The sequence below is a fragment of the Callionymus lyra genome, chromosome 2 (genome assembly GCF_982586985.1).
Source record: "Callionymus lyra chromosome 2, fCalLyr1.hap1.1, whole genome shotgun sequence".
Lineage (NCBI taxonomy): Eukaryota > Metazoa > Chordata > Actinopteri > Syngnathiformes > Callionymidae > Callionymus > Callionymus lyra.
Window position 1 is genome coordinate 13,087,500 of NC_141819.1, and position 137,012 is coordinate 13,224,511.

The window sequence follows — 137,012 nt, forward strand, 5'->3', positions numbered from 1 at the left end:
CCTGCCATATCCCATCATTGACTGAGGATGAGAGGATACTGTCGACTCCAGCTTCTTTTACAGCTGATGTTTGGACATATTTTGGTTGGTTTTGAGTTACGACTTCGTCAAGAGTCATGTGGTCTGTAAATACTGCAACACCAGAGTCAAGTACTTGACAATACTACAAATACATCCTTGTTCCTAGAGTATAGTAAAATATTGCAATATATCGTATTGTTGCCAAGAGAAGTCAGAAAATATCGATGCGGCGATATATCTGAATACTTTTTTCTACTGCATTTTACAGCAATGTAGAGATTCTTTTTTTTAAAGAATATATACATGTACATTTTGGCTTCAAATTAAATATTTATATTTTACCTTTGTTGTATTTATGTTTTACAGTTCAGTAAAGTGTGTTCAAAATAAAACGAAATCCTCAATTCTTATAATAAAAAGATAGCATGCAAATATTCACACAGTTTGTTCCTTTTTGTGTTGCAATTGAACTTCCGGCCACTAGATGGCAGCAATAGTTATGTCCTCGCAGCTAAAGCAACAATGGAATCATGCCATATACCAGCATTGACTGAGGATAAGAGGATACAGTGACTCCAGCAGCTTTTAAAGCTAATTTTTGGACATTTTTTGGTTTCAAAACAAATTAAAAGAAGTTACGACTTCGTCAAGAGTCATGTGGTCTGTAAATACTGCAACACCAGAGTCAAGTACTCGACAATACTACAGATATATCCTTGTTACTACAGTATCACAGTATATAGTATTGTAACTTCTGTATCGTGATATCGCCTAGATTCTCGCCAACACGCAGCCCTATCATTCATATACCTAATAATATATTTATAAACTGCATATATATTCACAGTCACAGCTCATCGATTTGCCTTCTTTGCTCAGTAAGTTTAAATAAAGTACAAATTTGAAGTAAAAGTACTTCGTCCTCCGCGTCTCATCTTCCACCATCACTGATATGAAATTACATATTTAGCACAGCTTGTGTGATAATCTACGCTTCCAGCCATAACTTACACACCAGCCAGTCCCGGTCCAGGATATTACTTCTCATCTATCCTCTCAGGATGTAGGTCAGTCTTATGAAACCCTCAAATAATATTATGGGTTTTATGAGCCGCGAAAAAACTTCATGTCGTAACCCAAGTCTGGAAGAAGCTGTGCTTTGAGAGGAGCTGCTCGGAGACATTCATTAGCAGGACGTCACTGAGAAATAAGCAATTTAAGGCCGAAGAAATAGATTTTTCTTATCATCGTAAATGTTTTGCTGCGGAAAATGCGATGAAATATTAACCAACTGTATCTAAACTAACGGCTAAAGTACTTATAAATGTAGCTGCGAAGCTGCTGTAGTGGGGCAAAAGTCTGCGGCCCCTATGGAATAGTGATGGTCTGATGAAGCTTCATGAAACAGTGTCATTATTGTCAGCGTCCACTAGATGGCGGTCTCTGCACAATTGTTTTTCTTAGTTTTGAACAACTGTTCTAATGAAACATCATTTTTAAACTGAGGGCGCCACCTACTGACCTCTAAACAACATGACACTGTTTCATGAAGCTTCATCAACACATCACTAGTATGAATATTTCAAGAGGTCTCTGTCATAAACTGTATTATTGTACCAAAGAAATTGAGATAAAACTTTGTAAAAAAAAACTTCAAGATCTCTGGTTTCAAGTGTAAAAGAAAGCGTTATAGCAAATCGCAAAAATTCCCCAAAAACTTAAATCCTGATATAGTTTTCCGAAATTCTGAATGAGATCACTTTTAATACGATGTCCCTTTTTACATTCGGCCCCACATGTTGTCATCAAATGTGGCCCTTTTTTTTTTTTTAAAGTTTGGAAACATCTGTGCGACACAAATGCAGTGCAAATGTAATCACACGTCATAAAGTACAACGATAAATAAAAACTAAGTAACAAGTGTGTTCCAAGACTCTTCAGAGTGGAACGTTGCTCAACGTATTTCCTGACGGTGCGACTGAAGCCGGAGTACACACTGATGTCAGACGAGAAGTATTTCACAGAAGTATTTCTCAGCTTGTTCGCTCATGATTCACGATACAGATGTTTGCACGAGTCGTCTCCAAATATTCCCCCCGAGTGCGATGGGAACGGAATCATCTCCGGGGACTTCAAGGCTTGATGAATCGGTGCAACATGTAACAGGACGGCTACGAAAATGGAGTGCGATCGCAAAACTGTCTGACTTTGCTCTTCTGGATTCACACAGTAAAACATAAAGTGTTTTTAAAATTCAATATCTATTTATTTTTCCATTTGCATTAAACCACTTTGGAACTTTTATTTATTTATTATTTTAAAGATGATCTCACAGGTTTGTGTTTAAACCCTTGTGTTATCTCAGGGTCACCTTGACCCGAAGGGAGGTCATTGACCATGATCCAGAGACAACACAGGGGATACCACAAACACATTGGTTTTTGGGCCTTTGGGTCACCTTGACCCAGAGAAAACACAAGGGATACCACAAATACATTTGTTTTTGGGCCTTTGGATCATCTTGACCCAGAGATAACACAAGGGATACCACAATGGAAAAGCGCTGTATAAATACAAATTACTTACTTACTTACTTACAAATAAATTCGTTTTTCCGGCCTTTGGGTCACCTTGACCCACAGATAACACAAGGGATACCACAAACAAATTTGTTTTGGGGCTTTTGGGTCACCTTCACCCAGAGATAACACAAGGGATACCACAAAGGCATTTGTTTTCAGGCCTTCGGGTCACCTTGACCCAGAGATAACACAAGGGATACCACAAAGGCATTTGTTTTCTGGCCTTGGGTCACCTTGACCCAGAGATAACACAAGGGATACCACAATGGAAAAGCGCTGTATAAATACAAATTACTTACTTACTTACAAATACATTTGTTTTTCTGGCCTTTGGGTCACCTTGACCCAGAGAAAACACAAGGGATACCACAAAGACATTTGTTTTCGGGCCTTAGGGTCACCTTGACCCAGAGATAACACAAGGGGTACCACAAAGACATTTGTTTTCGGGCCTTAGGGTCACCTTGACCCAGAGATAACACAAGGGATACCACAAAGGCATTTGTTTTCGGGCCTTTGGGTCACCTTGACCCAGAGATAACACAAGGGATACCACAAAGGCATTTGTTTTCTGGCCTTTGGGTCACCTTGACCCAGAGATAACACAAGGGATACCACAAAGACATTGGTTTTCGGGCCTTAGGGTCACCCTGACCCAGAGATATTACAAGAGATTTCAAAGCATTAGTTTCAAAGATCAGTTATGATACATGTTAAAGATTTGAAACTTCTCTGACGCTCAGACAGAAGGTCAAACACATTCACACACGAAGCTGCCGACGACAACCTCGACTGAAATTAACTCCATCGGATAAATGAACTCTTTGCATTTTTATAAAAGTCAAAAATAAAGCCAACAGACAATTTAGTCGTTGACCTTAAAAAGCAGGATTGTGTTGGAATGAACTCAGGTTTGTGCACAAAGTGAATCTCCGTGAAAGACTCGGCGACAAAGCGACACGTATTGCTGAAGTGCAAGAGTGGGCGTTGAAAATAAAAACACACAAAAGACAAACATAATGCTGTTTTTGTGTGAGTTCAAACTGCCACAAAGTAAAATGTATTATTTTAAAAGCAAGAAAAAGTTATTATTCTTTCTTTTCTAAAACAGCTCGATGATGCTCTGCTGCAAAAAAAAAGTGAAATAATTGATCGAGTTAAACTTTTTCAAAAACTTCTGAATTTAAATAGTTAAAAAACATGATCATTTTCCAACATGATCTTAGTGCAGAGCTTTTCTGATCAGAAGTTCTGAAGATATTCTGGATCAGAATAGGGTCCGAATGGGTCTAAAAGGTCCTAAAAGACCGTCGCTGAACTTCGATTTTAGTCGCAAAAAGTGATGGTCTGATGAAGCTTCATGAAACAGTGTCATTATTTTCAGAGTCCACTAGATGGCGGTCTCTGCACTATTTTCCTTTGTTTTGAACAACTGTTCTAATGAAACATCACATTTTTAAACTGATGGCGCCACCTACTGACCTCTAAAGAACATGACACTGTTTCATGAAGCTTCATCAACACATCACTAGTTTCACATTTCAGTTTATGTTTTTGGTGTACTTTATTTTTTGTTTCTCCAGTCTGTTTTTTCTGTTTTTGAGTGATATATGTCATGATTTATCGACCGCCAACATTTAGGTGAAAAAAAAAGAAAGGAGAGAAAACTCAAAAAAGTTATAAAATAAATTAATTTTGAGAAAAAAGGAACCACAACATAAATTTCTAGTGATGGTCTGATGAAGCTTCATGAAACAGAGTCATGATGTTCAGAGATCAGTAGGTGGCGCCATCAGTTTAAAAATAATGTTTCATTAGGGCAGTTGTTCAAAACAAAGGAAAATAGTGCCGCCATCTAGTGGACTCTGAAAATAATAACACTGTTTCATGAAGCTTCATCAGACCATCACCAGAAATTACCAAAAAGTAAGGCAAAACAAATAAATATCCAAAAACGTATTTTCCTCCTTTAAGTCACTTCTATGCTATTGTAAAACTTTGTCTGACTTACACTTTACACAGTGAAAGGTAAATCAAATGTATAAATTGTATTTAAATATCTACATTTTCTTTCAAGGTTGGTTTTATTGTGACTGTATTTATTATGTTTATTATTAAAAAATAATGTGATTATGACACAAACCTATGAGATTATCACATTATTTTTAAATTATCAGTTATGATACGATTTCAATCTTCTCTGATGCTCAGATAGAATTGGGGAAAATTAATTAAGAAAAAAAAAAAACACACAACACCAATCAAAAGTAATAATAAAAAAGTAATTAAAAAAAATCCCAAAAACGTTTTACTTCCCTTCAAGGCACTGTAACGTGATAAAACTCTTCCCTTGTTGAGAAACATTAAATTCCGCAAACAATTAAGACTAATTTCTATTAAAATAAAAATAAATCAAATTTCCGAAAACATAATTAAAGAAAATTAATTATCAATATCGTCCAATAAAATGCCTTCCCTTGTAAAAAATTAGAAGGATTTAATACTCTGATGAAGAAAAACTTCTCCAGGTCAGTCGAGCGACTCAAAATACGCTCAAAATAAACCCCTTCATCAATGATCTCGTGTGAGTTGCAGGTGATTTGTGTGTCTTTTCAAAAAAACGGAAACAAAGACGACCGACACAGCCAGACATGGCGAGTTGATCCCAGAGGTTCCAGATGTGTTTCTGTGGACTCGCCTGCTTGTGTGACTCTGGCCCCCTCTGTGGCCCCCTCTGTGGCCCCCTCTGTGGCCCCCCTGCTGTGATGTGATGGTCCGCCCGCCTCCAGCACCCACTGTGAAAAAGAGAGGCAAAAATAAAGATGAAGAAAGAGAGGAGAGGATGACAAAATGTTCAGACGGATCCGTGTCTGAGCCGTGACTCAACGAGATGAAGGCAGTCAGTGATCTATTCACGTCTCGACTCGAAGCACAACTGAATTTATTCGGTTGAATCTACTTTAAAAAAAAAAAATTGAATTCAATAATTTGTCATTTAAAAGGTTAAAATTTATTTATTTAAGTAATTTAATTAAAATAATTTATGTTTTACACATACAGTTATATATTCTTAAACCAATAATTCAACAATAAATGTTCCAAATTCAATATTATGTAATTTGTAGCCTTTTAAATTCAATTTTAAAATTGAGATATAATAGTGACACCCTACAGCAGGGGTCGGGAACCTTTTTGACTCAGAGAGCCATGAAAGCAAAATATTTGGAAATTTATTTCAGTGAGAGCCATATAAATAATATTCAGATGTAATAATCTGTGCTTGACACGAATTCGAGCCCTTTTCCTTTGTTCATCAAAATCAACAAAGAATTCAGACGGGTTCATCCCTTTCCATGCCTCCATTTCAATATGTCCATCATATTTAAATGAAGCACAAGACTAAAATTTCTCCATTTCTGTGATCATGAAAAAACAAAAACAAATGAAAACATGAATTCAAACTAACAGTTTATATTTGTTTTTCTGCGTATTCTTATTACATTCGTGAGATAAAGGTAATTTACAAATAGTCATCATGTGATGGTGTATTAATGCAAGTGGGTTTTAAGGACGCGATCACAAAAGGAAAACCAGCATTTGTTGCGCTTTCATTGAAACCTGCAGCTTAACTTTGATGGACCTGACGTCATGTTTCTGTGACTCTCGTAGAGAAGAACCTGAAGCGATCAAACCCGCATTATTTTGTTCGATATATTATTTAAAAAAAACAAGCTTATAATTCTATATCGTTTTTCTGAATTGCGTAAAATGACTGTCGCACGTTTTGCTCTTTTTATTCTCGATTCATATGATCTTTTCCGTGCGTTCAGTGGAAGAGGCGGGAGCTCTGATTGGCTGCTGTGCATGTCAATCAAATTTTCAAGCAATCGGCACAATAACCATTTGATTGACATGCACAGCAGTCAATCAGAGCTCTCTTTACTATTTTCTTATATCACTATTTACTATTTTATTAAATCACGTGATCTACTCGCAACAGCTTCGCGATCGACCGGCCGACGTATTGCCCACCCCTGAAACAAGTGATAATATTTTATGTTTTATCTGAAAAGCCGAAATCTGCGAGCCAGATGCAATCATCAAAAGAGCCACACCTGGCTCGTGAGCCTTAGGTTCCCGACCCCTGCCCTACAGTATACGAATAGCGTAGCAAGCCAATCACGCGACCCGCTGACGATCACGTGACTACGTTGAGAGTCACATTATCAAGTACAGCTCTATTAGGTTAATCCCGGTGGCTCTAGTATTGAATTTATAAGGCTATACATTTTATAAATATATTGAATTTAGAAAAGGATCTTAAGCCCCGCCCACTGAAAACACTCCTCGTTTACCATGACCACGCCCACTCTGCTGTGATTGGTCGAGCACAGAGGTTTGTCACAGGGGACTTGTTGTATAAACAAAGCGGGTGTGATTTTAAAAATAAGGAAATGTTAAATATTAAATTAAATGATTAAATCCAAAAAACGAATTTTACCTTTCAAAATAGAAATTATTCAATAAAAAAACGTAGCTTTTAATATAAAACAAATATTTTGAATTCAGAATAAAGACAAATAATTTACCGAATTTAAACAAAAAAAACAATATTTTAATTTAAAAAAAAAAAAGCATATTTAAAATGTTGAATTAAACCAACATTCTGATGACTTTATGAATATTGACTTACAGCCGAACACGTGCGAACGACAACCTTGTCAAGATGTCCGAAGACAACGTGAGGCGTGACAGGAAATCCTCGACGACAAAGAGGATATTTTTTCCTCCGAACAGATTGAACAAATAAAAGCCAGAAGAGGAAAAGAAAATGATGTATTGAATGAAATGAAAACACATACACTTATCATTACGTCGTAATCATTTCTCTCACCGTGAGTCACACGACCGTACAGAGAAAAGTATTTTTTCCTCGAGCATCAAATTAAGAGCAAAGTCTGGTTTGAAAGTCACAAAGTGAGAGGAGGATGAAAGGATAAAAGGAGAACAGGAAGCAGTCAGCGGGGGAGGAAGGAGTGATGGATGGAGAAAATGTAGGTCATCAACTCTGAGGATGTGTGTCAGTGCAGGAGAGAGAAGATCGTTCCATCAAGTCGATAAAAATAAAATATTCATTCATTTTACATGACAAGACTTTTTTTTCGTTTGCACTCGTTTAGTGGACAGGATGATAAATGTAGTATTTTATAGTTGTTTCTCTTTTCATTTAGCAAGTTAGATTTTTTTTTTTTTGGTTTTGATTACATTCATTATCTCTATCTTTATATTCTCTGAATTAAAACAAGTGGACTTTAATTAATTCAACAAGTTTGAAGAGGCTTTATTGTCGAACTGAAACCAACAGCGCCTTGTACAGGTTGTATACGGTATTACAGCTGGACATCGATGCGAAAAATATATATACATACTGAACATATATATATATATATATATATATATATATATATGTATATATATGCATGAACATGAAGAAGTATTTTTTATTATGGCAATTATTTTTGTTTTTCCGAGGAATATATTTTCAGAATTTTTCATTTAGTTATTCCGTGTAACTTATTTGTATGTAATTTAATTTATGTTTTAGAGTAATTTTATCCTTTTTTAATTGTTTTAGGTAAATGAACTGACTGTGTCTATGGTTTGATGCTCCAAATTAAAAAACATATTAAAAAAGCCAGTAGAAATAAAAGGAAAGGACATTATTCAAGGAAAGAAAACTCATAAAATGTCATGTTAAAAAATTTAAATCAAGGGCTCAATATAGATTTTAAAAACAGAATATTTTACATTTGTAAAGTTACATGAAGCCATTTCTATTAGTTCAGAACAAAGAACAAATTGTCTGCTAATGAAAAGACCTGGTTAATAGTTTATTTGCTAACGAAATTATCCAAGATTAGAGGTAAAGTTAAAAGACTGAATGTGAGGACATCACATGAGAAAGTCCCCCCAAAAAAACCTATTAAGATCTTCCACTTCTTTTCTTAGCGCACCAGGGACCCCCTGGAAAGGTCACAAGTCATGGACCACAAATTCACAATTATTTTTAGAGATAATAAGTAAGTAAGTAAGTAATTTGTATTTATATAGCGCTTTTCCAGACCAGGGTCATAAAAATAGTATAATTTATTATAAAAAATGAATATTAAAGTAAAGAAAATGTAGTTTAAACATTAAAAATACTTTTTCCACCATGTAACAAACTGTGTATTTTAAGGATTCAAATATAGATTCTGGGCGAACGAGAGGTTACGAGAGCCAAGCCTATTATGACGTAATAATGGCTTCACTCCTCCTGCAACCGGCTGTAATCACACCCTGCTTTGTTTATACAACGAGTCCCCTGTGACAAACCTCGATGCTTGACCAATCACAGCGGAGTGGTTATGGTAAACGAGATTTCATCTCCAGAAAGTGTTTTCAGTGGGCGGGGCTTAAGATGATTTTCTAATGTCAATATTTCAATGAAAAGAGAGTTTTGTACAAACAGACACTGATGATACAATAGAGTCCAACATCTATTAAAGACACACTTAAATCAACACATTCGTTGCATCAGTAGTTTTTTTAATGAAGATATTATGGGATGCAGGTGTGTCTCGGGACCAGCACGAGCAGGTTCTGGTGCCGCTGCAGGTACAAACAGGTCCATTGTGGGTCAAATATGCGAGAGAAACCGTCACATGACGGACAGAAACCAGGTGAGACGGACCTGAGCTCAGACTGATGAACGTCTTGTCACGAGCCACAGAAGGACAGTGTGTGAGGTGGTCCAGGGTCTGGTCAGGTGAGTCACTGTAGTCCCACTGACCCACTTCTGCGTGAGGACCCTGCTGCTGCTGCAACACACCGGCTTACGTTCGCACAACAACATTCCTGCATCGACCGGAGCACTTTTGCTCCTACATTACCGAGGGAGGAACTCTGGCAGGTACTGGATGTTCCAGAACCTGGAAGAACTTTTTAAAGTACCGTCATTTGTCTTTTTTTTTGCTCCAGTCACGCTGCTCCCTGTGATTTTTATTAACCTCCTTCTTTTCACGTCGCGACCTGCGTGGATTCCACACAGAGCTGGAGAGAGAACAGAGTCACCGGCTCGACGCTCGAAATGTGGGTCAATTTTTTTTTTTTTTTATTAAGCCGTGAAAAAATAGGTCCATGCATCAGGTTTATTTAGTTTTCATTAGTGTGAGAGCATTGAAGTGTTTAATCAGTGTTTGCTATTCATGGACCAGCTTCTGATGATAATTCCTCTTTTCACAGGAAAGCAGGACAAAAAAGATCAAGTTTAAAACCAGCGAGACCTTCACACCCGTGTGAACTAACCTTATATCAGTTGATATTATGGAATTATTTATCGTTATAAACAAATCAATTATAAACTATAAATAAATATATTTTTCCTACGGTGTATGACAAGATTCCCAAAAACAACAACAACAATGACTGGGAATTTTCTTTTACTGCCCTCTGGAGCCATTAAGACCAAAATCTGTAACAGATTGTACTTGTTGTGCGTTCATGTCTTCACACACATACACACATGCACACACACACACACACACACACATGCACACAGACACCCCCCCCCCCCACACACACACACATATTTTGTAAATTGTATTCATCTTTACTCACTAATCATTTTTTTTTGACTTCATATACTATGGAAGCCCTTTCGTGCCACGTAAAATAAGGTATTTAGAGAAGAAAGTGTTGAAAAATAGAAAAATAGTTAGAGTAAAAAAAAAGAAGAAAAAGTTTAGTAAAAAATAAAAAATGTTTGGTAAAAAATGTTTTGGCAAAAAGAGAAAAAACAGGTAAAAACGAAAGAATGTTAGTGTAAAAAAAAAAAAAGGTTAGGTAAAAAAAACATTTGTTAAAAAAAGGTAATTGGTTAGTTCAAAAAAGTAAAAAGGGAAGGTAAAAAAAGAAGAAAGTTTGCAAAAAAAGATGGAAAAAAGTAAGGCAAAAAATAGAAATAAAGTTCGAGAAAAAAAGGTAAAACTGTTAGGTAAAAAAGAAATATGAAGACGTATCGAAGAAGAAAAATGTTTGTTAAAAATAAATGGTTAGTTAAAAAATAAAAAATATATGTAAAAAAGGAAAAAAGTAAGGTAAAAAAGGAAAGGTTAGGCCAAAAAATTTAAAAAATGTAGGCTAAAAAAACGGGAAAAAAAGTTAGGTAACCAAGAAATGGTTAGTAAAAAAAATCTAAGTTTTTTGATCACACATTTTACTTTACCTACTTTTATTCATTTTCTTTATCCAATATTTTTTTCATGCCTTACTGAGGTTCCATAATAGACACTGAATTACAGTTTGAAAATTATGATGAAACTTGAAATAACTTAAGATTTTACGTTTCAATTAGACTCTCATTGTTGTGAAGATGCATCTGATCTGCACAAACTAAAATAATAGATGAGTTTGTCTTTTTAAATAAAGACAAATTAAGGCGGAAGGTAACTTGGACGACATGGATACTCGACTCCAAGTACGATTTTAAGAATTGTTGAGAAATGTTTGCCAGAAAATAATTGTGGTCGACAGACTGTCAGTTGGAATTTAAGACACTGCAAAAGTGCACTTGAGCAAAGCACCGCTCACCAAAATAGCTCCGGGTACAGTGAAGACTCAGAGTTGTGTGTCAGGTCTCAGGTACCTCTGTGTACAGAAAAACAACCTCAGCAGGCAACTGAAGTTTTTCAGGTACTTTGCACCAAGAAGTCATAGTATCTGATGCAGAATGAACAAGAGCTGGAACCTGTTGTACATTTAAAAAAAACATCAAAGAGAAGTGACATATACTTGCTTTGCTTTCAGACTTTTATTTTAAGGAAGTTGTCACGTAAGAAAGTGAGAAGAAGAAAATATTATAGAAGATCAATCAAGTAAATAAACATTTGACTTTGATGTTTAAGGATTTTTGACAATATAACACCGCTCTGGAAAATCAATATACTTCATCTTCTTGAACATGTTCTTCTTCTCACTTTCTAACATGGAAACTTACTGTAAAATAAAAGTTTAAAGTTAGTTTAAAGCAAGTATTCGTCACTGCTCTTTGATGATTTGAATTATACTCCAGAGGTTTAGATAAATACACATTTAGATTCCCCCCCCTTGTCTTACCAATTTTTAAACCTCTGATCTACAAGAGACGTTGGTTACCATAGAACACGGGTAGTAAATTACATTTCTAAAAGAGCCACATTGTGAGGAATTGTCAAGGAAAACCAAAAGAAAAACAATAAAATGATGGGTAAACCTAAAAGGATATTTGTCAAACTAAGCTAACGTTGTAATTTAATTGTATATTTTTTTATTTCATTTAAATATTCTCAATATAAATCATAAAAGAAGGAAATAAAACATTACATTATAATTAGCTTTAGTTCAGAAAACATACTAATAAAAAGAACAAAATAAAAGAACATGAAAATTATATTTACAGTTCAAATATAATTATATAGTAGTAAGACAAAGATAAAACCGACGTAGAATAGTGTCTGACCATTATTGTTGTGACTTCATGAGGGCCACAAGAACCTTTGAACCAGGTCTGACTTAGAAGTTTACTTCGCCTTCATTATACATAATAAAATGATACTTTTATTTAAATCAAAACATTTAGAAACTGTTGAAGAATATCAAGTAGTTAGTGGTTTATTTATGAGCCTTAAGAAGTTACTGTAAAGTCAACAGAAAGTCACTAAAATCCACGGAAAAACACAGATTTAAAATAAAATAAGTGAAATACACAACCAATACTCAAAGGATGTGAAACATAACGAAGCACACAAGTAGAAGAACATACACACAACGTTTGGAGTAAATGCCAGACGCACAAATACATATAGGCAAACTACTGTAAGTTGGTGAAGAGGAGAGTGCAGCCAGGGTGGAATAGATGGAGAAGACTTTGACAGAATCAAAATCGGCACAAGAGAGAGTTAAGTTAGAAGAGTTACAGTTGAAGGTGCTCAAGTCCTTATTGGGAGTAACTGTTAGTGATGATCTGATGAAGCTTCATGAAACAGTGTCATTATTTTCAGAGTCCACTAGATGGCGGTCTCTGCGCCATTTTAATTCGTTTTGAACAACTGTTCTAATGAAACATCAGATTTTTTAAACTGATGGCGCCACCTACTGACCTCTAAACAACAGGACACTGCTTCATGAAGCTTCATCAGTCCAACAAACACAGACGGACAAAAGTGACGGGTTGATGAGGCTTCATGAAACAGCAGATGACGCATCATGTGTCTTCATTTTGAAAGTTTAATAATCAAAGGAACTAATCAACTAATTCAATGAAGGTTGGCATCATTTTCAAACTTGGCTCTAACTAGTAGCATTTGAAAATAAAAACACTGCATCATGACACAGACACTGTGTCATGATGCAGTGTCTTCATTTTCAAAGACCACTAGATGTCACTCTCTGCTTCAGAATACTTGGCTCTGATCTACTAACTCAATGAAAGTTGGCATCATTTTCAAGTGACATCTAGTGGCCTTAAAGATAAACTGTATCATGATACAGTGTCACGAGGCCTCGTCAACCCATCTCTGATGGACACACAATGAGTAACACATCGTCAAAACCTGGATCGTGTCGGATCAGTCCGTGTGTGTTCCTTTAATTCCTTCCTTTTAATTCATTCATGTTTCAGGGCGACAGCAGGAAACGGTCGTTAATAAATTCAACCCGTTTGTCGGCCGTGACGTCGGAGAAAGTCTCCTCTTGCACTCAGTGAATAATGTGTTGAATTTCAATGAGGGAGCGCTTTCGGTCGATCGGGCAGAACATACGTCTTCCCGGAAGATCCCTAAGCGGAGGTCCTCGACGTGTGACCTCCCGTCGAACGAAGCGCCGTCGGTCGTTCTGGTGACTCAGCCGCGGCTTTTTTAATGGCCGCCGCGTCACCCCTTGCTATCCTGTTGCATGTAGCCCACTGACCTACTTACGAGCTCCTCCGTTGGTCGGGAACCAGGCTGATATAACAACCCGTCGCCAGCGTCCACCTCTCGTCACACTCGCAGTGATGCGTCTCTTGTCTTGTGTAAGATAAAACAGTTTTCAATTTGATTCTCTAAACGACTGCTCGGAAAAAAAAAGCTTCTGCAATCTTTAACACACAGCACCTGCCGATAAAGAGGCTGTTGACCTCAAACACAACGTTTTCGTCGCCGTCGACTACACATCCGAGCACGAGCAGGACAAGTCGAGAGTCCGAAGAAGAAGAACCGTCGCTGTAACTCTCGGGTGTTTAAGGTGAAGTTAGAAAAAGCGGTTTTAATCAATTCTTGTCAAAAAAAAACCATGGAGTGTCTCATTTAAATTGAGGTCAAAAATCCAGAAAGTGTTTAATCTTCCTCAAGGTTGTACAAGCGTTGGATGATAGTGGGTCAAGATGGTCACGTCAAGAACACCCTTCAGATGATTAGAAAGGTCTTTCGTTGCTTTAAGGGAGGTTGTTTTCGCTCCGGTTTGGTTGTTATAAGTGTCAAGGACATGATGGACGGACTAGTGTTTCGCTCTCCTTTCATTTCTTGTACCGTTTGTCTGAATCATCTTCGAACCCCTTTGTATCTTTCACTTCCTGTGTGTGAGTTTCAAGTGAAATATCATGTTTTATATCGTTTAAAACGGAGATTCATTAAAAAAATAATAATAACCAAAAAAACATCTCTGGTTATTTCACAGAAGAAAACTAGTGATGGTTTGATGAAGCTTCATGAAACAGTGTCATTATTTTCAGAGTCCACTAGATGGCGGCCTCTGCACTATTTTCCTTTGTATTGATGTTCTAATGAAACATCATTTTTAAACTGATGGCGCCACCTACTGACCTCTAAACAACATGACACTGTTTCATGAAGCTTCGTCAGACCATCACTAGAGAAAAGTCCAAGTTAAAGTTAAGCTGGCCCTTAAACTTTGATATTTTTCTAACCAGACCGTCTTAGAGAACAAAAATAAATGTAGGTAGTATAGAATATAACAACAAAAAAGTTTTATTCAGCTTCTCAAAAAAATTATTCACCGCCTTAAAATGTATGCTCGTATATTTTTCTCACGCACTGTATATGAAAAAGAAAAATCCATTATAAAAACAATAGAATCATCAAATATCTACATTCACAGAATAAGAAAAAGTTTTCTTCAAACAATGAGTGTGAATCAAGCGACAGAAAAGAAAACTTGAAGAAATTTCATAGATGTTGATGTAAGATCTTGAGGTATTGTCTGGAAGTAATTTCTAAAATTAAACATTAAACTTTACTAATGAATAATTCCCTTTTTCTTTTCTTATAAGCATCATAGTTATCCAAACCAATGCCATTTGCAATGCAAATCATTTTATATATATATATATATATATATATATACATATTAATTAGTGACGGGCTGATGAAGCTTCATGAAACAGTGTCATGTTGTTTAGAGGTCAGTAGGTGGCGCCATCAGATTAATAACGATGTGATGTTTAATCGCCTGCAGTTAATACAAAACTCTGCAGCGAGAATTCTGCTCTAGTAGAAGAACTAACATTTCCACGATCCTTAAAACTCTTTACTGGCCGCCAGTTTCTTTCAAAATCGATTTTAAAATTCTGGTTATTTTAATTCTAATTTGTGCCTTTCCCTGATTTTCTGGGACTCCTGTGTTTGTCTTATGTGTCTTGATCTTTTAAAGTATATATTTTATCTGTGTATTGTTTTTGATTGTTCAAGCGCTTTGTGATCCTGGTCTAGAAAGGCTCTTTTATAAGTTATCATTACTTACTTACTTAGAACAGTTGTTCAAAACAAAGGAAAATAGTGCAGACCGCCATCTAGTGGCAATGCTTCATGAAGCCTCGTCAGACCATCACTATTAAAAAAAGGAGATAACGAAGAATTTATCATTCAACTCAGAACAAAAGTTGATTTTTCTGGCGACACATCACTTCCTGCAGACTTTGCCACACAGACCTGGTTCCAGTGTAATGTGGGTCAACATCTCTGCTTGTGTGAAGGTTGTTGTGATCATATGCTCTTGAGACTGTCTGTTCATATATCTCTCTGCCGGCTCATTGTCGGGGCGACATGATCCCCGCGGTTCATGACGCACCCTGTACTCAGCTCATCCCGCTTCATTGTGCAACTTACAGGAAGGAGCAAAGAAGAAAAACACAGGGTTACGTATTATTTTTCATAACTTTTGAAGACGTACATTTATTGTGTAATTTATAGTCTCTGGCTTACAACACAGACCGTGTTTCTTTTCTTTTTGATTCATACACATCCAGTTTAATAATGATTTTAATGAAATTATTTTTGTGTTTCTATTTTTATTAGTTGTTAATCTTCATTTGCAATATTAAACTTTTGTGTATGATTTTATTCATACTCTTATTTTTCTGATTTTATCTTTGTCGCTGAGTTATACTATGAAAGTTCAATAGTTTTTTATAGTTTAATAATTAAATTATTGTTGATTATTATGTCCTCAACTGTTTTTTTAATTATTTTATTTTGATATTATGACACACAAATATAAATAACTACATGTTTTTTGTGTAAATCAAAATACTTTCAAGTTGTGACAAAGAGTTGTGGAGATGTTCTTTATATTTCATTCAACAATGGATTAAATCTCCTCGTATTCAACCATAATGAAAACAGATTAAAGGATGAGTAACTCTATGACGTACTGATAAAAAAAGTGTCTGCTTGTGGTTCTCTGGAAGCAGATGGTAGTTAGTCAGACACTTCAAGTACTTCCTGCAAATCCGGAGGCAACATAATGTCAGATTTGACATGGTTTCAAACTCCACTTGGGAGCAGATTCTGCAGTGGTTCTGCTCTCAAGATGAACTCTCCAAACATTCTCCTCCCGAGTGCTTACATTTAGCTGCAAACACTTGAGCGTGAAGTGGTTTTTTTTCTTTTTCCGTTTCCACTTGTTCTCACGCAGTTTTGAATGATAATCATTTGGCGTTTCTCTGACTCATCGGTGATCAACGGTCGGGATTAAAATCCTCACGAGATCCAACTGTGTCTCATCTTGACTGAAACCAGTCAGACGCTCACATTAAAACTTGTCTAACAAAAGTTATGAATAAATATTTATACTTTAATTCCTTCACCATGGACTGTACACGACATGGACATATGATCAGTGTTGTCGCTCGATAAAGCAAATTTACCGATATTTTTTAAGCCTGACAGAAAAGAACAGTTAAATCCCTTTTAAATACTATAATTTATTCTATATTTTATCATTGTTTTCCACCTTAGTTACACCTTAGATGATTAAAAAAGTCAGTCTGTATTATTTAGGAAACAAAAAAGAAAATATTAAAAACAGTTATTAATTGTTCAAGGATTTCTAGCCTAGCTAATACCTAGCCTTAATGCTAATAAACGCACACTTGTCAGTAAGTAAGTACCAGTTCAATTTAACCACACCCTGTCTATTACAAATTGATTAATTTAATCATTTCATTAAATGGAAAGAACTTTGTTTTCCTTTTTTAATGTATTTATTTTTAAATTATTTATACGTAATTTTATGTTGCCACAACAAAACAACAACACTGGCATTAAAACAAATGTTTGATTCCGATTCTGATGAAAACGGACTCATATGAACATCATCAAGAGTAAAGTGAGATATAAAACTCACAACCTGACAGTGAGCGCCGATAAAATAAGTTTGATTTTTTTGTTTTTGGCTGTTTTCAGCCAGCCTCAAGTGGCCATTCGCTGAACTGCAGCTTGTTGCACTTTCGCTTTGGCTTCCCTTTTCATAATCCGATGCTTCCCCTGTTGTTTTTTTGGCTAAAATCTATTACTATTCAAGTTAGTTTTTCTCTTATAGGCTTATTTAAGATTACATTAATCTGCATGTGCTCACTATGAGATTATTTAAAGTGTATGACGGATATAACAGCAACACTAAGAATCGTCAGTCAATCCAGAATAACAACGTGGTTGTTATTTAAAGCGAAAAAAACGAGCAACAATCATCTTCCTGCCGATCTTGTTCACACGCCTTTAAATGTTAAGACATTTACGTCAAAAGGCCGATTGACGTTCCATCCTGTCGTTTCTTAAACAGTCTGTTTGTGTGCGTTTGTGTATTTGAGTGACAAATCTAGGTCACATGTTGGTACGTGTGTCACTACCTGATGAATCCGTCAAAAGCAGCAGAAGTGGCCACTTTGTCGACTCGCACGTCGTCTTCCGGCTCATCTGGAAACAGAAAAAGAAGTAGAAACTTTACAATTTCAGGCTTTAAGGATCATTTATTCTGGAAAAGTAGAAGAAAAAAAAACGTAACACAATAGTTGAGGAACATCCTCCGTAAAAACATAGAAGCTAATAAGATCATTTTGTCTAACAGGAGAATGATGAGGTGTTGAGTATTGTTAAATTCATCTGATATAATAGCTGCTGTCGTTCTAAGCTCTTTAAATATATATATTTTAAATAACAAAAAATATTCAAAACTCTGCTTTTGTCTCAAATACAACATGTATCCTTCTGACTGACACCTCTGAATGTATGTTATAAATCCCCCAAAACACACAGATAAAAACACAATAATAAAAACAGTTCTTATTTGGTTTAAATAAAGTGCCATTTTAAGGTATAAAAAAAAAGAAAATAATAAAAAATTCCTGCGAAGCAACAAATGGCGGCGCGATGAGTTCAAGGAAGATGATTTGGAATCTTGTATTCTCTCCACGCTCCCTCATGAGCAGCTTGTGTTACGGACGCTTTGATTGTTCTGGCCCTCGGTTCGCGGCGTTCAAACGCTCCGACTGATAAATATTGAGCGTCGCCTTCTCTCGCTCCAGTCCGGCGAGCGCAGCGCGAGAAAGCAAAAAGAAGTAGGTCAGTCGGTCAGTCGCTAACGGAAAGTCGTTACTCCTGAAAGATGGCCGACATCAGATAATCGATGCTGGAAGAAAAAGCCACGAGCGACACAAAGGTCGATGGAATCCATGAGAGGAAGGAAATACGATTGAGGAGTTGTGGCCCCAGAACACGGATTACCTGCAGGTTTAAAAAAGCGACATGTTAACAAGCGTGTGTGTGGCGAAGATGGTAAATGTTGTTAGACGTCAGTGATTCCACTGTTTTAAGCTTTAAAAATGTTGACTTTTGAAGCCGATTATTAAAAAGCTAAAAAGAAAAATCTTACGATATCATGCTTTGATCTCGGTCACACCAAAACCTCATTATCGACTTTGAAATTGATGACACAGAATGTTAATTTAGACTATAAATCAAATAGTTACTCGGTTTTCAACTTAAATTAAATACTTTTTTGCGAGTAACAACGAAAAAAAACGTAGCGCAACTTTAAATTCAGTGTCAACTGTTAAACATTCACTTTTAATTATCCCCTGTATTATCTCAGGGGTCAAAGTGACCCAAAAGCCTGGGAAAAAATGTGTTTGTGGTATCCCTTGTTCTGTCTCTTAGTCAAGGTGAACAACCTCCATCACTGCTTATGTATTAATAGAAGCCAGGGAGATTTTTCACGTTGACCCAGAGACAACACAAGGGATACCACAGACATATTTGTTTTTGGGCCTTCGGGTCACCTTGACCCCGAGATAAAAAGAAGTCATTAATTTGCTCCTGTACTTCAATACCTTTTGATATATGAATAAAAATGTGCAAAAAGTATACCTTCTTTTTTAACAGTATGCTTTAAAAAGATGTGTAAGAAACAAGGTGGTTTATGAGGACATCCTGTCATAAGGAACCACAGTTACACCATCAGTGGATTCAATGCTTTTGTGTCTTTAAGTAAAACTTTGTTCCCATCAATCGTCCGGTATCGGGCTGTTACAGTTCCCGTGGTAGATGTAAACGGGTCCGTCACATCGATAGTACAATTGAAAAACGTCGCCGTATCCGTGGTCCCTCCACCAGGTGCACAGCTGTCGGTTCCAGCCGCAGGCGAGCGGGTGGAACAGCTGAGGGTGCTCCATGCCGATCATGGTGAAGAAGTCCTGGTCCCCCAGGTGGCCCCTGAAGCGGTACTGGTCGGCCAGTTTGGCCACGTTGCTCGGCTTAAGCAATTCGTTGTAGAGCGCCGACGCCCTCATCGCGCCCAAGTCCAACAGCATGACCCCACTGTTGAAGCCTGGCTGGCCCTCCGGAGGAGGATCCCCGACTCTGCTCTGAGGGTTCTCCTTACGGTACTGCCAGAAGGTGTGTCTGTGCGAGAGGAAGAGAAGAGGTGAGTTTAAACCAGTGACTTGATTGAATGTTTAAATGCATCCGTTCAACTCTGGTCTGTTCTCAGGTCTTCTTGACTTCAACTGACAACTGTGAGTCTCAAGTTACTCAACTTTTATTATATAAAACCTGTTGGACTTTCAGACATGGAGGATTTGTTTCCTGGTAACAAAACAAAAAAGTGTTGAGAATTATTTTTAGGATCTCAGTAGAATCTGCAATCTCGCTTACCTTGTGCTTCTGCTACCTTACAGTATTTTCAGAATATGAGGTGGAAAAATCCTCTAAAAAAACAATTAAAAAAAATGTATCTCCTTATATATTTATTCTGGTTATGCTTACTGATCTTGAACCAATTTTAAGTGGCTCACAGTATCAGTACAAGTACAAGTTATGAAGCCTCACCCCATGGCTCTGTAATATTAGTCCACAAGACTTCACGTTGTTAATCAGCCAGCATCACAGTATTACTCCGCAGTATCATTCCACGGAGCTCTTTAGTATTACTTAGCAAGACTTCATAGTATGACTCAGCGAGGTTTCATAGTATAACTCAGCAAGGCTTCATAGTATAACTCAGCGAGGTTTCGTAGTATAACTCAGTGAGGTTTCGTAGTATAACTAAACGAGGCTTCGTAGTATAACTCAGCGAGGCTTCGTAGTATAACTCAGCGAGGCTTCGTAGTATAACTCAGCGAGGCTTCGTAGTATAACTCAGCGAGGTTTCGTAGTATAACTCAGCGAGGCTTCGTAGTATAACTCAGCGAGGCTTCGTAGTATAACTCAGCAAGGCTTCGTAGTATAACTCAGCGAGGCTTCATAGTACAACTCAGAAGGGCTTCGTAGTATAACTCATCACGCTTTTATAGTATAACTCAGCGAGGTTTCGTAGTATAACTCAGCGAGGTTTCGTAGTATAACTCAGCGAGGCTTCGTAGTATAACACAGCGAGGCTTCGTAGTATAACTCAGCGAGGCTTCGTAGTATAACTCAGTGAGGCTTCGTAGTATAACTCAGCGAGGCTTCGCAGTATAACTCAGCGAGTCTTCGTAGTATAACTAAGCGAGTCTTCATAGTATAACTTTGCCAGCATTCACGGTATTACTCCACAAGGCTTGTGGTATTACTTGTGAGTCTTTGTAGAATTACTACATGGAGCTCCTGACTATAAAGCGTAATGTTACTATTACTAATATTACTAAATAGACCAGTTCATTAATATTGTGCAGTATTATCCTGTGATCCTTATCGTATGAAATATGAACGAAAAATACAGTATTTTGACTCCGTCTGACACCAAGTGAACTCTGGGGTCTCAGATGACAAAGCATGAAGATGAACAACTCAACACAATATTTTTGATCACTATTGTAAAACTAAAATCATGTTTTCAACTCTAAACCTGAAACACAAAGTGCTGATGTCATCAGGAGCGAGACCGAGGGAACATTTTCTGCACAAAATCCAACTGATTGATAAACAGTTAAAACAGAAACAAAGAAGTTAAGATGAATTTGTCTTTTTATGGTTATGAAACGAGAAGAAAAAAACTCTCAGCTGTTGTTAAAATGAGATTTAACTTCAGTACCAGCTGTTCCCGTCTGAGCTACACGAGCAAAACAACTTCATCATCTCTATAAAGCTCGTCCTTGTGATTCAGTCGGGATGTCACAAACTCTGTTGCCTGTTTTGAATTTAAAGCAGGAGTTTGTTTGTCTTTTAACTCAAGGGGGTAAAAAAGTAAAAAAAAAAAGGGCCAACAGGGAACTTGTGATTTGTTTCAGAGCTGGAAGGTTTGCCAGAGGTTCTTGCCAACTCAAGCGGTTTTGCCAACAACACAAAACCCTTCAGTGACCGACACAGAACGCGTCAATCAGATTGTATAAGTGTGCTTTTCATGAGCGGCACCTTGTTTTTTTTAAAAGAAAAACAAAAAAAACGGTGCAAAAAAGAACAAGTTAAAACCCTTGAACTTATACATTCTATCATTTTATCCCTCGATTAAACTAGATCTACTCAAGACGGCGACACAAGATGCTTAAAAAAAGTATTGATTTTTTAGGAAAATATAATTGTTGTGTGTCTTTGTGTGTCCTGGACAATTGCGTCCTGTCCAGGGTCTCCCTTGCCTTTTGCCCAATGAAACTCCAGCCACCCCAAGTACCCCCATATGCGGCACCGAAAATGAATGAATGAAAGAAAATAGTTTTTCAATTTTTGATGATATTTTGATGATCTTTAGTTTGTTTTGTGTTGTTAAATTGCATGACCTCAGAGATTCATGCAAGTATGACAGTTTGAGATCACTTGCCCTAATATACATTTATATATATCTATACATATTTGTATAGATATATATATATATATATATATATATACATATATATATATATATATTTCTCTTTGTTCTTGTTCTTATTTTATTTTGATTTATTTTATATGAAAAATTGCTGTATTTTCTGTGGCAATTGGAAAAAAACAATTTCCCGAAGGAGACCTCCTGAGGGATCAATAAAGTTTTACCTTACCTTACCTTATACAACTGAACGACCAATAAGAATAGTTAGTATCACAGTCAAAACAACGGTTGTGTTACATTTGTTTTCTAAAATATTCATCTCACACATTTTTTGAAACAGAAGAAGGAATTGGATTTTTCCCAATCTTCTTCTGTCGGCGGAAATTGAGCAAATCCGTCGGGAGCACTTTGGTTGCTCGGTGGTGCTTTGATATTATTCTAAACATCCAACACTCGGCAGCTGCAGCTCATCTGCACTCGTTCATTTCTGCTGGTTTGGGATTTGGAAAGAAAACAGTCGCAGTCGAACACTCAGACCGATTAGTGGGTCTACGTGCCCCGAGTCACTCTAGTAGAGATGTGAGGGAATGGAAGGAACATGGACGTAATAGAGCGAGGGATGACATAAGTGGGTATGAAAAAAAGATACCATAGAACTCCATTTCACTCATTTTCTACTCACCCTCATGTCGACTAATGGTTGGGATTATTTTCAGAGTAATCTGTTCCTTTTTAGAGTTATAGACAAAAATGTTTGTTCATTTTAATGTAACGACTGGAGCTCAGTTGTCTTCGTTTTCGTCCAAAAAGACACTTAAAAAACATCCAAATACCTTCATACTACTCGTCTGTAACGTCCCTCTTGTATTGAAGCCTCGACATGAAGAATTGTTCCGAGAAAACATAAAATAAGGCTCGTTTTAAGGAGGATAAACTTGTAGCGGGAGCTGAGAGACCTGGAACTTCAGCTACAAACAATCACAAAATATAGACTTAATGTTTTTTTGGTTTGTTTTAAAGCCAAAATGAGTCCAAACATCAGCTTTAAAAGCTGCTGGACTCGGGTGTTTCCTTTCTTTTTTCAGTCATTAAATGCCGTTTCGTTGTTTTTTTTTTGTTACTTTGGAAGGGAGGAAATGACGAACGCTGTCAACTAGTGGCCAGAGGTTTAATTACACCACCAAAATGAATAAACGCTGTTAATATTTGAGAGTTAATTGTGAAATAAAACATCGAATGGATGTCTTTTATACACACACTATTGAAATATAACTCATTAAATAATTTTGAATTAAAATAAAATGTTATAACAAAGGTACATTTTTAAATATCGATACAGTGCTATTGAATATCGATGTATTGAGAATGAAAATAATGCGATATATCGTTATATCGATATTGTTTTTAACACCGCTAATATTTGAGCTTCATAAAAATGTTTTTTCTGTTTATTGTGGTGCTTTTTCATTCAGTTTTAACAGATTTTACAGTAACATTCACTGCGTTTGCTTCAGTATGTCAGTCAAATGGATTTTTCGGCACCGATCACATCCGGACCTTCCCTCAAATTCAAGTGTGTCTTGTTCTACTGATACATTTGTGAGGATCTTGTCTTTCACAAGTAAAAGTTTTTTTCTGTATCATGATACAGTGCGTTCATTTTAAAAGGCCACCAGATGGCACTTTCTGCTTGATAATCTTGGACCATAATCTACTGATTTCAATGAAACCTGGCTTCATTTTTCAACTCGGATTAAGTCCAGGGTCTAAATGGAGACAAGGTATCATGAAACAGTCAAGAGGCACAGTAAACCAAGCGGTCAATAGTTTTTTAAATACCCTAAAAGTCTGTTTTTTGGGCTCTGTGTCTACGTGATTTGCAGCTTCACTTTTTAAAACCGTATGTTGACCTTTGGACTTGACAACAGAAGAGTGTAAGTTTAAATAAAAGTTCTTTAGAGACATTTAACACCAACAGGACCTTCCTCAAGTCTTTATCAAACTGATGTTAAATAAATAAATAATGAGTGGATGACTTTACTTATCCTAGTAGAAGAGATTCCACATTCAGAAAACATATAGTACATTGCACATTAGATGTCAAGTACACAAAATAACATCAGCATAAATGACTTGTTTTTATTAGTAAGGCTCCGAGCAGTATTTTCTTAAAAGAATTTTCCCCAAACAGGCGAGAAAAAAACTCCACCGCGTCCGATCACACGTTTCAATGACGTAAAAGACGCCGCCGTCAGCACTTTCTAATTTCCTTTATAGAGACGAGAGGAAAACCAGCCACGGTTTGGAATGCACTGGAAAAATACTGGGGAAATGAAATGAAAGCATGGAAGTTATAGAACAACAGTGAGTAAAGCAAGAACCGAGAGCGTCATTCATGTCCAGTCCGGTGAGGAACTGACGAGCGCTGACGACAGATTTGATGGTGTGAGCCGTGAAAACCTAAGTGTTGAATGAGCACGAACACAATCTGCTCGAGAAGCAGAATGAGCATCAATGTTGAGACTTAAATGTTTGAAAGAACGACATCCCTCATAAATGTATTTGATTCAACGATACTAAAGTTAACAATACTGTAGGTATTGAATGGACAACATACAAATTAATAATAATAATGTAAGATTATTAACCCATACAGGCTTATTTACCCCATTTTAAATGTGAATAAATGTAAATGAATAGAAAAATAAACAACTTTTACATCTGACTGGCTATTTTACTCCTAATAAAAAGAACATTGACTGCAGCTTTTAGCTCCATAATGACATAAAACTTCTTTTTCGCTTCGCATACGTCCTGAATCTTGAGAAAATCACAACACCAGGGACAAAATTACGTCGGGAACATGATGCACTCTGGTGAGGAAGACGTTCTGCTTAAGCCAGGAGGTTGTTTTCGTTGCAGGGTTGACTTTTTTAATGTCAACATTTTAAAACTTCCTGCACAACCCAAGGCAAACGTTTATTAAGCTTCTCGGTTAATTGATTTTCCCCGAGTATAAAGTAATTGTTATGCCATCGAATGAGACACTTTTCTCCCAACAATCTACAACTCTTAATCCTTACACTAAAGTGTTTGTAAAGTGGTTTTAAATCCCAAAGGCTGTATTTAGAGTCACTCGCTGACCTGTAAACTGGCTGCATCTCTCTGGCAATTCCGATGACGGCACCTGCCGTGAAGTGGTCGAATTCTTCGAAGAGGTCTTTGATGTTCGTCCTGTACTTCAGGTCCAGATCCACCTGCACGATTCGTGTTAGACCTGAAAGCAAAAAACAAATATATTTCAGATTGAGTACAAGAACAATTCTATCTGCAAAGATTATGACTAATTCATTCTTTGTCTGAAACGGCGACAAACGTTTAAAGAGTTCTTTCACGAGAACATATCTTGACAGCAACATTGAGAGCAGCACAATTCTAAGAACAAAACGTATTCATGTCTCACAGCATGTTGAGTTTGAGTTCTATAAGGTTTTGTTTCCAATGAGACCTCGTGTGCAGAAAGAGACTCGATCTCCTTCATACAAATCGGATAAAAAAAACAGCTTTCATTTAAATATAAATGCAGCAGCTAAAGTACTTAAAAACAACATCAATAATCACTCAATGAGTTTATATAAATAACTTTGGTATTATTTGTTACGAATATTTTTGACTACTATTTTAAAATGCATTCTGAACGGGAGAAGGTGGAAAATATAAACAAAAGTGAGTCAGGGGGTCACAATCTGACCAGGAAACTTGTCTTCATCCCAAACCATGTTTGGCTCCAAATAAAAGTAGATTGATATTCATGTCGACATGTTGACCTATAAAGATGCCAGTTTTCACGATAAGATCCTTCCAAAAAAAGGTAGGAACTGATGCTGAAAGAAAGGAATTTTAGACTAAAATTCCAAATTATACTCCAGATAGCTTTGGATAAACATGCATTTTCAATTAGAAACAGTGTTTTAAAAACACATGATGCAAGAAGGAACAACTTGTAACATTTGTAACATCACAATTCCTGAGCTCTCCAGTGAAGAGCATAATGGGAGAGTTCTGTTTGGAGACGTTCAGCACCGTTGGGGCTTGAAGAGTGGATGAGTCACCGGAAGAGAAGCTCTAATTGTTGCACCAAAGAGTGTTTATGGAAATAGTTGTTTGGGATTCCAAAAAAAAAAAAAAAAAGAGTGAATGAAATGAAACAGAACACGTAAAGGTAGAGAAGAACTGAAAGACACACAACAGTAAAAGTGCGTACGTCTGTTCGTCTTGTTTTCATGGCAACGCTGGGTGAAGCACATCAGGCGGTAAGTGGACGTTTGACCTCAAATGTGAGGTGAAGGAAGCGGAAGACAATATAAAATACATTGATGAAGGTTACACAGAGATGCAAGGTCCAATGTATAGTTGCGTTGAGTTGTGACCGCCGTGTTTAAGTCTGTGTGTTACATCGACATTATATAAGAAACAACAAGAAAATGTCAAATAAATGATTAAATAATGGTGTTTCCAAAAGAATGACTTAGTGGTCATTTCTCTTGTATTCCTGCAGCTTAAATTGCTTTAAAAGCGAAAACTTCCTGATAAAATTGGAGTCAGAACACATTATGCATGTTCAGTGTGAATATTCAAATTTCCCCTGAACGCAGCGTGGCACATCTCAAACAAATGTGATTAAAATCTAAATGATTACTGGTGTTAGAAAATATAAAACCCCATTTTTTTCACAATACTGTATCAAATTCAATAGCAGTGTATCGATTGTTTTTAAAATAATTTGGCTTCCTAAACACAATTTTACTTCTAACATTGTTCTTTGATGGTTTATAATTCAATAAAGTGTTTTTAAATTAAAATAATTAAAGTTTTATATATCCGAATAATTTTTGTGCCGCAATTAAACTCCCGGCCGTTACACAGCATCAGTCATTATATCCACAGCTAAATGAAAGATGAAATTCTTGGAGGTCCCAACAATGACTGAGGACTAGAGGATACAGTGACTCCAGCAGCTTTTAAAGCTGATGTTTTGACATGTTTTGTTTTCAAAACTAATGTTTCATTTACAACTTCGTCAAGAGTAAGTAAGTAATAGTTATTTTTAAAGTGACTTTCTAGACCAGGGTCACAAAGCCCTTTAACAATCAAAAACAATACACATTTTAAATATATACTTTAAAAGACCAAGACAACATAAGACAAACATAGGAGTCCCAGAAAATTCACAAATAAAAAAGGCCTTAAAATGTGTCTTGAAGGAGTCAGTAGATCATCAAACACAGAGGAAGATCGTTCCAAAGCTTAGGAGCAACAGTGGAAGGATTTCTCTCCTCTGGTCCTGAACCGTGTTCAGGAACCATCAGTAGATTCTGATCCACAGACCTCAGAGCCCGAGCTGGGGTGTAAGGCTGGATCAGATCATTGATGGAAGGTCTGACCATGAATAGATCTGAAAGTAAGAACCAGAACTTTGAAAAAAAAAAAATTGATCTGAAGCAGCCAGTGAAGAGTTTTAAGGTTTGGGGAAATGTGAGTTCTTCTACTAGAGCGGGTGTCAGAGAGTCTTGTGGTCTGTAAATTCTGCAACACCATAGTACCGCAATCTCTGCCCCAGTATTGTGATACGCATCGTATCGCGAGTTTCTTGCCAAAACACACCACGATTCAGAAAGTCTTGTTTTGTTATTTTCAATTGAATAAAAGCATCTTTAGTCAACAGACTGAAAGAGGAAAATGGTGTTTTAGGAGGAAAATGACCTCAAATGCTTGGGGGTAACGTGACTCATAATGGCTTTATCTCTTCTCAGTGTTCATAACTCAATTATTGCAAGAAAAGAGTAGCCAAGGCCATATAGAATCTGCAGTGAAAACTAATAGCATGACACGGTTGAGCCAATTTGACATCAAACGTTGTTACGACAAGCAAGGAAACGAAACACAAAAGGTATGTTGTCCTTTTTTTTCTGATGGAAAAGTAGGTCAATCGAATCTAACGACCCCTAATGCCCGCCTTGATGTGATCACTTATAACCCATTTGTTTGAGCCGCTGCCGTCGGCTCGGACGAGATGGGATTTGTTTTTTGAGGGGAAGAGAAGCACATGAAGGCCAAATCACAGCTAGTTATTGTCCAGTGCTTCGGTAAACATCTTGCATAAAAAAAAAAAAAATATATAGCTCAAAATAGAACCACTTTGAAAACAAACAACATGTGATGTTTTGATGTGACAAAAAAGTAACACTGTTAGTGCACAATTGTTGTTGATCAAATCTAAATGTCCTCAAAGATGTCAACAACAAAACAAGTCAGTGGAGTCTACTGACTCCTTTAAGAAACATCTTAAGACGTTTCTATTTGTTCAGGCTTTTCCTTGATTTTCTGGAACTCCCGTTGTGTTATCAGTTTTATCTTGATCTTTAAAGTATATACTTTATTGAATATTGTTTTGATTGTTTAAGCGCTTTGTGACCCTGGTCTGGAAAAGTGCTATACAAATAAAAATGACTTACTTACTTACTTACTCTTGACGAAGTTGTAACTGCCTCATTTGTTTTGAAAACAAAACATGTCAAAACATCAGCTTTAAAAGCTGCTGTAGTCACTGTATCCTCTCGTCCTCAGTCATTGCTGGGATCCTGAAGGATTTCATCATTCATTTAGCTGTGGATATAATGACTGATGCCGTAGTGACCGAAGTGTTGTGAATGTAACAAATGCTTTAGCTTTTAATAGACGTATTATATGAGGAATGACGTGAATCAGGAGCAAAAAAAAGGGCAATTTTCCCACATTTTTCTTCAATCTTGACACCGATGTTTCCGACTTAAATGTCAGGAAGTAGATGGACGTGTCGCTAAAAATGTCAGTTGGGTTAACAACATTTGTAAAAAACAAAAAAGATCCTCAATACTTGGACAATGAACTGAACTACCACCTAAAAATATTTGAATAACCTTTATATTTTCTTTAAATGTCACTGCAGGTGACATTGATAGGCTGTGAATGTAGCAACCGAATGTATTCCCGAGTTCGCTTCGAGCTCGAGAGAAAATAAAATGTACCTGCAGCAGCATCATGAGTTTATTTATCGAGAGAGAAGACAGATTTACAGACTGACCGACTCATCGTCACCTGCAGCGAAGCCATCAGCACCTGCTGCTCGCAGTCATTGAAAAGAAAAGTCAAATAAATGACGCCTAAAAATCAGCCGCGCCGTCCCAATTGTCTATTAATATATGAAAAAGTCCGGGAGGCAAAAGTAAATAAATAACTAAATCGCCCGCCAGCTGTGCCTGACGTTAAGTAATCTCGGAAGGATTCGATGAGTTTGTGTGGAAAATGTAAGTGCGTGACGGAGACTCCGGCCTCGTCTTGTTAGAACCTCACGGGACGAGTGCGACACGGAACAACTTGTATCGAACATAACAATCTTCATCAGGAATCGGATCCATCGATGGTGTGTGTTGGCAAAGATCTGGAGATACCATCACAATACAGGGGACACAAGACAATATATAATCGCGATACTGTAGTAACATGGATATATTTGTAGTATTGTCGAGTACTTGACTCTGGTGTTGCAGTATTTACAGACCACATGAACTGCTTTCATTTGTTTTGAAACCAAAATACGTCCAAACGTCAGCTTTCAAAGCTGCTGGAGTCGACTGTATCCTCTCGTCCTCAGTCATCTCGCAGGATTTCATTGTTCACTTAGCTGCGGAGGAAGTATTGACCGCTGTTATCTAGTGGAGTTTAATTGCAACACAAAAATGAATGATGTGAAAAATTTGCATGTCATGACCGGGATCCCGAAGGATTCCATCGTCTTTTTGGCTGCTAACGACTGCTGCCATCTAGCGGCCAGAAGTGTTATTGCGACACAAAATTTGATAAACGCCATGGGAATGTTAGTTGCGAATAAATGTTTTTTTTTTTTTAATTTAATAATTTAATTTTATCAACACTTTATTGAAATTTAAACCATTATATAAACCAAATTTTGTTTTTGAATTCAAAACAAAGAAAAACTAATTATAAAAACAAATGTTTTTAAAAAAAGATCTAAAAAACAAAGTACATGCATACAGTATATATAAAAAATAAATTGATACAAAGCTGTCGAATATTGATACGGTAAAGTAAGAACATTTGCCATATTTAAGTGTGTACATGTTTTCTAACATCCCGAGCGTTTTAACAAGTAAACAACTGAAGACGACTCTGAGTGCTTATCGACTGAAGGAGCCACTTCAGCTTCAACCAGGATGAACCAGCAACTCCTGCTTGCAAAACACAGCCGACTGAGAAGAGCAGCTTCTCTCTGAGTTAATCCAGCCAAATGTTCATGGAGCGCAGTCATATTTTGTCATCAAACCCACATTATTCTTAGCAGTACCACTGATACATCTGTGATGTCACCATCACACACAAGCTTCCCTTAGATTTGTATTCAAGAGACACAGACCACACACCCACTTATTTGATTTATGTCTTCCTTAATGGAGTGAAATGAATGAAACTAAAATACATCTATTCACAGTTTGCACCAGCATGTCGGTAAAAATGTGAACCAAGACATGAAGGTGCTGCTATACCACCCCCCCCCAGCCCACCCCTGTCTCACGACGATGACAACTGTACCGTGCCCTTTCTAAATAAATGCCATCTTTATATAGCGATGCGTCACAACTTCAGTTGGCACGTGCGAGCGATCAATGAGCATTTCATGTGCACAACATGACCAACAGAAGGAACCTCACGTGCTCGAGATAAGTCCAAATATTTCTGAAATATCCATTTTATTTCAGTTATTAAAAGGATTTAGAGGATTTTCCTGAATTTCCTTTTGATAAAAACAACTACATTTCTGCATTTATCTGAAGTCATGCCAGTTTTTTAAGAGGATCAATCTGTTCTATTTATAGTCGTACAATTAGACATGATGAATTGTTGATGTTGTCAGTAGGAACTGAGGAAGAATCAACAGTTTCTGTGATGAGCACTGGCTGGTTGGTACGTGACCCCTCATGATGTACGTCCACCCAAGTGGACTGAGTCAACACATGGAACACTGACGTGGGCAAAAGAGCTTCCTTCCTTTTCCATAAATCCGGGGGCTCACGTGTTTGTACCTGCTGCTGGTTCCAGCTGTTCGCCAGCTTCACAGAGAGGAGGACCTGAACATCTCAGTGAGGGTTGGACCAGATTGAGAGGAACCTGATCATCTCAAGTAGATAACACAATTCTTTTCCTGGTCTTTATTTACTTGAGTAAAAAAAATGTTTTAATAATTTTAAATATATCCAAGTTCAGTGCATTTAAGGTCAGTTTTTTTTCATGGTTTTACTTGTTTGTTTTAAAGTTAAACTCACAATTTTGGGGTTGGGTTCCCATTTTACTACATTAATGCAGCTGTTTTTTTTTAAATTGTATCATTCATTACAAGTTCAACTCATAATGGGGTAAAGTTTTTTAATAATCATCCCTTTTTGTCTAAAAATAAAATAAAATAAAAAAATCTAAAAATGTTTTTTTTATTTTTATCATAATAACATGTTAACATAACACTCAAACAAGGTATTATCTTAAAATTGTTTATGAAATAAAAAATATATATATATTGTTTTCTTGGTTTCTGACTGTTTTCTGTTTGTTTGTTTCGCTAGATGATAGACGTTCTAGGATATATAAGATATATAACAGTTATAACAAGATATATGCAATTTCACCCACTAAAATTTTAATTTTATAATCCTTTTTTCTATTTTTCCTAACAATTAAACCAGATTATTGGACAATACAATTCTCACAAAAAGGAAGAAGGAAAATGAACGAAAAAAGGCCAAAGAAAGAACTTGTTTTGGCGTCGTTATTTGTTTAAATTAATGATAAAAATAAATATTGAATAAAATGGTTAATTAGCTATGTTTACAAGATATAAGATAAGATATAAGATACTTCCTCAGGAGGGCCACGTGAATAAAGTAATTCATTAAATATAGATAAATAAATAATTAAAACTCCAAATGGAAATGTATTATTTGCACTTTTTTATTCAATCATGTTCTGAAGTTAATAAATATACTGTATATATTTTAACTTGTTTTCCTTTATAGAAAGATAACTCGAGCCAAATACTTGAGATGTAACCAAAAACTCTTCACTTAAAGCCAGTTGTTGATTAACTGGTTACATAAGAAAAACTAAATTAAACAGTGAGGCTGAAAAACGCAGCAGCTCTCAAATGTGATTCGACCTGACGCTCCAGACAGTCACGGCTATTTTAAAACTGCCCTTGATCACTATTTAAATAAGCGTCTGACGAATGTGCAAAAAAAAAAAAAAAAAAAAAAAAAAAGCTGTTCTCACTTCTGGGCATGATGTGATGCATGGCCACGGACAGGAAGAAGATGGAGTCGCTGTAATAAGCCCCGGAGCCGGCGCTGAAGTGCTTCTGCATGGCCTCCACGATGGGGAACAGCTTCTGCGTGAGCGTCTCCACGTCGTGGAACAGAACCTGCAGGGACACGGTTCAGGATCAGGACGACGAAGGACATATTGCAGAGATCAAGATCTTAAGATGACGACCAGAGAAATGCACTTCAACAAACTTTGCGCTATGTTTATCATCTCACTCCATGTTTCTGGCTTTAATTCATAAAGCTTGTGCTGCCTGGACAAAAACAAAAGCCTTATTTTCAATTCAAGTGTTAATCTTATTTATATGTTCAAAGATGAGCACACACGAGAAAAGGGAAATGCTCAGTGGAGGACAAGTATTACATGAACCATTTTTACATTTCATCTTCAGCATTAATGTTTATTTTAATCTTTATTGACTTGTTAATTGCATCTTTAAGAGTCTGTTGACAGTAGAAGTGATCTTTTCCTCCTCCTAACACTCTCCTGTGTTCACTGTAGAATAATCAGTGACTGTTTGTGATGAGAAATCATGAATAAACACTAGAATATCAATGTTTAAGTACCATATAACAACCGGCTAAACACCTGAAGCTACTCAATAAATTATGCATTCTTTAAAAAATAAGGTTCATTTAAGTTCCCAGGATGATATAACACACTTTTACAAATGCTGCACGAGTGCAACTGTAGTTAGAAAAACAAAGAAAAGCATATTATATAAAGCTATTTATTTAAGATTATTAATGCACATTTAACGGTTTGAACCGGACCAGAACATTCTTGATTTTACAGGGAAACGCATGTAGAAACCTGTGAATTACACAATCCGGCGTGTGCGTAGTCGGGTTGTGTTTCTTCCCTTTGATTAATAAATCATTGTTCATGCCGAGCACCGGCTGATAGAAGTGTCAAAACAGAGGCTACTTCAGAGGAAGTCGGAGGAAGCTTCTCTCACATCTAAAGGATTTAGTGCAGGAAATGTTCTGGTCAGTCAGACAGAGATTGATGCTTGTCAAGACGATGTGTTAGTGATATTAAGACACACAGACAGAGAAGGAAACTAGCTACTGACACATGACACTAAATTATATTATTATTTCAAAGAAAATAACAAATAAATAAGCTATTTAAAGGGACTATTTGTATACTTAAAATGTAGCTTTAGTTCAATAATAAATTGAAGAAAACAAGCCTTATAACTAAAGATAATACAAAATAACTCAATTTGAATAATTCCTACCATTATAAAAGACAATGCATATATTATATGTACTGAGATACGTATTTGTAAATACAAAACATTCAACTAGAGTATCCTTTGAATCAAATGTATACAAATATAGCAAAAAATATATTAAAAACAACGTATCACATTGAAGTTGGAGGTTTATTGAAAAATAAACTTTTTAATAGATCAACAGGTAATAGTTGTGACAAATTTTTGGATATTTTATGTACATTTTAGTTGGATGAAGTCGACGAGAATCCGGGTCTTGTTTGAGTTTGTTAAAGCAACATTGCCCCCAAGTGGTGATTTGACAAAACTACCATTTTTAATAGATAAACCTTAAAGAAAGTAAGTAAGTATTTATATTTGTAGACTTGTAGTTGTTTTTTAAAAACCTTACGTCAAGAGCAGCACATGACAGTTGAGAACAACTTGGACCATTTCTGTAATTATTAACCCATTAAAAAGTACATTTAAATAGTTACAGCGATGCATAAAATGAGTCGCTCACCTCATACTTGAACGTTGCGTCCACCAACAGATCCTGCAGCATCTTCTCGCCCAGTTTCCTGCTGGCAGGGTCGCTCACAAAATGAAGCACCAGCTCCTCTCCTTCCAGGAAGCGGCTGTGCTTCACCAAGGACAACATGGCCACCTTGAACTTCTCCTGCAGGCTCCGGTTTTTGTCCACTTTGGTAAACATCATGAGGAGGTGGTACCGCTGGTCGACCTCCTCCTGAACCTTCTCTTCCTCCTCCGGGCGGGAAAACATGGTGTCCACGGTGAGGTCAGCGTCGTTTCTGTTGCCGTTGTGGTTGGCCTGCGTCTGCTTGATGCGTTTGGTGGTGCTGGAGAAGTTGTGCTTCTCCGAGCCGAAGTAGTAGAAGGCCACGACGGCGAGCGCCGCGGCGAGGAGGAGGACGAACTGGTAGGATCGGAAAGTACTGACCCGGCCCATTATTCTGTAGACCAGCCTCAGGACATCCATGTCTGCATGTTCATGTCAACAGAAGAATAAATCACTCCAGGGGGTCACTCCATCCTGGGGGCCTGTGGACAAGAAGCAACAATTAACCATGTTTTATTTTAACTTCTGATTTGGAATACTATGTATTTTGAATTAATATTATTATAATTTATAATTTAATTATATATACAGTATATATATACATTAAATAAATTAAAAAAGGAGAAAAAAAGAAGAATGAAAAAATGCCTAAAACAAAGTTTTGATGTTGTCATATGTTGAAATTAATAATAAAAATAAATACATAATAACCGTTTCTTCATGACATACTTTGACCGTATGAGGAGCCGCATAAATAAATACATTAAAAATATTTTTAATTAAAAATAAATAAATATACATATATGATTACATTTAAATGCATTACATTATGATGATATTTAGTACGCAATTCAATTCTAAAATTAATAAAATGTTAACCTTATTTTTGCAAAACTAGGATCAATTAGGAGTCAAAATTATCCATGTTTCATTTTTATTTTTATGATTTGCAATACAATGTTAATTTAAAGGAAGAATAATAAAACATTTTTATTATTTTTAAATATACATTTTAAAAGCTGCTAATATTTGGTTTTCTTATAATGTTAAAATCAAACGTTGAAAATAATGTCAGAGGTAAAGCAATCATTTCAAATAAGTCGATTGTTTAAACATAAATGGAAGAGGATTTTATAAACTGAAACATAACGTAGTTATAAATGAGGAAAAAGTGCCTGAAATTTAAAAAAAAACATGTTTTGATGTTGTTATATGTTGAAATTAATAACAAAAATAAACGGAGAATAAAACTGGTAGTTAGCCATTTATTCATGACCTTATTAGGGCCGCATGAATAAAGTAATACATTACAAATAAATACATTAACATAAATAAAAAACTGTGACTCATTTTGTTAATTTAAGTGTATATTTTTTGTTGCTGATATTTAGTCAACTTAAAAAATTCTAAGATTAATGTTTAATACTCTTATGGTTTGGAATACAATATATATTTAAAGGAGGAATATTGTATATATTAAACGCTTTTTTTATTAGCTTTTTTTAAAAAAAAAAACACATTTAAAATACTGATACTATTTAGTTTTATTATAATGTTAAAATAAAAAGTTAAAATCCGAGGTACAGCAATCTATTCGAATAAGACGACTGTGGATGAATGGAACAGGATTTTAAAAATTAAATGAATTACAAAAAAAATAATGAAGAATAAAAAGACCAATTAAAAGAAGGAAAAAAAAATACCTGAAACTAAAAAATAACCCCACATGTTTGGTGTTGTTATATGTTGAAATTAATAATAAAATAAAATACAGAATAGAATAGTTACTAAAGCAATTCTTCATGACGTACTTTGACCTTATCAGGGCCGCATAAATAAAGTAATAAATCTAAAATAGTCTACATTTTGTTCATTTAATTGTATTATTTTGTTGATCTTTAGTAAAAGTATGCAATCAAATTATAACATTTAAAATATAGTGTAAGACTGAATAACCATAAAAGAAGGAAATGAAAAAAGACTCACGTGATTAACGTCAGGTATCATCACTGTTCAGCTTCATCTTAACAAACCTAATCTCTTGCTTTAACGTAGAATAATGTCCAGTTAAAATATAGATATTTTTAATTCAATTATAGAAGAATATAATGTAAACTAACGCTGACTAAAGACCCAGAGCTGCTGTCAATCATACAAGATGCTACAATGCTAGCATGAAATCTCCTCCTCGCTCCTCCATGACGACTAAACGAAGCTCTTACATTGTTCAGTGCTTACAGCCTTTCACGCTCACATGCTTCTAGTGCAAGTTGCATGAAATAAATCGATTTTTAAATTTGAACAAAAACAAGAAAAATGACGCGGAGACTTCCAGGAAAGTTAAAGCTAGCAGCCTAGCAACACCGTAGCCACGCCCCCGCCGCTGCCACGTTCTACGTAAGGGTGCCTTCAGGGACTGTAGGAAATACGATTGATTTTTTTTATATAGTTTTTAGCTTTTGTTTGCGAACTAATATTCGCATGACCAGCAATTTGTTAAATTATTTAAAAATAATATTAAAAATTAAACGCACGTGAATAAAATGACAGATTTGTATATACACACAAGTTGGACACTTATTCCACATTCCATTTAAAATAATAAATGTTATTATATCGGTAGTAATACATGTTAACTTTTAAGTTAATCGTCCCAAAAATCAGAAATTATTTTCTGTTCATAAAGCTTAATGCAAGTCAAATTCAAGACGTCTTAAGATTTCTTTATATACAAATTGAAATTTGATTTAAAAACAATACGAATAAATAAATAAAAATATATATATAATTAAAAAACACAACATTAATGGCATACGTTCGTAGACAATTACACAAAAATATTTGTTTTTAGACATAAAATAAAATGTATAGATTGAATATCAAAATAAATCACATATAGCTATGATGAAAAAAAATTAAAAAATGTAGTGTTGAAATTTACTTTACTAACGTTTTTAAAGCCTTTAAAAATTGGATTTTGGGATTTCTTCTTAGATGAATAAATGTAAGACCTTTTAAGACTTCTTAAGCATCTGTGGGAACTCTATTCAGAGCCCAGAAGATAATTGTTTTCTTAACCATTTTAATGAAACCTCAGATATAAATACAACTTGAAGAAGCTTCATCAGCTCACCAGAGGCAATGAATCTAAAGCCAAACAAGTAATAAATAATAATAAAAATAAAACATCCAACATCAGTCTGAAAGTGTGGTGGTTTGGCCCAATTTTATTTTAAACTTGGAGAAAAAAAAACAAGTCAATGCATCACAATCACAACCTAGTGTCGGGTACGTCTACAGGGGGACGGGGGGGGGCGGCTGATCAAGAGGAAGCAGCCAAACACACGATGCTAGCAGGCGAGCGCCACGTGATGCCCTCAAAATATTTACACATCATTGAAAACTATGACTCTACTTTTTCCGAAAAGGCAGGAATCGTTAAAAAGTACAGCGATTAACATTTAAAACTTTGCACTGATACATGTTTTTTTTTGTTGTTTTTTTTTACAGCCCAGAAGACGAGGTCTGGTCTCAGGGCACAGACATGTGGGTCAGAGCACGAGCGGACCTCGGGTCTCTCAGTCGCTCATCTCCATGTCTTCCTGATGGTGGTCGTCTCCGTTCACTTTGGACTTTTTGGGGATTTTCGCCTCACGACCTTTTGGGGAAGAGACGGAGTCAGAGTCGCTTTTCCTCTCGTCCTCTTCCTCACCCTTCCCGCTGTCGTACCCTTGTTCTTCCTCGTCGTAGTCCCTGGTCACCTGGACACACACGTTTGTGGATATGAACGTCTCTCGAGTCGAGGGTTCAACAAAAATCTCGACCGACCTTCACGTCTCCTTTCTCGCCGTCGGACTTCCTGTCCGTCTGTCGCTCTTTGTCCTTCGCCTTCTTCTTGCTGGTGGATCGTTCTCTCTCCGCTCGGTTCCGCTCCCTTTCTTCCCTCTTCCCCCGGTCGCGCTCCTTCTCGCGCTCCTTCTCCTTCTTCTTCTCCTTCTTGTGGCTGCACATGGAGGACAGACGTCTGTTGAACACTGAACGTAGATGAATGATCTGCTATATAGTGATCCTGGGATCTCACCGTCTGGTGGACGGAGACCTGGACAGCCTTCGTTTCGGTGATCGAGACGCACTGCGGCTTCGTCTGTGTCTCCTGCGACGCGTGAAAGAACATCTTTTATAAGCCTTTTTATTCTTGTCAAATATTTCAACAACCATTAATTCATATAGCGTTGCCCTTTGGCTCAGCTCTTTATCCAAACCTGGACTTTGAAATTCAAGTAATTTTACTTTTAGTAGGTTTTGAGTCACCTAGTGACCTAAAGGGTTGATGAGGCCTCATGATACAGCAGTTTAGTGAAGAGGATGTATCATGATACACTACCACTAGATGGCACTCTCTCTTCCTTACAATTTTCTGGCTCTACTAATTCGTCGCAGGGGCCACACACTAATGATGGTCTGATGAAGCTTCATGAAACAGTGTCATGTTGTTTATAGGTCAGTAGGTGGCGCCATCAGTTTAAAAATGATGTTTCATTAGAACAGTTGTTCAAAACAAAGGAAAATAGTGCAGAGACCGCCATCTAGTGGACTCTGAAAATAATGACACCGTTTCATGAAGCTTCATCAGACCATCATTACTTTTTTTGTATTTATTTTATAACATTTATTTCAATATAAAACAACAACATTTTTTTTTTAATTTTAGGCTTTTCCCCCTCCCTATTTATTTTTGAATATATATATATAATTTATTTTTTATTTATTAATTTGTTACCCCTTTTAACTGGCTTGACGGCCCCTTAAAACAGTCACATTATGTCAGGCGTGGGCAATTATAATTCTTCAAGGGCCACATTAAATTCTGTGAAGGTTGTTAGCGGCCGTCAAGCAAAATGAAAGATGAAAAAATCATAATGAAAAATAATGTGTTCCTTAGGAAATATAAATGACTGGCTCTTCACTTATTCAATGAAATGAAACCTGGCATGATTTTTTCGAGCTTAGAGCGCCAACTAGTGGCCTTCAAAAGGACTTCACCGTTTAATGATACAGTATCACCATTTGATGACGCTCTCAGCTTTACCACGTTTGGCTCTGAAAACCTGGCATCATTTTCGAGCGCCATAATGCTGCTTTTCGAAAACACTACATCATTTCACGAGGCCTCATCAACCCATCATTGATCATTTACATTCAGAATGCTTGCGAAAAAAAAGAAAAAAAATCAGGTCCAATTACCGGGCAGGACTGCGAGAGCGCCTGGTGCTGCTGTAGCTTTTCGGAGGCGTCTTTGAGCGTTTCTTCAATTTCTCCTCCTTCCTGCGGTCCCTGTGAAAAGTGTCATCACCATCAGCCTGATGATTCTACAAGTGAAGACTCAAGTGCTGAAATAATGAAAGCGTGGGCTTCAGTCGCCGACCTGGATCGGCTGCGGCGGCTTCTGTCGCGAGAGTGGGACCTCCTCCTGCCCCGCGGGCTCTTGGACCTTCTGCGACTCCGTGAATGGGACCTCCTTCGGGACCGGCTTTTGGAACGCCTGAGATCATGAGAAACGCTGACTTTCTCTCAGAAACATAACGTGTAAGAAGAAGAAAATCCTCTACCTGTGTCGAGATCGAGATCTAGTTCTCCTGCGCCTCGAGCGAGACCGGGAGCGTTTGCGCTTGTCGTCTTTCTTACCTGCAAAGATTCGATTCAATTTAAAAAAACCTTTACTTTTATTCAATGATAAGATGATATTGTTTGTAACAGTAACAGGTGGTGTTATCTTAATCCATAAAAACTTACTTCCTGGTTCGATGGCTGCAGATATGAGGGACTGAGCCTCTCGGACTCTCTTCATGGCTTCTTCGATTTCTTTGTTGGCAGAATCGTTCTTCAACCCCGGGTTCAACCCCAGGCCCGCCGCTAATGGATTCAATCTGCAAGTGACGTTAATAATTCACGTTGTTCTGCATCAATATCCAGAGCTGCTGTAGGGATGCTTACTTGGGGTCTATAGACTGCATGAGCTTCAGGAAGTCTGCAGAAAGAGCCTGAGGCAAAGAGAGAGAGAATATTGTCTCATAATGTGGACTTTAATGAAGAGTTCATGTAAGAGTTCTCACTTGAGGGTTCATGTTCGGTCCTGGCATTCCCATAGCAGCAATCTGCTCTAGGTTGGGAGCCCCAAGTCCTCCGAATGGACTTCCTCCAATCTGAAATAAAAGAAAGAAAAAAAAAACAATTACCAAATGTTAAGCCAGACATTTGGAATTTCCCCTAATATCATTCGTTATGATTGATTTAATCATAACAAGTAGTCATGACCCTCTAGCCATTATGACCACCAACAAGAACTGAGAGGACTTTCTGAAGCATTCATGAAGAGATAACCGACCAACTTCTCGAGAGGGGTCTGGTTGCACAGCTGTAATCTCAGACCCCTCCGGATGCACTCTTCAAGCCCCTACTTTGCAGACACCGCCTGCACTCTCAGGGCCCTCGGCTTTAGGTTTAAATTGCTGCAATAGTTTTTTATAAACTTAACACTTTTTTTCCTTCCTGCATCAGGTCTCAAAACCTGTACACTTCATCCGAGTTGGACGGGAATTTTTTTGGGGGGGTAAGAAGAGTCTCTCTTTACTATTAACAAATAGAGTCAGACACATAGTAGCAGGTGAGTGAGTTAGTGTAGGGGATCACTATTAACAAATTGAGATGGAATTCTAATTCTAGGAATCTTCCTCACTTAGTATATAATAAACATGGTTTTAAAGTAGGGGCTTGAGGGAGCAGCTGGAGGGGCCTCAGAGAGCAGGTAGATATCTGAAAAGTAGGGGCTTGAGAGTGTAGACACAGGGGTCTTACGATTGCAGAATGTCTTGCGAAATGTGGCAGGCAAGGCTTAGCGCTCTGTTGGTTGTTTGCCACAGTGTAATTACGCCACTTTAACAGTAGAGGGAGCCGAATACAATGTTGTTAAATCTAACAGTATAAATAAGACTTGTGTATGGGCCCTTATGATGTCCCACTGCGTTACATTTTAATATTAAATAGATCGACTTTATTGATCCCTCTGGAGGTCTCCTTTGGGAAATTGTTAAATATTAATTAAATATAAATATTGCAAAATATGAATATTTGACATTACATTTTGTTTTTTGAAGTCCCTCATCATGACCATGTTTTAAACTTATTTGAAATCTGGAAGTCCAGCGAAGTCCATCATGACGTAATAATGTCTCCACTCCTCTAAAAAGCTGTAATCACACCCTGCTTTGTTTATACAACAAGTCCCTTGGGGATGGAGACTTCTGGGATTGATGCGTGGTCACAAACCTTAAAGCTTGACTAATCACAGCAGAGTGGGCAGGGCTTAAGATCATTTTCTAATGTAATTATTTCAATGAAAAGACAGTTTTGTACAAACAAACACTGACGATACAATAGAGTCCAACATCTATTTAAGACACACTTAAATCTACACGTTAGTGGATCTTTAATCTAGACGAGGAGTTTTATTCAAGAAAAATTCCACCTCAAGTCTGTTGAAATAACTCACCGAGGCCAGTGGGTTGGGAGTGGGCAGAAGCCCTCCGCCCGGCATCATTCCTGCCACCGCATTAGCTGGAGCCAGCAGCGACATGGCTTTAGATTCATCAGGAATGACTCCTGGAGGACAAATTAAAATGTCAGAACACGCGTGCAGGAAAACATGGCCAACATTCAGATAAGCCTTGAAGAGAAGTCTCCTCTGTCTAACTACTCTGTAGCAAAAAAAACAATCCACTTTTCCTTGTCTATAAATCTTAAATCCCTGAATTTTTCTTCTGTGAATGTCATGATTTTTTAGGATTAGCAGCTACGAGTTGAAAAGTCACAATACACACTGTGTTCAACACTGCCAAGATTTGATCACCTGTACTTGATTTTTAAGTCATGAACCAAACGTAAGCAAGCACAGCCATGTTGTCCCGTGGGATGTGCTCTCAACTTTCATTAGACGTTTTATGAACAAGCGACTCGCGCCGGCTGCTTCGCTATAAATCACACAAGAACATTGAGATACAGAGAACAAGTTGATGATTCGGGGTGTAGACAGAAAAAGGAAACATTACAACAGAGCTAACCATCACCATTTACAGAAAAGGCTTAGTCATATTACCTTTTCTGGGCTTTTGCTGGTGGCACATTCCCACCACATTGGATAATAAAGTTTACTTTGACAAGCAGATAAATGCTGCTACAGTTTTTAGCAAACAATTAGTCAACATGTGAAAGTTAAAAGCAGTCTACAGATATAAATCTATGTCCAGCAAAAGCAATTATTACATTGAAAATCTGCCCAGTGCTGAAGAAAAACACAGCAAACACATTTGAGGGAGATCATCCATGTTGAGAAATCTGAAAACAGGCTATTTCTTCTTCTTTTTTTTTTTTAAAAACAACATTTGTATACAGAGAGAGAGAGGGGGGAGAGAGAGAGAGAGACACTCGCACACACACACATTCACACCAAACAGAAAAGACACTTGAGAAACAGGATAAGGCTGCAGAAGACAAAACTGTTGGTGGATTTTTCAGCAGGGCCTGGTTTATAGGGGGCTGGCTGAACCAGGAAAAAGAACTGTAAAACACAACAACAAAAGAAAACACCACTGTTAAACGTGAGATTCACTCAACTCATTTGTGGGTTTGAGAGTCAATCAACTGTAACGTGTGTGTTGCTCAGAGAATACGTGCTGAATATTGTTTTTTTTTAATGAATATTATTCATTTAAACTTAAGATTCTGGCACAAGACAATCTGATCATGCAAAGCTGATTACTTGAGCGATGTTGCATGCTTCTTAAGTGGGGCTCCTGGTGGCGACAAATCATTCTTTATTTAACTTTAATCAATCTTTGCACTGATCTTTTGGGTTTTTTCTAATCAGATCCAATGATAGAGTTGATAGTTTCACAAGCCAAAACAGACATTTTTTTTGCATTTTAAATGTACAGTAATTGCAGGTTTTTGCTCGTGTACGGCTTGTAAATTCAACTTCTTGGTGCACAAATATATAAATCACAAACTAGACTTACTTGTCTGAAGACGTTCTACTGAGACGAACATTTCACTTCTGATATATTTCTCCGAATACAAGCCGTCAAAAGGAAAAACAAGCAACTACCGACACAATGGTTAACATGTGATTTTGTCATTAAGATTCACTTTAGTAGCCAATTATTTGACATCAAAAAAAATGATTCATAAAGATTAACTGTTCATACAGTCACACAAATCTCCTCTAACATATGTGCACTCGTTTCTCTACACCCCGTCACCCTTGTGAAAGATGTTTGTGTGATAGGAAAAGTTGCCTTGAATAGAGTAAAATATAGAGTTATTGTTTTACTGAGGTTCGAGAGAAGAGGCTGGTGCCATTTTATTTTCTAATCTCCTGTTGGCAGCAGAGGACCACTTTCAGCCAGCAAGGAAGGGACTCTCTGCAAGTGACTTGTTCACTATGAAAACCACAACACAAATAACAGAGAGAGAAGTTTACAGCTGAATTATGAGACAAGGACACAAATTTATATTTCCCTTTCAATTAAAACAATTCACTGATTAGCTATTCTTTTTTTTTTCTTTACATAGCAATTTCAATAATTACATCTAAACAATCAGAGTCCAAACATGAGATGAGAACCAAACAGACACCCACCCTCAGCGAAAGGTACCACGATCAAGGCTCGGTCCACAAAGACGGTGTTGGTCAGATGTTGGGAAACTCCAACTGATTGAGACTCATGGAACTTTACAAAACAGACACGTGAGGTCACAGGCAAGGGAGAGTCACTGGAAGAAAACACAAACATGTTGTGCAAAGAACAAAAAAAACTGTGCCTTGAAAATAATGCCAGCATCAACTAGAACTTCCCCGTCGACAGTGTAGCTTCCACATTTTTGTGTGACAGTCATAATAAGCTTTTACGTAGAAAAATACTTTTAATATTTGACTTCTGATGCAAAAAAAACAGTCGGAATAATCTAACAGATATACAAATATTGTTTGGAAATCAATAAAAAGATATATTTAATGTCATTTTGATTATAATTCATAATGACAATATATATTTAATTATATCAGCACACTTTACAGCCGGGGAGGGTATAACATTTTCTAAGGGGCCACAGTTTATACAGTAGCTGCTGTGAAGGGCCATTAGGCAGAAATAAAGGAGCGAAAAGTATAAAATCAAGTAATTAATTCAAACTAAATATGCTTGAAAAAATGTATTGTATTATGTATTACACATTATTACAAAATGCGATATAAAACCACCTTTCTTCTAAATATATTTTTTTATATTGACATATATTTTAAGGGACGATAAATAAGTTATAAAACAAAAAATATATATACTGTCCTATTTAGCGACTGTTATTTAATAGAAGAAAATAAATAAATAAATTAATAATAATAATAATACGTTCTAAAACGAAAAAAACATCTACAATCATATTTAGCGACTGGTATTTAATAGAAGAAAATAAATAAATAAAAAATAACAATAATAATATGAATAATAATATGAATAATATGAATAATAATAATGTTGCACTTGTTCCTGGTTTTCTTTGGAGGACCAACAATCAAAATGGTGACATTTCGCCACTTCCTATAATATCTATTAAAACCAAACACGTAGAAATAGTACAAAAACAACGTATAAAGACTAAATTGTTATTTAATCGTTTTATTTCATTATGCAATTGATCTAAAAAAGGATGGAGATACGTCCAGATAAGTCATATATAAATGTCAAATGTACGCTGGCTTTATGATACACACATTTCCCCCAATTTTTTTTAGTTAAAATAAAGAACAATATAAATTATTTCAGTTTATTTCAATTATTTTCATTTATACACTGAAATAGATCACATTTAGACTGGCAGGTAAACATTAGCATTAGCTGTCACTGAGGCCCTGGAGCGCTGGGGCCTCGAACACAAACAAAGGCTCTTGGACTCACTCTGGAGGAAACAGTTTGAGTTCCTCAATGGTTCCCAGGAATCCGAAGAGAGTCCGCATCTGCTCGGACGTGGTGCTCGGGGAGACGTTCGTCACCTGGATGACGTGCGTGCCGGAGCTCATGCTGCACAGGCGAGGATGCTAGCAGTGCTAGCGCGGGCCTGGATCAACAAATGATACAAAAGAAAAGTGTGTCCAACGAGTGAAGATGTTGAATCAAGAGAAAACTGTCATTTTAATGTGGTTCTGCTGAGGCAGCAGCTGCAGAGGAACAACAACAAAGGCGACGAGGGGGTTTCAAGCTGCCTCTTAGACGACTACCGCCACCTACCGGATCGGAGTTTAATAACCGTAGCAGTTTATTGACAACGAAGGATCAAGTTGGTAAAACATGACTGGAATTATTTTAATATTCAAAATAAATATCCTTTATAGTGTGTAGATTAGCAGCTTATCTGTTTTAATAACCATGTGAATGCTGATGGCACAGTTTGTCTACTTACTCCTACCAAAAACAAATACTTCTTCTACTTCAACTACTATAAATAATTATACTTCTTCTACTCCAAATTTTAGTACTTCTTCTACTACTAATTGTACTACTTATTCAACTTCTACTATGTATACTTCTACTACTACTTACAGTATACTACTAATTCTACTTTTACTTCTTATTTACTTTAATTACTACTACTTATTCATTATCTTCTTCTTCTACTACTTATACTACTAATTCTATAACTTCTACTACTACTTACAGTATAAACTTATTCTACTTCTTCTATTCCTACTACTACTTCTACCGCAAATTGTAATACTGTATAATATGTATACTTCTACTTCTACAACTAATTCTACAACTTCTACTACTACTTACAGTTTACTACTAATTCTACTTCTTCTACTCATACTACTGCGTCTACCACAAATTGAAATACTGTATAATATGTGTACTTCTACTTCTACTACTAATTCTACTTATATTACTAATTCTACTACTTCTACTTTTACTACTTATTTACTTACTTAATTACTACTACTACTTATTCAATTTCTTCTTCTTCTTCTATTTATACTTATATTACTAATTATATTACTTATACTACTCCTTACAGTATACTACCAATTCTACTTCTTCTACTCCTACTACTACTTCTACCACAAATTGTAATACTTCTACTCGTACTCATATTACTACTCATTTACTTTAACTACTACCAATTATTATTTTCCTTCTTATTCTACTACATATTCTTCTACAACTAATTGTACTACAAATTCTAATTCCACTTTCTTCTTCTTCTTCGTATTCCTTTTTCCTTCTTTGCTTCCTTTTCAGTTTATTTCAACGTTTTCACATTAGTTTTTTCCCTTTTGCCATTATTTAAACTCACTTTTACTTTGAATACTAAAAAATAGCATTCACACTGCATTTTCTTCTGGAAATGCGATTCTTATAATTGTATCATTAAAATGATGCCCTCGGCTGTATGCGTTTTAAATTAAATAAAAAATATTGATGAAATAAAGATGAATCATCACAACATTTTAGGCAATTGGTCTTATGTTTCTTAACTTATATACATGGCATTATCGTGTACTGCCACCACAAAAAAAAACATATTTACAACACTGGCATTAAAAGTGTCTAATTCCAATAAAAATAGCTTGTTTTCCGTTTTTAAGGGAAAAATGGCTTGAAAAAAAAGTTTGGTAGAATGATGAGGCCACCAGTTGAATTTACCCTTATTTATCTATCCATGATATCAAATTCCAAGATTTACTTTTGACAAAATATATTATAAATTATATATTAGTTTAATTACTATTAGATTGTTTAATTTAGCCGTTTTTTACTGATGTCAAACTGTAGAAGCTCAACAGGTGGCGCTGCTGGCTTAAAGGCTATGTGAGTTTGTGATCAAGGCTGGTTAACACATGGTGGTCATAATGTTATGACATGTTGTGTCGCCTGTGAAGACGATGCTGCTCCTCAGATAAACTGAGGCTGAATAAACGTAACGACAGGAAACTTTCTTTTTTTTTTTCCTCCAACCTTTCATTTGAAAACAAGCACACATATGTACAAAAATAGCAACAACTGCCGTCATTCTACAAACCGACAATCTTCCGACATTACATGAAACTTGCTCTTGTTTGAAACAGAACATTAAAAAAAAAACTAAAAACAAAACAGAAACAAGTGGTAAAAGACAAGGTTTTCTTAAAGACAAAAAACGTTGTGCAGAGATGTCTAGATTTGTCGTCATTTCCCTTTTCAGTTGTGAGTCCACTGAGTTAAGAACTGTACCTTGACATGGCTGAGTGTATGTGTGCGAGACTGACCCATGTTTGTATTGCACTAGTGTGTGTCTAGGATTTGTATACATATGAATATTTGTGTTTTTATGTGGTCTTATCATGCATTGTTTGAGTGAGTATGTGTATGAGTGTATGTTTGTCTTTTTTGACGACTTGTGTAGAGGAATTTATCTTTGTGTGCATAGTGTCGATGATTACGTTGTGTGTGGCACGACATGTCTGCACTTGTCCATCAAGCTTTTTTGTGCATTACTTTTGACTCTAAAGTGTGTTGTTTTTTTTTCCATGGTTTGTTTGTCTTGTATTCGTGTGGGTCAACTTGTGTGTTGATGTTTATATTTCTATTTTAGAACTTTTTTTTGTTCAGTATTTACTAAGATGGGTTTTTCTCTGTGTTTTCCTTGTGGTCTGTGTTTGTTTATGAAGTGAATAGTGTGTTTGCATGAGTGTTTGCATGAGTGTGTGTGTGTGCAATGTGTCATTGCGGTACCTAAAACACCAGCAGGACTGAAGCGTCATTTTTCTTTTAAAATTGAAGATCTGTTGTAGTGTTTCCTCATCAAATAAATAAAAGCATTAAAAAATGTTGAATTAAAAGTGGATCGGATGATTGTCAGTCCTTTTTTTTGAAGGACGTTTAGTGAGTCCAACGGTAACAACAAAGTGGTGCTCAACTCTTGACAAAAAAAATAAAAGATTTGGAATTAAAGTTTGTTAAATTAAAGATCAAAAGTTTCACATATACACGTGTCAGTGCTTCACTACATGTCAGTTAAACAACGTCCCTTTATAAACATTAATTACAAAGCAGCCAAACTTGTTTCAGGGCTCTGAAGGACAATCAGGTAACAGGCGAGATCTTCGAGGATCTCAGTATATATATATATAAAAAAAAAAAATGTATCGACCTTCAGAAAAGCTTCTCAAGGTCAATCTTAAATCTGGCCTTTTCGTCCTCGTTCACGGTCATGTTTCAAATTTGAAAAAAGTTGGTCACAGAAGGATTCCTCGTTCTCGTCCTAGTGTCAGAGGTCGGGGGGGTTAAAGGTCAGGGAAGCGGCTTGGATCCTCTTTGTAGTCGCTGGGAATCGTAAAAATGGAGGCGTCGAACTGGTCGTAGCGGAACTCCTGGAACGTGACGGTGGCCGTGATGGTGGGGAAGACGGGGATGTCTGCGGGACGGAAGGGGGGACGTTAAAAAAAAGGGGATCGTTGGGACGACGGAGATGAAAGAGTCTCACCTAGTTTCACGGGAAAGCCCGGCGGCAGCTTCATCTGCACAAACTCCCTGAGCTTGTTAAAGTGCTTGAAGGGGGCGATGACCTCCAGAACATTCAGCAACCTGAGGGCCAAACAAGAAGCTGTTGAGTTCTACCTGCTCGTTCAGAAACATTCGCGGTAATAATCTTGACATTTCAGCGAACTTGAAGCAGCAACTTTTAGAAAAACAGCATTTATTAATGATACATTCTGTCATCTTTCTGAAAGTTCAGAGTAGACTGTACTTTCTGAGGAGGCTCCGATCATTTAACATCTGCAGGAGACTCCTCTGCATGTTCTACCAGTCTGTGGTCCATCATGGATGAAGACAGTCATCCTCTGAACCCTTATCAGTGAGCAGAGAAACAGAGGGAACACGAACGTTACTCCCATGATGCAACACTAATAGACTCAGGGACTCGTTCATTCCTCGTGCTATTAGGGTTTTTTAATTTGAGATTTAATTTAAGAGTTTGGAGGCAGGAGTGGAGTGAAAAGATGATGTACCATGTTATTCTTTGTATATCTATGTTCTTTATCTTTAGATTGTGTCATCTTGCACTTTATTTGTATTGCACTTTGTTCTTGTTTCATGAATCTATCGTCTGTGTTTTCCGTGTGCTGGAAAAACAATTTCCTGAAGGAGATCTCCACCTATCCATCCACCCATCCATCCATCCACCCATGTTTTTACATGTTGTGTCCATTTCCTGGCTCGTCTCTGCACCAAAATATCAGAATCCTCAACTCAAGTGTGTCCAACACAATGTCGACAAACTTTCAACGTGGTTGTCGCACAAGAAGGAATTAAAATCTTTACATACGATTCGATTTCAAGGGGGAATTCTTGACTCATCGCTATTGTCGCTTTGAAATTCTTCTTGCTCTCTTTGCAGACCAGGTCCCGTCCGAGGTGAGGCGCTCTGAGCGAAGGCAAACACAAGAAGATTAGAAAGATCAACGGGAACGTTCTTCTTTATTTAAATCAATTTTGAATCCACTACCAAAGAAGTTTCATTTTCATATTTCAAAAGAAAGACTCACTTTCCATTGTCAGCGTTGATGTATTCTTCCCAGGAAACGTTGTTTGAAGGGGGCGGAGCCAGAGACTGTCTTCTTAATGGCTGTACAAAAAAAAAGGCAATTTAAGTTGCGTGTATATATTATTAAGGGTATAAAATAAACCTCATCAAACACACGTCATCATTTGCTCGACTTAAACATGGAACAACATCTTACGAGCTCAGCCATGTTCCCTTCATTAACCATAGGTCATTAGTATTTGCTCATGTCATTACCTCCACGGAGAGTAAATATCAAGATCAAATTAAATGTACGCACGTTCTGTTGACGTTGACTGATTGAATGAATGACTCGTTTCATCTGTGACCTTCTTTAATTAAATAAAACCGAAAAGAAACCAATGAATGAAATGGCAAAATGCTAAGAATTGTCTTTTAAAACGAAAAAAAGTATTTCCTTAAAGTAACTTTTTATGTTTATATAGCAGTCAATCATAATGTGACTGATATTCAAAGTAGTTTCACCTGCTGTTGTTAAAGACAACTCATAAAATAATGATTCTTCAACAGAACAATGACTTTGAATCCATTTTGACTAAATCATATTTTATATTTTCTCCTCATACACACTATCATCAGTAATTCAACACATTTATTTGAAACACACACATCACAATATGGTCAGTATGGGCAGCTCTGTCCTCACACACTGTGCGGGGTTAGTGAGTGCAGAAGTCAAGTGACTCGGCCAAAAACTTTACATGACGAAACAAACTGTTACCACCGTTTATTATTTTGGTCAAAGGTCAGACACTATACTTTAAGATATTGTTTAACCACGTTATTGACTTCCAACATGTTATTACTATATACAGGTCACCAGAGTTTAGTCAGAGTGACTGAGATTCATTATATTTTCAATATTGTATAGTTATATAACTCGGCAGTTTGTTACTGTTTAAACACAAACAATAAAAGAACTACAACTAAGACTTCAAATCACATGGTAAGAACTCTATACAGTCCAACATTTCTTCAAGTTGACAAGTGAAATGTTGTGTTAGCTGACGTGGTGAGACTAAATACAGTTGCTAAACTGGAACTGTTGTTTCTTTATCCAAGCTCTGAGCGAGACGCTCGCTCTGGAGTGCCAAGCAAAATCACCAAAACCAGCCTTTATAACTAAAATGAATATAACTTTAGGAAACACTGATCACAACCTGAGCCGCTCTCTTTCTTCATCCAACCCCCCGCCCAGTGAACTCCTCACTGCAGCCATTTGTAATCATGGCTTACATCATTGGAAAGGTCTTGTTTAAGACTTTGAGTAAACATTTATTTTGCATCAATGTTTGGAAATGAAGGCACTTAAATAGCCAGTGCAGATGAATCAGGTCTGTGTTTAGAAGCTTTTACTGTAACAGTTTGTGTTGGGGGTTTCATTGATTTAAGGGGTCCTTGTTAAATCCATTGGGGATTAATGGATGAACAGTCATGAGTCGAGTCATGAAAGTTATATGAAGATAGTTATTATTCTGCATTAAAGTTCTATATATAGATAAGAAACATCCGACATTTCTAAGCTAATGTGTTCAATTGGGTTGATTAGCTTCATTTATCTCCATCACATTTTACTAGTGATGGTCTGACGACGCTTCATGAAACAGTGTCATTACTTCCAGAGTCCACTAGATGGCGGTCTCTGCACTATTTTCCTTTGTTTTGAACAACTGTTCTAATGAAACATTAGATCTTTTTTAAACTGATGGCGCCACCTACTGACCTCTAAACAACATGACACTGTTTCATGAAGCTTCATCAGACCATTACTACATATTAGCCTAGCTTAAAAAAATAATAATCTGCGTTTGTGTAAACAGGGAAAGATATGGGGAAACAACATTTGGGGTTTACACCGGCGGGACATCCTGTTTGTCAAGATTTTAACTTCCTTTCATTATGCAGTTATAAACGCTTCTCTCTTTTCAACAAGAGAACCATCAGTTGCTTCACTTCCCAAAGTTTGCAGTTATTTAAATGAACAGCTAAAAAAAAAGACCTAAAATGTATGATTGTTTTTCCTTCTCATACAGGTCTGGACTGTTAGCATCGATGACACAATAACAAGCTTAATCCTACTCTTAAATGTTCCAGAGATTGTGGATTCCTGTGTGTCACGACTGAAGACGAGTCACTGGTCTGAGTACATTCAAAGGCTCAAGTGAAGAGCGATTGAATTGGTGTTGCAGACCATCGGTGTCCGGCCGCTGTGTCGCTGTGGGAGGCTTCGCCGGACCCTCCGCCCCAGCGTGATCACAGAGATGTTTCTCATCGTGATTGACAATTAAAAGCCCGGCGTGAGACTCGCCGCTCGGCTTTAATGAGCCTCGCCTCAGCCGCCCTTCTATTTCTATCCCTTTCAGATGTCGTTACGGGGTGTAAATTGGATGCAACGCAACCAGAATGTCTTTTTTAATAGTGAGCTGGTGCGGGTTTGAACAAAGGCCCCCCGGAGTGAGCGTGGAGAGACCACAGGCCTGTTCACTGGAAAAAATGGATCTCTAAACAAACGGTGGTGGAAGACAAACGTGGGGGGACTACAGATTTGTCACTCAAAAATATCATTAAATCGATGTAAAAAAAAACATCTCTGTGAACGATGAGAAACACAGATAGTACAAATGAGGGTGTGTTACATGGACCAGAAGAACTGGTTTGATGTAGACTCGCAGAAACTGCTTTAAAAACTGAGAGCCTTGAGGGAGTAGTGATGAGAACGTTTCAATTTAACTAGTGATATTTTTAGTACGGTTATATAATCTCACACGCCCTATGGAATATAAAGTAGCCGCTCGAAAAACTAGAAGATTTTTTCAGTGGTACTTAAACGACACCGTTTGTCACACGAGAGTTGCCTAGCAACCTGAGAAGGACTTGTTAGCAAGCGTGTACGGGCAGATCAATATGGATCAAGTGTTAGCACACAGATCAATGTCATTCAGCAGCAGATGATAACATTTTCAGCGGTGTCATCTCTCCGACTATAAGATCAGAAGAAGCTTTCACCTCGAAGTTCTGCTCGATGAGGTTCCCTCCTTTACTCAGACTCTCCATGATAGCTTTGTTCCTCAAGATGTCCTCCTCGCTCAGGTGCTCTCTCCTCTTCCTGGACTCCAGCACCAGCCCGTTCACCGAGTAGAAGTCGGCGACAAAGTTCCCGACACGCTCCTGACAATTGAAGAGAGAGATATTTAATTCATGTATTCATGAAGAGAATCTGATCTTTGAATCGGTTGTGATGTGTTTTTGTGCATGTACTTTTTCTCAGCATTTTAACAAATAATTCACATTTAATTGAAACATGCACATCTCAATATATTCAGTATATACGGGCAACGCTGTCCTCAAACACTGTGCGGGGTCAGTGAGGGCAGAGGTCCAGTGACTCAGCAAAAACATGACAAAACATTCAGTTACAACCGTTTATTCTTTTGGTCAAAGGTTGAAAACAATACATTAAGATATTGTTTAACCATTTTACTACTTCAACTTTATACAGGTCATTAATCCGACACATATTCAGTTAAGGATTAGTTTTCGTATTATAGGGTTTTTAAAAATACCTGATGTACAGAAAATCAACCATGTTTTAATTTGTAGCTCAAAAGAGTATCGATTATAAATTGTATATTGGCCTAAATAAAAATACTATTCTACAATTTGCGACCAGATCCTTCACTTATACCAGACATCGAAATGTGTACCTCAAATGTATTTTCCTTGAATTAGATTCAATTAAATTTAAGTGTAAATCATACATGTACCTGTGTTTATAGTTATTTTAGAACTTAAATGAAAAATACAAATAATGAAAAATAGATCTAAAAAATAACAATATATTCTCTATTATCTAATTGCAAAAGAACAAATATATTCATACAATGTTTTGGCAGTTTTGTTCTTGTAAATAACGTATTGTTTTGTTTTCCTTTCTTACATATTCTCTTAATATGTCTTAACTGACCAGCACTGATTTAAACAATAAATACCTTCAAAGTACAAGTTAAGTTTGCATACTACTGAAGGGCAAATTTGAGCTTTAAACATATAAAGTGAGTAAAAAAATTGGTTAAAACTTCAACAAAAAATGCTTTGTGTTACAATTACTATCATAATCATAACACAAACACAGTAACTAAATATATGTTAAAACTACGGAGCCCCAGACGTGATATGGTAAAAAAAATAAAAAGAATGTGTGGCCATGAAGTAGTAAGTTGATAATAATAACAATAATAATATACAATTCAAATCCTTTTGTTTATGGATGGAAGTTAACCCCTTCAGGTCGTAGAGCTCACGACTAAAGTAAAGAAATCCCAGGTTCAAGGCCCTTCTAGTTATTGTCATTTTTACAAGAGACATTGTTTTCAGGAATAACTAAACCTTGAAGAATAGGCTAACTGTTATTTATTTTCTTTTTGTTTAGACATTATTTATATTCTCACATAATTGACGACAGAGTACTACCTTAATATTTCTACAATTTGTTGAACTAGAAGAGAAATATTAGATTGTACAGAAATGGACGAATTATTACTTTGTGGCAACAAATACCTTTTGTTAAAAAAGGAAGTATTATTCTTTATATTTTATTTTTAGACCTTTAGTCACAAATTCATCTTTTAATTTCCACAATAACTGACTAGATGAATGGACAAATTCATCCTGACACGTTACTCTGACACACTCTCATCGTGAAGATTGAGTTTCTTTCTGCAGGCAAATATATGCACAACCGGAATGTTTTCCCACATTCGATAGGTATTGTTTTGAGCAGCAATGTTTGTTTGGAAAACGATAACAAAGTCAAAAAAGTATTGGAATAAAGATGAACCTGCTCAACTAGTTCACTCTGAACCTCCCACGCAATGCTTGAGTCATTCTAAACATCTCATCCCTTCATGGGCGAGGAGACAGTGGCACCAACCGTCTTGTCTTCTCTGAACAGCCAGCCCGTCTGTGCGCGAGAGAACGTGATGGACTTGGTCGAGAGCGTGGCCGAGTAAACGTCGCTGCTCATCAGAATGTCCACTTCCTCCTCCGTCTCCATCTCTGACTCCTACCACCAAGATCACAGCCGGGATAGACTTTCATTTGAAGTAACATCAAACACTTTACTGGCAAGAATCACAAAACTTCTACTGCTCAAGTGTAAAGCAAGCGTCCTATAAACAACAGCAATAAACGCCTGTGTGTCTCCCGCACCTCACGGTGAATCCGCTGGAAAACCTTCTGCTCATTGTCAAGAACGACAAACGACTCGGAGGGAACTGCATTTCCGTTGAAGATAAAGCTGAGGTCGCCGCGTTGACACTTCATGTCCGAGAAGTCTATCAAGGTCGTGTCCAATCTGTGAACAAATACACACATTTACAGCAGCAGACGACAAATGTTGTTAGTCATGACAGTTAGGATGAGGCTCAGACCTGCAGTGAATGCAAACAGTAATATAAACGTGTTGAGGTGTTAACATAAGACAATAAGCAAAGTGGGTGATGCAGAGAGGTAAATTAACCTGAGCCAATGTTTACGCTTATTTCCCCCGTTACTCAGAGGTAATAACAGGATGTTTTCAATACCACATTAGACAGACTAAGCCCTAAATGACATGCTGTAGATTAAAGCTCTCGAGCGGAGACTTGAAACCACGCAAATGTTCCCCTCACTGCAGTTAACAAGTCTTGACGGAAATTGGCGTGAAAACGCATAAAAGACCATTTGGACGGCGACATGTTTACTGGAGGGCTGATGAGTCGTGCCAACAATCTGTGAAGCTCAGCAATGGGAAGTGCAGATGTAGAGCTTGAGCTGCGCGTCAACATGTGCCAGAGTGACGCACGGTTCTGCTGACGACAGCTGGAAGTGAGATCAGCTCGACTTTGGAATCCAAAGGGGCGACACAGCCTGCACTCGCGCTTTCAAATGAAGAAGGGGATGGAAAAACTGGATTTTTTAATCCTTAAAATATCTAATTTGTTTTAATGTTGCTTCGAATAATTGTTTTGTAAGTAAGTAAGTAAGTAAGTAATATTTATTTATATAGTTTGTCCAATGTTGCATTTAACCTTGAGTAGTGTTTGTGGGATTACTCAAATGATTTACAGGATAACCGATTAAGTACACAAACACTGAACAAAATAAATTGCATAACATCTCTATCTGCAATACAACTTCAAATGTTGGCTTTTTTACAAGTTAAAGTTTGTCACCTAAAGAGCAACTCACTCACATGTTTCAAATATTTAAGTCTTCCTCTCCAAGATACAGGAAGTCTCTCATCATGACCATGTTTTGAATTTATTACTTTATAAAGTTCTCCCCCGTCTGAACGATAGGTTACGAGTCCATTATGACGTAATAATGGCTTCACATCTCCTCCAGCCAGCTGTAATCACAACCCCCTTTGTTTATACAATGAGCCCCTTGGAGGTGGAGACTTCCAGGATTGATGACAAGTGGTGACAAACCTTGATGTTTGAACCATCACAGCAGAGTGGGTGTGGTTATGGTGATTACGATTTCCTCTCCAGAAAAATGTGTTTTCAACACATTAGTTTCCCTTTAATGCAATTTTCCTTCTGTGATTATATATCATTTGTTTGTTGACATGTAATATAATATTTTGGTAAATGCTTCCATCCTTTAAAAACTATCATTTGTTTTTTTATTCAAAAGTAGGAAGAATATTCTGCAGAACTATTTAGTTCTTGGCCATTTAGGTTCTTGCGTACGCCGCTGCTCATCCACAGGTCTAGTGTTCGGTGCCAAAGTATTAAAAACCATCTACTACAGAGCTCCTTCACATCGTATACTACGCACAAAGTCTCAAAAGTAAGATTATCAATCAACTTTGGACAGTGTCCAAAAGAACAAGATCCTACTGGGAAGAGACCTCAGGGCAGAGCCAGGACTCAATTCTGGCTGTTACCCCCTATAACTCCTTGGATAAACCCTGCTACAATTGTGAATTCATAAAATAACACATTTTGATTATGTCATACAGCAAGGCAGGAATGGAAATACAAATAGTTGAAGGTAAAGACCTGATGTTGAGGCCCTGCTTGTAGATCTTACAAGCATCAGATGGTAGGATTCTGGACAGCAGCGGCACTGAAATGTGTAAAAGAAATAAAACAATGAGCTTCATCATGAGTTTAGGATGCATCTTGATCATCCACACCTACAGCAACAAAGCTTCCCACACATTAATCAATTCAAACAATGGTAAAACAAAAGCCATTAATTAATCTTTGATATCTGATCAACTGTAATTCAACAATATGTTAGACTCCACATAAGGATTTACTCACCCCAGCTTTGAAAGTCCCAATGAAGTTCCAAGTAAAAGTCTCCAAGCTGTGATAGAAGTAAACAATCGTGAGAAAAGTTTACTTGGAGCCATTGCTATCTTTGAGATGACACAACCTCACAATAACAAACTTCCTCCTGATATCATTATCTATACGAGTCCATCAAACACAGCAATTTGCATGTCTATAAAAGGAAGGTTCAAACAAGGCCAGACAGTTGAAGGACAGTGTCAAGTTAAACAGAGACAACAGGCGGCATTTGGCCTTGTGTTTGTACATCTGCACCCGTCGTTGAATATATGGGTTGGGCTTGAAGCTCAAAAGAAAAACAGCTGAATAGACACAACAGGTCGTAAGTTCCCTGTGCAATAATTAATCAGTTTCCTCTCACCTTGAGAAAAAACTATTATTATTATTGGTTAAAACTACATGTAGTACCTTTGACAGAAAAAACGGATGACATGCAGAAAGTTAGTCGAAGTCCAAACAAAGACAACTCACCTCTTTTAGGGCGTTGAGCAGTTTGGGCCGTTTGTCCTCAACAGTCTCTCTAGACTGGACCTTCAGGTTCCTCAACAGCACCGTGACTGAAATAAAAGATCAGATTTTAAATAAACTAGTATAAAAACATGATTTCATCCCCAAGTCATCGATACAGAATAGCCTGAGAGTTGTGTCATCATACAAGCTAAACTTTAACCATTTTACATTCTGTACTCACCTCAGTAGATCTGTTGTTATTTATAATTTTCTATTTTCATTCATAATTATATACTAAATTGCAATATTTTCTCGTCATTAAAATGCTGTTTTTTTCTTATTGAAACAAACAGTTCTCGAGATGTTTATAATGTTTTCTATACCACTAAATAAACAACTTCTGGAAAAACATTTGGATCTTGAAAATGTCATACAGTGAATAAAATCAAAACAAAAGAAAACCATAAAGACATGTTCAAAAATGTTGGCGTACAATGGCTGCAATTTTTAAGCCTACATCCTAAATATTAAAATTTTCCCACACATGCATGTTGTTCATACAGTTGGTCACCTCCCACCATTCAGCACGATGTGTTTTGTAATCAAACTAGGCCAGCTGGAAGTGCGGTCGTCCACACAACACACAACAACAGACTAATTAAAACTCACTACAACAGGACTAATGAGTGTGTAAAAATCTCTGGACCAGGTTCGACCTGATCCCCGTCGCTGCCCAGTGAGACATGGAAAGAGGTTCCAACTGGCCATCTGCTCGTGGACCTCCGAGCCAACAGACAATTCTGACTTGTTCTCACCCAGTGTCAAATCAAGACAATCGTTTTCCCCCAACTCAGAAAACACATCACTAAGAAAGATTTAAAGTGATAGTTCACCCAAAATTTTTGATTCCACTGATTTTCCACTCACCCTCATGTCGAATAAAGGGTTGGGATTATTTTCAGAGTAATCTGTTGCTTTTTAGAGTTATAGACACAAAAGTTTGTTCATTTTAATGTAGCGACTGGAGCTCAGTTGTCTTCATCTTCGTCCAAAAAGACACTTAAAAACATCCAAATACCTCCATACTGCTCATCTGTAAAAACCTCTTCTTTTGATGCCTCAACATAATAAATTGTTAAGAATTTCTTTTTAAATTAGAGTGTATATTTTAAGGTTTTTTTGTAGCGCAGGCTCCAGGTCGCTCAGATCCTGCTACAAATTTATCCTCATTGAAACACATTGAAAGTCTCAGTGAGAAAGATTTACGCTGATGGCCTGTGATCTTCCGCTGAAAACAATTTAAAAAAATAAAATTACGAACAATTCGTAGTTGAGGCTTCAATACAAGAGGGACGTTACAGACGAGCAGTATGGAGGTATTTGGATGTTTTTAAGGGTCTTTTTGGACGAAGATGAAGACAACTGAGCTCCAGTCGCTACATTAAAATGAACAGACATTTTTGTCTATAACTCTAAAAAGGAACAGATTACTCATAATAATAATTCCAAACCTTAGTCGACATGAGGGTGATTTTTGGGTGAACTATCCCTTTAACTACACTGTGGTACTTATCTGAATAAAATTCAAGAGTTCTAAAAAGCATTTTAACAAGGTAGTTTACTTTGTGTTTTTACACTTATTCCTACTTTTTGGGCTGGAAATTGAACCTAATAAGTTATGGTAAAAGAAGCTAGCGAGGAAAGCTACTACCCAGGACAACTCAACATGAAAACCCTTTCTATCTTGATGACCTTGACCTTGAAAACAGCACAAGGACAAAGACTAACTTGCTGTATTTGTGAGGAAATAAATAAAATGTGTTAGTGGTCTTCACATGTCAAATTAGATTTTCTTTTTTTTTTTAATCATCTCCAAACATCCTGGTGACCATGGAAACCGCCTCCAAACAGTAAACAAATATCCTAGTATTTCAATTACGGTGTGACATAACAATGACTGCAGAGCATCATAAAAACACAGTTCTCTAGTTTCTAAATCAACATGCTCCTGGACGGAGGCCAGAGGAACAAACAGAGCTCTTGTCTAATGCTCTCCTCATAGCAGACTCCCGAGAATTGCTGACTCAGACACGGCAGAAAAAACGTTAACTCTGTAAATAGACTTCACGTTTATCGCCGCTCTGATCCGAGGTGTCGGTCTTCGGAGTCACTGTTGACGTCCATAAATAAAAAGTGTGATTGTGACTCAAATATGTTTAAAAATACACAGAGGGGAAATTACTTTTCTTATTTTTCAACATATTTAAGCTCAAGCAGATGCAATATAAGGTGTATTTACACTATACTCAATAATAATAATCATTGATAAAGGTCCCTGAAGCATATATTTTGTTAATATTTTCATAAAAACAACATTGTTTACTGCAGTGAGGATGTTTTTTTTCCAGCTTTTTTATTCCATTTAAAAGTCTGGCTTAGAAGTGGCCTCGACATACAAGTGAGAAAACACCCGATTGCTGCTTTTTATGAGGGGACAAAAGCGAGAGGGCCCTTCGGAATGTCCCTTCCCATTGATGAAAGGCCAGTGTTGTAGTTAAACTGGGAGGCAGCTGTGTGGAATAGATGCTAAAGAGAACTGGTTTGAAACTATTTGTTGTTTTTAATATTCTTGTACTTACTCATTTGTCTGTCGCCATAGCTGATCGCTTCAGCGAGCGGACTCCATCCTTGAGCATTCTTTACTTTCACTGGAGCATTGTGGGCCAGCAGCAGATGGGCACACTCTGAGAGAGAAGAAAAAGAAAAAAGACTGAATACATCTGACAGTGCATGAATGAATAATGAGTGATTATTCAGGAGAATATTGTATTTATAATGTAATGTATGATTTGAGTATTTAGTACCATCTGTCCATCTAAAACCTCATAGGAGCAGAGAGACCCAGACGTCCCCCAGTCCCCAAAAAAAGTCTACCGGCTATTCTGGCAGAATACCGGGGTTCTAAGACCAGGTAGTTTCAGTCGCTTTTACCTGCGATCTTGTACTTTTTATGTATCAACATTTACTGTATGTACTTTCATTTATCAACAGCACTTAAGAGTTATCCCTCTTTACAGCTGGCATTCATAATATATAGTATACATATGTCACAGTAGAGACTGGAATCCAGTAGAGTCCGGAACTCTACTAGTAGAGATTGGAATTCCAATCTCTACTATTAGAGATTGGAATTCTTACAGTAAATCAGGATCTGAATATTGGGATTCCAATCTAGGAGAATTCCCCTAGAAATTCGGATTGCATCAAAATGTTTTGGAAAATTGACTGAATCATTTCACACCTAAAATTCCGCATAGGTAAGCCTATTCACTGTTACTATTTTAGGTGAATTACTTTATGTGTCTGAAAAACCTTCCGTCAATACACATTGTAACCATAGTAGAGATTGGAATTCTACCACGACAATCTGCAATTCTAATAGGAGAAATTCGGATTGCATCAAAATGTTTTGGAAAATAGACTGCTGATTTTTTGGTATAAAATGATTCATAGAATTGGAGAATTTGGCTGACCAAGGAATCCAGCACGAAGAGGATATCCCAGACTTCTTTGCCGACAGTGACAGTGACGCAAGAGAATCTGATCAACCTGTGCAGCTGACACCACATGTTGAGCCTTTTCCCGACCAGACCCCAGCTAACTCAATACAACCAGACAGTCAGCGATCCGTGGAACAGGAATCCAGATCAGTACGATGAAATGATTCAGTCTATTTTACAAATAATTTTGATGCAATCCGAATTTCTCCTATTAGAATTGGATATTTTCCTAGTAGGAATTCCAATCTTTCCTAGTAGAGATTGAAATCCCAATATTCAGATCCCGATTCCAATCTCTACTAGTAGAGTTCCGGACTCTACTGGATTCCAGTCTCTACTGTGACATATGACTAAACTATTAACTTAAGAAAATAGGTAGAAAGAGGAATAAATTACCTAAAGTGAAATGGAATCACAAAAAAGATTGAAGTAAGTGTTGAGAATACTATGGCTGTCACAACTACCATTAAGACCCGACACTTTGCGTACAAAAATGACATTAATCGATTGGTTTCAAGTTCCTCCGACTAGCAATGGTCACCAATAGTTTCGTAAATGACTTTCTTGAAAACACGCTTGTACATTTGTTTAAGATGTTCGTATCATAATAACATGCCCTCGTTTTTATTTATGTCTGATTTAATTAAACATACAGTATAAGAAAATCCAGCATGGCGTTACACAACATTCATGCAACATAATATGATAATCGTCTCAATTATTACAGTTAGACCTTTTGTCCTCTATCCAATTTTTTTTTTTTACACCAAGCTCTCCAACAACACATAAATGAAAAGTAAGCTAAAGGGGAAACTTTAAATGGATTTTATCCATTATTATACTTATTCTGATGTAACCAACATGCTGGTGCACAAGCATTGATTATAAATCTGGCATTAGTTTGATAGAAATAACAGCTTCTATCTGTGCCGGGGATGTATCGTCAAAGGAAGATTTTACACTAATCCAGACCACTGGACAGATCGTGTAGAAATGCGATCCCAGCTGAGCCATTAACCAAAGAGCCATATGGGCCCTCCGGTTACGCAACATCCTACATCCATACTGCCCGACGGATTAACAAGGCCGGGACATATTAAAAGGATGAATCCTCCAGGTACAGTATGACAGCCTTATAAATGCTCGAACAAGTAGCGACAGTACAGTGGCATCAGCATCCTCTCCCAGGGCAGCGTGTCAACACGGCGACGAGCCAAAAGTGAAGCCTGTTGTTTTGGCTCGGCTGCCGCTTCAGTACAGCAGTGGCAGCTGTGTGTATCAGTCTTAGTCACAGACCAACTGGGGAACGAAATCAACCCAAACACCATGTATTTAGCTCGGCTAGAAGTATAGCTCCCGCCGGTGACAAGTTCAACGGGAGGTTTATATTATGGTTAACTGGCTAAAAAAAAAAGGTGCATACGAGTACTACTTCATTATAAATGAGACTCCATTCCCTCCATCATGAGCTGTCCACCCTTGTAGCATCACCTTCTCTGCTCATCTTAAACATGTCATACAAGGTATTAAGGTAAGGTAAGGTAGAACTTTATTGAAATTGTTTTTTTCATGAAACATAAATCAAAATAAAATAAGAACAAGAACAAAGAGAAATAAAGAGAAAGAACAAGATGATACAATCTAAGTGTAAAGATAAAGAACATAGATCAAAGAAAAATAACAAACACAAATGATACAAAGACTAACATAGAACAGAACATCCAGATACTTGAGTCAGTGTACTCACTACTTCAACCCAATTTGAACTCTTGACCTTTCAACAATGTATTTTTTTTTACAATTCCTTTATTCATCAAAACTTTATTTATTTTCTTAAAAAAAAAAAAAAATGCCTTGATACGCCTTTTAAAATGAAACAGACCGCACCGTTTTCTCCATTTGTTTGTCAAGTTGAGTTTAATTTAGTATTTTAATTGTTATTACTGATGCAGTTTTTTTTTTTAAGAAAACAGGATAAGACATGAATATGTTAAAGTAAATACAGCACCATTGAAGTGTAGATTGTACGATCTACATTATTTATATTTAATTTTTCAAATTCCAAATACATTAATCCACAATTTTATACATTAAAAATATTGCACATGATAAGCAATGTGTCTCATTTTATTTTTTACACAACACAAGTACCAACTTTGTATAAAAATTATTTTCATAAGTCCATGGTTCAGATTAGTGTTGTCTTAAAGCATGACGGGACCATAAGCTACCCCCTTCTTAGTCTCTAATGTGATGAAGTAGACGCTCCAGAAGCGGGATTGGTCAGCTGCCACAGAAAGAGGCTTGTAACGGTCAATCCAGCAAACCTCTTTGCTAGTACATTAGTCAAAACCGCTGCTTCTGCTCCAGGATGTTGCGGATGATAGCTGAGGTTTTAAAAACTGCCATCATCTTTACAAGTAATGAAGACCATGAAAGCAATGGCTTTGAATGAAATGTGCATGAAACTTATTGTCAACATACATGATTTCACTGAGGTTGCTCAATACTATAAAGACAGAGTATAGCTCAGTCGGCAACAAGCAGGAAACTACTCACAGGATAACAAACACTTCTTGTCCGATCGAGGACTACCTAGACACTGACTACACTGAGAAAGTCTGCCTCTGGTTGATGGGGTCCTGATAAAACAGGGGCAACGATACAATAAACGTGAAAATAGTGTGATACTGTAGTAACAAGGATATATTTGTTTTATTGTCGAGTACTTGACTCCGAAGTTGCATTTACAGGCCACATGACTCTTGATGATGATGTAACTGCTTTTATTCGCTTTGAAACCAAAATGTGCCCAAACATGAGTTTTTTTGGAATAAAGTGTATCCTCTCATCCACGGTCATCGCCAGGATTTCATCGTTACTTTTCATCATTACCATCCAGCGGCTCGAAGTTTAATTGGAACACAAACGAACAAACGCTGTGAATATTTGCATGGTGATTGAAAATAATGTTCAAAACTCTACTTGTTTTAATTTGAACACACTTTATTGAAAAATAGACAATAAAATAACTATGATAAAAATACATAATGAATTGAAAGGCAAACAAATTATAGTGTTGTTGAATATAGATACAGTATCGTGGAAAAGGATCCACAAAATTCCCTCACACTTGTACCGTTTAGTTCACATAGCTATCTCAACTAATAAGTAACTCTGCCCAGACTACACTATATTTCAACAGAATACATGTCTTTTTAATGAATGAAAACAGTGTATTGCCATGAGAACTGTGGGATTTCTCCCAAATTTATACAAATGGCATTGTCAACATCTTATGAGCCACGTGTGCTTAATGTCAATACACAGGCCAAATATCACTTCTTCATTATCTCCCTTAAAACAACATAAGTCTGTTCCAAAATTAAATTGATTATTTTACGAACACTAACTATTACTATTTCAACTTTTAAGACAAAAGAGAAATTATCATGCATCACGACTCCCATCACATTTTACATTATGGACATAAACTGTAGAACTATTCCCATTTACAAGTCATTACTTAGTATAGACACCTGATAAATCCTCAAGTCGGCTTTAAAAACCCTTTTATCACAATGAATATAAACAGAAGAAAAGTCCTCGTCTATTCTTAAACTCACTAAGCCAATTTGTGTTGAACCCATTGAGCTGTGAGTTAAGTATTGATGAAGGAAAGTCTCCCCATGGGGGCACCGGGTGACTGCAGGAGTACAAAGCTCTCTTTAAAGTCAACGGCAAATCCAGTGGATGAAAGTCGACATGTGACGTCCTGGTCTGACCCCCCCGTGCCCTTGTTGAAGGCCTCTGAACTGTGGAGGCTTTGCTCTACCCAACCTAACCTTGCTCATTGTTTCTTACATTCAGGGATAAAAATCCAACAATAAGATTTGGTTTTGCTAAGCAAACAACAGTTAATTCACTCTAGAGTTTAAGTCTGCACAATGTGCAAGCCACAGAGAAAAATACATAAATCAGACAAATATAATTTCATCTTGTCAGCAGTGGCTTATGTGCTGCAGGTCATAGAGGTACAATTTCCAGCTGAAAGCAGCAGTATCTCCTTCCTGGACATTTCTTATTTTAATTTGAGGATCCGTCATTTTACAGCGGGGAACAATGACATTGGACGAGTAAGTGCTGAGGTTTCCAGTCGACTCACGGCGGTAAGTGTGTGGATTATATGACAAGAAAAGCCAATTTAATTTAACCTGAATTAGCATTAACTCCAAGTGACTTTAATAACGACATGTATTTTTATTTTTTATATACAAAGAATAGTGCAGCAGCAGCAACAGCATATTAAACAAAGTCAAAGGAAAAGCAAAGGGCTGGCTTTCAACCAAAATAAAGCAGGTTTAAAAACAACAACATGCCAGATTAAAGGTCGATTAAAATCACGATAAAGCCAAAGATAAAAAAAAAAAAGGTTTGTACAACCAAAACTCTGGAATAAAATATTTCAGATTCATCACAGTGAATTTCAGCAGAGCTATAGAGAAAAATAAATACATAAAAACAGGATTACCTTTTTTAACAGCGTTTTTGATCATAAACACCATGTACATTTTACTTCACCATATCTTTAGTCATAGAATAGTCATTTTAATAATCATTTATGCTGTTAAACCAATTGTAAGCGAGTAATCTGGAGGTGCATTAGTCAAAACATTATATATTATATATATTATATTATTATTATATTATGCCTAGTGAGTTGACAACTACCAGATAACCAGCATTGCTTTTTTTCATAACCCAATGTTGTTTTTATGCGACAAACACTGAAGAATACATATTCGGACTTAGTCAGCAATCCTGACAAAAGCGCAACATTAATAGGGATTTGAGGCAACTGACAGAAAATCCAGTTGTTTTCATCATCTTACAGACAACTGACATGACTCGCCCTGCAGCTACATCGATCATAAACAAGTGCACATGGGGAAATGGGGAAACAAAAGCCTCTGGTCATTTTCCAACCCGGTGGCACGTCGGCCACACCCAGACTATGATCTCATCCTGAAGCCTTCAGTCTGTCTAGTAGCTGCATCCCTGGAGGACAGGAAGCAGATCAGGCCAGAGATAGTCAACCTCATTAGCACAGGCGACGTCCCATCCAGCGCGTTAACCCTTTACTCCACCCAAACACGAGTCCTGACACGACAACAGATCCAGCTCAACGCCATGCTCACTTTGTACTCTATACTGTACACAAAAGAGGGCGATACATGTTTCAACAGTATGATGCGCGTGGAGGAACGCCAGAAAATAAATATTTAATGCCTTTGCTTTTAGGCCAGGACGTTGTAATTCAGCTGAAAACAAACATGGAGCCAAGAGAAAGAGAATATCAAAAAATGTGGGGTAATTTTTATTTCACGTAATTGTAATTTATATCTCCCTTTAAACTTAAATATATACATTTATAGCTACACATTGAGTTGCAATGTGGGTTCATGCCAAAAGAAATACCTTGAGGATTACAATTATTAGATATTTAACCCTTGTTTTAGCTTACGGGTCCAGGTGACCCGAAGGGCCCTAAAACAAAATGTGTTTTGTGATCTGGGTCAAGGTAAACGACCTCCCTGGTGTTCCAGAAATACATATGCAGTGGTCAAGGTTGTTCACCATGACCCAGAGAAACAATTCCCTGAAGGACATCTCCAGAGGGATTAAAAAATCTATCCATCCATCCATTTATCTATCTAACACAAGGGATACCACAAACACATTTATTTTCGGGCCTTCGTGTCACCTTCACCCAGAGATAACGCAAAGGTTAACAATTTATAGATTACAAAATGCATAATGATGTTTTTTTTTTTTATTTAACCACTTTTGAAGCACAAATATGCGTTTTTAATACTGTATATGTTCATTTTCCCCCCATTGTTTTATTCAAATGCCTATTTCCAAGCTCACCAAACAGAACCAGTACATCTTGGGGCCAATCTGAAAAATGTGGGGCCTGTGTGTTGGTGAGACATTTGATATTATATCCAAATTTCTACTCATTTTTGTAGCTTAGTTGCTTTTTAGATTCTGCTTGGATTCTGAAATGGAAAGTTTTTATTTTACAACCGTTTTCCTTTATCCTTGCCTTTGGCGTTGGATTAGTCTTTATGAGACCAACAAGTGGAAAAACAATGACTCCATACTGCCTTTAAAGAAGTCGGTGAACTTAAGCGAGCATTTACCAACTGAAAACAAACAAAGACGCCTTGAGAGAAGCATTAATCCCTTCGATTGAACCCCTTTGTCTTACTCACCTTTGTGTCCGGTCATGACGGCGAGATGCAGCGGAGTGTTACCTGCGAAGCACAAACACAAATTAAGGTGGATGTCTTTGATAAACAAGAGTCGTTCAACAAAGACGGGGTCAGCAGAAGAGTTGTGTCAGTGTATTATTTTCGATGAAGGCAACTTCAGGCTTTTTTTTTTTTCCCAGGATCTGAAATGTCTCTCATAAGCACTGGAGAATCATTCAAGAGGAAGCTGAACTGCTGGGTCAGCTGCTGCATTTATTTTTCAACTGAAGAGGGTTGGGAATGTTTCCAGAGTGGAAAGGCTCTGCTCAAAGTGTTGTGGTGAAAAAAAAAGAATCCCACATTCAACTGTCTCTCTGGATGTTATTATGAAGTGAAAACAAACTGCAGTGGATTGGGACAGCAACAAAAACAAGTTTTTGGGTTAAAAATGAGTTTTTAAAAGTATCAATGTTTGGAGTTAACTGCAACTTTTGACCACATCTAGTAATGAACTTCCTAATTAAATATATACAACACAGTTAGGCTCCTTGAAAAAACAAATAGTCTACGATTCAAATGAAATAATAGCGCTAAAAGATTGCGAATGAAGTAATTTAGAATGTTTATCACCTTTTGTAATGTGAGACTAACAACATTCACCTTATGTCGACCTCTGAATTTGAACTACAAGACAAAAACAACATTCTTGAGCAGTACAGGTTTTTGTTTTAGCTCATGAACAACAACAATGTTGTCGCAGGAAATGTTCTGAGGAGATATGATGTACATAAAGGGGCTACAATGAGTATTGTTGAAAATCATGGAAATTTGATAATCTCTTAGAGGAAAAAAAGGAGTCTAAGAAAAATAAAATACAGAGACGTATCGCAATGTATATTTGTTTTTCACAATTCTGCATAAAAAAATGTTCTGGTGATACGATCAATTTTTATTGCAATCATCTCTTTTTTATTTGATCATATTTGTGTTGCAATTAAACTTCACCCACAGCTAAAGAAAAACAAAGTCCTGTGAGATCCAGGCAATGACTGGGGATGAGAGGATACACTAGACTTCAGCAGCATTTAAAGCTGATGTTTGGACATATTTTGGTTTTAAAACAAATGAACGTAGTCACGACTTCTACGACGTGGTCTACAGTATTGCAATATATTGTATCGTTGCCCCTGTATCGTGATACGCATTGTATCGCCAGATTCTTGCCAAAACACAATGACTATCACTACCACCCCTAACAATGACTTTTGAAGTCAGGAGTGAATGGATATGTAGGTTCTTTCAGAGAAATAAGTAGTGAAATAATGTTTCACATTAGTACATATATTTTTTGTGGTTTTCTTTTTTTGTTGTTGTAAACAAGTAAGTAAGTTATTTGTAAAGGGCATTCTGTGTTGGGATTTTAAATAATCTTATTTTTCATGATTTATATCCCAGCGACGAATGAGGACGAGAGGATACAGTAGGCTTTTAAAAGCAATGTTAGGGCAAATTTTGACTTCAAAACAAATTATAGCCTTTACGACTTCATCAAGAGCTACGTGGTCTGTAAATTCTAAGTAGTAGGGCAATACTACACTACATCTTTTTTTTCCTACAGTATCCCAATGTATCGTATCATGATAGATATTGTATCGCCAGATTCTTGCCAAAACACAACGACTATCACTACCTCTGACTTTTAAAGTCACGAGTAAATGGATATTTAGGTTCTTTCAGAGGAATAGTGAAAGAAAATAGAAGTTTCTCTTTTTTGTTGTAAGCAAGCAAGTCATTTGTAAAGGGAATTGTGGGGGGGATTTTAAATAATATCTCATTTTTTATTTTTCTTTATATTGTTTATATCCCAGCGATGAATGAGGACGAGAGGATACAGTAGGCTTTTAAAAGCAATGTTAGGGCATATTTTCACTTCAAAACAAGAGCTATGCGGTCTGTAAATTCTAAAACTCAGAGTCAAGTATTCAGGCAACATACTACACTACATCTTTGTTCCTATAGTATCCTAATGTATCGTGATACGTATTGTATCGCCAGAATGTTGCCAAAACAAACTCATAAGAATGTCTTTGGTTGAAAGTCCAGATGAAATGTATATTTGTTTATCTCTTGTACGAATAGTTTTTGACATTAGACTTTTACAAAACTTCAATAATGGGGTGTTTTTTATAAATAAACTTACCATGGATGTCTTTCTGTGCGATGTTGTGTGTTCTTATGAGCGAAGACAAGCGTCGAACGTCTCCCTTGAACACACTCTCGTGTAGAGGAAAGTCCAGCTCGGCTCGAACCACCGGGTTCTTGTTGTTGTCATCGATGACATCCGACGGTGTGTTGTTGGCGTTAATCTGCTGGTTCTGCGGAGACTTGTGGCTCAACTTCTGGCTGCTGAAGATCTTGCTCGCCCTGCTGCTGCTGCTCGTCTTGCTGCTGCTGCTGCTGGTCTTGGAGGCTGTGAAGGTCCCGGTCGCGGCTTCCTCGTCCGGCTCCAGCAGATCCTCTCCCTTGCTGGTCCTGTGCTCCTTCCGCAGCGAGCGGATCTTCTCTCCGGTCATTGTATCGAAACCGCGGCCGCAAAACCGAGGGTGTCGTCGCCGACCAGGACCCTCCGGACGAACCGATGCTTTTTTTTCTCCAGCTGGAAGTGTTCTGTCCACATGAACACGAGAGTTGAAACCCCGAACCGCGGCGTTAGAGTTAAGTTCCCCGGGCAGACGAGGCGAACAATAGCGGTTCCAGTTCGGCAGTGTTTGTGATAAACAAACAGTTCACTTTCGTTCAAAGTGTCGCTCGTTGCTGCACAACAAGAGCTGATCTCGCGGACTGCTGGATTTTCGGCTGATCGCTTCCGCTTTGTGGTATCGCGAGAGTTTGCGTGAGGTTACTGAAAGTCTCGTGAAAAAAAAATTAATAATAATAAATAATTATTAATTGTGCTGCATTGTGTATTTGTGTTCATTTCATATGTGACATTTGTGTGTTTTTATATTCAATATAATTTTCTATATACCTGTGGTGTATGTAATCTTACTTTATTTAAAGATTGTTATTAATTAGATTTACATTTTTATTACATTTTGTTATTGTTGGTTTATATATGTTGTGTAAAGATAAGTAAGTAAGTAATTTTTATTTGTATAGCGTTTTTTCAAAACAATATTCAATAAGGTATATATTGTAAAGGTCAAGATAAAACTGATAACACAACAGGAGTTCCAGAAAATCAATGAAAAGCCTGAACAAATAGAAACGTATTAACTGTGCTGCATTGTGTATGTGTGTACATTTCATTTGTGACTTTTTTTGGTGTGTATTTAAAATTCAATATAATTTTCCATATGCCTGTGGTGTATGTAATCTTACTATATTTAGAGATTGTTATTAATTATATTAACATTGTTAGTACATTTTGTTATTGTGTGTTGGAGGAGAGATTCCGCTGCTCCTTTCTTTCATCTGTGGTCATTTTTAGTATATAATGTCCACTTTAAGAAACATCTTAACATTTGACTATTATTGAATTAATTATCATTACTTTATTAACTATTGTTTTCGTTATGGTTTTATTCCACTTATTCTTTTATTATTGTTTTTTCTTATTATTTTTTTAAACAAATATACTGTATGTCTTCATACATGGTGTTTGTATGGTTAATCTTTGTTTTTGTGTTTTGCTATGACAACGTAAATTTGTCCAATGTGTGATAAATAAAAGGTATTATATTATTGCTTATGTATTTTATCATGTTTGCACTACATGCATGATGGCACGTGTTTTGATTCATGAGAAACATGCAGACTATATCCAACTCGTCTTATTAAGAGAAGAGATACTACGAATACATGATTGGGTCAATAACAAAATGTAGGTCAGCAAATATTAAAGTTTTAGCCTTTAATCCTGAATAACAACTTCTTAGACGATATATCATCAAGGACATTCAGTACAGCAACATACTATAAAGGCCCCAAAACAACAACATTGAACCCTCATTATCAATATGAATAATTTATAAAGGTATTAGTTATGTTGTATGTTAAAGTATGTTGATTTATATTCTTCTTCCCTTGATTTAATTTGTTCTGGCTTTTATATACAATTTTACTCCTTATGATTCATACAGGTTCCTATGTTTATTCATGCAGCATGCATTTTATATCTGTCTTTATCTGAAAAGAGCTATATTAATGGTGCATCAACAACCATCATACAATATATATGCGTATATAAATGTCATGGTCTACAATCAACATGGAAAGTATTAACTCCTTTTCATTTAAACCACATTTTCTTTTTTAACACTCATCAAAGGGATTAAATTGTTTTTTTTCCTATCGATATGCGCACAATACCCTATATTGGTGGAAAAAGACGAGTTTAATTCTGTTAATTAAAAAATATAATAGAACACTGAATTATATTCACCCCCTTGATATGGTTCTTAAAAAAGTTGTTTTAATAATGTTTCCACTGATAGACGTTGATATGTTGCTAGAACTCGACTAGAGTGCACCTGTACAAATCAGTTGTTTTGGGAATGGTTGGGAAAAGCAACATCTATGTATATGTAAGACCCATCAGTTCACAGTGCATGGCGGAGCGAAAACCAAAACATGATTTTCAAGGCCTTGTCTGTAGAGCCCAGATACAGGATTGTGTCGCGGCACAGAGCTGGGGAAGGATACAAAAAAAAGATTGGATTCATTGAAGGTTCCAAAGATCACAGTAGTCTTCATCATTCCGAAATAGAGGAAGTTTAAAGCCATCATGACCCTTCCTAGAGCTGCCGCCCCTCAAAACTGAGCCACAGGGGGAGAAGGTCCTTGATCAGGGAGATGAACAAGGAACCTAATGAGCACTCTGACAGAGCTCCAGCATCGCTGTGAGGAACTGGAAGAACCATGCAGAAGGACAACTATCTCTGCAGCAATCCACAAATCAGGCCTTTACGTCAGAGTTGCCAGAAAGAAGCTTCTCCAAACAATTGGTCACAGTCAGAGTCCTGACTTGATCGCTATTGAGCATCTCTGGAACGACCTTCAAATCACTGTTCAGCGATGCCCCCTCATCCAACCTTAGAGATCTGGAGAAGATCTGCAGAAATATCCCGAATCTAAGTTTGTGACATCCTTCCTAAACAGGCTTAAGACTGTAGATGGACGGACAGACAGACAAAGGCTTTTCCTTGATTTTCTGGACCTCCTGTTATGTTATCAGTTTTATCTTGACCTTTAAAGTATATACTTTATTGAATATTGTTTTGATTGTTTAAGCGCTTTGTGATCCTGGTCTGGAAAAGTGCTATATAAATAAAAATGACAGACAGACAGACAGACAGACAGACAGACAGACAGACAGACAGACAGACAGACAGACAGACAGACAGACAGACAGACAGACAGACAGACAGACAGACAGACAGACAGACAGACAGACAGACAGACAGACAGACAGACAGACAGACAGACAGACAGACAGACAGACAGACAGACAGACAGACAGACAGACAGACAGACAGACAGACAGACAGACAGACAGACAGACAGACAGACAGACAGACAGACAGACAGACAGACAGACAGACAGACAGACAGACAGACAGACAGACAGACAGACAGACAGACAGACAGACAGACAGACAGACAGACAGACAGACAGACAGACAGACAGACAGACAGACAGACAGACAGACAGACAGACAGACAGACAGACAGACAGACAGACAGACAGACAGACAGACAGACAGACAGACAGACAGACAGACAGACAGACAGACAGACAGACAGACAGACAGACAGACAGACAGACAGACAGACAGACAGACAGACAGACAGACAGACAGACAGACAGACAGACAGACAGACAGACAGACAGACAGACAGACAGACAGACAGACAGACAGACAGACAGACAGACAGACAGACAGACAGACAGACAGACAGACAGACAGACAGACAGACAGACAGACAGACAGACAGACAGACAGACAGACAGACAGACAGACAGACAGACAGACAGACAGACAGACAGACAGACAGACAGACAGACAGACAGACAGACAGACAGACAGACAGACAGACAGACAGACAGACAGACAGACAGACAGACAGACAGACAGACAGACAGACAGACAGACAGACAGACAGACAGACAGACAGACAGACAGACAGACAGACAGACAGACAGACAGACAGACAGACAGACAGACAGACAGACAGACAGACAGACAGACAGACAGACAGACAGACAGACAGACAGACAGACAGACAGACAGACAGACAGACAGACAGACAGACAGACAGACAGACAGACAGACAGACAGACAGACAGACAGACAGACAGACAGACAGACAGACAGACAGACAGACAGACAGACAGACAGACAGACAGACAGACAGACAGACAGACAGACAGACAGACAGACAGACAGACAGACAGACAGACAGACAGACAGACAGACAGACAGACAGACAGACAGACAGACAGACAGACAGACAGACAGACAGACAGACAGACAGACAGACAGACAGACAGACAGACAGACAGACAGACAGACAGACAGACAGACAGACAGACAGACAGACAGACAGACAGACAGACAGACAGACAGACAGACAGACAGACAGACAGACAGACAGACAGACAGACAGACAGACAGACAGACAGACAGACAGACAGACAGACAGACAGACAGACAGACAGACAGACAGACAGACAGACAGACAGACAGACAGACAGACAGACAGACAGACAGACAGACAGACAGACAGACAGACAGACAGACAGACAGACAGACAGACAGACAGACAGACAGACAGACAGACAGACAGACAGACAGACAGACAGACAGACAGACAGACAGACAGACAGACAGACAGACAGACAGACAGACAGACAGACAGACAGACAGACAGACAGACAGACAGACAGACAGACAGACAGACAGACAGACAGACAGACAGACAGACAGACAGACAGACAGACAGACAGACAGACAGACAGACAGACAGACAGACAGACAGACAGACAGACAGACAGACAGACAGACAGACAGACAGACAGACAGACAGACAGACAGACAGACAGACAGACAGACAGACAGACAGACAGACAGACAGACAGACAGACAGACAGACAGACAGACAGACAGACAGACAGACAGACAGACAGACAGACAGACAGACAGACAGACAGACAGACAGACAGACAGACAGACAGACAGACAGACAGACAGACAGACAGACAGACAGACAGACAGACAGACAGACAGACAGACAGACAGACAGACAGACAGACAGACAGACAGACAGACAGACAGACAGACAGACAGACAGACAGACAGACAGACAGACAGACAGACAGACAGACAGACAGACAGACAGACAGACAGACAGACAGACAGACAGACAGACAGACAGACAGACAGACAGACAGACAGACAGACAGACAGACAGACAGATAGATAGATAGATAGATAGATAGATAGATAGATAGATAGATAGATAGATAGATAGATAGATAGATAAAACTTTATTGATCCCTCTGGATCACTAAGTACTGAATATAGAGTTGGTAGAGAAACAAAAGATGGTCAAATTAAAGGTTTGTGAATACTTTCTGTATTTAAGTATTTAATTTATAGAGCGCTTTTCTAGACCAGGGTCACAGAGCCCTTAAACAATAAAAAAAAAAAAAAGAAAAAAGATATACTAAAAAGATCAAGATAACACCGAGAAAAACACAGGAGTCCCAGAAAATCAGGGAAAAGCCTGCACAAATAAGAAAGTCTTAAGATGTTTCTCGAAGAAGTCAGTAGATCCATGTCTTAACTGGCTTCCAGTTTCTTTCAGGATCAACTTTAAAATTCTGGTTCTTATTTTCAGATCTATTCATGGTCAGACTCCTCCTTACATCACTGATCTGATCCAGACTTACACCCCAGCTGTACATTGACTGTTAATATCCCAATGCTCAGTCTATGAAGTATATATTTTTCCCATAAATATAAATGTATTTTCAACCTCTGATTCTCTTAGGGGGGTCCCAGTTAATCTGGTTGGTGAGGTGGAGGGGCCACTTGCAAAACCTTTACAACTGTAAATATTTTCTTGCAGAAAAGTCCAGAATCATATCAGTGAATAAAGACGGTGCCTGTGTGTGAAATGTTATCGCCAACTATAGTCGTAAACAAGGGTTGTTACATTTAATGAAATTATAAAGCTTCCTGTTGAAGAGTTGCATCACCACTGTGTGTAGTCACATGACTCCACCGCCCCCTGACACGTAGCCAATCAGAGCGCCGTCCTCATTGTTGATGCGCGCTGATTGGCCAGTCGTGGACGGGGCGCAGCACCATCACCACGAGCGCAAACAGCGTGCCCGCTATAAACGCTCACCCGCCCGCAAGACCTCGCGGCTCCTCCGAGTTACACGTGGAATCCCCAAGAACCAGCGATGGACAAGACTCCAGGGAAAGAGTGCGACCTGTTTTCAGGCTTCTGCGAGAACTTCAAGTCTTTCGCCACGATCGCCATTCATGTGGGCCAGGAGCCGGAGCAGTGGAAGTCCATGGCCGTCGTTCCTCCGATCTCTCTGTCCACCACATTTAAACAACAAGCACCAGGACAACATGCGGTATGTTACTAGTTTAAATCATTTAAACATCACTTATTGTACACGCATATTTTTTTATACCGTGATCCGTGCTGTTATTATAGTGTTATTACTATTATATCTCGCTATAAACATCAAATGATCATGTTAAGTAATGTCAAAACGACCAATTATCTCAACATATTTTATCGTTTTAAATATATTTGACCTTCATTTATTTATTGATATGTACTTTGCAACTGTTAATAATTGACATAATAAAAACTTGTTAATAATAAACTTTGTTTTTGAAGAGAAAACTAAGATTAACTAGTGTGGCCTGGTTTAATTTTGCACGAACAATATTTGATCTAGTCTTGTACATTCGTTACTCTGTCCATATATTATCTTATCTTGATCTTTTAAGTATATATTTTATTGAGTATTGTTTTGATCGTTTAAGCGCTTTATGACCCTGGTCTAGAAAAGCACTCTATAAATACAAATTACTTACTTACTATATAAGAAGTTCAGTTCAGTTGTGAGTCATGAATTAATCTGTCCAAACACAGGATAACTACTGTGGTTAAAGTTGAGTTTTACACTCCGGTGACTCTGTGTTGTTGAGAGGTCAACACAGGTTTGGAGTGTGTCAATAATTATACTTGGATTAAGTGACTGATCTCAAGGATAATAAGTTGCTTTACTCACATGGGAGGGTCAATGTGTGCAGTTCTTCACCCAACAACTGAATTGTTCTTTGTATGTGCTACATGTCTCTGTGTAAATGTGTCCCAAGAAGAACTCAAATAAATAAAAATAGTAAATGTGTCTATTTTGGATGATCCAGGATCTTTTCTACTTCAAAAACTCTTTCTCTTCATTCATTCATTCTTCATTTGTGCATTCCAAACTTCCTAATTACAATTAAAAAGGGCCCCTCACTCCCCCCCCCTCGTGCTGATCTGGTGAACTTTGAACCTGCTGTGCTAGGCCTCTGCAGGTTTTTTTTTTTTTAGTGTTAGCTCACAATGGCTCTGTTTTAGTCGACTTTTTTTCCCAGCATGAAGAGCAAAAGCAGATGTTGTTAATAACATACAGTCACCGGAGTGCGTAGAAGCTTATCTCACTTATTTACTTTTTCTTTTTTTCTTACAGATGTTCTTCTTCTCAGGGGGGGGGGGCAAATCTTTTCCCTGGGGGCGATTTAAACCTGCTCCTCACATGGTTTCGCACATGTCAGGACAGTTTTTCTTCCTGTTGTTAAGCTGATTTCTTCTGGGCTGATTAACACTTTAAAACTTTTGTAGTAGGTTTTAAATCTTTGACCTCCGACCTTCCAAAAAGCCCTCCAGCACCGTTTGAAGTTACGGTTTAGTTAAGCTTTTGCCACACTTCCATGTTTTAGATTCATCCGTCATTGTCTTTCCCTCTTGATCAACATGCTCTATTTTTGTTTAAAATATTATTTCTTTTTCTCAACAGGGATTTGAATACAGCAGAAGCGGAAACCCAACCAGGAACTGTCTTGAGAAGGCTGTCGCCGCCCTGGACGGAGCAAAGCATTGTGAGAGGATCTTAAATTCCTGAGTAAAACATCAAATCGTCTGAATAAATCTGATTTATTTCCCCCTTTTTTTCTTTGGCAACCACAGCCTTAGCCGTGGCTTCGGGTCTGGCAGCAACAGTGACCATCACTCACATGCTGAAGAGCGGTGATGGAATCGTGTGCATGGATGACGTGTATGGAGGTAAGTCAGCATCAATGGAATTCGTATGAGGCTGTATGTGTGCATAATCACAAATTGGCGGAAACAATTTTGCACAATACAAGACTTTAAAGCAAAAAAAAACTTTAGGAAGCAGCCGTGATTAAGTGTCGAGAGCCATATCAGAACAGTGTAACCATTGCTTTTATTCCTGTGTTGCACCTTTGCCACATACCACATGTCAATTTTTTCTTCTTGTTGGATCTTGTTCTATCAGTTTCTGGTCTTAGCATCCAGGTTAACCTGAAAAACCTCTCATTACTTCACCTTTCTGACCAAGTTTGGTGGACTCAAGTGAATAACATGAATAGAATAAGAGCTACAGAGAGTTCTACTACATATTTACATAGTTCTGCTCTAAGTAACCATTTGTACATGGAAGACACAGACGGTCTTCTGTATTAGGATTAAAAACAAGGAACTGAATAAATTTGTGTTTAACCAACACAAAGCAATGTAAGTAAGTAAAGGTTAGTTGTAAAGATCTGTCTAGACCAGGGTCACAAAGCACTTTAACAATCAAAAAACAATACACAGTTAAAATATATACTTTAAAATGTCAAGACAGATGACAAACACAGGAGTTCCAGAAAATTAGTAAAAAGCCTGAACAAATAAAAATTTCTGAAGATGTTTCTTGAAGGAGTCAGTAGATCATCAAACACAGAGAAGATCGTTCCAAAGCTTAGGAGCAACAGTCTGGAAGGATTTCTCTCCTCTGGTCCTGAAGCGTGTTCAGGAACCATCAGTAGATTCTGATCCACAGACCTCAGAGCCCGAGCTGGGGTGTAAGGCTGGATCACATCACTGATGGAAGGTCTGACCATGAATAGATCTGAAAGTAAGAACCAGAATTTTAAATTTATCCTGAAAGAAACTGGCAGTCAGTGAAGAGTTTTGAGGATCGGAGAAATGTGAGTTCTTCTACTAGAGCGGGTCAGAATTCTCGCTGCAGAGTTTTGTATGAACTGCAGGCGAGACAGCTCTTTCTTGTTAAGACACAAAAATAAAGTGTTACAATAGTCTAAACGAGAAGACACAAACGCATGGATTACAAGCTCCATTTACATTTACGATTACACCTGATCGTTTTGTGACATAATTTTTCTCAGTCAGTTTTCTGTAGTGTTGAACTAAAGACATTTCTTTGTCAAATACAGCACTCCGGTTTCTCAGGCTTTTTTTTTTTTTTTTTACAAGACATTTTTTGAATGTGTAGTTTAATACCAGGAGCTTTAAACACCCTCATTATTAATGAAATAAAACAATTTTTCTTTTCTCACACTCTCAAAAGGCACAAACCGCTATTTCCAGCAAATCGCCATCACTATGGGCCTAGAGCTGGCTCTGGTCGACTGCACGAAACCAGAGTTGCTGAAGGCGGCTCTCAAAGAAAACACCAAGGTAAGACGATGCATATCCCACGAAAATTCTTTAAAAAAAAAAAACAACTAAGGTAGTACATTCTTCAGAATAAACTCTCTGGTCTCAACAATATGAAAAATGTCTAAACAAAACAAATGAGATATAGCTTAAGTTTTCACATTTCTCAAATAACGTTTATTGTTTTGGCTAATGCAAAAAAATACCTCAAACTTCTCAATCTTGTTTTTCTGTAAAAGAGTTCTCCGCTTTAAAGTTAAGCTGCATAATGAAGTATAAAAAGCCATTATATTGTAGCTACATTTAAGTCATGTAGCCAGTACTAAATAAATACCGAAGCCCAAGGAGCGGAGGTCTGCTACTGCAGCCGCAACTTAATAGTATCTCTTAAATAACCACGTGAAAATGTTGAGAGGCAGGGTGTGCTCTACCAATTGAACTATCGGGGTCTGTGACAAAAAGGAAGTAGATTGTACGAGATTAAATAAATAATTTAAGGATTTTGTGGCCACTAATTCACCCCCCCTCCATGTCATTTCGTTGGCACCGTCAGTAAATTGTATATACATTAGATATTAGCTAATGAAGCTTCATGAAACAGTGTCATTATTTTCAGAGTCCACTAGATGGCGGTCTCTGCACCTTTTTTTTTCTTTTGATTTCAACAACTGTTCTAATGAAATGTCACATCATTTTTAAACTGAGGGCGCCACCTACTGACCTCTAAACAACACAACACTGTTTCATGAAGCTTCATCAGACCGTCACTAGTAGATATTCACCCACTGTGAAGCTTCTAGAAAGGATCCAACGCTGTCAGTTTCAGCAGAGAACGATCACGGGTTAAACGAGGTTTGAATGTTCTTGTCCACACAGATGATCGTTGAAAGTTTGTTTACCCAGTAAATAAGTGATTTCCAGGAACAGTCAATGGAGCGCAGCATCAAAAGAGCTCTAGACAAACATCCAGGCTCAAGTAGGGCACAGTCGGATCCACGAGGCCGGGTCAGTCGGTCATCGTGAATAGAAAATTGTTTGTGATCACAGCTGTGTTCGAGGGAGGGAAGTCCACTCGAAAAATCAGGGAAGTGAACACATCAGTTTATATGAGCACCAGGAGCTCCACTGGTCAACGATGACAAGCATCTGCTGGATAGAACAAAGAAGAAAAAGTAGCTTTAGAGACAAACACCCCGGAACAAAGAGATTCTTTTGTCCGATTATAATAAGACAGACCCGAAGTGTGGCCCGGGGGCCACTTTGTCGCCCTCTAGCTGCATGCATCTATGCATCTTTGGGTGTAGAAAAACTGCATGTAGATGTACAGATTGGAATCTAGTAGAATCTGGAATCTTACTAGTAGAGCTTGGAATTCCATTTTGTATGATGAGGATTCCAGATTCTACTAGTGAATCCCAATCTGTACTAGGAGATAATGGAATTCTACTACTGTATTGGGATCTGAATATTGGAATTCCAATCTGTCCTAGGACCGATAGAAGCTTGTTTAGAGGTCAGGGGATGAGTCCAGCTAAACTTTGGGAAGTGGTCCCGCATGTGGAGAATCCACTTGTAGGCCTCGTCGGGCCTGCTGGTCATGTCGATCAGGTCCACCTGCAGCAGGTTTCTTCGATGGAACTATGATTGGAATTCCAATCTGTACTAGTAGGATTCCAGATCCTACTGCATTCCAATCTGTACTGTGACATAGACTAGATTAAATGCATTTTATTTTTATTCATTATTTATTTATATGCCATTTCTTTAGTAATGTATTTTATTTTTTTCATTAATATTATTTTATTATTCTATTCTGTAATGCCGCCACAACAACTTCAACAGTAACAGATTCGGATTTTGAAATCTACATTTTTTGCTATTTAGAAACAATATTAACTATTGATCATCTGATGAAGCTTCATGAAACAGTGTCATTATTTTCAGAGTCCACTAGATTGCGGTCTCCGCACTATTTTCCTGTGTTTTGAACAACTGCTCTAATGAAACATCATTTTTAAACTGATGGCGCCACCTACTGACCTCTAAACAACATGACACTGTTTCATGAAGCTTCATCAGACCATCGCTACTATAAATAGTTTCATTTTCATACGAATTGATTCACATTTATTTAATGTATTTAATTCAATTTTAATCAAAACTAATATAGGATATATGATCATACCTATGCATTGGTATTATTTGTATAAGTAATTTCCACACAGTTACGTATTTTATATATTACTATTATTATTGGGAAAAAATTTCCCAAAGGAGACCTCCTGAGGGATCAATAAAGTTTTACCTTACCTTACCTTATTATACATGTACTATATCTATTATATTTGTATACTATATTTATCAAATGTATTAATATTTGATTCAGATAATAAACTACATAATAATGTATGTATTTTTTTTCTCCCGATTATTTACTGATTACCGATTATTTTATCAGAACAAAAAGAGAATAATATAATGTGTAAAAGATGGATGGATGGATAAAAGAAGTTCCATAATATGAAGGTTCCTCAGTTTTTTTTGTTTGCTCTTCTCTGCAGATGGTGTGGATAGAAACTCCCACCAACCCGACCATGAAGGTCGTAGACATCAAGGCCTGTTCCGATCTGGTCCACGCTCACAACAAGGACATCGTGGTGGTGGTAGACAACACCTTCATGTCGGCATACTTCCAGGTGACACATCCGTTTTCTATTCTCCCCTTCCTTCACCCTGGAGGTCCTTAAGCACTGACTGACTCTTTGTCTCCTGCAGCGGCCCCTGGCTCTGGGAGCTGACGTCTGCATGTACTCAGCCACTAAGTACATGAACGGTACGTGGTTACACAGGCGTTGTTTGATTCATCAAAGGTTGGAGGGTATTTGATAATGAAAGAAAAATATTGAACACGTCATGTTTGAGCAAACTCTGAGCAGAGGCTCATTAGAAACCGAGTCGCAAATGTCAAACCGATTGGGGAAAATACCCTTTCTAGTTTAAAATAGTTTTTATTTTTCTGGCTTTTCCTTGATTTTCTGGAACTCCTGTTGTGTTATCAGTTTTATCTTGATCTTTAAAATATATACTTTATTGAATATTGTTTTGATTGTTTAAGCTCTTTGTGACCCTGGTCTGGAAAAGCTCTATACAAATAAAAATTACTTACTTAAAATATAGGAAATAATTCAAGTTTTTCTTCTCAAACCTGTTTTCAAACCAGTTCCCCCCTTTTAAACTGATATATCACATTGAAAAAGAGCTAAATAATGCCAGATGTTGAAATTTCAACTAATTTATAACACTTTTTAAAAACTCTGGAGCCATAAAAATCACAATAATCTACCTGCTCATGACTGTATAAAAGTGTTTATAAAATTAAATGTACAAAAGAATCACTGTTTAACAGCTTTTTTTTGCTCATTTCTCTGCAGGTCACAGTGATGTGGTCATGGGTCTGATCTCTGTGAACAGAGAGGATCTCAACGAGCGACTACGTTTTCTGCAGAACGGTGAGTAAAAGAGAAGAAGAAAACCATTTTAGTCCAGAACACATCAGACGCTTACAAGTCAAAACGCTTGCACTTGTTTCAACGCCTTATTTATTAGACGTAAAGTGAACTGCAGACGTCGGTCAACAAGACTGCTGCACCTGACAAAGGTTCAAAGTCCATCGTGTAACTCGATAAGATCTTTGTAGCTAATCTTGTTTAATCGATGTCATGAATGTTGCTTTTTATTTTTGGATAAAATCAACGTGTTGCTTTGACGCTCTCTAACGTCCGAATCATGTGACCCCTCAGCTCTCGGCGGCGTCCCGTCGCCCTTCGACTGCTTCCTGTGCAACCGAGGCCTGAAGACTCTGCACCTGCGAATGGAACAGCACTTCAAGAACGGCATGGCCGCCGCCAAGTTCCTGGAGGCGGATCCCAGAGTGGAGCGTGTCATTTATCCAGGTGGATCATGAACACTGACCTTTACACTTTGTTCGCTGTACTTTTGAGAGTAAGTCACATGCTAGCAGATAATTTAATCTTTAAAATAGTTAATGTTATGAAACTAAAATCTTAACTTAAAACATAGTCTCAGAAAATGTCACAAAACTCTTCCCAGTCACGTGATCACCGTGAAGAGAACGATCTTGTTTGTGGAGTTAAATCAAGACCAGCATTAGCGGCTACTGCCATCTTGTGGTGACTTTTATTATCTGGACATTTTGACGCATTCAAAGGACTAAAAGAAATAAACAAAAACATTCAAATATATATATTTTTTAAAGCAACTATCACAAAATAAAGTATTTAAAAAATGTATTTTTAATTTATATTCTAGAAATATAAAATATAAGGCTCTTATAGGTTTGTTTATTTTCTTTTTTATAGTTCGGATTATGTTTTTTGTTTTGCTTTAATACATGGGATGTATTTAAGTATCCAATTTTAATGTATTATGACTCTTACCTTCATTTAATTTATTTTATATTTGCTTTATTTTATATATAAACGGATGCTTCTCCGATTATAGACACTCATCAGTAATTTTCTTTTTTTTTGGTAGTATTTATTTTAATTTTAATTAATCTAATAAATATATTTAATAGTCCTTAACATTATCCAAACACAAAAACTACATAATAAAACATCAGATTAGACTAGTTTTGTTGAGAAAAACACTCGTACAAATGAGATAAATCCTTTCCAAGAACCTCCACACGAAAATGACAACATCCTTAAAAAGTGCTTTTTGTAACGGTGTCGCGCGTCCGCCCCAGGTCTTCCCTCACACCCGCAGTACGACGTGGTGAAGCGACAAAGCACGGGATGTCCCGGGATGATCACCTTCTACATCAAAGGAAAACTGGAGCACGCCACCACCTTCCTCAGTAACCTTAAGGTACGTTTCTTTTAGTGGGATAATTCTGACAACTACACACACTGAACACAAGATGGCGCCAGATACGTTTGAAATGAATGCGACAGAAGTTAAAACCACGTTTATAAATAGACATTTTTGATGTATGGGTCAAAGTTCACTTCAGGTTGACAGCATCTAGCATGTTTAGCACATGCTAAGCTAGCAACCTTAACATTCATTTTAAAAATTTATATTTACATTGCAGTGAAAAAAATATGATCCTGCCAATGTTTGAATGATTTCATAAACTGTGTGTTTTGAAATTGTTTTTTTTAATTTTTTAACTAAGAAAATATAGTTAAGAAAATAAATAAATAATTAAGTCAATGAAGATTTGGTGAAAAAAAAAAAAATGTTTTAATGATTTTTCTTTTTCATTTTTAAAGAAAACTATGAAAAAAACAAACAATAAATGTTCTTTCTGTTCCTTTCTGTCATTTTGACACATTGCATATTTCAGAACTCATGAACTCGAAGTCTCATCTCATTTTTATTCTTCTTCATCCAGCTTTTTGCCATTGCGGAGAGTCTTGGAGGATATGAAAGTTTAGCCGAACACCCGTAAGTATTCAATCATAATTTCTGTTGTGAATATGTTCTTCAGTCCTTCACCACTAGGGGGAGGAAATCTTTTTTAATTTTTTTTATTAAAGTGTTCGTTCATCCAAAATATAAATTGCACTCATTTTCTACTCAGAGTTGGGATTATTTTCATAGTAGTCTGTTATTTTTTGAGTTATAGACAAAAATGTTTGTTCATTTTAATGTAGCGACTGGAGCTCAGTTGTCTTCATCTTCATCTTCGTCCAAAAAAAGACACTTTTATAACCCAAACCCTTAAATGCCATGAGGGCGAGAAAAACAAGAGAAACTTGAATTTCAGTTGAACTAACCCCGTCATCATTTTCTTAACCCCAATTGCCTTTTTTTGTTCTATTCGTCCAGAGCGATAATGACGCATGCGTCAGTGCCCGAGAAAGAGAGAATCTTGTTGGGCATCAGCGACACTCTGATCCGACTCTCTGTGGGCCTGGAAAATGAGGAAGACGTCGTCGAGGACCTGAAACAGGCTCTAGATGCTGCTGTGAGTATTAAATAACCGAAGAAACATATAATTTCTGTATGTATTGCGCAACATCACTGCAGTTATAACAACATATCCATCCTTCTATACATAGAGAGATAACATGGGTAACATAGAGTTCTGACTAAAGAGATGTAGAAAATAGAAAGCATATTCTTTCCGGCGTGGTTTGAGTAAAGCTAAAAGAGAGAGCCGACCAGAGTTCACATCCGACTCGTGTCATCGTGTGGTTTCATATGAGGCACTTTGCTGCGATAAAGCTGAAACTATTGCATCACACTCCCGACCACATCTATTGTTTGCTGCTATTCACCAGAAACTCTCTATCTGAGCTGCAGTGACTGTGGGTCGTGTTCCTGCTTTGGCACGAACCTCCGACTATTTCCTTTTCAAAAGTTATTTTACGATTCATCCGTCTGCGGCTTTTCCTCAGACGGGAGAGTTTCCAGGACATTCACTTCGTATCAGTAGTTTAAAAGGGTGATGTGCACAATAAGGACTTTTAAGAAAGCAGAAAATAAAGCGTAGACTAGATTATCTTCGTTTCACTTCTATCTACGACACTCTTTGTTCTATTGTTTGTCTCCACGTCCGGCCTTATTCAGACTTGAGTCTCCGTTATAATGTAATATTCAACCCAAAAAAAAATGTAATGGAAATAACATTTTTTCAAGTATATGAACAATACCACAGAGTGAAGCTAAAAAGTAGTGAGGCTTTGTGATACAGTTGTGTAGTGAAGATACTGTATCGTTTAGAAAAAGGTCACTAGATGTCACTCTGTGCTTTATAATCTTTGGCTCTAATCCACTAATTCAATACTGGCCTCGTTTTCAAATGTAGGGTGCCATCTAGTGGCCTTTCTAAATAAATACACTGTATAATGATACTTCACTACACAGCTGTTTCATGAAGCCTCGTCGACCCATTACTACTGTAAAGTCTAAATTGGAAAAATGCCCTTTTCTCTCCATGAAAAGGTTCTCAATTATGGGTTGAATAAGATCAAGACTTTGGGAATTTTTCACATTTGGCTCCTCATTTTTAATTTTATCACATGTGAAACAGGTTTAAGCACCTGATGTGTACAATTTAAAGGTCACTTAAATGTTTGACGTCACTCTCTGCTTTATAATTGTTGGCTCAGATTTAATAGTTAGAAAAAGATACCAGGTTTCATTGAACTAAGAGTGTTAACAAGTGGCCTTTTATAAATCGACACTGTATCATGATGCAGTGTCTTTGAAACGGCTGTTTCATGAAGCCTCATCAACCCATCACTAGTCATTACAACATTTACAAGTTGGACAATTCTTTTCATGAACATTTAAAGTGAAAGTTCACCCAAAATTCATTCATTCAAACTCATCTTCTATTCACCATCATGTCGACTAAGGGTTGGGATAATATTCAGAGTAATCTGTTCCTTTTTAGAGTTATAGACAAAAATGTTTGTTCATTTTAATGTAGCAACTGGAGCTCGGTTGTCTTCATCTTCGTCCAAAAAGACACTTAAAAACATCTAAATATCGGTATAATCTATATAATGTCTATAATAACGTCCCTCTTGTATTGAAGTCTATAATTTAAGATCCTTTGTCACAGATGTTTAAAGAATAATTAGCGATAAAGACAGGAAGTAGTCCCGGATAAATATCACAAGTGCTTCCAGTTTGTATGTTTTTAAGTGCGACATTTTGGACGAAGACGAAGACAACTGAGCTCCAGTCGCTACATTAAAATGAACAAACATTTTTGTCTTTAACTCTAAAAATGAACAGATTACTGACAATTTTAAGAGTTGAAAAAATGGAATTCTGAGTGCTACTATCACTTAAAGTCACAGGAGGTTCTCAGCAGGTGTGGATTTAATAATAATATTTCTGTTCCACAGCACCCCCAGAAGTGAAGAAGCTCTCGCCGTCCTCCAGTGCTGAATCTGCTCAAATCCCAAAGAACGTCCCGAGCAGCAATTTTTACATCACTGGCCATTAAACCAGTGTCTCCTCGTGCACCAGACGACAGCTCTTATTTTATTTAAGCTGGACTTCATTTTATCTGGGACACCAGCGTGGATACGAATAGAAGATCTTTGAAGTCCACCAGACAGTGATATGTAGTGAGATGGATTACGTGTATTAACAAAAAAGACAAAAAAAGAACAATCTAAGTCTGCTTTCGTCCAAATTGAAATGGTTGATCAAAAAACATTTTAGTGGCTCCAGGTATTGGCATGAAGAGAAGGTGCTAACACACACTAGGTAATGAACCGACCTCGTGTGTTTGTGTGTGTGTGTGTGAGTGTGTGTAAGGAGTTAACATACCAGTATGTAACAATTTCCCGAAAGATACCTCCAGAGGGATCAATAAAGTTTTATCTATCTATCTATGTGATGTGTTTCAGAGGAGATGAAGTGAATCCCTCACGTGTGGAACAAATGTTTGACTGGATTATTAAAGAAGTGTTTCACATTTTTGGTGTCGAGAGTATTTTTCATTTCCGTCAACTTGACCATTAGGATGTCGTTTAAAATCCTCGACTGTGGTCGATACGTCAGTTAAGCATCAGAGTGACGCCTCCAATGAACCGGTCGACTTGATGGTAACGGATCCATCGATACCAACACAAGCAGTTTCACTTGATGACATGAGTTCACTGAGGAGGGGTTGGACTCACGGGTCACTACATCCAACACTTTTTCCTTAACAAACCAGAGCCGGAACATTTTTGACCAAAGATCTGCGGATCCAACTCAAAACACATTGACACAAAGAGAGGTGGCGGCCATGAATGGTCGTCACGGTTACCAAAACATATACAGGATTAGAAAACAAATGGGACGGATCAGTCCAACCATTTATTTTATTCATCCTCCTTTATCCTGGTTTGACAGAACGCGACGGCTCGCTGGGAAGATTCAGAAAACCATTCAAATCGACTTTTCTCCCCTGACGGTGCGTTTAATGACTCGCAACAGAAGCATCAGAGGGATCAATAAAGTTTTATCTGTCTATCAATCGAGAATAAAAACAAAAATCATCATATACTGTATATGTGTATATATATACATATATATATATACACACATATATATGTGTATATATATATATATATACACATATATATGTGTATATACACACACACACCCCCACACACACATATATATATATATACAGTATATATACAGTATATATACATATATATATATACACACACATATATACACACACACACACACACACACGTATACATATATATACACGCACACATATATACATATATACACGCACACATATATATATACATATATACACATATATGGCTAATCTTTTGCTATTATTATATTATTGTGTCCATTTTTCCTAGTTATCAATTATTATTATTTGACAAATGTTTATGTATGCACTGTATATACAGTATAGTGATGGTGACCCGTACTTCAAACTATTATTTTAGACAAATTTATTCATAAGAAGAACTATCGGTTGCCTTGTTCTTTGATGTATTTTTCTCTACGTTAATATTTGTCTCAACTGTAATTACACAAAACATACGTGAGTAAGTGAATTACCGTCGAGTGGGGGAAAGTGTGTGTATATGTGTGTGTGTGTGTGTGTGGGTGGTTTTATTGTCCACGTTCATTACAGTGTGTAAACAAAACACACATCAACCTTCTTCGTGGTTGAGCGACCCTCCATCTGCGTCTAAACTCAGCCAGGCGTCCAGATTAAGAACAACTGCTGTCATAACGCGTTACAGGTTCTTGTGAGTCTTCCTGGATGTGAGCACCACAGAGGTCAAAGGTCAAGCAGTAATTGCTCAAATTATATCAGCGAATACATGCGTCGAAGGTAGAGACGGTACAGTAGAGGAGAAAAAGAATCGAATAAGCAATCATCACGTGGCCAAAAACACGACTGTGCCTCTATTTTTAGGGAGCGTCCGGAGGTTTAATTGACGACACCAGCCCGACAGAAAATGATCATTGCACCAGTAATAGGTTCGAATCTCCATCCCTCTCTCAGCCACTTTGTGTTCTCGGGGAAGGGAAGGAACATAATTAGTCCTGCATTGATTTTAGCTAACGTCAATTTCGCTGCTCTTCTGGGGAAACTGGCGGCGGCAGGATGTGTGGATGATGTAGCAACTGTTTGGTTAAACTGAGTGAACTTTAAAAAGAAAAAAAAAAAGGAGCATCCGTTGGAAAACAGGTAAAGGATGTAAAAAGGGGTTAATTGGTTCATAAAATGGACACCGGAAGACAGTTTTTGCCATAAAGTGCAGCTATTAAGTATAATTTAGCAGGAAAAAACAGCAACCATTTGGAGCCATCTGCACAGAACATTAGGCAATGTTTGAACAACAGGGAGAAAACTTTAAGTGGAAAAGCAAAGATAAGTGGATTCTATTCTTATCCGAGACCAGACAGACTGGACTTTATATCCATTATATACCCAGTGTATCACATTTCATTACTTTTTTTTCTTTCACTCAAACCTCCACTTTCGTTAAAGATTTGTGTAAATGTGGTATTTGTGCATATAATATGTGTTTTTTGTGCATAAAATAGACTCCATGACAAACACTGCAACAGGAAATAACAACAGGGACTTTTGTAAATATTTTAAATTTTGTATATTTGTGAATTTAACAAGTCTTTAAATATATATATTAATTTCTACTGATTCTTATTTAAGTATTTTATTCAATCTTTTTTTCTATTTTTGTTTGTGCTTTTGCTTTTTGTATTCTTGTTTTCCCCTGATGCTGCTGATCTAATCTAATCTAATCTAATAATCTAAAAATATAATTGCAAAAAAAGTTCTCATTTTATTTAAAATGTCGTTTAATAGCCAAGAAAATATGAAGCTTCATGAAACATTGTCATTATTTTCAGAGTCCACTAGATGATGATGAAACATCATTTTTAAACTGATGGCGCCACCTGCTGACCTCTAAACAACATGACACTGTTTCATGAAGCTTCATCAGAACATCACTAGTTATAATCACTCCTGAACATCACTGGTGTTTCACTAGATATGACACTGTGATCAGTTGGTGTGAGTTTGATTCAGTCTGAGAACGAGTAATTTTAACAGTGAGGCAACACAAATCTGGAAGAATGGGCTTTGTTTTATTCATTTTACATTAATTTTTTTAAATAGGTTATTTGGAATGATCTCACGGGGGGAGGTATGCACTCCAAGTTGCAAAAGTTTAATCATATTTACCTCCAAACCTATACAACACTGCATGTGTGACGTTTATAGTTTAATAAACTGATATGATTATAGGTTACTCATCTTGGATTAGTAAAACATATGTACATTTTTTTTTTCAAAAAAAAACAAAATTCTTTTAACAAAGATGAACTTGATGAGATGACTACGGAGTCCTGTAGGTGACATTTGTTTCACCATTGTCCCCATGGCAACGAACACACTCAGACAAAGAACGACGCCATCCAGTGGCTAAACTGAATAACTACAGTTATTAACATTTACTATGTAATCCAGCAAAACAGATGCCTATTTTGGTGAAGACAAATAAAACAACCACTTTACCATCACTACTGCAAAATATAACTTTTTGTATCTTAGATATCTGATGTGAAAGAAACAACACTAGACGTGAGGATCTCAAGATATATGTAAAAAATGCTGTAAACTAAGAATGCTTTCAAAAATGAAAGTGTTAATAGTTTATTTTCATAAATTTTCCTTCTGTCTCTTCATGTAATCACAGATATGATAGTGGGCTCTGTGGGTTCCATAGCATCACTTCCAGGACTTCTTCTTTACGCTGAAGAGATTTCTTAATGACATTGGTTGTATGCTTGGGGTCGTTGTCCTGCTGCAGAAAACATTTTGGGCCAATTATACGCCTCCCTGATGGCATTGATGATGAATAAGTATCTGCCTGTATTTCTCAGCTTAGAGGGAACCATTAACCCTGACCAAATCTCAAACTCCATTTGCACAAATGCAGCCCCAAACTTGCAAGAACCTTCACCGTGTTTCACTGTTGCCTGTAGACACTCATTATTGTAACGCTCTCCAGCCCTTCAACAACTTCCCGAACAAACTGCCTTCTGCTACAGACAAATATTTCCAATTTTGATTCATCAGTCCAGACCTGCTGCCATTTTTCTGCACCTCAGTTCCTATGCTTTCGTGCATAGTTGAGTCGCTTGGTCTTGTTTCCATGTCGGAGGAATGGCTTTTTAGCTGCAACTCTTCCATGAAGACACTTCTGGCCAGACTTCTCCGGACAGTACATGGGTGTACCTGGTCCCACTGGTTTCTGCCAGTTCTGAGCTGATGGCACGGCTGGACATCTTCCCATTTCGAAGGGAAACAAGCTTGATGCGTCTTTCATCTGCTGAACTAAGTTGCATTGGCTGACCACTGTGTCTACGATACTCAACATTGCCCGAACATCTTAAAAACCCAAGTCTGCTTTGAAATCTTTGTCTGGGAGAAACCTTGCTGATGCAGCAGAACTACCTTGTGTCTTGTTGCTGTGCTCAGTCATGGTGTGACCTGTGACATGAAACTGTCTTCCACAACCTCATCTTAGAGATTGTACCTCACCCAGTTTTAAGCTCCTACACAGTTGTATTTTTTTCACTTAATGACTGTATTTCGACCTACTTGTGAAATTGATGATCATTAGCACCTGTTTGGTATAATAGGTTGACCATACACCTCACTAAAATCCTACAAAACACCCGACTTTGTGCAAATGTACCTTTAAGAATTGATGCTGGTTTGAAGGCAAAGGGTAGTAACGACAAATATTGTTTTGACATAGATTTCTCTTTTGTTCACTCACTTTGCATTTTGTAAATTGATCAAAATAAACAATTATTATTTATATTTTTGAAAGCATTCTTAGTTTTCAGAATTTTTTTTACACCTGCCTAAAACTTTTGCACAGTTCTGTACATTATAAGAAATAAATAATACGTAGTACGACGGCCTCAAATACTAAAAACTTATTTGGTAAAAGAAATACACTTAGACTACACTTAACTAAAATTAAAACAGAACGTCTTGTCAGTCTGCATTTGGAAAAAGTTTCAGCTAACAAGCTTCAAATAAATTAAAAAAAAAAAAAAGATGATTATTGCTTTTGCACTGAGTTGGACACAATAATATTCCCTCATCGGCCAAATCTTAATTATAAATAAAAACCCCAGAAAATAAGATCATTTTTCACATTTAACGAGAGTTCTTCAAAGAAATTCCCTCAAGATTAGCGAATCAATTTCAATCTCTTCATCTTGATTTCAATCTCACCTCCTTGTCATCTTTTATTATCTTCTTCTTCGTCCTGCGTTTCCTCTCAGTCGTTGCCATAAATAATCAACTTCTAAACATGAAAGGAAATCAACTCTTTCCGCGATAAACACTCAAACACAATTCGAATCGAAGCGTTCGACACCAGAACAAAAGCAACATTTCAATCCGCTTGTTGTCGAGTCGCACAATACAAAGTTGACCTTTTGGTGAACATCACAACAACAACGAGTCAATTTAATGTCAAGTATGCTGATTGGACAAATGAACTTATGTTAAAATGAATCACACTTAATAGAGAAATGGATCTTCGCATGCGGACAAACCATTATCACTAATTGGAGGAGCGTTTGATTTATTAATTTCGATGAAAAGCTGATTCCTGATTTAAAAAACGTGTGGCGACGTGTCAGAAAACACTATCTGGCAAACATGTAATTAAAGATGACATTTCTGAGACATGTAAAAGAGTTAGATCTTGGACGTTATCGTACAGTTTCACTAACAAGGTTGAGGTAAAAATCGCACGAGAAGTCGATAATATTGAAGGTTAAATACACTTGAGGCTAAAATCTCCAGTAAGACGGCGTAACATGCTTCGGTCAGCAATAGGTCTGGAGTAAATCATGCATCAAATGACTTCTTGTTTCTCATTATTAGCCCCCCCGAGTCATCAATATGTCCCGTGAACAAACAAGCGGTCGGTTAGATTACGAACCAGGGTGAACTAACTCCCTCACTCGGAAACAAGTTGCTAACGCGGGTGAGATGGATACGGCGTCGGCTTCAGCTCGAGGGAATAGTTTGCCCGTTTGTGACCCCGTCGAGCTGAGGAATCGCATCAATTACTGACACTCGCAGGGGTCCTGGGTTTGTGGATTGGTCAGGAAACGGAGAACAGATTTCCCCTCGCAGTCGGGACTCTGTCTCGATGTGGCGTTTCATCAGTTTCTGCCAAGTCCCTGTGAACATTTCTAGAGTCATACTAGCTACACCGGTCGGTGCTAATTAGCATTTAGCTGAAAATAAGAGATGCTAAAAGAATTAAGTCAAAATATTTTAAAAGTTAAAGTTTTCAAACTTCACTCATTTTCTACTCACCCTCATGTCGACTAAAGTTTGGGATTATTTTCAGAGTAATCTGTTTGTTTTTTTAGAGTTATAAACAAAAATGTTTGTTCATTTTAATGTAGCGACTGGAGCTCAGTTGTCTTCGTCTAATATTACGCAAGTAAAAACATACAAATATCTCCATTCTCGTCTGTAACGTCCCTATTGTATTGAAGCCTCGACCTAAGGAATTGTTTAGGAAAAAAAGTCTATATTTTAAGCTCGTTTGTGGCAGAAGCTTAAATGCTAACATCCTACACAGACAGGAAGTCTACCGTCTACACTGGAAGCGTTCGCGATATTTACCTGGAGTACTTCCTGTCCGTGTAGGACACAACACAAGAGGGACGTTACAGTCGAGCAGTATGGAGGTATTTGGATGTTTTTAAGTGTCTTTTTGGACGAAGATGAAGACAACTGATCTCCAGTCGCTACATTAAAATGAACAAACATTTTTGTCTATAACTCTAAAAAGGAACACATTACTCTGAAAATAATCGACATGAGGGTGAGTAGAAAAAAACCCAAAACAAAACAAAAAAACAACTTAAATGCAAACAGACTTGCATTTAAATATAAAAAGTTCACAAACACAAAACAAATGCTAGCACAGTGTGTTATAAGGTTGGTTAGCATCATTAAAAGAACGCATATCCACTTGCAATAGTTTGTTTTAAATGTTACACAAAAAGAAACAAAGGTAATAAAGTGAGATAAAGAAAAACACATTCCCAGGTGTGAAAGCTAAATTTACGGAATTCTCAATCTCATTCCTCGAAATAAAAAATCCAGCAAAGAGCAAAGGCTGTGTATAGACATATATACATAGACGCTGCATCAATTGTAGAGGGATGTGTATATTTATATGTGTATTAAGCGCCGCCATCTTGGTACAGTGTCATCAGAGGCAGCTGCGCATTAACAACTACAGGGAAAGAGATACTTCTCTATCTTAAAATACAATTATTCGATGAATTCTGGACCGATTTTCAACAAATCCTGTGAAAAAAGCTTGACAAAGCGATTTATGATCACTTTTATAGTGTAAACACATCATTCCTCTATAGACGTAATGCGATCTAGGCGGAGTGACACTGTACCAAGATGGCCGCCCTGTTTACACACCGCTCTAGTGGGCGGCAGCGGCCGATGCCTCGCCATGTATTCATGTCTACGGTAAGAACCACAACTTCTCAGTTATGAGATCTTTCAGGAACCTCACTTGGCACTAAGTGGTTTCCCAGAATGCCCTACCTTTTTAGACTGATATCAGTGGTGGCAAAAACCACTAAAAAGGCGAAGCTACAAATGTATGTAAATATGATTAGTCTTTAGTAAAAAATAAACCATAGTAATCATAATATCAACAACAATAAGATAAACTAGAATTAAAATAAACATATCCTTATTTGGCTATGTATTTTTTTTCTTTATTCCCAAGTACTAGAATGTTTTAAAACCGTGGAATTTCCTGTACATACATACAGTACAATACAATGTTTCAACTCTAATCTCTGAAGCTTTCACTGGAATGGGTGGAATGTTGTCATTCAAGATGGTGATGTGTACCCAAGTTTGTGTATTTAAAGATTCCTGGACCTGAAATAAAATGTTACTCTTTTTTATGGAGACAAAGAAAACTGTAAAACCAATAATATGACAAAGAAAAGATAAAAAAAATGACTATGAATTGATGATTTATTCCATTTTCAAACATTTCTCTTTATTTAGCTGATGCCTTGTTTCTCTGTGAGGCACCTTCACTCTTTTTTTTCCTCACGAAAACAACATCTTGCTGACGCACAAACCTTCTGCCAGGGTCACGAGAGCTGCAACACGTGTCGTCCACACCAGAAGAACTGATGGTGTGAACTGGAGAAGCAGCACGAGTCGTCCACACTTGGTGTGTGTGTGCGGAACAGGAACCGCCTTTTGTGACAAAAGCCCGTTAATGGTCGGGTTCCTGAGGGAGTCCATCAGCGTGAGGAATGATAGCTTTTAGGTGTGTGTGTGTGTGTGTGTGTGTGTGTGTGTGTGTGTGAGAGAGTGCAAGGTTAGCTGTTTAAAGTGGTAGATACAATTTTGACCAATTTCTTAGAAGGAACAAATAACAACCATTCTCACTTTGGGACTCGTTGTAACTTACTTTAAAATATTGTATCTGAAAGTAAAACCTGAGAATTTAGAAATCATTTCCAGTCAAAAACACACGTAAAGTAGTGATTTTAGTTACTCTTTAGGTGTGTGGTTGTTTGGACAACCATTGGTCAGAGTTTTAAGCGAACATCCCATAAGAATCATCCACGAAAATAAATGTCTTTTTCACCTTGATTCAGTTTGTGCATACTTTCACTCCCCCGGCTACTATTGTTGGTCTTTAGTTTCTTCCCATATATGACAGTGACCTGATGGATTTTTCTGCCGCTTGTCTGGGTTTTTAAAAGAGCCTGTCGATCATGATGGCTATACCGGCAACATGGTCATGAATCAATCGCAGCAGGCGACAAAGCATTTAATTCGAAACACATTTTTTAAAGCTCCTTTGTGTCGTAAACATGACATTCGCGTTGATGGAAGATTTGAATGATATTTGCCCGTTTGAATCCTGATAATCTGAGTTAAAGCAACAAAACTCAACATTTCACATCATAATTCCTCACATTTTCTGCATGATTTGTTTTATTTTGAACAATCAAACTTGTTTTTTTTACACTGCTCTTCACTATGTAACCATGTCTAGACAACCCGCCCAGAAAGTCTATCAGTGTCATGTGACCACAGATCTAAACAGTGTTTTCTTGGAGGTAGAGACTTCTGGGATTGATGACGAGCAGTGACAAACCTCAATGCTTTTCCAATCACAGCAAAGTGCGCATGGTTTTATGGTCGACAAGATTTAGTTTCCAGAAAAAAATAAGTAGTGGGCAGGGCTTAAGATGGTTTTCTAATGTCAATATTTCAATGAAAGGAGAGTTTTGTACAAACAGACACTGATGATACAATAGAGTCCAACATCTATTTAAGACACACTTGAATCAACACATTTGTTGACCTTTAACAAAAGCACATACTGTATCTGGCAATGGTGCATTAGGGACTTTTAAAGCATTGCATTTACACTTTTCTGACACACGGTGTCGCCAGAAACAACAATTGTAAACTTGCATATTGTTGCTTTAACTTGTCCATTTAGGTTTGACGGAAAAAAATGTATAATCAATCTGACTTGAAAATTCAACGTATTGAATAATAAACATTTAATGAAAAAAGTATATTAACAATAAACAAAAAGTATCAAAACAAGTTCATGGGGAACCGAACCAAAGTTGTTTCCGTGTTGTGATAAAGTAATTATTATTATTAACACATTATTATGGGAGTAAAGGGTAAAAACAGAAAACACTCCAATAAACGAGAAGTTCATATTTTACACAGCATTTTAAACAAGGGGTGTATAACTAAATCACACAAAGGGGGAACGTTTAAACAGTCCAGACCTATAAGCCAATAGAAATTACTTTTATTGAACAGTCTTACACAGCAAAACAGAAAATAACAGAAATAAAAATTAAAAGCAGCATAGACCTCTTCCAAAGATATATTTTCACTAGATTATACTTTATTTATTTTGGTGATTGAACAGTTTGTCATTGTATTTCTTTTAGTGGTTTTAGTGTTTGTTCTTTGGCTGGTTCTGAGCGGAGCCACGTTTGAAAATGATGCCAGAGTTCATTGAAGTGGTTTTTCAAAATGAAAATCTACATTTGATACAAAGCGATCGAAGGTTCTGTAAAATAATCCTGAATCCATATGGAAGAACAGATCACCAACAAAATGTATTCATGAGTATTTAGACAGATATTCAATATGAGGATCACATGATCTCCTTGGCTGAGGTAATAATAGCAATAACATAGATTAATATGATCATTATTCGGGGAATATTTAATATAATGAAAGAACAAAACAGACATAAAAAGTGAATGTTTACCAAAATGTTTTGTTCAAAACGAAGAATAATCAAAGACCTGATTGATTAAGTTAATGGGGCTACAGTGAAACTCACTCGATCAATCTGCACAAAAATCGATCGGTAATGATCCGCTGAGCTGAGTCATGTTGAGCATCATTGATCTTGAACGTCCGACTGAAAAGTAACTGAACCAAGAACAATATAAAACCATGGCACTTCAGGTCAGACGCTAAGAAGACGGAGCGCTTTTTAAAGTTATTGTTTACCTTTTATCATTATTTGATGTGTCGTTGTTGGGGGTTTGATCTTATTCCAGACTAGTCAGAAGATATGGACGAGTCTTGATATATTTACAGTAGAAATAACTTGAGCATTTTTAGTTCTAGTTGCTGACATGAAAATGTAGTAATCCTTCAATACACTTGGCTTTGAACATTTTATTAGAATCAGTAGCAACAAATGTTTTTTTAAGTGGAGGAATTTAGGCTTCTGTTAAAATATAGTATACATTTATATATATATTTATATTTTTCATTTATTGGAAGCTCATATTATCGTCAAATATTGAAATAGCAGCAGTAAAACAATAGCAACATGTAACAAATAAACCTTTAAGGCTCTAATGCGAAACATAAAGAGGCACAAAAAGCCAACTTGACTGATTGACAAAGATTAATAAAGATCAATACACGTACCAGGGATTCAACGATGTCACGATGAGGTCAGGAGGGTTTCATACTTGACACGATCAACAGGAACATGAAGCAGGTGAGACGAAGACACAGGTGACACAAATCAAGTCAGGAGCCCGAGGGGAAGTCAATATGGACACACACAGGGATCAGGGCTTCAAAATAAAACCAGGAAGTGAGATGTTAGCGGACATGAATGATAGGATATGGAAATATCTATAAGACATACTGTATATTGTAATAATTAAAACAATACTTTAACTAACACAACTAATATGTTCATAGTTGATTTGTTTACACCTGTCTTAGATTAGTGATGGTCTGATGAAGCTTCATGAAACAGTGTCATGTTGTTTAGAGGTCAGTAGGTGGCGCCATCAGTTTAAAAGTTGTGTGATGTTACGTTAGTTAGTTTTAAAAAAAAAAGGAAAATATTACAGAGACCGCCATCTAGTGGACTCTGAAAATAATGACACTGTTTCATCAAGCTTCATCAGACCATCACTACCTTATATATCTTATCAAATACTTTTTAATACAATGCAATAGTACTGTAACTTCAGGGCTATAGAAAACACCTGAATATAAGGCGCAGCATCTAAATATTTTGGGATATTTAAGTCAAATTTGTTTGTGTTGTCATTTGAAACATTTACACAGAAAGATGGTAAAGTGAAACATTTATTTAATATTTAATTCAATCCATTGATTATTATAAACAGTGCTTGTAACACGGCAGTAAAGCAGCAAGAAAAAAAAAATCAACGGTTCACAAGAAGAGTCAGTGTCATGTTCAGGGAAACTGTCTTTTTTCTTTTTTGTGCTTCCCAAACATCTAGCCATTGATTCATAAATGCTTACTTGTATTTTCTTTATTTCATTTTTCAACCGCCAGATCGATCAACTTCAACTTAAAAGCTCCATTATATGCATTTCTCAGTGTTTGCCATCATGAGGTCTAGTGCACGTCATCAGAGAAGCAGATGGAGCACGAATGCTCCTCCCAAGATGCAACACAACTCAGGGACTCTTTCATTCCTCATGTTATTAGACTTTATAATTCTGAATTAGGGAGTGGAGTGAAAGGATGATCTTATTCTATTCTATGTTAATGTTTTTATCCTTTTCTTCGTGATATTTCCGTTGATCTATGTTCCTTATATTTGCACTTTGTCATCCTTTGCACTTTTTTATTGTATTTGTACTTTTTTCTTTGTTTTTGTTTTAATGAAACTATATTTTGCTGTAAACTGGAAACCCAACATCTCCAGAGGGATAAATAAAATCAATCTGATCTAATTGAATTATGCAAAAAATGACGGTTCATAATAAAAGCAAACTATTATTTTCTTTCTCTACTTATTTAACATCATTCGGTGCATTTATGCCACCTCACCACTATGATCTTTATTTGCATTACTCACTGTCCCTTCTTGCTAAATCAAAAGTGGAGGCTCATAACCTGCAAGATCTCATTGATATGTAGCATCATTAATAAAAAAAACACAAGGTTTGAAGAATCTGACTAAAGCAGGGGTTTATAATCTGGAAAAAGAAACTAAAATAAAGTTTATTTTATTTATTTACCTCAAATGTACACTAAATTGGAATAATTTACACAAGAAAATGTTAATAATAAATCTTTCACAAACCGATAAGAAGCATGTTTAATATAATTGACTGAAAACTGACAAACATTTGGATGATGGTTGAATGTTGCCCAGTATTACTGCCTGTATTGCTCATTAACCAGCATTTCCTTGAAGATAAACATCCTCCTCTCTTCGTTCTCCTCATTGACCTGACGGCTGTTTTAAGACATTCATTGACTCCTGCTGCGCAATAAGCCATTTATCACGTGAGAATAATGACGGAATCGAGACGTTAACAAAGATGGAAGACCTGCTCCATTAATGCTGACTTCTTAATATTTGACTCCAGCAATTTACGACGCCATTAAGAGCGAAGCATGTTGATCTTTGACGTGGCGGCAACTGGAGCGGAGACCTTTCTATAAGCTTTTTGAAAACATATTAATTCATAGTGTATCTTCTCCCCGAGCATCCGTGTCATAAATTGGAAGTCAACTTTTTTAAAATGCTTTCGCTCGTGATGTCTTTATGTTGCACCGGAACATAAAATTCAGGGTGCATTTAGTTAAATTGTGTCGTAAATAGGAAGCTGCTTCGTCTTCAGTCAATTTCCATAAATCTTCTTTATATATTTGCTTCTGATTGCGGCCATTTGTTGTGTTGTTACCTCGTCACTTTCCTTTACTTTGGATACTGTACTTTTTGATTCACTTTTTCTTTTTTTAAAACTTTAAAATTATTTTTTGTATACATTTAACATCGTACAATTTTCATGTGTGATAAAAAACATCTACTTTCATCCAAACATTATTAAGTCTATCATCTTTTTTCAAATAATATATATATATATATATTTAAGCAAATTAAAGGGAGTATAAACATTTCTATTTCCCCATCAGGCATGTCCGGCTTTTTTTCTGTTATTATTTGCAAAATAAAACATGTGTCCTTTACTTCGGATATTGTACTTTTTACAGTACTTTTTATTTCTTTTTTTCTTTGAAACATGAACATTTTTTTGTATACATCTAACATCATACAATTTTCATCTGAAATGGAAAATATCTACTGAAATCAAACAAATATCAAATGTAATCAACTTTTTTTTTTTTTAAATAATCAAAGAATATTTTTTAAGCAAATTTTTCACCATCAGGGATGTCAGGCTTTTGTCCGTTCATTTTAGAAAAATAAAAAAATCTTCAGCTTCAATTTTAGGAAGCAGATTATTACATTGGTGATGATCTTAATTACCATCTGGATCAAGCCAGACTTCAAGGATTTGTCAATCATTTGAGTGTTATTGACATCACCGATGTTATAAATACGATTTTAGATATTAAAAATAGACATAATTATGAAGAAAATAAAAGACTAAACAATTAAATATCACCAGAAAAGAGCAGCTAGGCACAAGTCTGCACTCTCTGAGTACTTTTATTCTAGTTATAGAATACTTATGATTGATTTTTACTGAATTGTATTCTTTATTATTCAACCCATTTATGAGAATTGTCTTAATACTTCTGACTATTTTACAGTTTCCTCAAAAACTCAAAAATCTATAATCTATATCTATATATCTGCATGTATATGTATCAGTTCTACATTGATTCAAATACATACATGTATTCCCTGAGTTGCTCAGTATTCACTGAAATTCAACCACATCCTCCTGCTCTATGAGACATCCAAGCAATTTTTATTCATTTCACCTCCTGGACTTGATTTCAATTGAAGGCGAGAAGCCGCACGTCATCGTGTTGAACATACATGAAACATGTTAGAGTCGAGCAGTGAACGAGAACGACCTTCAAACCTTCCATTATTTCAAAGTAATGACATTTTCACAGCTCTCAGATTTCATGTAAAAAGGGGCGGCGGCCACGAGGATGTGAAGTGTTTCTGACGACGCTCTGGTGCAGTAAGTGAATCAGTGGTTTTCTATTTCCAGATCCTTGAGGTTGTATAGTGAACCTCGACGTGCAGATGATGAGGACAGAAGCCCGTCCAGTATATCACGGTTGTATTTGAACCAACCACAGAATTATCCATACAGCCCCAAGGTTTTGCATTTAATGGAATATATTGATCTCCCCTTTTCTAATGATAACATTACTATTATAATTATTATAAGTCATATTGGGTTTTGGTTTAGGTCTGTTTTTATTCAAACATATACATACATACATACATACATACACATAAAACATATATTTTCTAAAAGGTTTTTGTTTTAGAAAATATATGTTTTAATCTTGTTTTCTGTTTTAACTTCGAACTGTAATTTCTATCCATTTTGTTTAATGGTATTATTAGGGACTTTGGTAAGCAGTACCTCTAAAAATGTGCTTTATAAATTAACTTTTAATTCAATTTCTTTCTCCACGTTCTCCTATTTATGATTTCAATGCTATTCATCTACTCTCTGTGTGAGCAGGCCTTTAAAATGCTGTTAAATAACATATAAACCATCATATATTTATAAGTTGGATGAAGGACGATATAAATAACATATAAACATGGATGTAGAGGTGAATTATAGATTAAATAAAGATTTAATTCATACACTATATAGTCAACACACCATCATGAGAAAACAATAATTATGAATGTGAGAGTAAAGGTGTTAAATTTACATAACATTCTCTAGATACAGCAATGGTCTGACGAAGCTTCATGAAACAGTGTCATGTTGTTTAGAGGTCAGTAGGTGGCGCCATCGGTTTAAAAATAATGTGATGTTTCATCAGAACAGTTGTTCAAAACAAAGGAAAATAGTGCAGAGACCGGCATCTAGTGGAAAAATAATGACACTGTTTCATGAAGCTTCATCAGACCATCACTAATGATAACTAGAGAAGTTGTCCGTCAACACTTAAACAAAATGTGGATTAAAGAAAATAATAACGAGAAAATATTGTTGATAATAAGTTTGATGGTTTAACTGTCCATCATGTCAAGAACTGTATTAATAAAAAAGACTCAATCGTTGGAGAAAAGCTTATCAAGTTGACGTTCATGCAGGCGATCTGTCGCTCATCCGTCTTTCCATCATCACAGATCATTTACTCAACAGTCCATCCCTTCCATCCGACAAACACTCTGAGTGTCCGTTACACAAGCACAGCAGCTCTGTTTCTTGGTAATGTTTTCGCTACTCAGTGGGGAATGAAGTTAAAAGACGTTAAATAAAAATCTCCGGGTACTGTTAGCGAAAACAATTGTAAGAAAAGCATCTACGAAACAAACAAAACATTTTCAAATCTATTTATATTTTTAAAGTTGTAGTTTTAAGATGTGTTGTGGTTTCTGTGAAGAGCTTGTTTTTGTTGTTATTAAAGAAACGTTTTATTTATGTATTTTGTGAGCTTGTATTGGAGACATTCATTCTCCATCTGTGACTTGTAAAATGTGTGATGATGTTATCACTACTGTTGCTGTGTAACTGGAACTGGAGGAACCAGACGAAATGAGAGCCAACATTACAACGGGTTGGCCAAATGATAACCTTTTTCTTTTTTACAGTATTAGATGTTTCATTGACAATAACATTCAAAAATAAAAAAATAAAAATGTGGTAGGTTTTATTTAATTGTTGTTGAGGATTATTATTATTATTATTATTATTAAACAAAAAAGAGGATATATCTTTCCTAGTATAACTAATTTACCTTGAAATATTCTTATTTATTTTCGAATTATGGCAGTTTTGGTATTCCATACTACATCACTTATACAAGCGAAAGAAAAAAAAGAAAAAAATCGTAACTAGTGGCAACTAGACGTTTGAAAATATTTATTTATTTAAAAAAAAAAGTCTAATTAATAGTGGGTTGGTTATGAAAGTGTAATGACCAAAAAAAAACCCATCAAAAATCACATTAATAGTTTCTGCCACACTGCTCTGTTATAAAGTGGCAAAATACACCATTAAAGGTGAATATCTGAAGCCATTAAATAAGGATTTATGCTCATTATGACTAATGATGTTCATCCTGATGCGCGTTGGCGTTCCAATATCGATCTACACACAACATTAATGAAAATCGTTTGACAATCGAGTGTTTCGACACACGCCAGTATGACTGAGCTGTTGTTTTTTTGTTGGTAATTGTGAGTATATAAGAAACTCAAAGAAGTACATTAAATACGATTTGATGCTATTTAGAATCATTTTTGAGTTTCCCATCAGGGCCAACAATCAGATATCAAAAAGTTAAGTCAATGTGGAAGTCCTAAAAATCTGCAGTTCATCTAAGTGTCCACTTGGGGCAGACTACATAATGAAAAGACACGTACACATGAAAACGACTTTTACATCATTAAAAAATAGATTTACAGACTTGAAAAAACACTTTTGTCTTAAACACTAATTTCACTATTAGCGCACACTGTACACTTTACAAGGAGGATTTATTCCACCAACATTTCTTTATTGATTATCAATAATTAACCAGTTATCAGTTTTTTTTAATCAAAAAATAAACTTCTTCATTAAAGGGTAACTAATGTGAAAATCAAACTCTCCTGACTCACTCACATGTTTCAAATGTTGAAGTCTTCCTCTCCAAGATGCAGTAAGTCTCTCATCATGACCATGTTTTCAACTTATTACTTTATAAAGTTCTCCCCTGTCTGAAATCTGGGCGAACGAGAGGTTACGAGAGCGGAGTCCATTATGACGTAATAATGGCTTCACTCCTCCTCCAGCCAGCTGTAATCACACCCCCTGCTTTGTTTATACAACGAGTCCCTTGGAGGTGGAGAAGAGTAGTCCCTGAATTCACTGCATCCTGTAAGACAAAGTTGAATCTTGTCGAAGTATCGTATTTCTATAGCACCGTTTAAAGTTAGGAACAGCATGAAAAATAAGTTTGATATCTTTGAATCCCCCACAATGGAATAAGTGCTTGAATCGCACAGGAGAATCTGTCGATCAGACTAAAGCTTTCAAAATGTTCTGATTCTCCTGAACAGACCCGGTAAGATCCACATCTCCGCGGGGCGTTCAGGAGCGTCGGTGCAGATGCTTGGATGGGTGAGCAGTGAGCGGTGAAATATTCAGGTTCTACCCGCTGGTTAATGTGTTTGAACAGAGGCCTCGGTGCAACCGTCGCTCCATCTGTTGTGGGAGAAGCTGATGTCGGGGAGAGAAAACTAATCACCGGCACGAGTCGTTAGACTCGGGATTGATTATGGGATGGCGACACGTGCCGCGGGCCGACGTGGCAGTAACTGAGGTGCTGAGAAAGTCTACTTCCAGAGCAATTAGGGATTGTCTTTGAAAGCCGAGCGCACAGAAGCTAGAAATATTAATGTTGGATTCTTAAGAAGCTTCTCTTTGTCTCAGATACTTTTTCTGTCTTCGTATTATTCCACAGCCCTGGTTTCTGACTTTTCAAATATTGAAATCGACTTCACGATCCAATAATAGTTATTTCATATCAGCAGATAATAATTTGGTGAAGATTCTTTTCAACCCACATTATATTTTGGAGCTTGATAGTGACTTTCTGATTAGAGGTTGGCGGTTGCTACTGAGTGATTCTGGCTTCCTTCCCCACGAGAACACAATCTGTTAGTCTGTTCCACCTCCTCCTTATCAGTGCCAAATTACTGCCCATCTGCTTTTGTCTAGTGTCCACCGTTACTCACTTTAATGTTTTATTATATTGCATTAGAATCCAACCCGCTCAGGTGGGACCATTTTGATGTTGCCATTTTTTAGTTGAGTTATGGCTACGGTTGAAACAGCATCAGACTCTTAAACTTAATACATTTTTTTATGTTGGGTTGTGTTTGTCTCGAGTTTGAATCTTTCTCACATTTCTTTAGTAAAGAACAATAAACTCTTCTAATGGTTATTCTATTTCTCTTAAATTACATTAGCAAAATAGTCAAAATGAGTAAAAGACAAAATGTTTAGAAACAAAACCTTTTTTTCAGAATCTTTGTTCCAAATAAATAAGGCCAAAAACTCATACATTAACATAAAGTCTCTAAAAGCTAGGAGAGACACACATACACAACACCATCGACAGGATACAATGCAAATAAACACAACAACTTGATCTATGATCTATTTTTCTTTGATCTATTTCTTTGTACTTAGATTTGTGTCATTTGGACTTTTTGTTCTTTTTATTGCACTTTGTTCTTGTTCTTGTTTTTATGAATCTATCGTCTGTGTTGCTGTGTGCTGGACAGCAAATAATAAAGTTTATCTATCTATCTAAATATAATGCTGACATTAAACTGGTCTGCGGTACAAAAAAGGTTGGGAAACCCTGTCCAAGTGCATAAATATATTTAATTCCACCGTGGACGTGTCGAAGACGCATGTGATGTGCAATCAATAGAAAAATATAATTTTAATTTAGAGATACTTTTTTATTTGAGATACTTTTATTTAGTATCTGTGCTCTAGCACAGCTCTAGCTTCTCTTCGCCTGCTTGAGCGGCGCTGAGCTGAATACATTTCCCTTAAAAAAAAAATGGAAGTACCCATTGTGGAGTGCAAAGCAGAGTAGTACTTTTCACACAGTGGTGATACACATATTAATAAAAATTGGTTGCAAACCTATCACATCTCAGTTTAAACTGAGGGCAAGAGTAAAATTGCAACCATTTTCATATCAAATATTGATACTATGACCATCATAATCAACTAATGTTTGAAAACAGCTTCACTCATATTTGTTGCATGAGAAGGGTTTAACCCAAACGCAAAAGTGTGTAATACTGACAAATATTTCTGTCTCCGCACAGTGTAGGGGCTGCCACATCGTGAAGCAATTTCAATAGATACTAACCGTTTGGATTTGGGTAATGAGACGCATCTTTCCACCGGGCAAATATTATCTGTTGAGGGTGTATGAGGTGGAAAAAAACTTGAAATATGAAATAGTCTCTAACTGGATCTCTTTGCCTTTAATTAACCCTCTTTGTGGTTTATCTCTAAATCCAGCCCATTACAGAAACATAACTTACTTTTGTTCATTTGCATTACATTGATTCCATTTCCATCATTTTTTTTGGTTTTGGAGAATAATAAAAACAATTTTTTGTCTGGTCAAATATCCACTTTTTAAGACATGTTTTGAAGCTGATCTGGCTCGAGTTGAAGAACATTAGCACATTATAAGAGTCGATAAGGACGACTCTGTGGAGCTGCAAACGTTTGCATCATGAGTCTCATCATTAAAGACGTGGGAAAATATTTACGATCCACGATGATTTCGAGACCATCTTTATGATGAGACAGAAAGAATCAACGAAACCAACAGAGACAAAAACGGGTCTTTATGGTATATCTCGGTCAAGGGGACCCGAAGGCCGGAAACAAATGTGTTTGTGGTATCCAAGGTGAACGACCTCCATGGCTTCCATAATTACATATGCAGTAGTGGAGGTTGTTCAGCTTGACCCAGAGACAACACTAGGGATATGAATACGAGTAATAGGAGACACCTGCCCTGGACACTTATATTGGATTTAACTTTGAGTCAATGCTGTGGTGGAACATTCGATGACTGGCATTTGACATCTACTCCAGGCAGCCAGTGCCATTTATTGCCCATTAACATTGATGATTTACAGTTATGTTTGCAAATACTACTGTAATATTTGTTTCTAGTTCCTCGAAACGATTAAGAATTAGCCTCAGGTCTCAATGTTCTTCATTTCCTTTGCTAGAGCTTTGCCATGAGAGCAATTTGAGCAAATGTATCCACAAGAGAAAAAAAGCGGTAACTACTGTTCGAGGCTTTGAATTACTAGCATCAGCAGATGGTCATTAAGTAACTAACAGCCAATAAAGTATCTCAGCAGGACCAAGTCTTCGCCTCGGATGGAGGAAGTTCAATTATCACGTGTTCCGTGTTAGTGAGGTGTTAACGACGGAGTCGAAATGACTTCACTCTCTTGTAACACATGGAAAAAGAAAATTGCGGTTATGGAGTTTATTCCTGACACGATTGCTGACTCATGACATAAAAGGAAAAAGGGATACTTAAAGGTAAATTGCGCAATCCATATGTGTTACTGCTGATTCTGTGGGGGTTTAGACCAGAGCTGGACACGAGTGCAGATGCAAATAACAAAACAATGGACAAGAAAAGAATGAGTCAGAAAAGTTATAGTAAGTAAGTAAGTAATTTGTATTTTTAATAGCGCTTTTCCAGACCAGGGTCTCAAAGCGCTTAAACAATCTAAACAATACTCAATAAAATATATACTTTAAAGGTCAAGATGAGACTGAGAACAACACAGGAGTTCCAGAAAAATCAAGGAAAATCCTAAAAATGTCTTAGAAAAAAATACTAAGAACAAGAAAAAATGTAATCCACAGAGAGACGATAGAGAACGTACATATCAGGGAGTGTCGAGTGTAATTTAAGCGTAATTTTGAAAAATAACATTTTTCTGAAACACAATGACAGGAATTAAAACAGTAACATACATGTTTTCAGCAACTTCCCTTTGATTTCTGTCTAAATATTCTGTGTTTTGTTATGTTGACTAAATCTGAACACAGTCATCAGTGATGCAACACTAATATACTCAGGGACTATCGTGCTATTAGAATTAGAATTCTGAATTTGGGGGCAGGAGCGGAGTAAAAGGATGATGTATTCTATTCTTGCCCTTTGTTCTTTTGTTTGCTCTTTGTTCTTGTTTTTGTTTTTATGAAACTTGCTGTACCTGAACAATCAACTAGAATCCTAATATACAAAAGGAAATTTCAGAGGGATTAATTAATAAAGTCAATCAATAATGTATATATATTTGATTTCTGAAAATGTATTTTTGGACTTAATGGCCACCATAAACCAGGGGAAAGCAAACATCCATTACAAACCATTATCCATCCAACAATTTGCTCATGATTACATGAGACTGTTGACAAAAATGATCTTTTGGCTGCTCAGAGAGAAGAACATCAAATTATCAGATACTTCATGCTGTCAGACGTGCTCAAAGAGAGCTTCGTCCTGCGGCTGCTGCCCAAACAGAAGTCATTAGAGAAGATTTGATCCATACTGTCCGATCAAAGCTGCCTTTTATCATTCCCCCGCTCCGTGAGTCGGACCGGGATAGTACGAGGAGCGCTGATGCAATTAGCTTCCATTTGGTCCGGCATGGGCTCATTGGAATTCAGTTCAGTCTTGGGTCAGAAGCATGAGCCCTCGTACTGATTTACAGTAAATCGTGATGTTCAATGAATATCAAGTGCTTTTGCTACGTTTGCTCAGCGACTCAACCACGTTGTGAACTCAAAAGTCCAACAGAACAAACGTCAGATAAGAAAAAAGTGAGCATTTTCTTTAATGTTATATTTACAGGTTGAATATTGATCGGCGGCTGGATGAAGGTTCTGGCTTAAGACATAATTGGGTTTCTATAATAGAACAATAGCTGAAGCCGATGACCTTTAACTGGCCCTCTGTCAGTATTGATGTGATACAGCAGGTTGATGGCTGACTGAAATACTCCAACATATATTAATACAATACAATCCCACAGAAGGAACTCAGACCATGATCAGATTAGATTGACTTTATCAATCCCTCTGGAGAAGTCCTTTGGGAAATTGGCAGCAGAGCAGACAATAGTTTCATAAAGACAAGAAAAAGAACAATGTGCAAATATAAATAACATAGATCAAAGGAAATAACGCAAAGAGAAGGATACAAAGATTAACATAAAATAATTAAACCTTTCACTCCACTCCTGCCCCCAAACTCAGACTGAAACAGTTTAATAGCACGAGGAATGAATGAGTCCCTGAGACTATTAGTGTTGCATCATGGGAGCAGCATTCGTGCTCCATCTGCTTCTCTGCTCACTGATGACAGTGTTCAGAGGATGACTGTCATCATCCATGATAGACACTAGTTTGTCCAGTGATCTCCTCTCAGCAACTGTCACCAGTGAGTCCAGCTTCATGCCAAACCTCCTGTGTCCTGGTGATTTAACATTAAATTGTGGACAGTATTTGACGCTTTGACTGCTCGTAATTCGGTCAAAAAAGTTGTGTATTTTATCATCTGTGTATTTTATACCATTGTTTACATTTCTTTCTACACCTTCAAGGGTTGTGTGATTACTTCGAAGAACATAAGAAATATAATTCATACATAAAAGTAAGTAAGTAGGAAATAGTTATTTGTAAAGCTCCTTTCTCAGACCAGGGTCACAAAGCGCTTTAACAATCAAGTCAATACACAGTTAATATACATGCTGTAAAATGCAAGACAAACACAGGAGTCCAAGAAAATTAAGAAAAAGCGCAAATAAAAATGTCTTAAGATGTTTCTTGAAGGAGTCAGTAGATCATCAAACACAGAGGGAGAGGAAGATCGTTCCAAAGCTTAGGAGCAACAGACTGACTGGTCCAGAAGCGTGTTCAGGAACCATCAGTAGATTCTGATCCACAGACCTCAGAGCCCGAGCTGGGGTGTAAGTCTGGACCAGATCACTGATGGAAGGAGCAGCCTGACCATGAATAGTTCTGAAAGTAAGAACCAGGATTTAATAATGGATCCTGAAAGAAACGGAAAGGCAATTAAGAGATTTAAGGATCGAGAAAATGTGAGTTCTTCTACTGGATACTAGAGCAGGTCAGAATTCTCGCTGCAGACTTTTGTATGAACTGCAGACAAGACAGTAGAAAAATACAGAAACAAAATAGGGATATAAACTTGGATATGTTTATTTCTATTAACAACATTTTGTTGTCCATGTTTATGTCTAAATAATGTCTCTTTCAATTTTTAAATCGACCACATTTCACGGTTGTGACTAATGTGAGGGGTGTCAATCAAAATAACATGAGATAAAACAAATACCATGAAATTGCTATTATGTTTAAAAAAAAGAAGTTTTAATCAAATGCAAATATGTGAAGACAAAAACCCTTTCAATTTATTTTGACGGGCAGGATTGTTTTTCCAAAAGGGAAAAAAAATGGAAAACTAGTTCCTAAAACATACAACATATTTAGCAAGGTATAATTTGAATTAACCTACTAGCGATCCATCCCTTCGACTTTTCAAGTTTTTCCATAGTTGGTTAATGAATAGGGACATGCGGTGAGGCACTGACTCCTCTGCATTTAAAAATTGTACGAAGTGAAAAGAGCATATTTTTTCACGATTTATCCAACAGCATGCAACTCTCAATGCTTCATATCCCATTATCGTTCTTGTATCAAATTGAATAAAGTTTGTCCATCAAAATTACAGGAAAAAAAACAATAAGATCGTACAACACCTTGTGGTGAGGCAGAGTACTGCTGTTCTACACCTGCGGTCTTTGCACTTTATTGTACGATCAAGAGGAATACTCATTCACACATGCATTGAAGACACACCAGAGACTGTCGTGCATTATAACAAACACTTGTGTAAAGTTTATATTATATAGTAATATTTGGTAGTCAAGACCTTCACCTTATGACACGCTTTTCCATCTCACTATCAATTTGTCTTTTGTATTATCCAATTTAATTGCATTAAATTTTCTCTTAACCCTTCTCAATCTGTTGAAATAAAAAATAAAATTCAAATTTAGCACACACACTGCACTAAGCTCATAAATTAACCATATATTTTTACATTTCCTAGAAAAATAGGAGAAAGAAATACTAATAATTGAAACCAGGAGCTAAGATATTAAATTTCTATATATATATATATATATATATATATATATATATATATATATATATATATATTTATATTTAGAAGCTTACCCTCTTAAGTTAAATAAATAAAAACCAATAAAGTAATATGTGTCATTAATAATTTAAAATGATCGACAGTACTATATTATTCATGGTCTCACCCCGGCCAATAATTAATCCTGTCTGAACTGCTCTTAGTGTGCAATAATACTTACATTTATATCCATAGGAAAAGGCTCCTCTGCATATACATTTTTCCTGCTCTAAAGATTGACTTCCATTCTACTGTTGTCAAGGTGAAGAGCGCCAGGATTAAGCCAGCAATGTCAAACTAACACGGTCCATTACACTCAAACAAGATGAGCCATTGACGGAGCTGATAAAACCTAAGAAAGTGCATCAGTAATGATTTTACTGCCATAAATGGAACACTGAGATTCTGTTTATGACTTTCTCTTAAACCCTGTTGCAAGATTTTCAGGTTGAAGAAAAAGATTTTATCTGGAGTGTTTCACACACAAATGTCCTTTTCAGTGAAGAGAAGTGAGGCTAAAGAAAAAGGGAATAACCTGGTGGAGAAGCTTTGCAGAGAAGATAATTGTCTGGAAGAACATGAGTTGCTGACTCGGGTCCATGTTTTCTCCCTGAGTGAAGCAATTAGACGCCAGGCTGTAGCTTTTTTTCTTGCACTGTTTTCAGAGGGACTACAATGAAAAAAAGAAACTATTTCAAATTTAAATGAATCCTCTTCCTGCAACAGATGGATTTTAAGTCAAAACAAGATGTTTTAAGATAAGCCAAAACTATTTAAAACACTTAAACAACGTTTTTAAATTGTTAAATTAGATCGGGCAGAGAAAAAACACGAGTTAACTGAAAAAACAAAGAGAGTGGTGATTAGAAAAAAAAAAAACACACACTGGATAAAACGACAAAAAGTAGGTGCAGAGATAAGGAGGACAAAAACACCAAAAATCAGGAAAGAGCAGTCATCCAAGAGGAGAGAACATACACACCAGGGAGTGACGATTATAATCTGGCGCCTGTTGCTGCAGGAGAGGTGGCTTTAAGCTCTGCTGCTGAGGTGGTGATTATGTGACAAGCTGCAGCTGTTAGAGCAACAGGTGCCATGTGACTTAGAAAACAGAAGAACACACAAAACAAGTTTCAAAGTTAAATCAGTAGACATGACACTTATATTATTATCATTTGAGTATCTTGTAGTCCAAGTTGTTGTAGATTTTGAGACCACTCTTTTTTGTCTCGGTCTTGTGTTGGTCTCATCGCTCAGTGGTCTACATCTTGTCTACGTCTAATAATTAATGTAAAAATTCAGTGTCCCCACAAAAAGTAAGTTGTTGTCAGTGACCCCGGATTGTATCGTGTACAGCTTGTAATGAAACTGAACCTGGATGTTGTAAATGTGATTATGTTGATAGAAAGAGTAACAGTAAAACAGTAACTTAGCATTGAAACATTCTAAAAAAAAGAAGCTAATACATTAATTCAATACAGTTAATGAGCGTCTGGCGACTTTGACTCCCGAGCATATGTTCGAAACCGGGATGAGTCTCTGTTGTCATATTTCTGCAGCTGCTGATCTTCACTCCTGCCACCATTATCTCACCTCAATATGTTATTTTAATCGCTTCGTCGTCCTTTGTTTGCTTCCATCTGGAGGTTTCAAGTTAAGTGGCGATTAGTTCCAATTAGGTTTTTCTCTTTATTCTTTCGAACATCTTACTTCTTTGTCCAGACGATCTTACAATTCTTTTCTTTTTGAGGACCTTTTTTTCCAGCACCAGCACAGAGCAGATGGCAAATGACGAGCATTAGGTCTCAAGTCTATTGTTCGTCCATCAATGTGTTCCTGTGACGTGTTTGGTCTCATTAGATGTTTGACACATGTTGGCATGTATTTATTTCAGATTCTTATGCAATCCTAATTTTTAAAAAACAAAATTCAATTTTTTTCGATCGCTGTAACTTTTCTGCACAAACATACTTGAGTAAAATTAAAACCAAAATATTATTGGATAAATATAAATAATATAAATATCACTTACTGTGCCTTCAATTAAGGTGATATGTTAGCAGAGCGATTTTTGGGTTCCAGCCGAAAATACAACTTATCGGTATCTCTTAAGTGGAAACTAAAAAAAGCAAGTCAATGTGATGCAGGTCTAAAGTGAGTGGAGAGTCAAAATGGTGGATCAGAGAGGAGGAATTGTAGCCTGAATCCACCGTAGGAGCGTTGTTGCGCAGCTAGTGCTAATGTTTGAAATCCTTGAAACTCCAGTATTAATGTTCGATGTGACACTGAAACATCTCCATCAACCGAGCAGCTGAAATCTCTGGAACACACACTCGTCCACACATTTATTTCACACTGAGTGTTCTCGCACTGCAGTTGCTTAAACTACCGCTAGTACCCATAATTCAGTTCTGCCAAAGGGGTTAGTGGCTCTCTCATGTCAACCTGGGTCATTGAGAGTTCTATTGATGTGTCCAAGGCTTTACTTGCTTGATTCATAAGTGGTTGTTAACAACCAATGATTAGGCTCTCATTCATCCAGGTCTTGGTTATCTAAGTGGTTCTAAAGCGAGTCAACTAGGAAGATGTTTTTCTTCTCAACCGAGAAGCTTGTTCTGTTCCAAATGAGTTACGGGTCAGTATATATATATCCTTTCCGAGGGAGAATGTGTCCTTGGGAAACTGTTTTGAGGACAGCAACATACAGGTGCTGGCAAGAGAGGAAAGGTGGTTTGAAAGACCTCAACAGAGACGAGGGTTTAAGGCTTAACAGTTCCTAAAACTCTACACAGTCCCATTGACTCGCTTCTATTCTGCACAAATCAAATTCCTCACCGACTGGTTAATGACCCCGTCCGAGTGGTTGGGGTCCACTCCGGCCTAGACTATTGATGAACATTCAAAACTAGTGCAAAATATAAAATCTCAGAAATGTTTCTATTTGATTAGTTTTATGGTTTTATTTTGACCTCATGAGGGCCTCATTAAAAGAGTCAAAAGTCTTTGCATTTGGTCATTTTACCCAGGTGTGGACCAGAGGCTGATCTTTCAACAAGAATAAATGCTTAATTGATTTAATGTGCAGTATATACTATGGTCGCTCTCGTGAACAAATTTCATGTGGTTGGCATGAAGCTGGACTCACTGGTGACAGTTGCTGAGAGGAGATCATTGAACAAACTACTGTCCATCATAGGATGATGACAGTCATCCTCTGACCACTGTCATCAGTGAGCAGAGAAGCAGATGTAGTGCAAGGATGCTCCTCCCATGATGCAATACTAATAGACTCAGGGACTCATTAATTCCTTGTGCTATTAGACTGTTTAATTCTTTGGGGGCAGGAGTGGAGTGAAAGTATGATGTTATTCTATTCCATGTTAATCTTTGTGTCCTTTTTCTTTGTGTTATTTTCTCTGATCTATGTTCTTTATACTTACACTATAAGAAATAAGAAGGAAATGAAATGCATATTTGTAGATAATCTTCCTGCACGAGTAAAGGCTAATATTTGAAGAAAACCAAAAATGTCTGAGCATATTCATTACTTAATGGATCCAGACTATTGAAGTACGGAGAAGAACAAGTTCCACCATTACCATGACAACAGTCAATTATTATCATTAGCACTTAGATCAATAGTTCATTTAATCAGAAAATGATTAGTATTTCTCGATGGCTTCATCATTCCATCTGACTAATTAAATATGAGAAGAAAAAGTGTGACCTCGACCGAGATCCTTGAGAATCCTTTCAATAATGATATTGCTGTCAGGAGGGTCAACATGTGTGACCTTCTGCTGTCAGCGACGCTGAGCTACACCTCAACATGTACCAGAAGAACGGCTGTATGATATTAATCTGCGCTGAGATGTTCGTGTTCTTGAAAACGTTACATAAGGCGACTATATCCGCCTTCATCTAACAGTGTCTCGTTCAAAAATCTATTCTTTCTTGGCACGATTTAAGATGAATAAAAGGAGACTCGCATATCAGTGGTACAATGTTTTTTCACGTCTACTGAGTCAAGGGCTTAAGAATGAAAAAGTTTACCCCAATATTTTTTGTACTCAGAGCAAACTTAGCCTTTCAAATGAAGAAAAAGCATCTTAATTCAAATAAAGGCTGAATGTCTACAAGGGGAGCTAAAGTGGGAAATGACAAAACAAAAAATATATATTACTCGTGAAACATTTCCTTCATCGTAGATCACACAAAAAGTAATGAGACTCAGCTCAGAGCTTCTTAGCGATCATAATCTACAGCCTGGATAGAGAAGAAATGTGAGCCAAAAGTAAGAAGAATGAGATCTGGCGAGCATCAACAAAATGAACTTAAAAGAGTTGGTGTAATAAAGAACCCGAGAGTGGTTTAAATTGCATCAGTCGATGCTTCAAATATACTCTACAGCACAAACACAGTATTGATTTTTAAAGATTTAAAAGTATCTTTGCAGAGAGATAAACAGTTGAACTAAACCTGGAAAATATCAGATATAAGTCCTACTTTAAACTTGTTCTCCAGCAGAAAGTGAATTAAACTTGATTAAAATGTTTCTGCAAGTTTAGTGAAGTTAGTCTTGGGTTTTTAACAAATTTAATTAAGACCGATCCTTGCCTTGGATCATTTGTAAAATGACAAAATAAGAGACATGGATTTGGCATCTTGTTTTTCCACGAGATTAATGTCAGTTTTACTGTGTCCCAAAAAGAATAATAATACACCATTGAAACAACATAAATATACATTCCATTCATCATTCAAGTTACTGCTGAACCCAGAATCAATCATTTTTCTTCCAGAATTCAGTTTTTTTCTCTCATCAGTAGTTCAAAGATGACGTTCCAAAGTGTACAGAGACAAATCAAAGTCGCTCCTGATGGCGGGAGGATGATAAAAGACCGAGGGCACGATAGAAATTTAAGATGGCTGAGAGCCACTTGGATCGTTCCGGCAGACGGAGAACATCAATTTCATTTGTTTCACTCAAATAACCCTCTGATGGAGTTACAAACTTGAGTTAAAAAGATAATCAAAATAAACCTAATCGGCAGATTTTTCATGATCAATATACTTCCTGGACGAAGAGCTGGATTTTATCCCAGCTACACAGGGCAAGAGGGCGAAGGAGACATAAAAACAAACGATCACAACCCTTCAGACGATTTAAAGTCAAACTATAAACTTCTACATTTTTAGCCAATAAGAGGAAACTAGAGCTAATGGGCTAATGGACGCTTCATCTTGCTGCCCTTGCTGCCGAATGACTATAAATATTGTCTTGTTTAATTTTTTATGGGACAGTTGTACTTGGAAATGTGAGGTGAATTCTCTTTCAAAGTCTCACTTTTATATCTTCAAGCTAAAGGCTACAGTTAAGACTCAGAGCTGGATTTATACCAATAAAATAGCTAATGTGAAAAGGAAAATTATTTTGCTCAAGGCTAAACATCTGCTGTTTTGGGCAGCAGTTCAAAAAACGTTATTTTGCTTTGTTATTTTCATTGTTTATTGGTAACACAAAAACATATTTTTCACACATATTGTTGTTAATTCCAGTTATCACTATGTCAGAGATGGCTTAAAACTATTTTCCCAGGTTGAATGAAGTTTGAGATAATGTACAACCAAATGTGTCCATGTATAAGTGGATTTAAGCAGTATATTAGATACCATAGATATTAAAATCCTAGTGCCATTTTTGAATTCATGTTTACTGAACTATGGCTGAAAACATGGACTATATCCTAGATTAGATTTTTGACAATTAGACGTTTGCTTTTTAATTGTAAATTCGTATAGTTTACGTCGTAATATACCCTCACAATGTCTGCAGCTAGCATTGCTATTGCTGAAATAGCAAGTATATAATTTAGCTTTATGTAGTGATGGTCTGATGAAGCTTCATGAAACAGTGTCATTATGATGGCGTCTCTGCACAACTTTATTTATTTTGAACAACTGTCCTAATGAAACATCATTTTTAAACTGATGGCGCCACCTACTGACCTCTAAACAACATGACACTGTTTCATGAAGCTTCATCAGACCATCACGAGTTTTATATTTATTTTACAGTTGAAAAAAACAGACCAAAGAGAGATAAAATCAAGTAAAATATTGGGGTACATCTGCTTCTAAGGCTACTTGATTAAACATATAGTATGAAGTCATAATATTAATAAAAATGGTTACATTTGAATTATTGATAAATATGATGGAGAACAATTTGAAGATTTTAATACTGAACTCAATAAAATGAGCTTTTTCCTTTTTTTAATGGATGTTAAATGGGAACTAACACCACTACATATCCTACATGCACTGCAACAGTTGAAGCTCCTACTTTGGATGGTTTTATGAAGCTTCATAAAGCAGTTTCAGAGTCCACTAGATGGCGGTCTCTGCATTTTTTTCCCTTTGTTTTGAACAACTGTTCTAATGAAACATCACATCATTGTTAAACTGATGGTGCCACCTACTGACCTCTAAATACTGTTTCATGAAGCTTCATCTGATCATTACTAGTCTTACATCACTGGGATGACACCTATTATTGAAACTGATAGACCTGGATATATATGAGTTGATTTGTGTCTGACAGGCAACATAAAACATAAACAGGCGACATGAGAAAAGACAGTGAAGGTTTTTTCTCTTCGGCTTCACAAGGTCGACCTTCTTCTAACAGCCCTCAGAAGCTCTTCACAGCCTTGAGCTGGACACAATATTTTAAAGTCTGAATGAATAAATCATCTTGAACTGGAGGCAGCTGGACGTCTCCTGTGGAATTTATAATCCGATAAGGTGAAGAAGAAGTGACCGTGAAAAGCAGCGACTGGTCTCATGCTTCTGTTGTTTCTCGACAGTTTGCCTCATAAAATAAACTTTTTCATATCGAATGATAAATACGATGTGGCGGCCAATTGTTTTAGTGCACGGTAAAAAGCTGTTCATTGCCAGCTCTACGACTCCGGCACCAAATACTTGTGATTGATTCTTTCCAAATTGAATTTCCCCGTCGCTGGTCCTGCTTCTTCTCTTCTCCTTTGTTCTTATGTTTTGTTGTTCACTTGTCATGGACCTGGATTTGTGGTGATAGGATTCAAAGGGAAACTAATCACTTCACAAATCTCTCGAGAGTAAAATGAAAAACATTTCAAATATTGAAAGTAAAGGATGACAGTGATGACAGTTCTGATGTAATGGTTGTCAAAACACATTTCAGATGAAAAAGAAATGAATAGAAAACATCCACACCTCGGTCAAGCATCTTTTTTGAAATCCACATTCCCCATTTTAGCCAGGATTCTTTACCAAAATGTATTGCATCCTTATAATTAGCTGCCTTTTTAGCATTTGAAATATAATTTAAAAAAGCACAATGGAACATCATGTGGTAGTAAAATCCCGGAACATTCTCGTGAAACCCAGTAGAAAGCGACCATAAAAGTGTAGGCGAAATGGCATTTGAACCCCTTAAAAATGAGCCTTCCTTAGATTAGATTAGATTAGATCACATTAGATAGACTTTATTAATGCATCGGGAGATCTCCTTTGGGAAATTGGGTTTCCAGTTCACAGCATACAATCATTTCATAAATGCAAGAACAAGAACAAAGTGCAAATAAAAAAATAACATAGTGCAAGGGATGACAAAGTGCAAATATAAAGAACATAGATCAAAGGAAATAATTCTTTACCAACATGTCCTGAAAATATAATTCAAATCTTCTCATGATTGTTTGAGGTTTTGTTTTTTTCTATAATGTAGCAAAAACATCTGATTTAAACTGAAATACTAGTTTGATTCATCAGTAAATTTCCATCTGAATTTTTTTGGACTGTTGTAGGAAGTTGGCTCGAACTGGATTGGAACTGCCAACCTTCTTAAAATGTGAAGATGCAGAATAATAAGAGATGTTTCTTTAATGATATCGGGAAAAAAACGGTTTATTACCTCTGCCAAGGCGGTCACGTTTCTGCAGGCGTTGGTTTATTGTAGGTTGAAATTTGCAGGGTTCCTTTAAAAAAATGGTTTACCTTAAATTATACACTGCACTTTAATTCAGGAAGGTTTTAAACTTGTAAGGATTATGAATTAATCTTTAATCAGAACCTTTCCTATTGTGGGGGACCAGCAGTATATATAATAAATTCAACAAGTCAAAAATGATATCTGTCTTGCACAAAGAGATAAGGTATTGTTAATGCTGTGATTTCTGAAGAAAAATATACTTTTTAAATGTTTTGTTTTTTTCAGTTATAAATCAATGATCGAATCATTTAAGTCTTTTTCCAAGTATTTTGATTTTTAAACATGTTTTCATAGTCACTTGCATTGATCTCCTTGGTGGAGGCATGCGCTATCTCAGTGCTTTTCTGGTTATAGTTTGCTCACTTTTCGCACATTCTTCTAAGAAAAACGAATTTAATGTCAAATTAATCATGATATAATAATAAAAAATAATAATGGTTGGAGAAAATCATCAAAATTTAAAACAACCAAATGAAAAGTAACAATATTTCCCTGGTTGAGTGGATTTCAAAGTGCACTGACAGAAAAATGTCCTGCAGGTTAAGAGGTTTGTTCGATAACTGCTGAGTCGTCATCTCGCCTCAATAATACTGCCAACTCGACGGATATATATCCGCGCAATTAAATAGCTCCCAGTAAATGAAGCTTTGATACAAGATGATTTTATGAGGAACGATATAAACTGATGATGAGAAGTTGAACACGTCAAATCTTGGGAATTGATTGACGGAGCTTCGGAGTCATCGCACTTCGCTGGTTCTTCAAATGTCACTCACTTCCTGTTCGACCCGAAACTCTCTCTGACATTTGGCTGTGTTCGAACCAGCGTCAGTGACTCGACTATTCTAAACCCAACTACTTCTTTAATGTCCGTCATGTACTTCCCTTCAAATTAGTCAGCACACTCTGAAAGTCGCACAGTAATCGCAGCCGTAAATACTCCAGGGAGCCTTGATGTCGTCTTGGCAGGAGCAGACGTGATAACACCAGAGGCTTCCAAGTTTGCAGGAGACGACCAGAGGAAAAGTTAAGAAGCTAAAAGGTTTGAGATTACACTTGGTTCCTGCTTTGCTTTATATTGGTGCAATTTATCTTAGGATTTAATGGCACTTTTTAATAAAATTACTCACATTTTTATTCCCTATTTCTTGTCCAAGTAAAGCAGTGAGAATTAAATTAATGGTAAACAATAAAGTTGTGATTCTTGTCGAAGGATGTTGGACTATTTATGAACCAGTAAAAAGCTCTGAGGGATTTTCTGAGATCATTTAAGTCGTGTAGACGTGTTTTTCTTTTACCACTGTTTAGTGTGGACTGTGTCCAGAAAATTAAAAATGTTCTCTAAAAACTTGGTATGAATCTGACTCACCTAGAAAATTGACAAAAGTCAAAGCAAAGAAATATAATAGCATGACTTACAAAGTTACAAAGTTTTGTTAGTGTCTTCAGTGTGTTTTTTAAGGTCTAGAAATAGATGAGCGATAGATGGATGGATGGATGGAAAGACGCAAGGATGGATGGATGGATGGATGGATGGATGGATGGATGGATGGATGGATGGATGGATGGATAGATGGATAGATGGATGGATGGATGGAAACATGCAAGGATGGATGGATGGATGGATGGATGGATGGATGGATGGATGGATGGATGGATGGATGGATGGATGGATGGATGGATGGATGGATGGATGGATGGATGGATGGATGGATGGATGGATGGATGGAAAGACGCATGGATGGATGGATGGATGGATAGAAATTTGTTTATTAGTTACTTTGCCGAACGATAGTCCAGCAAAACATTCATAGAAAGGGAGAGTTGTTTCTATGTGAATCACATTCTTCACTATAGATTGACTCTTGCATGTGCTAATGCTAACCCAAACTGCTTTGTAAAAATATCAAGTTAATATATTTCCACTGTTTTTCTCCGTAGACACCAGTCTCTCTACTGTAAAGTAAAACAAACTAGTTCCATTCATTGGTTTTGAATTAAATATTGAATATTATTTCCCTTATTAAAAGTAAACAATAAAAAACAAACATTCAGCAAAGCCATAAAAAGCAGCTCAGAAAAGGTGAAGATGGTTTGCCATCAAAACATAAAGACCATAAATAAATCACTATAAGATCTTCACAGTCCTGCAACAACAACGTGTTCCATTATATAAGAGCTAATGTCGTTTCACAAAGGTGTGCGTCACACAACATGAGCGTGAGTTACTGCTTTTTTCCACAACTATATTACATTAGTTTTGTTCTCGCTGCTACAAGAAAAAATTGGACTGTCAAAAGCTTTAGGATGGAAGAAGACCCATTATACTTATTAATTACATCTTAGTTATGTTGCGATATTCATTGTTTATAAGCTCTCTTTGCAAATGTGTATCTTAGTGGTGTTCTGATGAAGCTTCATGAAGCATTGTCATTATTTTCAGAGTCCACTAGATGGCGGTCTCTGCACTAATTTCTTTTGTTTTGAAAAACTGTTCTAATGAAACATCATTTTTAAACTGAAGGCGCCACCTACTGACCTCTAAACAACATGACACTGTTTCATGAAGCTTCATCAGACCATCAATAGTGCATCTTAATGCTCTCTGCTGCCGGTTGGTGCCATCAGCTACACAATAATCTTCACGACTGTAACACAATTTGTCTTGTGTAGATACAATATATTTAATATCGAAATGTCATTTCTCTTGGACATGACAGAGATATGACATCATTTATCTTCCGCACTGTAAAGTGATAAAGAGATGAAGAAGTTTATTGCCAGTATTATGAAATATAATATATCAGTGACATCAGCATATTGAATAGTTGAATTTAAGATTCAACGTTTTTTTTTATTTCAATAATTAAATTAAATGTATATTCTAGTGGCACCATTATGTAGTGAAACAGTGTCGTGTTGTTTAGAGGTCAGTAGGTGGCGCCTTCAGTTTAAAAATGATGTTTCATTAGAACAGTTGTTCAAAACAAAGGAAAATAGTGCAGAGACCGCCATCTAGTGGACTCTGAAAATAATGACACTGCTTCATGAAGCTTCATCAGACCATCACTGCTATTATTGCAACATTTTTATATTTAATTTTAAAGGCTACGAATTAAAAGAAATATTGAATTTGTAGAATTACATTTTGAATTATTGAAATTAGAACTATATGTGTAAAGAAAATCACAACAACTTTGAATTATTAATTAGAATTATTAAATTTAAAAATAATTAAACCGTTAAATATGGAAATTATAAAATGAACTTGTTCCAAAAAAGAAATCATTTAAAAGATGAAAGGTGAAATCAACCCATTCAATATTCTGATGGAACTGACCTACTTCCATATGGCATAAATGTATATATTTTGTGTGACTATGATTTAATAATTAAAACTTTTTTTTAATTCAGGTCATTTGTCCACTGAAGAGTTTCCCCAGCCGGCCGTCCCTCGGGTTGAAATGAGATCATAACGTTCATGTCTTGATGCGTCTTCATTTTACGGTAATTGTCAGCAATATTTCCTCTGCTGAAGGAACACCGAGCGTCTGCAGGAATACTCAGGCTGCACTTTCACCGAGGAGCAGATCGAGTTATGACATGTTGTTAAGGATGACAGAAGACTTCGGTGTGACATGATTTCCTTCAGGGAGGAAGAAATAAATCGCTTTTTATTAACCGATGAGAAGAAAAAAGCTCTGAGGGATTTTCTTAGATCAAATAAGTTGTATAGACGTGTTTTGTGTCACCACTGTTTACTCCGCACTGAACAGTGGTGACAAAAAATACAAACTTTATCTTTCATATGTGATTTAAAAACTAGGTTAGAATCCCACTTACCTAGTAAAGTGGAAAAATTCCAAACAAAAAATCTAACAGGATGACTTGTAGTCTCTGGAGAATCACTTGTAAAAAGTGTAGTCTGAAAAATTCTTCTGTGTTACATTGTTTCATCAAAGCTCATGTCATCAGTGTGTATTTGAAGCTCCATCTTTTCAAGCCAAGTCAAATAGAGTTTGATTAAATGTTTCACACACAGTTATAGGATTATCTTAGTCCTTTATTGTTCTTGTGAAGACTAGATGAAACTCTTAATAACCTTTGTATTGGATGGATGGATATATAGATGGATGGATGGATGGATGGATGGATGGATGGATGGATGGATGGATGGATGGATGGATGGATGGATGGATGGATGGATGGATGGATGGATGGATGGATGGATGGATGGATGGATGGATGGATGGATGGATGCATGGATGCATGGATGGATGGATATATAGATGGATGAATGGATGGATTTATAGATGGATGGATGGATGGATGGATATATAGATGGATGGATGGATGCATGGATGGATGGATATATAGATGAACGAATGGATGGATATATAGATGGATGGATGGATGGATATATAGATGGATGGATGGATGAAAGTAAGGATGGATGGATGATGGATGGATGGATGGATGGATGGATGGATGGATGGATGGATGGATGGATGGATGGATGGATGGATGGATGGATGGATGGATGGATGGATGGATGGATGGATGGATGGATGGATTGATGGATGGATATATAGATGACGGATGGATGGATGGATATATAGATGGATGGATGGATGGATGGATGGATGGATGGATGGATGGATGGATGGATGGATGGATGGATGGATGGATGGATGGATGGATGGATGGATGGATGGATGGATGGATGGATGGATGGATGGATGGATGGATGGATGGATGGATGTTAAATCACAACTATAATAATAATTTCTTGTTTTTGCTAAACAATATATGTGTTTCTCTAAAACTTTCGTTCGACGACTTCCAGCAAGTGTTTGTTCATAGTCCTCATGTAAGTAAGTTTAAGATGGCCGCCAGGGTGCAGAAACACAGTTGGGCAACTGGAGTGTTTACTTAAAAAGTAAGTGAGTTATTAATTTATATTTATAGAGCGCTTTTCCAGACCAGGGTCACAAAGCGCCTAAACAACCAAAACAATATTCAATAAAGTACACTGAGAACAACACGAGAGTTCCAGAAAATCAAAGAAAAGCTTGAACAAATATAATGTCACATGCTCATCTGACGTCACGGCCTCTCCATACACTTCCAGTACACAACATGGATTTTTATTATTATTTTATATACAACAGAAGTTCTTTTATTTAAAGAGAAGGAAAAAAACACAACAAGAACAATTTTTTTTTTACAAAACCTTGAGCTGGTGTCCAGTTGTGATGATGTCGGGGGTGCAGACAGGAAGCAGCAGAGCTTGAATGCTAAATGCACTGGAGGAACTGAGCAGCATCATCCTGGACCCATAAATCCCATGTGTGGTTTGGTTATTATCCCTCCATTGTTTTATTAACACATCCAGGAAAGTAATGAAACATTCACGCCCGAGAAGCAATGTTCGCTGAACGAGCCGCTGATGAGACAGTCGTGGTGAAGTCACTGTTTAATCTCTTGTAGACTCACGGGGAGAACAACCCTGAGACTCAATATCATCAATTATTTATTTATTTATTTATTTACAGGGACAATACACAGCTCTCCGCCGCACCAGATTTAGCTACGAGATTATTTTCATCTGTAGCTTGAGCAGGAAAAATACAAATATAAAAAAGATTATAATTACAAAACGTATTCAACAACAACAACAATAATAATGACGTAGTTTCACAACATTTGAAAACAGTAAAATCACAACGTTAAGACACAATAGTTTTAGATCTGAAAGTAAGAACCAGAATTTTAAAGTTGATCCTGAAAGAAACTGGAAGCCAGTGAAGAGTTTTAAAGATCTGAGAAATGTGAGTTCTTCTACTAGAGCGGCTCAGAATTCTCGCTGCAGAGTTTTGTATTAACTGCAGGAGAGACAGATCCTTCTTGCTAAGACATGAAAGCGCTATATAAATACAAATTACTTACTTACTTACTTATGACAATAAATAGTTGATTTTAGCCATGATTTCATCTTGGATTTAAAGAGAGGGAAACTGTTGCTCCCTCTATTATCACTTGGCACCGAGTCCCAGTGATTTGTAGCTCTAATAAAGAAGTTCTGTGTTGTAGTGCACGGTCACCTCTGCTGCTTGTTCTAGTCGTCCTCCTATCGTTGTTTGGTGGCATTGATATGAACTCTTTTAACTGATGAGCAGCCAAGTTATAAATGACTTTATAAACTAGCCAAATTTAAGCAAGACGCACAAATCTATCAAAAGTCAGTAGGTTATCCTTTTGAATGATGTTACGGTGGTGATAACTTGATGGCTTTTTGTCCAGTGCCTTAAGAGTTGGTTTGTTAGTAAGTTAGTAAGTAATTTCTGTTTTTAGAGGGGTTTCCCAGGACCAGGGTCACAACGCGCTTTAACAATCAAAAACAAAACTCAATAAAATATATACTTAAAAGATCAAGATAACACTGAGAACAACATAGGAGTTCCAGAAAATCAAGGAAAAGCCTGAACAAATGGAAACGTCTTAAGATGTTTCTTGAAGGAGTCAGTAGATCATCAAACACAGAGGGAGAGGAAGATCGTTCCGAAGCTTAGGAGCAACTGTCTGGAAGGATTTCTCTCCTCTGGTCCAGAACCGTGTTCAGGAACCATCAGTAGATTCTGATCCACAGACCTGAGAGCCCGAGCTGGGGTGTAAGGCTAAGGCGGAGTCTGACCATGAATATATCTGAAAGTAAGAACCAGAATTTTAAAGTTGATCCTGAAAGAAACTGACAGCCAGTGAAGAGTTTTAAGGATCCGGAAAATGTGAGTTCTTCTACTGGAGCGAGTCAGAATTCTCGTTGCAGAGTTCTGAATCAACTGCAGGCGAGACAGATCCTTCTTGTTAAGACATGAAAACAAACTGTTACAATAGTCCAGACGAGAAGAAACAAACGCTTGGATTATAAGCTCCAGATCATGTTGTGACATAATTTTCCTAAGTTTAGAGATAAAGTGTACCTAATTGTAAGAGCCTTTTCCTTCTCACCTGGGGGTGGCCTAGCATGACCATAGTCCAGTACCCGTGTGAATAACAAGTGCTGATTCCATCTGGCTGGATACAAGGTGAGAGTGTCCCTTTTTCTTGGACAGGTTAAACTTAACAGAAGGTAGAGGGATCCAAACAACAGATGTTGATGGAACAATCCAAGGTCCAGTTAACTTTATGGATGACTATTTTGTTGGTCTCGGTGTTGTCTTGACCTTTTAGCAAATATTTTATGGAGTATTGTTTTGATTGTTTAAGCGCTTTGTGACCCTGGTCTGGAAAAGCGTTCTTCAAATATAAATGACTTACTCACTTACTTTTTAAGTAAACACTCCAGTTGCCAAACTGTGTGTCTGCACCCTGGCGGCCATCTTAAATAATCCAATTCTAGGTTTTAACTTCTTCTTCCTCCTGCAACTCTCACTTTATTGCTTCAATCGACGCAGCTTCAGGCTGGTGTTGTGTTGCTCCAGTTTCTTCTCTACATCCACAGAAAAAAACAACACAACCGTGAGAAATAAAGTGCAAGTGTTGGGTAAATGTAATTTCCTGATATATTCATCAGCGGCGTCCCAGGAGGACTCAGAGCGGTGCTGCCGTAGTTCCTTTGATGGGAAAACTGTGTTGGCGAGATTGGAAAACTCATTACAAATCCATTTGTCTACGATAACTTCAGGTACACAAACTCAGAGCTTATATTAAGAAGGAAATCGAAGTACACACGGGCCATGAAGCAGCTGCTGCGTCAGAAAATCATTTGACACCTTTGACCTTTAGAGAAGTTTATTTGAAAAATGTCATGGATCCATAAAAGATCTCGAAACAATATTATTTGTTCTGCCTTAGTGTAACCTTCAAAATAAGAGTATATTATATCTATTATATTAATATCTTAAGCCCCGTCCACTGAAAACACTTTCTCAGGAGATTAAATCTTGTTTACCATAACCACACCCACTCTGCTGTGATTGGTCAAACATGGATGGTAGTTCATCATCAATCCCGGAGGTCTCCACCTCCAGGGGACTTGTTGTATAAACAAAGCTGGGGTGATTACAGCTGGCTGAAGGAGGATTATGAAGTCATAATGGACTCCGCTCTCGTAACCTCTCGTTCGCCCAGATTTCATTGGATCTTGGAGAGAAAGACTTCAACATTTGTAACATGAGAGTCAGGAAAGTTGTAGTTTCACATTATTTGACTTTTAATAAAATAACAGTTTCTATTCTTTAGTAAACAAGTTGTAAAAATAATGTCACATCAAAATAATTAAACAGTAAAGAGTAAAGAGCACATGTAATCTGAGTACTTTGTATGTAGTAAATAATAAAGGCGAATATATACAAAAGTGTGACTAAAATCCCAAATTGAAGTAAATTAAAAGTAGTTAAAATAACTAGTATCTTCTTTCATTGGTGGTAAAGTTTGTTGGCAAGAATATTTGTGTTGGAAAAAAACTATTTGATTCAATTAATTTATTAATGACTTACTTAATGAAAGGCTAAATACACTAAGATCAATTAAATGTGCCCTTAAATATTAGGATATTTCCATGTAGTGTATATATACTGTATATATATATATTCTATAAAAAAAAACAAGCTACTTGTGTGGGAAATGATTGTGAAAACTCTCTCTTCAACTTGATCTTACATCGATGTCTGAATATCAGTGTATTTAGCTCCAACAGGTTTTTTAAAAAAGGATTTATTTATTCACTCACATTCTATTACTTATCTGAGGCAACTTCCCAGAATCTCCCTCCAGCTCTTCTGGGGAACTACTGTGTCATTCCCAGGTCATCTGTGAGACAGCATCGTTCATACTGTTAGGAGAATCAACCTGCATGTGTGATTTCAGCCACAATATTTGACAATGCTTTTGTTTGAGAAAATGCTGCAAATTTGCAAAAAAATCTGGGATTGTATGGTTTTGCTTCATCTGCAAATATAGTATTTTCTTTTGGTCTCATTTTATAGGTGCTCTTTCAGCGCACCAGCGGTATTGTTACAACTTTAAGAGCTTGATAAACACAAAACCATGACATTTTGGCTGTGAATCTATTCTGCAGGTGTGTGAGACCTTATGTTAGAAAAAAAACAATATTCCCTCACAATTACCCCTTTTGTTTAAATGCTTAATTATTCTTCTATGTCTATAAAGGTCACTTGAGACGCTTGATAAGCTCGGTGTCTGAACAAAGGCTGATTTTTGAACGCTAACTTCTCCCTTATTATCATTATTATAATTATTATTATAATAGAGTAAATTGACTTATTTTCTTCTTCTCATTCCAAGCAAGGGTTTAAACTAAATTAGAGCTCAAATTACAAAATTTTAAAAGTTTCAAGTCATCCAACAGCTTTGGCTTTCTGTTAGCTGTTAGCATCTTCGCGAATCTGTCGCGATCGGCCGAAAATGGATAAAGCTTACACCCTTTTAAGGTCATTAAAGCATGTTAAAGGGACAATAAAATGATTTAAACTAAACTAGAACTCAAGTACCAGCCTTTTAAAAATGGCAAGTCCTCCAATGTTTTTAGCCTTCTGCTAACCGTAAGCATCTTCCGCATCATTTTCCGGAATCAGTTGGGATCAGCCAACGATGGATAAAGCTAACATAACACCCTTTTACGTTCATGAAAGCATGTTGAAGTGACAATAAAATAGTTTGAACTAAACTAGAGCTCAAATTACAAAATTTTAAAAGTTTAAAGTCATCCAACAGCTTTGGCTTTCTGTTAGCCGTTAGCATCTTCGCGAATCTGTCGCCATCGGTCGAAAATGCATAAATCCACCACCCTTTTGAGTTAGTGAAAGCATGTTAAAGGGACAATAAAATAGTTTAAACTAAACTAGAGCTCAAATTACAAAATTTTAAAAGTTTCAAGTCATCCAACAGCTTTGGCTTTCTGTTAGCCGTTAGCATCTTCGCGAATCTGTCGTGATCGGTCGAAAATGCGTAAATCCATCACCCTTTTGAGTTAGTGAAAGCATGTTAAAGGCACAATAAAATAGTTTAAAATAAAATAGAGCTAAGTTACAGCCTTTTAAAAGTTGTAAGTCCTTCTTTCTGTTTGTCTTCTCTTAGCCGTTAACATCTTCTGCATCATTTTTCATAATCTGTCCAGATTGGCCAAAAAATACACCCATCCTGAGTCCATTCTAGAATGTTAAAGGGACAAATAAATATTTTCAACTAAATTCCATGGTCTTTGCATTTTTAAAATTGTATGCATTAGTATTGTATACAACAATACATATGTTTGTGAGTCATCTTCCTCTTCACCATGTTCTGTATGCATTTGAAATGATCGGGTCTATGATTATGTAACTACTATAAAAGACTATTTTCCTTGTATTAACTAAGTAAGAGCTCAACCTTCAGAGCCTAAATCTTCTCTGCATCATTTAATTGTACATCTGCGGTCAGAGGAGGATTCATTCACGGTAGCTGCAGGGATGAAGAGCGGGAGGGAAGTGAGGCAGACGACGATAACAAAGATGCATGTGGTCGACTTGGACCGTGAGTGCTCGGGCGGCGCCGAACAGACTGAAGGACGCAAACTGAAATTTAGAGATATTTGTTCGCCGCGGAAAATGACAATTTTATATGAAGCGGCTGCAGATATTAACCAGTTTAGTTCTCGCTGCTGTTGTTTCCCTCTGTAGAAATGATTGTTGTAAATTTACACTCAATTGCTCCACAGCTGCAGCTGAGTATATTTTCCACCGGGTTGTGTTTTTATGAAGTTTCCATCCCTTTTCTCTTCGGTGTGGAAACAACAGTGGGAGCTTGTTTTCGGAAAAAAAAGGCAGCATCAGTGAAATGCAAATGTGGTTCAGCAAGGTCTGTTGACGACACCAAGGATTGATTGTGTGTAGCAACCATAACTTTAAGTTGTCTTTGTCAACATTTTTCTCAGCATACAGATTCCAGAAAAGGCAAACAACTTTAAGAAAGAACATAGACGCATGTTTTATGTTTTCTCCCAGAGTTGCCATGAACACCAGATGACATCTTAAATTGCCAAACCTTTTATAACTACTGCTCAGAGCATCAGTGACCTCACAAAATTGACAACGATTCTCATCGTTTCGACTCGGACTACACTTTTAAAGATTTAAATATAATATATAAAATAAAAACCCAACTCTCCTGACTCACTCCCATGTTTCAAATATTGAAGTCTTCCTCTCCAAGATGCAGTAAGTCCCTCATCATGACCATGTTTTAAAATACTTTACAAAGTACGTCTGAAATCGGGGCGAAGGAGACCTTACGAGAGCGGAGTCCATTATAGCCAGCTGTAATCACGCCCCACTTTGTTTATACAACCTTCCGAACCTCGATGTTTGACCAATCACAGCTGAGTGGGTGAGGTTATGGTAAACAAGATTTGATCTCCAGAAAAGTGTTTTCAGTGGGCGGGGCTAAAGATCATTTTCTAATGTCAATATTTCAATGAAAAGAGAGTTTTGTACAAACAGACACTGATGATACAATAGAGTCCAACATCTATTTAAGACACACTTAAATCAACACATTAGTTGAACTTTGGACTAACTAGAAGTGTTTTCTTCACTGATGTCAGGAAATGGAAAGAATTAGTGGTGATTGGTCGAACAACAAGTTATTATTGTGTAGTAACTAAGAATTTAGTGAATTTACACACACAAATATCTCTAAACATATATATAAAAAAGTTCAGTTTAATATTGAAAGTCAAATACTCATTTCATACTGTCATAATGAGTGTAGTGAGTGTGAAGGTGAATTATGGATCACAAATGTGTGTTTTTTGTTAGATGGAAACGAAAAATGGGATCTACGTCTGTTGCTATAGATGACAAACTTATAATATTACGAAGGATAAAGTCCAGTCCGAGAGCTTCTGCACTGCTAAATTCCTTCTTTTTTAAATTTTTTTTACCATTTTAACTCTAAAATAATAATAAAAATAATAACTAAAATAATAAACATGGGTCTGTCGCGTAAATAAAACATTGTTAAATTACATTTTAATTGTCGCTATTACTTTAAGTGTGAACTGATTCATTGTTATACATCTTACGACATTATAAAAGTAATATATCATATGATATTCCCTCTATTTATCTAATTTTGCTTGTTTATGTTTGACCAACCCTCCTTTTCTGTCACCATTAAATCTTTTTATAAGGAAAATAATAATATAAAGGTTGTGTCCAATATGTCGAGCCAACAAAAACCAACCCAAGGCCAGATTATAACACTTTCTTTTTTGTTGTTTTTCACATCTGTTTCTCATATTCTTTAATGAATAGAAAATGAGAAAAAATGAAAAAGATCATTAAAAATAAATGAAGATCAGGCCAGGAGGTGCTACACATAGCGACACGGTTGCCAAGGCAACATCTCCGGTTGATCCCGGCGCGAGGCACAGCAGCAGTTTCTTAACAAATTCCGTTACGCCGACAATAAACCCTGAGGACGATAAAGTCCCTCCGAGCTTCTGTCTTCATTTCATGTTGCAATAATCTCAGCAGGAGGATGGAAAACACAACTCAGAGACTCACATTCACGGATGATTTAACTTTGATTTGGTCTCAAGGTATAGAGAATATGTTCCTAAATGGAATTTTACTGCAAAGTAACCACGTTTACGTGAGGAATAATTGTTTAAATAAACAACACTAACAATGGCTCTTTTACAATATCACTCGGTTTATTTGGTGAGAGAATGTTCATAGTTAGTGTTTATTATAGGAGCAGAGAACTTGTTAATCTCTGTCTGTCCACGAAGAAACTTTTGCTATTGTTGCACAAGAACTTTTGTGTGTGTGTGTGTGTGTGTGTGACGTAACCAGCTCTTTTGTTGCGACTTGAATATGGTCCAGCTGGGTTGTGTCCAGCAGCAGATGATGATCAAAAAGCTAAAAGGAAAATAAGCCGACATGTTGTGGTTTGAATACAAATGAAAATAAAGCTCATAACTGAATCAGGTTCCTCGTCCTTCTTGTCTTGAGCACTGTGCATGCTGCCAAAAACAACATCCCAATTCAATTTGCTGCCACTTACACTCACCTGGACCAGCAGAGCAATATTAATATTGTATCATTTCACTTTTGGAATACATTTTCTTTTTTGTCTTTTGAACTTTTTAAGGTTAATAGACTCTACTACTGTTTTGGGGTTTTATGGTTGCAACAGATTCTTGCACGACAACTCTCTCCTCTCTTTGTGTCCACCTGATTATATTTTCTATGTTCAACGTGACCTTTCTTGTTATTAGTTCATTCATCATGATAGTATTTTTGAAAGAGTGTTTTCTGAGTGGGATTATTAATGGTTCTTCAAAATCCATTTTTAATAACTATTATTATTGATCAAATATAAACTCATCGAAGAAGTTTATATACTTTATATTGTACGACTTTATTCATCATCGTCGTCATTGTCATCATCATTATTGCCATCATCCTCATCCTCTTTCGAGTCTTAGTCATCATCATCATTGTAACCGTCATCATTACCATCATCGTAGCATTACATCATCATACTCGTCATTACCATCGTCATCCTCATTGACATTATCTCCATCATCATCATCATCATCATCGTCATCATCATCAATATCTTCATCGTTGTCATTATCATTACCATCATCGTCATATTGTTCCATCATTGAAATCATCTTCATCTTCATCATCATCATCAACATCCTCATCATTGACATCGTCATCATCATTGACAATATCTCCATCAATGTCATCATCATCGTCACCATCATCATCATCATCATCATCGTCATCATCAATATCTTCATCATTGTCATTATCATTACCATCATCGTCATATTGTTCGTCATTGAAATCATCTTCATCACCATCATCATCATCATCATCATCATCATCATCGTCATCATCAATATCTTCATCGTTGTCATTATCATTACCATCATCGTCATATTGTTCGTCATCTTCATCATCTTCATCATCTTCATCATCATCATCAACATCATCATCCTCATCATCATTGACATCGTCATTGAAATCATCATCATCATCATCATTGACATCGTCATTGAAATCATCTTCATCATCATCATCCTCATCATCATTGACATCGTCATTGAAATCATCTTAATCATCATCATCCTCATCATCATTGACATCGTCATTGAAATCATCTTCATCATCATCATCCTCGTCATCATTGACATCGTCATTGAAATCATCATCATCATCATCATTGACATCGTCATTGAAATCATCTTAATCATCATCATCAACATCATCATTGACATTATCTCCATCATTGTCATCATCATCGTCACCATCATCATCATCATCGTCATCATCAATATCTTCATCGTTGTCATTATCATTACCTTCATCGTCATATTGTTAGTCATTGAAATCATCTTCATCATCATCATCAACATCATCATCCTCATCATCATTGATATCGTCATTGAAATCATCGTCATCATCATCATTGACATCGTCATTGAAATCATCTTCATCATCATCATCCTCATCATCATTGACATCGTCATTGAAATCATCATCATCATCATCATTGACATCGTCATTGAAATCATCTTCATCATCATCATCTTAATCATCATTGACATTATCTCCATCATTGTCACCATCATCATCGTCATCATCAATATCTTCATCGTTGTCATTATCATTACCATCATCGTCATATTGTTCGTCATTGAAATCATCTTCATCACCATCACCATCGTCATCGTCATCGTCATCATTGTTATTATCATTACCATCATTGTCATATTGTTCGTCATTGATATGATCTTCATCATCGTTATCATCATTGACATCGTCATCAAAATCATCATGGTTGTCATCATCTCCATCATCATCATTACCATCATCAATGTTTCATATATATGATATTAATAATGTATTATATATATAATAATGCTTTTCTTGTACATTTTAAAAATATAATTTGGTTTATTTTTGGATGATACGTGTATGATTGCTTTGACTGATGATATCAATTTGCAGAAGAATGTATTTTCTCATACTTTACAACGTCTCGTCCATGATAATAAGAAACATAAATCATCTCTGACATGTGTCAACATATCGGATTCGGATCAATCCTCGTGTACGTCAGTGGAAGAAGGCGGACGACCGTTTGAATGTAAATACATCCAACAACAATACACTGGAATGTCAGATTTACATTCACCACTGCCTGGTAAACAACCTCTGACCACCTTCATTGTCATTCCAGCAGCAAACATCAGACGATCCTGGACCAGAATGCATCAGTGTCTGATCCTGGTCAACCTTTCTTGTCGTGGTTGTTTGCTGGCCTGAGGCAGAACCTCCAGCACTTTTGGTATTCTTGTATCACCGAGTCACAACTTGGTGTCCAAAGAGCACTTTTCTGAGGAATTCAATCGCATTGTTCACTTTGGTGTGATTAGTCGTTTATCTCCAAGAGCGACCGAGACGCACATTAAAGATTCTGGGCAGGAAAGCGTCACAAAGATAAAAAACTATGACAGTGATTAACCATTTCACCTCCCCATAAATCAATTACCACACAAGTGGGGCTGAAGCTAATAAAAATGCAGAGTGGCTTCACAAGTGCAGCACTTCATCTTCGCTCTTCATGTGCCTGTCTATGGTCCACCGACCACTTTCCCCTTGACAGCTTATAATCGCGCTGCACTCATATACCTTCCATCCTGACTGAGTGGATCCTAGAGTCAAGAACTTCTGAGAGTTTACAAACAGTATTAAAGTTAAGAGACATCATTAAGTGTATTGTTTATTACAGTGGTGGGCTGTGTATTCAGAACAGCATCAATTATGAAACTACGGCTGGAGCATCAGACAGAATCATACACATCTTATCAATCTTAATAAAGGCTGTTCAAGCAACACTTTATTTCCAGAGACTAGAAAACTAAAATCCCAGATGAATGTCTGTCCAATACTTCTATTTCTATTTCTTTTTTTTTATACTGTATATATATATATTTTTTACAGCTATTTCGTTTGAACAAATGTATCTGCACTACTTTCATATATATGACACTACTTTGAATATATATTCTTGGGGAAATGATGTCATAACACAATCTGGAGCTTGTAATCCATCCGTTTGTGTCTTCTCATTTAGACGATTGTAACAGTTTATTTTCGTGTCTAAACAAGAAGGATCTGGCTCGCCTGCAGTTGTAACAAAACTCGAGAATTCTGATCGGCTCTAGTAGAAGAACTCACATTTCCCCGATCCTTAAATCTCTTCACTGGCTGCCAGTTTCATTCAGCATCAACTCTAAAATTCTGGTTCTTACTTTCAGATCTATTCATGGTCAGACTCCTCCTTCCATCTGTGATCTGATCCAGACTTACACCCCAGCTCGGGCTCTGAGGTCTGTGGATCAGAATCTACTGATGGTTCCTGAACAAGCTTCAGGACCAGAGGAGAGAAATCCTTCCAGGCTGTTGCTCCTAAGCTTTGGAACGATCTTCCTCTGTGTTTGATGATCTACTGACTCCTTCAAGAAACATCAAGACTTTTCTATTTGTGTGTTTTCCTGACTTTCAAATATAAATTTATTTTATTTTTTAATTTGTAGCATTTTTGACATTTCATTTTCTTGATTAATCACCAATTCAAGAAACATTTCAATCATAGAAATAAAATGCTTGCACTCACCAACATAAACCATCCTTTTTCTTTTCTCAAGAAAGGCGTCAGCTCGGTAATGAAGATATTGTATCATCATACAGTACCTTTATTTTTAAAAGGCCAATATATTGCCTGCTTTATAATATTTAGCCCTGACGTACTAATTCAACTAAATGTGGCATCATTTTCAAACTTAGTGCCATCTAGTGACCTTTAAAAATGTATTGTGTACAGTGTCTACAGCATTATCATCCTATTGCTACTTAACATTCTCAACTATGCAGCTTTGGACCAGTCACCCATGGGACCACCAGATTTCTATACAGCAGTGGGTCGCGGTGGCAGTTGCATTCATTTCTATAATGCCTGACGTAGAGGTCCTACTAAAGTAACCAGGTATAAGAAATTGGGAAACGACCAGACAAGAGCCTCTTGGTTTGGAAACATGTGCACTGTGGCAGAG

At 36.9% G+C, this 137,012-nt stretch overlaps 4 protein-coding genes across 8 annotated transcripts; 1 reads left to right on the forward strand and 3 right to left on the reverse strand.

Moving 5' to 3' along the window:
- Positions 1-17,934: 17,934 nt before the first annotated feature.
- On the reverse strand, positions 17,935-36,758 carry xxylt1 (xyloside xylosyltransferase 1). The gene is made up of 5 exons (XM_087783570.1): positions 36,389-36,758; positions 34,346-34,884; positions 32,553-32,700; positions 25,320-25,452; positions 17,935-19,855 (listed from the first exon to the last, which is right to left on the reverse strand). Exons 2-5 carry the CDS (start codon positions 34,820-34,822, stop codon positions 19,459-19,461), a joined length of 1,155 nt encoding a protein of 384 aa, XP_087639696.1. The 5' UTR covers positions 34,823-34,884; positions 36,389-36,758; the 3' UTR covers positions 17,935-19,458.
- An 845-nt stretch (positions 36,759-37,603) lies between these two features.
- On the reverse strand, positions 37,604-45,706 carry LOC148085379 (uncharacterized). Of its 4 annotated transcripts, none has more exons than XM_087783573.1 (12): positions 45,412-45,706; positions 44,097-44,230; positions 41,952-42,061; positions 40,516-40,605; positions 40,397-40,443; positions 40,196-40,329; positions 40,012-40,087; positions 39,828-39,932; positions 39,647-39,736; positions 38,484-38,555; positions 38,231-38,405; positions 37,604-38,163 (listed from the first exon to the last, which is right to left on the reverse strand). In XM_087783573.1, exons 1-12 carry the CDS (start codon positions 45,531-45,533, stop codon positions 37,981-37,983), a joined length of 1,338 nt encoding a protein of 445 aa, XP_087639699.1. In that variant the 5' UTR covers positions 45,534-45,706; the 3' UTR covers positions 37,604-37,980. The 4 variants fall into 4 exon arrangements, with proteins under 4 accessions (XP_087639699.1, XP_087639698.1, XP_087639700.1 ...); XM_087783572.1 differs by having other exon boundaries at positions 39,828-39,944; XM_087783574.1 differs by having other exon boundaries at positions 37,604-38,060; positions 38,132-38,163; positions 39,828-39,944; positions 40,012-40,329.
- A 2,794-nt stretch (positions 45,707-48,500) lies between these two features.
- Positions 48,501-70,533, reverse strand: LOC148085380 (ankyrin repeat domain-containing protein 13C-like). Its single transcript, XM_087783578.1, has 13 exons — positions 69,885-70,533; positions 67,706-67,747; positions 60,507-60,611; positions 57,889-57,974; positions 57,388-57,433; positions 57,121-57,187; positions 55,283-55,427; positions 55,005-55,136; positions 53,081-53,242; positions 50,037-50,116; positions 49,817-49,915; positions 48,974-49,074; positions 48,501-48,904 (listed from the first exon to the last, which is right to left on the reverse strand). Exons 1-13 carry the CDS (start codon positions 70,255-70,257, stop codon positions 48,774-48,776), a joined length of 1,569 nt encoding a protein of 522 aa, XP_087639704.1. The 5' UTR covers positions 70,258-70,533; the 3' UTR covers positions 48,501-48,773.
- A 5,548-nt stretch (positions 70,534-76,081) lies between these two features.
- cth (cystathionase (cystathionine gamma-lyase)) lies at positions 76,082-87,914 on the forward strand. 2 transcript variants are annotated; one of them, XM_087783579.1, is made up of 12 exons: positions 76,083-76,337; positions 77,781-77,862; positions 77,951-78,046; positions 79,359-79,468; positions 82,009-82,143; positions 82,223-82,280; positions 82,879-82,956; positions 83,248-83,400; positions 84,216-84,337; positions 84,867-84,919; positions 85,304-85,442; positions 87,337-87,914. In XM_087783579.1, exons 1-12 carry the CDS (start codon positions 76,158-76,160, stop codon positions 87,349-87,351), a joined length of 1,221 nt encoding a protein of 406 aa, XP_087639705.1. In that variant the 5' UTR covers positions 76,083-76,157; the 3' UTR covers positions 87,352-87,914. The 2 variants fall into 2 exon arrangements, with proteins under 2 accessions (XP_087639706.1, XP_087639705.1); XM_087783580.1 differs by lacking the exon at positions 87,337-87,914 and having other exon boundaries at positions 76,082-76,337; positions 85,304-85,457.
- The last annotated feature ends 49,098 nt before the right edge of the window (positions 87,915-137,012 follow it).

Coding starts and splice junctions, on each gene's coding strand:
- xxylt1 (XM_087783570.1), bottom strand. CDS start 34,822: ATGGATGTCCTGAGGCTGGTCTACAGAATAATGGGCCGGGTCAGTACT. Junction 32,701..34,345: donor ACGCAACGTTCAAGTATGAG/GTGAGCGACTCA, acceptor GTGTCCCTGCAG/GTTCTGTTCCACGACGTGGA. Junction 25,453..32,552: donor GCATCACATCATGCCCAGAA/GTGAGAACAGCT, acceptor TTTTGCTTTCAG/GTCTAACACGAATCGTGCAG.
- LOC148085379 (XM_087783571.1), bottom strand. CDS start 45,533: ATGAGCTCCGGCACGCACGTCATCCAGGTGACGAACGTCTCCCCGAGC. Junction 42,062..44,096: donor CGTGGTACCTTTCGCTGAGG/GTGGGTGTCTGT, acceptor TTTGTCCTCCAG/GAGTCATTCCTGATGAATCT. Junction 40,330..40,396: donor ATGCAGTCTATAGACCCCAA/GTAAGCATCCCT, acceptor CGTCACTTGCAG/ATTGAATCCATTAGCGGCGG.
- LOC148085380 (XM_087783578.1), bottom strand. CDS start 70,257: ATGACCGGAGAGAAGATCCGCTCGCTGCGGAAGGAGCACAGGACCAGC. Junction 49,916..50,036: donor ATCAACGCTGACAATGGAAA/GTGAGTCTTTCT, acceptor GCCTTCGCTCAG/AGCGCCTCACCTCGGACGGG. Junction 49,075..49,816: donor TTCCCCCTTGAAATCGAATC/GTATGTAAAGAT, acceptor TTTGGCCCTCAG/GTTGCTGAATGTTCTGGAGG.
- cth (XM_087783580.1), top strand. CDS start 76,158: ATGGACAAGACTCCAGGGAAAGAGTGCGACCTGTTTTCAGGCTTCTGC. Junction 78,047..79,358: donor CATGGATGACGTGTATGGAG/GTAAGTCAGCAT, acceptor CACTCTCAAAAG/GCACAAACCGCTATTTCCAG. Junction 82,144..82,222: donor TCATGTCGGCATACTTCCAG/GTGACACATCCG, acceptor TGTCTCCTGCAG/CGGCCCCTGGCTCTGGGAGC.